Source organism: Macaca thibetana, chromosome 11, assembly GCF_024542745.1.
Source record: "Macaca thibetana thibetana isolate TM-01 chromosome 11, ASM2454274v1, whole genome shotgun sequence".
Classification (NCBI taxonomy): domain Eukaryota; kingdom Metazoa; phylum Chordata; class Mammalia; order Primates; family Cercopithecidae; genus Macaca; species Macaca thibetana.
The window spans coordinates 5,504,925-5,649,103 of record NC_065588.1 but is presented as its reverse complement, the minus strand read 5'-3'; the positions used below and the strand labels follow the sequence as shown (position 1 = coordinate 5,649,103).

Genomic DNA, 144,179 nt, shown 5'->3' with positions numbered 1-144,179 from the left:
AGGGTATAATAACAGTAATACCACCACCATTCCACCTGCTAGGAGCCACTTTCTGTGCTAAGAACTCCCCGCTCATCTCCACGTGCGGCCTTCACCAGCTTCTGTGAACAGTTTGTATTGACCATTTTACACGTACCTGGTGTGAACCACGTACAGCACCAACTTGGATTACAAGTCCCTCTTTTCCCCGTTCATCGCATGCATGCCCACATGGTTTTTAACAAAGCCAGATCAAGAGGTCATGCACATTTCCCTCTTGAGGTCTCCTGCCCTGGATTCATCCAAATTCCCCAGGGCGTATTTCATTCAGAGGAGGTTTTCAGAGGCTCCCCTAAAGAAATATCAGAAGAGTCTTCAGTCCTCTCTGGCAAATGTTCTGTGTGGCATATGTGGAGACACTTGCTCTCTCCACATTGATGCTCTTGACGAACAGATTTCTTTTCTTTCTTTCTTTCTTTTTTTTCTTTTTTTTTCTTTTTTTGTTACATGGATAAGTTCTTTAGTGGTGATTTCTGAGGTTTTGGTGCACCCATCACCCAAGCAGTGTACACTGCACCCAGTGTGTAGTCTTTTATCCCTTACCCCGCCACCCTTCTCCCTGAGTCCCCAAAGTCCATTGTATCATTCTTACGCCTTTGCATGCTCATAGCTTAGCTCCTACTTACGAGTGAGAACATACAATGTTTGGTTTTCCATTCCTGAGTTACTTCACAATGATCTCCAATTCCATCCAAGTTGCCATGAATGCCATTATTTCGTTCCTTTTAATGGCTGAGCAGTATTCCATGGTGTATATATACCACATTTTCTTTTTCCACTTGTTGATTGATGGGCATTTAGGTTGGTTCCGTATTTTTGCAATTGTGGATTGTGCTGTAAACATGCGTGTACAAGTATCTTTTTCATATAATGACTTCTTTTCCTCTGGGTAGATACCTGGGAGTGGGATTGCTGGATCAAATGTTAGATCTACCTTTAGGTCTTTAAGGAATCTCCATACTATTTTCCATAGTGGTTGTACTAGTTTACATTCCCACCAGCAGTGTGAAAGCGTTCCCTTTTCACCACATCCATACCAACATCTATTATATTTTGATTTTTCAATTATGGCCATTCTTGCAGGGGTAAGGTGGTGTCCCATTGTGGTTTTAACTTGTATTTTCCTGATAATTAGCGATGTTGAGCATTTTTTTTTCATGTATTTGTTGGTCTTTTGTATATCTTTGTTTGAGAATTGTCTGTTCATATACCCTGCCCACTTTTTGATGGGATTATTATTACTTTTTCTTGCTGCTTTGTTTGAGTCCTTGCAGATTCTGGATATTTGTCTTTTGTCAGATGCATAGATTGTGAATATTTTCTCCCACTTTGTGGGTTGTCTGTTTACTTTGCTGATTATTTCTTTTGCTGTGCAGAAGCTTTTTCGTTAATTAGGTCCCATGTTGATGAATAGATTTCTAATCACAGTGAAGTCATGAGCCACACTTGGGATCCAAGGTTGTCCCTATTGTGCCACAAGGACAAGATCCTGGAGGGTCTTTGCCTCACCACATACCATGCCAAATTCAGCTCTTCCCCAGGAACACCCAGCTCTTTGTATTAAGCCATGTTCACTAGCCTAAACTCGTCTTCCGTGTGGAGACATCCCCTCCGAGGTGGATCCACTCTGATAAAGACTGATTTTGGATTAGGAGTTGGGTATCTTAGTGTCCAGGAGAATCATTCTAGTTCCTTCTCAGCAAGCAGCTCTCCAAACCAAGATGAATCTAAGAGATTGCCCATCTCAAGCTACAGAAGATCCCACTCTCTCTCCACTCTGAGTGGTGTATCATCCCACATTTATGTAAATGTCAGCCCTCACTGAACCTAGAGTCTCTCATCTGACTGGGCAGAGACGGCGTGTGGGGTGGAAGGAGAGAATTCTAACACTCTGTCACACACAGGCGAAGAAACGGAGGCTCAGAGAAACTCTGCCTCTGCTCAAGAACCCAAAGCCAGTGGACACCAGAGCCAGAAGTCAGACTGCACCCTGCCGCAGCCCAGAGTCTGCTCCTGACCCTCACAGGAGAAAAGGGAGAGGCGTATTTCTAAAGCTATCCCTGTTTGGGTGAAACACGGCAACAGGTTTCACATGGTGATGAGGAAGCATACTAAAACGCTGTCCGTTTCGGAGCCAGACTTGGGTCCTAGTCCCTGCTCTCCATTGACGTAAATGCCATAACTTCTCTGTGCTGCTTTCCCCATCTGAAGGATGGAAATCCCTTCCCTGCCTCCTTCTCATGGTTGTCTTTGGTAAGCCATAGAGCACTAGATCAGTATCAGGGAGGTACTGTAATGAACCCAAGCAAATCGAAGAAGACAAACACTATCATCAATGACCAGAATAAGTTTATGTCTAGTATAAGATCCATTGGTAGAGACTACTGTGGCCAATGATGAACTTAAAGTCCAGGTGATGCCAGTCCAAGAGGCGGGTGTATGTGCCAGGAAGTGGAACATTTGTGTGCGGGAACCATCTCTGCTGAGGACATGACACTGCCTGGTTCGTATTCTTGCCATCGCTATGTTTGCTAAACTCTATTTCAGGACCGGGTTTCCAGATGAGTCAACTATTGAGGAAGACCTCAACTGCAATGCCACTGCGCAGGATTCACTAAATAATTATTGTCTTTTCCCCCCAACTTCTGTTAACATGTCTTGGCTTTTAAAACAAATGTCTTGCTTTGACGTCGAATAAATATGTAGTGGTTTCTTAAAAACATTGCACTGACTTCATTAAAAACATATCGAGTGGTGCTCAAGTATAAATCTTAGTCACTAGACCATGATTTTCAGAAAATACATTAATTTAAACTAATTTTTCAAGGTTTTTGTGGTTTCCTTGAGTGGCTCCTTATACGTATTGACCAAAGAAAAGAGAGTTTATTGTGGGAGAGGGTAACTTCTGTATTGAAATGCTTCATCATTAAGACTGAAATCCCTCAGAAGAAAATCAGCTTTTCAACTGATTTTTGGATGATCTCTCTATAGCTTCATGACACATCTAGAAACCAAGAGGGTGACTCTAGACACACCACTTGTTAGAGATGCTGTGTTAGTCTGCTTTTGCATTGCTATAAAGAAAAACCCGAGACTGGGTAATTTATAAAGAAAAGAGGTGAATTTTGGCTCATGGTTCTGCAGGCTGTACAGGAAGTGTGGCGCTGGCATCTGTTTCTGGTGAGGTCCTCTGGAAGCTTCCAATCATGGGGTAGGTGAAGGGGGAGCAGGTATCACATGGCAAGGGAGAGGGCAAGAGAGGGGGTGGGACCTGCCACACTCTTTTTTCTTTAAAGTTTTAATTTGCATTTATTATGAATGAAATTAAACATCTTTTCATTTGCTTAAAATCCATTTTTATTCTGTATCCTTATATATATATTTTTTCTTTATACCCCTCTGAATTCTTTTTTTTTAAATTATACTTTAATTTCTGGGGTACATGTGCAGAATGTGAAGTTTTGTTACATAGGCATACATGTGCCATGGTGGTTTGCTGCACCCATCAACCCGTCATCTACATTAGGTATTTCTCCTAATGCTATCCCTCCCCTAGCCCCCCACCCCCCGACAGGCCCTGGTGTATGATGTTCCCCTTCCTGTGTCTATGTGTTCTCATTGTTCAACTCCCACTTATGAGTGAGAACATGCGGTGTTTTGTTTTCTGTTCTTGTGTTAGTTTGCTGAGAATGATGGTTTCCAGCTTCATCCATGTCCCTGCAAAGAACACGAACTCATCCTTTTTTTAATGGCTGCACAGTATTCTATGGTATATATATGCCACATTTTCTTTTTAAACAACCAGATCTTGCATAAAGTCAGTGCAAGAATTCACTCATTATTGTGAGGATGGCACGAAGCCATTCATGAGGGATCTACCCCCATAATCCAAACACCTCCTGGCCCCACCTCCAACATTGGAGGTCGCATTTCAACATGAGATTTGGAGAGGACACACATCTAACCCCTAATATCAGATGCACACAGGTGCAGTTACATTCCAGGATCACTTAGTCAGAAAATGCCCAAGCACCTGTAAAGAGTTGGTGACTGAGGAAGAGTGTCTTGACTTCCCGACAAAGTGTCTTCCACTGATCAGCAAGGGTCTGCAGTGTCAAATCCATTCCTAGTAAAGGTGGAAACGAAGAATCAGATGCACATTAAAAAGCACCAACTCAGATAAGAATTTATATTTGGAAAGATATCACATAGGTATTTCTCTCCCTCCACTCTTTTTTTTTTTTTTTTTTTTTGAGATGGAGTCTTGCTCTGTTGCCCAGGCTGGAGTGCAGTGGCGTGATCTCGGCTCACTGCAACCTCTGCCTCTCAGGTTCAAGCGATGCTCCTGCCTCAGCCTCCTGAGAAGCTGGGATTACAGGCGCCTGCCACCACACCTGGCTAATGTTTTGTATTTTTAGTAGAGACGAGGTTTCACTGTGTTAGCCAGGATGGTCTCGATCTGCTGACCTCATGATCTGCCTGCCTTGGCCTCCCAAAGTGTGGGAATTACAGGCGTGAGCCACCGCAGCAGGCCTCTCTGCCCCTTTTTAGTGGCATATGAAGGGGCTGGAATGTGGTTCTGAAAGCAAAGGGTCGGATAAAAGCATATCTCATTGTTAAAGAGATTTTTAAGAACAGAAGATACTGTTTTTTTTTTTAATAGATTACGCACTTTCAAAAGAGATTTGAAGTTGCTATTATAATAAATTTTGAAGTTGCTATTAAAATAAGCAAAATACAGCTACATGGGAGGCTGAGGTGGGGGATCGCTTGAGCCCAGGAGTTCAAGGCTGTAAAACACAATGATCACACCTGTGAATTGCCATGTGCTCCTGCCTGGGCAATGTAGCAAGACCCCTTCTCTAAACTAAAAACAAACAAAAACAAGATAGTTAAACCAGAGAGAGAGATCAGAGACTACACTGAGTGTGTCAGGTAACTGACAACAGGGTTATCAATTCACTAAGTTCACTAAAACAACAGAGGTTACACTGCTTTGCTGAATATCTAGCTGGGTCCTTTGAATACACAATCTCTGTTGTTCCAGCAGGAGCAGTGCCACTCCAAATCGGTTGTGGGTCCTGCCGCCGAGCCTTCCCCATTGCCCAGCTTTTATGGGGTGGCCCACCCCTGGCCTGGCCTCCCTCTGCATCTGTACCATCCCCACTCGGCTGAGCTCTGTGCCTTTCCTTCAGCTTCATGCCCGGGGTTCCTTCCACAATCTTATACCAGCTTCATCCCCTGTCCCTGGGCATGCCCTTTCCTGGTGCTCCTTAGGACTATAGGGAGACTTCAGATCTGCTGGTCATGGCCATGTGGCACAGCCTTGGGGCTCCACCAGCTCCCTCAATAAACTTCTCCCCCATCACCTCCTTCATTCTGTGAGGGGAACTCCACAGCAAGTGTGGGTCTGGGGTTGGAAGGGCTGTGGAGTGAGAGTGAGGAAGGTGGATAGGGACCAATTCATTGGGACCAGTTTTATAGCAGGCACATCATATACATTATTTCTAATCCCTGCAACACCCATACGTTAAACATTAACTCTATTTTATGGATGGAAAAGCTGGTGCTCTAAGACACTCTCGAACTCACCCACAGGCAAGTAGCTAATACATTCAAGAGCCAGAAGTGAAACCTTGGTCTGTCTCATAGGCCATGCCATTTCCTCAATGCCAGCCTGCTACCAATTTTCTTCCTGCCCTATTTTCCACTATTTAATTGCATAAACCCTTTGCTGTCGCCTCTTCTTCCCTCCCTGTGCCTTCACTGCATCTGGAGTGCTTGTCTGGTTTGCTGCCAGGTCGCAACCCCTGGTTTTACCCTGACCTGTGGTTCCCCACTCAAGGCTGCTCACTTCTCGGCCACACAGTGAATATCTGGCTCTTTCCTTTATACCATATTTCACAGACTTGGCCACAGCCTTCTCACACATTCCCTTGTTCTTCAAGCTGCTTCCACCAACCCCATGCTGCTTTGCCTGGGCACTGGCAGCTTCACAGCAGAGCTCCCACTCAATGGAAAGGTACACACAGCCCACTCATCTGCGTGACTTCCCTTAAGGGAAATGGGCGTACATTCATTATCATTAGGATCTGAAGCCTCATACTGTGCCTAGAACAGTCACATGGTTGATGCTCAGTAAAGATTGGTTGCTGCAAGAAAGGAAGGCAGGAAAGGAGGGAGGGAGGGAAGAGGAAACGTGGGGCTGGAGTTGCTGTGGGACATTTAGGAGGTGGGTCCATGACGAGGCTTTCATCAGAAAGCAACAGTGCTCTCCTCTTCCCAGGCCCAATGCATCTCTCTTCCTTGCTACATCAGAGAGATCGAAAGTTGACATTTGGTTGACACATAACAGCAGGAACATCCCAGGGACTAAGAATATGGAAATACTTTGGTATTAGATTGTAAATGGCTGTTACCCCACAAGTACTCCAAGTGTGCCCCTAGACCATTCCAGCTCCTCCCTGGAGGCCCCCCTCGTCCTCCCTGTGATCCTGGAAGGACATAAAGGAGTGATGCTTATCACAGCAGGTGGGCTCTGGATCCTTTCATTGCTAGGTGTTTAGACTGCACCAAGTGCAAAATGTTAAACTGTCTCCACACACAAAGCTACCAATTCCTGGATACCTGATCCTGGAAGTCCCATCAATTCCCACTTGCCGTCTGCCCTGCCCCATCCCACACTGGAGAGTTGCCCCTTCTTGGCTCAAGGCTCTTAAGTCACTGCAGGTGGTCAACATAAACAAACCTGAGTTCATTCCAAAGGAAACAAGTGGGGTAGCTGCCTACCTGCGCTTTGATTCCAGAACAGTTAGATCCAAGAGGAGAAAACCTTTGGCGTCTGTCAACTTGGCTTCTCGGTGGAAATCTTATCAAAAAATGTTGGACCTTCCAGATTTCCTGATAAGACTAGAGTGAAGACAAAGCTTTGTGTGTCTCCAGTTCCTCATGTCCCCCTCTTCCCCATACCACCTCCCCAAATGCTAGTAATTATCATTTCTAATGTAATCCTGTGGAAATGTATTAATTACAGCCTCAGAGCCTTAGAGATCCTCTGCCTTTATCATGTTCCAGTGAATTTACTCGGAGACAGTTGAGGTCTTTTCCAAGGGCTACCAAGTGGCTAAAATACATCTACACTGATGGCAACTTACGTTTTCTTAACACTACATCATGGATTTACATGCCGAGAAGCCCACTTTAATGAACACCTGCTATCTTTTCCATGCAATAAATTGTTTCCAGGAGTGGGAGGACAGCGCTTATAGCATTTCCCCTGACTACACTTAATTGATTTCCACCCTTTCTCTCCCTCCTGCCAAGAAAGGACCCCAAGATGCTGAAATGTGCCAAACTTTGGCCTGGTTGGTGGTGGCATGACTCAGAGACACCGATGATTCCAATGGCTTGTGGATTTCTCTGTAGGTCACCTCACTCATCCTTCTGCCTCCAGGTCAGGAACCATATCAAACTCATCCCAGACTGGTATGACAGAGACTAAATGGGGAAATGAGCTCAGGGCCTGGAAGAAATTAGTCTGAAATGAAAGGAAACCATATTCTGAGTAAGAGAGAATGGCAACTGGAACAGATAAAACAGACCATCCTTTCGACACGAACTTGCCCCAGCCTCCAGCCAGTATCATGATAACCTTGGCAAAGGTGGAAACAGTGTTCAAAATACTTGAAATATTTGAGGGGGGCAAAAGACTAATATTTAGAACTTAAATTCAGAATTTATTTGATTCAAAATTGTTTTTAGGAAGTGGAATTCCATGCCACTATGAAGTAGGTCTAAGGGTGTGGGCTGGCTTGGGTGGGAAGCAGCAGGGGTGGGTGGGTTCTGTGGTGAGTCCTGCAATGCCAGCACCCCAGATGGGCAGGCCCCATGGCTTCCTCAGCCATGCCAATCTCCTGCACATAAGGCCTCCCTGCTCAAGGGTCTTTTGCTGAGATCCTTACATTGCTTGTTCCTGTGCTTTATTTGGTTCTCTGCTCAAATATTACTTTCTTAGAGAGGCCTTCCCTGGCTATCTTCCCAGGGTACCTCTCAGGACTTAGGACTGTACATACTGAAGACATGGTCCATACTGGGGAGACAGACCCAGGGAAGACCACACAGCCTTGCAAATGGGTTTGGAGCCAGACATTCAGGAAATCCTGGGGTCCTGGGTATATGCAAAATGGTTTAGAAGGGGGTACTTCTCACTGTGTGGGTAGGGGCATGTCTGGAAGGCAGCTGGAACAAACACACAGCTCCTCTGGCAAGGATCAAGCAGTAGTACTGGTGCTGGCTCCTCTCCTCAAGGCCACATCAGGGTTGCCAGGTGGCCTCTGCTCCAGTCATCCTTTCATTCCAGGAAAAGTAAGGAGGAAGTGGAGAGTAAAATAGGAGACTGCCTGCTGAGTTAGACTCCTTTCTAAAGGAATTTTCTGGAAGCCCCACCCTAAAACTTCTATCTACATATTATTGTCCAGGACTTAGTGACACAGCCACCCCTCTCTAAAAGGGAGTCTGGGAACAGTAGTTTTCTTTGCTGGACACATTGCCACGTCACCTTACAAAGGAGGGGTCTATTGGTGAAGGAAAGAGGAAGATAGATTTTGCAGAGGCAAGCAATAGTCTCTGCCCCCTTCTTTCTACTTCTCCTGGGCCTTTAAATACAGGAGGGAAAGGCTGAGCTTGAACTTGATGGTAAGTGAGACAGGAATGCTAGTGGGAGGTGAGCCTGCTAATCCAGAAAGAGGCAGGTCACACCAAGTGCTGATGCCATGCTCAGAGTCTCAGAGGCACTCCAGGCTTGGCTTATGAGGCTTCAGGTAGATGCATGGCTCTTGTGCTGTGAGCTCACTATGTCAAGGACTTTTATATGCAGTTGACCCTCGAACAACATGGGAGTTAGGGGCATCAACCCCTTGCATAGTTGAAAATCTGTGTATCACTTTGGACTTCCCCAAAACTTAACTAACAGCCTACTGTTGACCAGAAGCCTTACTGATAACATAAAAAGTTGATTAACAGGGTACTTGATATAATTTCAGTTTTCTTAAAAGAAGTCTTATTAATAACATAAAAAGTTGATTAACAGGGTACTTGATATAATTTCCGTTTTCTTAAATTTACTGAGACTTGTTTTGTGGCCAATCATATAGTCTGTCTTGGGGAATGTTCCAGGTGCTGATGAAAATAATGTATATTTTGCAGTTGTTGGGTAGAATGTTCTGTAAATGTCTGTTAAGCCCATTTGTTCTAGGGTATAGATTAAGTCCATTGTTTTTTCTTTGTTGACTTTCTGTCTTGATGACCAGTCCAGTGCTGTCAGTAGAGTATTGAAGTCCCCAATATTATTGTGTTGCCATCTATCTCATTTCTTAGGTCTAGTAATAATTGTTTTATAAATTTGGGAGCTCTGCTGTTAGGTGTATATATATTTATGATTGTGATATTTTCCTTTTGGACTGATCCTTTTATCATTGTATGATGCCACTCTTTGTCTTTCTTTAACTGTTGTTGCTTTAAAGTCTGTTTTGTCTGTTACTGAAATAGCTACTCCTGCTCACTTTTGGTTTCCATTTGCATGGAATATCTTTTTCCACCCTTTTACCTTAAGTCTGTGTGAGTCTTTATGTGTTAGGTGAGTCTCTTGAAGACAGCAAATACTTGGTTGGTGGATATTTATCCATTCTGCCATTCTGTATCTCTTAAGTGGAGCGTTTAGACCATTTACATTCAATGTTGTTATTGAGATGTGAAGTTCTGTTTTATGCATCACGCTACTTGTTGCCTGAATACCTTAGGTTTTTTTCATTGTGTTATTGCTTTATAGGCCCTGTGAGATGCTTTAATAAGGTTGTATTTTGGTGTATTTCAAAGTTTTGTTTCAAGATTTCAAATTCTTACCATTTTTGATAGTGCTGGCTTGCTTGTGGTGAATTCCCTCAGCATTTGTTTGTCTGAAAAAGACTTTATCTCTCCTTCATTTATGAAGCTTAGTTTTGCTAAATACAGAATTCTTCACTGGCAATTATTTTATCTGAGGGGGCTAAAGATAGGACGCCAATCCCTTTTGGCTTGTAGAATTTTTGATGAGAAATCTGCTATTAATCTGATAAGTTTTCCTGTATAGGTTACCTGATGCTCTTGCCTCACAGCTCTTGAGATTCTTTCCTTCACATTGACTTTTGATAATCTGATGACTATGAGCCTAGGATATAATTATTTTTGCAATAAATTTCCCAGATGTTCTTTGAGCTTCTTGTATTTGGATGTCTAGATCTCTAGTGATGCCAGGGATGTTTTCCTCAGTTATTACCCCAAATAAGTTTTCCAAAGTTTAGATTTCTCTTCTTCCTCGGGAACACCAATTACTCTTAGGTTTGGCTGTTTAATATAATCTCAAATTTCTTGGAGGCTTGGTTCATTTTGTTTAAGTCTTTTTTCTTTGTCTTTGTCTGATTGGGTTAATTCAAAAGCTCTGTCTTTAAGCTCTGCAGTTCTTTCTTCTACTTGTTCTAGTCTATTGTTGACACCTTCCAGTGCATTGTGTATTTCTCTAAGTGTGTCTTTCATTTCCAGAAGTTGTGCTTGTTTTTTCTTTATGTTACCTGTTTCTCTGGAGAATTTTTTAAACAATATCCTGTATTGTTTTTTAAATTTCCTTAAGTTGTTTTTCAGCTTTCTCTGGTATCTACTTGAGTAGCTTAATAATTAACCTTCTGAATTCTTTATCTGGCAATTCAGAGATTTCTTCTTGATTTGTGTCAATTGATGGGGAGCTAATGTGTTCTTTGGGGGGTGTTACAGAAGCTTATTTTGTCATATTACCAGAATTACTTTTCCGATTCCTTCAAAATTATATAGAGTGCCTTGTCAGATCACAATGGAATAAAACTAGAAGTTAACTCCAATAGGAGCCTTCAAAACTCTACAAATACATGAAAATTAAATAATCTGCTCCTGAATGATCTTTGGGTCAAAGATAAAATCAAGATGGAAATTTAAAAATTCTTTGAACTGAATAACAATAGTGACACAACTTACCAAAACCTCTGGGAAACAACTAAAGTGGTGCTAAGATAAAAGTTCACAGCATTAAATCCCTACATAAAAAAGTCTGAAAGAGCAAAAACAGACAATCAAGGTCACACCTCAAAGAACCTATAGAAACAAGAACAAACCAAACACAAACCCAGCAGAAGAAAAGAAATAACAAAGATCAGAAAAGAACTAAACTAAATTGAAACAAACAAACAAAATATAATACAAAAGATAAATGAAAGAAAAAGCTGGTTCCTTGAAAAGTTAAACAAAATTCATAGACAATTAACAATATTAACCAAGAAAGGAAGAGAGATCAAAATAAGCTCAATTAGAAATGAAACAGGAGATACTACAATCAATACCAGAAAAATACAAAAATCATTCAAGGCGAATATGAACACCTTTATGCACACAAACTAGAAAATTGAGAGGAGATAGATAGATTCCTGGACATATACAGCCTGCCTAGATTAAATCAGAAGAAATAGAAACTTTGAACAGATCAATAACAAGCAGCGAGATTGAAACAGTAATTTAAAAATTACCAACAGAAAAAAAGTTCAGGACCAGATGGATTCACAGCTATATTCCATAATGCATTCAAAGAAGAACTGGTACCAATCTTACTGAAACTATTTCAAAAGATAGAGAAAGAGGGAATCCTCCCTAAATCAGTCTATGAAGCCAGTATCACCTTAATACAAAAACCAGAACATAGCAAAAAAAAAGAAAACCACAGGCCAATATTCCTGATTAACATAGAAGCAAAAATCCTTAACAAAATACTAGCTAACTGAATCCAACAGCAAATCAAAAAGATAATACACCATGATCAAGTGGGTTTCATATGAGGGATGCAGGGATGGTTTAACATATGCAAGTCAATAAATATGATACATTACATAAATATAATTAAAAACAAAAATCATATGATTATCTCAACAGATGCAGAAAAAGCACTTGACAAAATCCAGCATCGTTTTATGATTAAAATTCTCAGCACAATCGGCTTTAAGCCATTTATGACAATCACAACTAACATTATACTGAAGGTGAAAAAGTTGAAAGAATTCCCCCAGAGAACTGGAACAAGACAACGATGCCCACTTTCACTACTGATATTCAACATTGTACTGGAAGTCCTAGACAGAGCAATCAGACAAGAAAAAGAAATAATGGGCATACAAATAGGTTAAAAGGAAATCGAACTGTTGTTATTTGCCAATGATATGATCATATACCTAGAAAACCCTAAAGACATCCAAAAAATTTCTAGATCTGATAAATAAATTCAGTAAAGTTTCAGGATACAAAATCAATGTACACAAATCAGTAGTACCGCCATACACCAATAGCAACTAAGCTGAGAATCAAATTAAGAACTCAATCCATTTTCCAAAAGTTGCAAATAAAATAAAATAAAACACAAAATACTTAATACTTAAGAATATACTTTAAAAAGGAGGTGAAAGATCTCTACAAGGAAAACTACAAAACACTGCTGAAAGAAATCATAGATGACACAAACAAATGGAAACACATCTCATGCTCAGGAATGGGTAAAATCAGTATTGTGAAAATGACCAACATGTCAAAAGCAATCTCTAAAATCAATGCAATTCCCATCAAAATATTATCATCATCATTCTTCACAAAACTAGAAAAAACAATCCTAAAATGGAACCAAAAAAGAACCGACATAACCAAAATGAGACTAAGAAAAAAATAACAAAGCTAGAGGCATCACATTACCTGACTTCAAACTATACTACAAGGCCATAGTTACCAAAACAGCATGGTATTGGTATAAAAATAGGCATATGGACCAATGAAACAGAATAGAGAACCCAGAAATAAAGCCAAACATGTACAGCCAACTGATCTTCAACAAAGTAAACAAAAACATATAGTGGGGAAAGGACAACCCTATTCAACAAATGGTGTTGGGATAATTGGCAAGCCACATGTCGAAGAATGAAGCTGGATCCTCATCTCTTACCTTGCACAAAAATCAACTCAAGATACATCAAAGACTTTAAGACCTGAAGTCTTAAAAATTCTGGAAGATAACATTGGGAATACTTTTCTAGACATCGACTTAGGCAAAGGGTTCATGGCCAAGAACCCAAAAACAAATGCAATAAAAACAAAGACAAACAGATGGGACCTAATTAAACTAAAAAGCTTCTGTGCAGCAAAAGAAATAATTAGCAGAGTAAACAGACAACCCAGAGAGTGGGAGAAAATATTCCCAAACTATGCATCTGACACAGACTAATATCCAAAATCTACAAGGAACTCAAACAAATCAGCAAGAAAAAATTGAATAATCCCATCAAAAAGTGGGCAAAGGACGTGAATGGATATTTCTCAAAAGAAGATATACAAATGGCCAACAAGCATATGAAAAAATGTTCAACATCCCTAATCATCAGGAAAATACAAATTAAAACCACAATGAGATATCACTTTACTTCAGCAATAATGGCTATAATTAAAAAATTTAAAAAAGGTGCAGATGTGGTGAAAAGGGAATAGAACATTTTTGCACAGATGGTGGAAATGTAAACTAGTACAGTAAGTATGGAAAACAGTATGGAAATTCCTTAAATAACAGAAAGTAGAATGACCCAACAATCCCACTCCTGGGTATCTATCCAGAGGAAAATAAGTCATTACATGAAACAGACACATGCACATGCATGTTTATAGCAGCTCAATTCGCAACTGAAAAACTATGTAATCAGCCTAAATGCCCATCAACCGACAAGTGGATAAAGAAAATGTGATATATATTATGTATACCATGGAGTACTACTCAGCCATAAAAAGGAATGAAAAAATGTCATTTGCAGCAACCTAGATGGAGTTGGAGATCATGATTCTAAGTGAAGTAACTCAGGAATGGAAAACCAAACATCATATGGTCTCATTTATGAGTGAGAGCTAAGCTATGAGGATGCAAAGTCATAATGATATAATGGATTTTGGGGACTCGGGGAAAAAGGTGGGAGCCAGCTGAGGGATAAACTACACATTGGGTACAGAGTACATTGCTCAGGTGACAGGTACACTGAAATCTCAGAAATCACACCTAAAGAAATTTTCCATGCAACCAAACACCACTTGTTCCACAAAAACTATTGAAATAAAAATAATTAAAACTTTAAAAAGTCAATAGTGCCAAGAAAGTTAACACGTTTTGTATACATATTGTATACTGTATTTTACCATGAAATGAACTAAAGAAAAAGAAAATGCTATTAAGAAAATTACAAGGAAAATATACTTACTATTCATTAAGTGGAAGCAGGTCAACATAAAGCTCATCATCCTTGTCATCTTCAAGTTGAAGGAGGAGAAAGAGGAGGGGTTAGTCTTGCTGTTTCAGGGGTGACAGAAGCGGAAGAAAATAAGTGAATCTGCGCCATTCAATGTTGTTCAAGGGTCAACTGCTCATGATTTCATTTAATCCTAATAACACTGCCATGAGGTAAGTTTTACGGTTTTCATTTTGCAGATGAAGAAATCGAGGCTGTTCAGTGTCTTGCTGAAGGTAATAAGTAGTGCAGCCTGTCCTTTTTCCTGTCTGTACCTGATTCCGAAGCCTACACTCTCATGTTGCCCATGCAACAGTCTCTGGCCAACTGTGCAATGGATGGGGTCTGCAGTCCCTAAAATCTTCAGTCCTCTTTCTGGTTTTTCCCCTTTTCCAACACCCCCCATCCCATTCCTTTCCTCGGCAGCTTTTTTCCTTTCTCATGCTCCATGGATCCTGGAAATTCAGGTTGGAAGTATCTCTTTCCTAGGCCCAGTGTGTTTCCCTAGCCTATTCACTCTCCTGAGTAAACGTTTCATTATCTTCCTTCTCCCTTCAAATCCTCAGCACCTCCTCCTTCACCCCGATTCTCTTTCACTGAGGGAGTGGGAGCCATCAGTGAACAACCTCTGCCCTCTCTGGCCCCCACTCCTCCAGCCTGTCTGCCCCTGAGCCTGCACAGCCTGCCCTCCTGTCCTCTCAATGGTCCCATCTGGGACCCTCCCCAACACCAGATTCCACATCCCTCTTCTCTGGGAGGCAGCCACCTCACTTCTCCCGCATCACTAGGTTCCTCCAGCTCTTGGATCATTCCTATCAGCATACCAAGAAGCTCTAATATCTCCCATATTTTAAAAAAATGTAAAAAACCTTCTTCCTCGAATTATTACCCCATTTACCTGCTCCTCTTTACAGTAAAGTTCACCTACAGAGTTTAAAATTGTAATTGTCTGCTCTGGGAAGAATTTTTCTCGTATGTTCTCTTGAACTCTCACCCATCAGGCATGTGTCCCCACTACTTCCCCTAAACAGCTCTTGTCGAGGTTGCAAGCCACTGTCTGAGTGGATATCCAGCAGCATGGCATGTGGGGCAGCTGGTCACTCTTTCTGCCTTCCGGATACACTTTCTTCATCTGGCCACCACGGCATCCCTCTCTCTTGGTTCTTCTTCCTCACTGATTGTTCCTGCTCTATCTCCTTTCCTAGGTTTCCCTAATTTGCCCCATGGCTTATTCCTTGGGTCTTTTCTCTCCCTAACTTTTGTCCATTATTTCTCATCCAGTTTCAGGGTTTTAAACACAAACTCCAGATTTAAAACCCGTCTGCTGGACATTCTATGAATATCTACTTTTGATCTCAAATTTAATAGGTCCCAAACCAAATTCCTCCCCCAGGATTCCTATCACAGTAAATGGCCACTCTGATTTCCAATTGCTTAGTTCAAAAGCCTTTAACTGTCTCAATCCTGTAATGCCTTTCTCAGTCCAAGGGCCAGTTTCTCGTCCAAAGACCAGACAAAACTAGAAAGGCCACCCACTGTTTTCCCCATGCTTGTTGATGGAAACCCCATCCTTTCAGTTGCTCACATCAAAACCTTTTGCATCATCCTTACCTCCTCTCTTTCTTTATACTCTGCATTTTTGTGTTCAGCAAATTCTGTCAGCTCTATTTTCAAAAAATATCTAGAATTTGACTTTTATTTTATTTTATTTTATTTTACCAGCGGTATCCCGCCTAAGTCCTGGCTATCTCTGCAGGACTGTTACGACCGCCGCCTGGCCTCCCTGCTTCAGTCCTTGCTCCCTTATAGACCATTTTCTGTGTTCTTCTCCTGGCAGCCAGGGTGGCCATCGACATGGAAGCCTGCAAGCTGCGCCCCTGCTCACAACTTCCAAGGGGCTTCCCTGATTGTTCAAGGGGAAGGACAACATCCTTACCACCCAATCTGGATGCCAGCTCCCTCTCTGACTTTGCGTGATATTCAAAATGCTAAACAGCACAAAATGGTATGGCCAGGGCACTGATCAGTTCAAAACCGGTGCCCACTACAGGTCTTGAGGAGGGTTCTGAAGCACTCTAACTCTGCCAGGCATTACCATGGGGGAGTGTGAAAACAACACAAACCATTTTTCCTCTTCTCTCACATCACAACAATCAACACAGAAGACTTCTGTGACCAAATATGCATGAGTTTTCAAGTTTGAGGGCTCAGTCCCCATGGCTGTCTCCTTTTCAGACATGTCACAAGTCCTAACCTTTGTCCTCAACTTCTGCGGTTTCAAGTTGGGATTCCCTGCCCCCTCTTTGGGTTGGATTAATTTTCTAGGACGGCTAACAGAACTCAGGGAAACACTTACATTTACCAGTTTATTATAAAGGATATTACAGGCCGGGAGCTGTGGTTCACACCTGTAAACCCAGCACTTTGGGAGGCCGAGGCGGGTGGATCACCTGAGGTCAGGAGTTCAAGATTAGCCTGGCCAACGTGGTGAAACCCTGTCTGTACTAAAAATGCAAAAATCAGCCAGGCGTGGTGGTGGCCACCTGTAAGCCCAGTTATCTGGGAGGCTGAGGCAGGAGAATCACTTGAACCCAGGGAGGGGGAGGTTCCAGTGAGTTGAGATTGCATCACTGCACTCCAGCCTGGACACCAAGAGCAAAACCTCACCTCAACAGCAAAAAAAAAAAAAAAAAAAAAAAAAAAGAAAAGAAAAGAAAAAGGATATTATAAAGGATGCAGATGAAAAGATGCATAGGGTGAGGGATGGGGAAGCAGCACAGAGCTTCCATGCCCTTCCTGGATGCCACCTTCCAGGACTCCACCTTCCATGGAACCTCCGTGTATTCAACCATCTGGAAGTTCCTGGAAGCCATTCCTTTGTTTTGTTTTTTTAAAATAGGTAGACATGGTTGACTAAACCACTGGCCATTAGTGGTCAGCTTAACCTTCAGCCCCTCTCCCCTTCCCAAAGGTTGAAGAGTGGGGCTGAGAGTCTCAAACTTCCAGTCCTGCCTTGGTCTTGCCTGTGATCAGCCTCAACCTGAAGCTACCCAGGAGCTGCTGGCCTTCAGTCAACTCATTAGTGTCAAAAAAGACATCACTTTGGAGATTCCAAGGATGTTAGGAGTGGTATGCCAGGAAATGGGATGAAGACCAAATATATATTTCATGGCCTATGGCTGCGGGATATGAGGAGTCTAAGGTTGTCAGGGGAAGAGCTGGTGTGGTATGTGAAAGCTCCGAAGAGTGGCTATTTTCCAGCCAGTGTGGAAGTTTGTCAGCGGTGCAATGGTCGGTACTCCCGCACAGGTGCACCCTGGCTGGACACCAGCCTTGCTGCTACCAGCTTCCTCCTTGTGTGCTCACTGCTACCCTGCTGGCTTCCTTACTGTCATTTGACAGGTGTCCCTCCGTGTGGGAGGCTCCTTTCCCATTAGGCTTATCCCTCACCCCTGCAGATCTCTGCTCAAGTTTTACCTCCCTCAGAAAAGCCCATAGTGGCCACTAGAGCACCCCTAACACTGGTATCTTCCTTATGGGCATTGTTCTCCAGAGGTCTACCAACAATCTAGCATACTATGTATTTACTTGCTTATTTTTCGTTCCTTGTCTTTCCTCATTGGCATGTGAATTTCAAGGGGAAAGGGGCTTTGCTTTTCTCTTCTGCATCTCCAGTGCCTGTACCTAATAAATACTCACACACATTATTGAATGAATTATAAATTAATGAGCACTCTGTCATTAATTAAAGCTAATCATTAGTACCAGCCATCCCTCTCCTAAAACTACAGCTTAGAATAAATAAGAGTTTTTGGAGAGCCAGAGCTACCCAAAGGTGGAGTGAGCTGTTTCACAAAGCCGGTGCGCTCTCACTTTTGGGAATTTGTGCATTATGTTGGGAAATCTGGGCTCCATTAACCGTATGCAACATACGTGGTATGTTGCAATCCATACATGGCCTGGGACTCACCGTATGCAACATACTTCCCCATGACCTGCATTCACCATATGCGACATACTTCACCATGGCCTGTGTGTTCTCATCTACAAGATGGAGTGCTATCACTCATGCCACAGGGTTGTGGCAACCGTGCTCACAAAGTGCATGTCACAATGCCCAGTACATATTAGGTGCATAATAAGTACTGATTCCTCCCCCACACCTTCTCTCATCCCTGCAGCCGTTTGGTGGCCCTCAGATGGACATATGGCTTCAAGGACTCAAGAGTAGGTGGGGGACATAGAGTTAGGCAAGGACTGGAGATGGGGGTAGTGGTAGGGATTGGTGCCATTGCTCCTGCTGGGATGGATCCCAGGCCTGCCGAGTTGGAGGGCACAGAGCAGACCCCATCTGTGCCACCAGGCCTTCTGTGATGCTCTGGGAGTAGTGACAAGCGCTAACCCAAATCATGCATATTCAAAGCCCGGTCTGGTTCCCTGGCACAACAGGCCAGAGCAACAAATCAGGTAACAGCTTTGCCTCCTTGAGTAGAACTCTGAGAAACTGGGTCTTTCAGGTATGAACTAATAGGGCCGGATGTGACCCCAAGAATATATGACATTTTCCTTTTTTAAAAAAATTCAGGTGGATTATCTCTAAACCTAGAATTCTTATCCAAAAGTTGGTGACTCACTAGGCATCTTAGAATAGAATTCAGAGGGCCCAAAAATTCAAATGGAAAAACAAACAAACAAAAAACCCAAAACCTTATTTACTCATCTTTAACTTACAGTATATACTTCTATTTTGACTATAAGCGACAAATCACATTATGATTTGTGGCACTGGTGTCTTTGTTAGCAGTAGAATTTGGAGATAGTTCTATATCATACTCTAGTTGTTGCTGTATTTCAAAATATCATTCATACTCATCATTACTTTGAAATAATGAAATTGTAGAGAATCATTGCAGTATCTTGATATCTAATGCATTACTAAATAAGTTTTTTATCATACTTTGCTGTCATATTGACAGTTGTATTTTAATGTCATTGTTTTCATTTTTAATCCTGTGTGTGTGAATATATTCCATATATTTTAAAAACATCATTCTGAGAAGGGTCTACGGACTTCAACAGACTGCCAGGGTGATCCATGGCTCAAAACCATTTTCTAAACCATCTCAAAGAAGACAGGTAGATGTTTGCTGTGCTGTGTGTGTGTGTGTGTATATATATACACACACGTGTATGCTGTACACACGCATAGATGTGCTTGTGTTCAGACCCAGAAACAAACTATGAATCTAATTTCAGGAACACTCTCCTCCATGTCAAACTTTGATTCCTTCTTCCTGCCACAAACTAGGTTGCCTGGTGTCAGCAGACCTGAAGGATAACTCTGCTGCCCATTGTGCCCTAGTGTCCCCAGACCGCAGTGACGTCATTGGCTCCTTCCCCAGGTGGCTGCTTGGGCCAGTGGACTCCTTCTCTCTGGGCCTGTCTCTCCAATGCTATCATCATCCATTCACCAGAACCACACTGGCATTGATTATCCCCCTGAGCTTGCTCATCTTTCCCCATCTGTCACTCGCAGAAGGGCTGAGCTTCTTTTTAGATCCAAGAACTTCACTCCACTTAGAAAAACAAAATATGGCACCCTCAGTAGAAAACGGTCAATTGTTGTGTCCCTATATAAAGGGATGGGTGTTTCAGAAGAGCCCAGAAAGCTTTGCTAATATCTGTCTCCAGGTTGTCCCTCTTCACCCCTACTTCTCTGGCCACATTGATGAACTGCTCAACTGGAAACTACATGAGAAGCCATCTTTCCTGTTTTTTTTTTTTTTTTTTTTTTTTTTTTTTTTGTCATTTCAATCAGATAGTTTGGGTCAGTGGAGATAAAAGACAAAAATGGCAGAGTGGAATGTTCAGAGTTGATCATAAATACCTATAATGTGGAGTTATGGAAGGCCAGAAAGATCCCTCGATTACTTCCATCTCGAATGGCTTCACTATGCAGGCAGGGAACAAGTGACAAAAACACAGACATGTAAGGAGCTCACACCATCCTTGGCCCTGGAGATGCAATGATGAGCAAGATGATGTCTCTGCTCAAACTCTGGAGGGGAACGCAAAACATAAACAAATGAAAAGAGGACAACACAAGAGAGTATGTTAATGACAACCTTGTAGCTGCAAATGACAGAGCTCAATTCAGACTAGTTCAAGAAAAAATTCATTGACCTATTAGTGAACTTTAACGTATAGGTCAACTTTCACTGGATTTTGCTTCAGTAACAACACTCTCTCCCCAAAATCTCAGCATCTTACATTTATAAAGGTTTATTTCTTACCCATGATACGTGGGTAGGAAGGGTAGGAAGGCTGCAGTTCTCCTCTATATCAGTTGACATTTCTGAACCAGGTTGATGGAATCACCTCTTTCTTGTAGAAGAGGGTAAAAAGTAGTTCTGAAAGCACATACTCGTTCTTCCAGTTCCTGTTCAGTGGCTGCATATATCACTTCAGCTGACAATGGCCAAAGGTTTACAACGGTTTCCATTGGCCAAACCAGTCATGTGGCCAAATCCAGTATTAACTGTGGTGACAGGAATTAGTAATGGAGCCAGTCTCAGTTTCCTGATGTGGAAAGTCTGCAGGTTAACCCGTCTCTTAGTTCTCTTCCATTCTATGACTCTGATTTTAAAGTGTTCTCTCCTACCTCTGAATCAGTTAGGATGTTTTGGTTACAAGTCACAGAAAACCCTGACTCAAGAGTTTTAAACAATAAGGGGGTTTATTTTCTGACATGGGAAGCTGCAGGCAGAGCCGACTTGGTTTGTGGGGACTCTGGTCTCTCTCTTTGTGATTCTCCTGGCTCTGATCTCTTCCATGGGCTGGCTGCTGCTTCAGGCTGATTCCTCTTGTGGTCAGAAGTTGGCTGCAGTCCTTCCAGGCATCCCATCTAGACATGACAATGTCCAAAGGAGGAATCTTGTATCTCTTATCAAGAATGAAGACACTATCATGGTCTCCCCTAGAGAATAAACCCTCTGAAGGTGGATAGCTGAACAATGTCAGGTTCTTTTAGGAGGGTCAAAGGAAAAATGACTGTTGGATAGGCATTAAATAAACTTTGCTTACAATTTACATTTAGAATTGGCTCTTCCTAAGACATCTTCCATTTCTCCCACCCCTGGTTCTTTTTGCTACCTGGCTAGCAGAGGTGGGGAATGTGATATTTCTCTAGCAGAACTCTAAGAGTACCGGCAAGATACAGCCAGCATGAAAATGACATACTTTTTCCATATGTGACTTTGCAAACAGAAAATAGGATTAATCCCAGGCTCTTTAAGTTTCATTTATTTTTGAGTTTTTCAGTAAAGAGTCAATCAGGGAGCATTCTCAGGCTCCAAAGGCGACTATTTCTCAGAGGATCAGAGAGCCATGGCCTGGTGGCCGGAGAGACAAATGGCTTTCCCGTTCTGTGTTTTTCAATGTAGATACCATAAAGAAAGAGAAAAGGACAAAAAGGGCTATGTTGGGGACTTGGACCTTCTTCTCAAACCTAGTTCCTAGGATTAGCCCCCTCACCTCCTGGCTGAAATTCCATCCCAGAAATGGGCTCTTTTCTTTGGAATAATCTCACACAGCAAACTACTTCTTCTCTCTTTATTAATCTCCAGCCTCAGGGAAAAAAAATCAAAATCACACCTGAAATTGCTTTAGATAATTGGAATCATCATGTGAAGCATATAAAGAAAAATTTGCCAAGCTTAAAGAAATGAAAATCAGACTTTAAAAAATTAGCAAGACCAAAGATTATAAAGGAGGCCAACTAGATTTAAAAATCTAGTTGAATCAAGAATCAAATATAACTTCTAGAAACTGAAAAATATAAAAATTAAAATTAAAACTCAGTGGATGGATAAAACAGTAAATTAGACAGCTGAAGAGACAATTAGTGACTCAAGGCAGATTCAAAAAGTTTTCCCAAATGAAGCATAGAGAGACAAAAACAATTTAGGAATTTGAGAACCCAAAATTCAAAAGGTTCCAAAATCTGAAACTTTCTGAGTGCTGACATGACACTCAAAGGAAATGTTCATTGGAGCATTTTGGATTTCAGATTTTAGGATTGGGATGCTGAATTCTAAAATTGTAATAATGGAAATGTTCTGAAAAAAAAATTCCAAAATCCAAAATGCTTTTGGTCTCAGGAATTTAGGATAAGACATACTCAAATGGTATTTTGAGGATGTTCTTACCTCTGAGGAATTGCATACCCAGGAATTACAGTTGAAGCCTTAGTCAGTCCAACAAATCACAACCATGGTAGAAGAACTCTTGCACGCATACATTAGAAGAGACAGACGAAAATATTCATGGCATTAATGCTGAAATAGCAAAGACAACACCACCAAAACACCAAAAACTAAAAAACAATAGAAAAACAGATAAATTGTGATAGTTATTTTATATGTATATATTATATAAAATCATATTGTGATTATGAAATAGTATCTAGAAGCAAAAATTAATGAACTACTATTGTACACATAAACATAAGCAAGTCATTGAAATAATGTTAACAAGAAAAGGAAGTCACAGAAAGATATAGATATTTTTTCATTCATACAAAGTTCAAAATCATAAAAAATAGAATGATTTACCATGTAGGAATATATGAATATATGAAAACCATAAAGAAAAGTGAAGAAACGATAGATGAAAATTTAGGTTGTCTTTGAAAGCTGAGGGAGAGTGATGGGATCAGGGAGAAGCACACAGGGAGTTCTATTACTTGAGGCTTAGTAGTGGCTTGAGAGTATTTTTTTTTTTTATTCGTATACCCTCGTTATGTTAGAGATACCTTTTTATGTACTCAGTATATAAAAATGTATGAAAAATATGTATCAAGCAAATATGTACCAAAAACATAGCAAAGGTGTCAGGTTTATCAGACAAAATGGATTTTGAGGTAAACATTATCAAAAGGAACAAATAAAGTTACTATATATCAGTAAAATAGTATCTGGTACTACAGACAACACAATGGCCCCTAACATATATGCACCTAATAATAAAGCCTTGAAGTATATAAATTTAAAAACTGAGACATAACTGATATGATTTCCTTGTGCCCCCACCCAAATCTCATCTTGAATTGTAGCTTTCATAATCCCCATGTGTTGTGGGAGGGACGGGGTGGGAGGTAATTGAATCATGGGGGTTTGTCCCATGCTGTCTTTATGATAGTGAATAAGTCTCATAAGATCTGATAGTTTTATAACGGGTAGTTCCCCTGCACACATTCTCTTGCTTGCCATCACGTAAGACGTGCTTTGCTCCTCCTTCACCTTCCGCAATGATTGTGAGGCCTCCCCAGCCATGTGGAACTGTGAGTCCATTAAACCTCTTTTTCTTTGTAAGTTACCCAGTCTCAGGCATTCCTTCATAGCAGTATGAAAATGGACTAATTCCATAACTATAGGAATAAGCAGATAAATCATTTATTATAGTTGGTAATTTTAACATATTCTGCTGTGAAACTAATCAATTAAACCAACAAAAAGAAAAGAAATGGTAGGTTTGAATTACACAATTAGTAAGCTTGAACTAATACACATATATTTCACACCTAATAAATATAGAATGCATTTTCTTTTAAAGAAAACATGGAACATTCACAAAAGTCAACATTGAACTTGGGTGACAAAGGAAGCTCAATAAATTCCAAAGAGTCAACATCACCTCGTAGACTATACTCTCTGACCATAATGCTATAAAATTAGAAGTTGATAACAAAAGGATAGCTTTAGGAAAATCCCATATGCCTGGAAACTAAAAAGCATACTAATGAATAATCCTTTGGTTAAAGAGGAAATCACAGGGGAAAATATGAAATACTTGGAACTGAACAAAATAAAAGCACCGTATGTCAAAACTTGTGGGACGCAACGAAATCATTTCTTTGAGAGAAATTTATAGCTTTAAGTATATTTATCACTAAGTAAGAAAGAACAAAAACAAATGATCTAAGCTTTCAGCTTAAGAAGTTAGAAGAAGAGAAGTTGAGTTAACCCAAATAACTAAGAAGGATTGAGAAAATTAAAATGAGGGCAGAAATCATCAAAATGAAGAACTAAGAAAAGTGGAAAAACAAAACCCAAAGTTGGTTTTATGAAAAAGTTTATATTTCTGAGAAGTCTCTGGCAAGGCATTCAGATTTTAAGAAAAGGAGAAAATACACAAATGAAAAAATATAAAATGAATGGGAAAAAAAACCCCAAAGACACATCAGTTTTAAAAAATAAAAATAAAAAAACTATCACAGATTATTATAGAAAACATTTCAAAACTTAAGTATGATTAATAAAATCCTGATAAGTAAAGCAAAACTGGCAGGAGAAAAGTTAAATAAATAAGTCATAATTTAAAAAATAATTATTGAGACAGGGTCTCACTCTGTTGCAACAGGCTGCAGTGCGGTGGCACTATTACAGTTCACTGCAGCCTCAACCTCCTGGGCTCAGGTGATCCTCCAACCTCAGTCTCCCGAGTAGTTGGGACTGCAGATGCATGCCACCATGCCTCTCTAACTTTTTATAATTTTTGCAGAGATGGGGTTTTGCAATGTTGCCAGAATGGTCTGGAACTCCCAGACTCAAGCAATCCACCGGCTTTGGCCTCCCAAAGTGCTGAGATTACAGACATGAGCCACCATGCCCAGCCATTTATTTTAAAAATTGAAATAGTAAATGCTCCCCCAAATTCACACATTTCAACAAAGCCCAAAACTCAGAAAGTTTTATAGAAGAGAGTGCTATTAAACTTCAAACAATATATAACTAATCTATCTTATGCAAGTTGTTCCAGGAAAAAGAAGAGAGAAAGCTGCTCAACTTTTTATGAGGCTACTGTAACCCTGATTCCAAAGTCAGCAAATGATAGTTCAAATGACTTATTTCACTTTTGAACGCATATATGATTACTCCCTATCACAAAAAGTATTTGTTAGCTGAATCCAACTCTGCATTTTTTAATATCATGATTAAAGTGGTTATTTCCAGGAAAGAGTGACAATATAAAAATGTTTTCAAAGTAATTCACAAAATAAATGAACTAAAGGAGAATAAAATAATATGATTTTTTTGATAGATGCAGAAAAGAATTAAATAAATTTCAACAACTTTTTAGAGTAATAGTAAAAATAGTAATAGTTCTCACAAAAACTGGTAATAGAAATCTCTTTACTTTATTAAGAATATATACCAAAATTCTACAATAAACATTCCCAAGTGAGAAACTTCAGACACACTTTGTTTAAGCTGAGGCTCAGCATAAGGAATGCTTGTCATTGCCATTCTTTAACATGTAGTGAAATTACTGGCCCATGCAATAAAACAACAACAAAAAATGTATGAGAAACAACAATAGAAAGAGAAGAGACAAAAACTACACTAGTGGCAGGTGGTAGAATCAACCACATAGAGAAGAAACCAATAGAATCATCAGTCAAACTGTTGGCACTAACAAGAGAGTTCACCAATTCTTATAGCTAGAAGCTCAATTAATAAAAAGCAGTAGATTATATTATTTCCACAAAAATCCAATTAGAAATATATAGATATTTATATCTATATATTTTATAGTATTATATCTATATATATCTATATATATTATATCTATATATATCTATATATATTAGAAATATATATATATTTCTAATCCAATTAGAACTATATAGAAATAAGGGAGACACAACTAAAATAACAATAAGAACTAGGATTAGCCTTTTTAAAAAAGATGTGTAAGATCCTCAGGTAGATATGTGAAAATTCAATTAAGTAAGAAACACTTAAAGTAAATGAAGAAATGTATTTTGCTCATGAATGTACAACCTAACATTGTAAAGATGCCAACTCTCCCCAACATAATCTATAAATTCATTGCAATTTCAATTTAAATCTCATACGGATTTTTTAAGGAACATGACACATTTATTCCAAAATGCGTATCGAATAATGTAGATCCCCAAACAGCTAGTTAAATGTTGTAAAAGAAAAACCAATTAGGACAGGTCATCTTACTCAATAGGAAAATATGAAAGTTCTACAAATCCACAGTAGTGCAGTAACAAAATCAGTGTGATAGATAATGAAACCGGTGCGATAGAACTGAGTGATAAAAAAGCGAATTATATTCATATTATATATTCCTTACATTAATTCACATATATTAATCACTACAAAATCAGGAAGATAAAAAGAAATATATTGAGAAAAATTAAATTATATACCTGCCTGACCAAAACTAAATGTTAACTTTTGACAGACTAATGCTCTATATATGAAAAGTAAAATCATAATATTAACAACAGAAATAGACAAATATACAAATATACAAGTTACAAATATACTTATAACTTTGTCATGGAAAGAGATTTATTAGACAATACTCCAAAAATACAAAGCACAAGGAAGTAAAAAAAAGACAGATTTAATATTATCAGAATTTTTGTTCAACAAAAGTCAGCACTGTCAAAGTTAACAAACCAGTAACAGATTGAGAGATGTTTGCAAGAACCAAAAATAAGCAAGGGATTAGTGTCTAGAATGTTCAACAAACACTTGCAAATCAGCAACAAAAACCTGGCAACCCAATGGCATCATGGGAAAAAGGTATGACTAGACAATTCATAATAGAGAAAACCCAATGGCTAACAAATATATGAAGGGACAGTAACCCTCATTAAGACTGGTAATGTTAGTAGGAGCAATAGGAAGTATTACCTGTGCTACTACTAGTAGTAGTATTTACTGAACACTTTTCATTAATTTATTAGATCCTCACAACTACCCCATATGGTAGATTAATATTTCCATTTTATAGATACAAACATTTTATAGATGTGGCTTATCTGCTTTTATGTCTCACATAGCTGCTGAGTGATGGAGTGAAGACTTGAAACCCACACTGGTAACTATCACAACAACCCAAACATTGCATCTGTCAGATTGTTGGCAGTTGGTAAGGACCAGGGAAACAGAAAGCTTCGTGCCCTGCTAGCAGAATATAGGCTGGTGCAGGTGTCCTGGAGACAAGCCTGGGAAAGTCGAGCTCAACTAAGGATGCTCTGACCTGAGGACCCAAGCCCTGGTCACCAGGGGATGCGAACAAGAAGTTGGGTGCAGATGAGGTACATAACCCCACGGGTGTGGGTAAGACAAAAGGAGGCAGGTGGACCATGGAACACCAGGCGGCCGCAGTCAAAACCGAGACTTAGAGGGTCATACGGCATCACAAGCAGGTCTTTAAAACATTATGTTAAGTTTTGTAAAAAAGGGAAAAACCCAGTAAGTCCATAGCACAATGTCATTTATGTAGATCTCTCTCTGTCACACACACACAACATTTAAAATGTATTTTTAAAAGTATGTTCCCATTCAAAGATGTGTACCAAACACATCAAGGCTGGGTAAGAGAACTGGTGACCAAGACTGAAGAAGACAAAGATGAATAGAAGAAAACCGTAACAGCCTTATGCACAAACACAGTTTACCGCAGTCTGAGGTGTATGATTAACTGTGACTTCTATCCTTAATGTTCATGCCCCTGTCCCCAACAACAGCAGGCCATGGCTCTGAAACTGCCTGGCCATATGGGCCAGTCCTGTGGTTTTTTTTTTTTTTTTTTTTTTTGAGATGGAGTCTCGCTCTGTCGCCCAGGCTGGTGTGCAGTGGTGCAATCTCAGCTCACTGCAAGCTCTGCCTCCCGGGTTCACGCTATTCTCCTGCCTCAGCCTCCCTAGAAGCTGGGACTACAGGTGCCCGCCACCACGCCCAGCTAATTTTTTTGTATTTTTAGTAGAGATGGGGTTTCACTGTGTTTGCCAGGATGGTCTTGATCTCCTGACCTCGTGATCCGCCCGACTCGGCCTCCCAAAGTGCTGGGATTACAGGCGTGAGTCACTGCGCCCGGCCCAGTCCTGTGGTTTCTGCCTGGTTGATGTGGCTTCTGTGAGGCTGGGGCTCCCCTTGACTATGTGAGCCCTAGAAGGCGGAACCCCAGGATTGATCAAGGACTCACATCTGGGGGTGGGCCTCTGTCAGCAGTGGCCAGAGCTGATGCTGGGCTCTGCCTCACCAGAGATGTGCTCCAAGGGAGAATGACTCCTCCTTGCCAAGGCCCTACCCTACTCTATGCCACCTACCCAGTGCTGAGTTCAGCCGGGTCCTCCCAGCAGAATGACTGTCGTATTTTACTGCTGGGCTCTTCCCTGCTCGGAGGACCACAGTGTCACCAACCCAGAACTTCCCTTTTCCTTTTCACCCTAGTAACTAGAAGAAAGATGCCCTTTCCGCTTTTTGCCCTAAGCTGGATAAGAGAGGCTTCTCCCAGACACCGCATCTGACTCCCATGCCCTGGCTCACACAGGCCTGGGCCCGGGCCTTGATGTTCACAGGGTCAGACTTCAGGAGCATGTCGAGTGTCCACTGACTGGGTCTAGCCTGCTCCTGCACTCCAGCTGTGTGGGCTTCAAGCATTTCCATGTTCAGTCTGAGCTGTGTCACTCGGCACTTTTCAGTGTGTTGCTTTCTAGTAAGGTCATTTCCTTCATATGTGTTTAGTGTCCCTGCTAGACTGATAGCTCTCAAGGGACAAGGCCATCCCCCATCCCCTAATTCCTTGAAAATGTGTGTGTGCCCTAGGATAACATTGGCACCACTTGTCAGTCGTGAGAGGGAAGCCCCGAGTACCTTCCTGTCCTAGCTCTCTCACCCTCCATGGGCAGACCTGACCAGGGTGGAGTAGAAGCTGGGGAGGAGAACCCACACGCCCATGCGGCGCGGTCTGGACCTGCACAGCTGACAAAAGCCCTTTCACATCCACTTTTCCATCTCACTGTGCCCACCTCCAGGAGGCTGAGCACCTTGTCCAAGGCCACACAGCTGGCGGGCCACTGAGGCAGGTTTGATTTCCTGTCTTCTGAACTGATGTCACCATTCTTTCAGATATCCTGAGGCTGACGGACTTCTGCCTTTTTCCTGGGAGTGGAGATACACTCTGCCTGTTGTCTTGAGTTCTAGCCAGTTCTCTGGCCCAGGACCCTACCCTGTCAGCAGAAGCAGGACTCTCCAGGACAATTTCAGCCAGCAGGCAGGAAAAACCCAACAGTTTTAATGCCTTCCCCAAATGGTTCTTTCCTAATCAGTCCCAGGAGCTCCCCTCCGGGCCATAGGGAGATGCTGAACGGGATGCTGTCAATACTATGTACCACACAGTAGCCACATCCACTGTAAGTACCCTGAACTGTGTTCAGACAACATGGAAGGCCCAGTTAACAGCAGGAAGCTGGGGTTCAGGGCCCTGCCTGCATCCTGGGCTTCCTGGCTGTCTCGCTGCACACGCAGGAGAGAAAGAGCCCATGTTTGCTGTTAGTTTCTTGTGGCTTCTCCACATCACACCCAGCACCTCAGACAACGGAAGTGAGGACATGGTACATCTCCATCACTAACCCTCGGTGAGGCTGGTGGAGAGAGCTTGTGATGGAAAACGGAGTCCCTGCCTTCTCTGCCGCCGCCATCCCTTCCTCTCATGGGTTCAGGGTACTGATAGGACGACAGCTCCAAGGCCGGGCCGGGCCCAGGGAAAACACTGTGTTAGTTTCCTGTGGCTGCTGTAATAAATTACTAGAACCTTAGTAGCTTAAAACAACGTAAGTTATTCTCTCACGGTTCTGGGGGCCAGAAGTCTGAAAACAGTTTCCCTGGGCCAACGTCAAGCTGTGTCACTCAGGGGCTGGAGGGGAGAATCTGTTCTGCACCTCTTCCAGGGTCCGGTGGCTTATGGCCACATCAACTCTGATGTTCAAGGCCCATGTTCTCAAGTCTGTCTCTACTGGTCTCCACACTGGGGCCTCCTCTGTGTGTTTTCAGATCTCTCTTTGGCTTCTTCTTTTTTTTTTTTTTTTAATTGAGACAAAGTCTCGCTCTGTCACCCAGGCTGGAGTGCAGTGGCCGGATCTCAGCTCACTGCAAGCTCCGCCTCCCGGGTTTATGCCATTCTCCTGCCTCAGTCTCCCGAGTAGCTGGGACTACAGGCGCCCGCCACCACGCCCGGCTAGTTTTTTGTATTTTTTTTTTTTTAGTAGAGACAGGGTTTCACCGTGTTAGCCAGGATGGTCTCAATCTCCTGACTTCGTGATCCGCCCACCTCGGCCTCCCAATGTGCTGGGATTACAGGCTTGAGTCACCACGCCCGGCCGGCTTCTTCTTATAACGATGCCTGTGACTGTATTTACAGCCCACCTGGATACCCCAGCATAATCTTCCCATCGCAAGATTCTTCATTTGCTCACATTGGCAAAGACTCCTGCTTTCCCCCCGTGTAAGGTGACACTGACAAGTTCCAGGTATTAGAACGGGAATATCTTTTGAGGGGCCATTTCTCAACCTTCCACAACCACAAACTCCTTATGCTGTTTGTTAACTTGCCCTCTCCGGGACAGTTTCCCCACTTGTGAAGTGAGAGGGTTTGTTAGAAGCCCTTCTGCGACCGTGACTCCACTTACCTTGTCTCAAAACCCAATCTGCTGGGGCAGCCTCTCCGTGGTCCTGCCGCTCCTCTCCACCCTGGAGGATGTGTCCAGGGTTGGTGGCGTGCCCTCCTTCCCACACAAGGCCATTTCCTTGGGTGGTTTCCATTGCCTGAGGTGCTGGGTGGGTGACTGCAAGGCCGCTGGAGCAGGCTGTGTTCTCACACATGCATGTCATGGTCGGCGGTGTCTGCACCAACATTCACCCAGCTCACGAGCTTCATTTAGGAGGGGCCACGTGGCCCAGTCCCGTGAGAAGGAAACAGGGCTGGAGATGGGAGGGCAGAGAGGCTGGGCCTTTCCCCTGACCCTACACCTAAGGCATGCTTTGCTTGAGGGCCTCTGACCAAGTCCCTCTGAACACTCTGGGGCCCACCCAGCCCCTCTGGAGCACATTGAGGCAGGCAGAGCCTCTGCCTGGTAGCCCCCGCCCCTCACCCAGCTGCACGGCTCCCCACGGTAAATGCATGACCTCACGTCTGGCTGCCTGGCACTCTGGAATTCATCCAAGAAGCTGAGGCAGGTGGGTATTCCAAGTCCTCAGTGTGGAGCAACCACAGCCTGGGCAGCGCAGTCAGCCCATTCCTCTGGGATTTGAAAGCCACCTCTGCCAGCCAGCTGCATGCCCTCGTTCTGCCCTCTCTGCTCAGTGTGAGGCAGCCCTCATGTGCCTCCTCTGTGATGTTGTTTATGGTCCTCCTGGGCTGTGTGGCAACCTCTCCTCAAGTCCCCCTCAGCATCCCTGTGTCTCTTCTCCTTTCACCTTGGAATCTGAACACCATCAGCAATTACCCCATTATAGCGCAGCTTTGGGAGCCCTGCACAAGTCAGGCACTGTGCTGGATGCCTTACACATGTGGTCCATCTCATGTCTCAAAAAAAAGACCTAAGAAGTCTGGGTTATTGCTTCCATTTTTACAGGTAGGGGACTAGGGACTCAGAGAAGTCATGGATGGACCCATGGCCACCCCACTCGACACGCGGCAGCCTAGGATTTGACCCTCGCTGGCCCCACTCAAGCCCAGGCTGGCTAACCTCCACCCCTGAGCCATCCCACACGCCATTCTCGCCCCAACCGGAGAGGTCTCCCATCTGTCTCTTTGCCAGGCATGGCCTTCTCCACCTTTCAAACTGGGATCAACTCTCACCAACATCAACAGCCCAGCAAAATGATGGCTTTTCCAGCAGCCTCCTTAGTCCTTGGTTATACCAGACTGCACAGGCTTTTACTGTAAAATTTCCCTGCAGACACAGGGTTCATGTGGACTGATGCTGGCTGGGGTATCAGCCAGGTCCTGGGTGGCATTTTCTCATCTGTAACTGCGGGAGGTTGGACATATGTGTTGCCCTGCTGGCCTCACCACTGTCTGGACTTCCTGCACCCGGGTCTCCCCACCAAGCCTGGTGATGCGGCACACATACCACTGGAGAGAGATCAAGAATCAGTATTGGCTCCGGCACCTTACCTCAATCCCCCAGTCTTTGTGTAACCAACACCACGCAAGGCCTGGAAGGCTGAGGAGACGCACACCTGCCATGGAGTCCTCACCTCCCATCAGCAACTCCAGCCTGCCTCGGGGGACGCACCCTGGCTTGGTTTCTGCCAAGCCTCTCGTTCCTGGATTCTGAGTAGCCTCCCAGCAAAGGGCACAAGCATTGTGGTCACATTGTCTCAGGTTTCAACACCAGCACCACTCTACTCTGTCCTGAAGCCTCTTCACCCTCAGTTTCTTCCCCCATGCAATGGGGAATACAGTCCTTCAGAGTGCTGTAAAAGATAAAACAGGCCAGGCGCGGTGGCTCAAGCCTGTAATCCCAGCACTTTGGGAGGCCGAGACGGGCGGATCGCTAGGTCAGGAGATCGAGACCATCCTGGCTAACATGGTGAAACCCCGTCTCTACTAAAAAATACAAAAAACTAGCCAGGCGTGGTGGCGGGCGCCTGTAGTCCCAGCTACTTGGGAGGCTGAGGCAAGAGAATGGCGTGAACCCGGGAGGCGGAGCTTGCAGTGAGCTGAGATCCGGCCACTGCACTCCAGCCTGGGCGACAGAGCGAGACTCCATCTCAAAAAAAAAAAAAAAAAAAAAAAAAAAAAAAGATAAAACAGTGCAGCACAGTCATCTCATGAGGTAGGACTGGCTAAGGGGAGCTGCTCTCACTGGCCTCCCTCTCCAGAAAGCCCAGACCTAGAGCCTGGGGTACAGCATCTCTTATGTGGGGGGCTAGACCTTGGTGTCCAGTCATGGGCTCGGGTAATGACACTTATCACTGCCTGCTTCCTGGAAGCCCTGTCCCCGAACCTGTCTTCAGGACGGAGCCCAACTGATGTGTGCCTCAGGCCTCCTGATACCTCTGCAGGGCCAGTCTCTGCAGTATCAGTCCCCTTAAGACTGCAGCCTCCTGAATTGCCCAGTGGGGCCAGGTTGTCCTCCTATCACCCAGACCTACCCCTGGGCCTCTGCATGCTCCCACTGTGCTGTTACTTTGTTCCATCTTCTGCATTGTCACCCTGTCCCCCTAGCTCTTGCAGCCTCCCCATGGAAAACAGTCCACTACTCACGTGAAGACACAGCCCCGAGGCACCTGCTTGTCTACGAAGCAGCCAGTCTGAGGGAGAACCTAGAGCCAAACATACGGACCTTATAAATTGTTCGCAGTGGAATTCTCCGCAGACTGAGAGGGTGCAGAAACATATTTTGAGCGTCCATATGATTACAACCTGTTTTGATCGATGAAGGCGAGATTTTACTGGGGTTAGGTGAGAAACCATAATATCTGACGCACAGGCACAGCCAAGACAGTGTAACAATCTCATGTGATGTTAGTAATAAAAACCAACAAGGACTCAGAATAGGTTAAAAAAAAGTTTCGGTCATTGCACCTCCCCCAGCTGCACATCCCTGTGCCCGAGAAGCTCTGCCTGCCTCCCCACCCTTCCACTGAAATTCTATTCCAGCCTCTTATCTCTCTATTATCTCTAGAGCTTTCACCCGTGGAGCAAGAGGGTGCCACGGGGCCAGGCTGGCACCTAGAGAACACTTGGGCTCATCGAAATCACTACAGCTGATTGTGACAAATACAGATTCCTGGGTTGTGCTCCTTGTCTACTGACTGAATTTTCAGAATAAGAAGCCTAGGACACTGAATTTTTAAAAGACTCCCGGGTCATTCTTCTGGGCACCCAGACTGTGAAACCTCTTCGCTCATCTGATCCTCTCACTGTCCAGGTGAGGCATGGAGGCCATGGGGAGCCGTGACTGATCAGGGCCGGGGTCAAACACAACAGGATCCGGTGAACCCACAGAGAGGTCACCTGGCTCCCCTCCTGCCCCGTGATCCCACGTCTGTTGCCCTGCAAAGCATCTGCCCTCAGCTTGTCAGATTATTCCTGTGCACAGGTGTGCTTGTGGCCACCAGGGCTGGGCTCTGAGATCATGTAGCAATTGTGAGTCCCGTCTTTCGTCTGTAAACGGTGGGTGGCCATGCAGTTTCATCTTTCCTCTGATTCCGCCCAGGGGGTTGGTGCTGGGCTCTGCGAATGGGGTCCAAGTATGCCATCTTTCCAGCTAATTTTGCCTCCAGTAGAACAGGCCATGGAAAATAATTCTGTGTTCCATTCCAATGTTTGAAACTTTCTACACGTGTCTGCGTTCTTCTGTAGTTCTGAACTCCGCCGTGGAATGCATGTTCCTCTTGTGCCAGCTCACTCAGGCCGACAAAGTCTTAAGCTGTCAAGATGACTCTCTTTATCTTCTGCAAGGCACAAAGCACTCTAGTGAATATCACAGTCCACGTTTCTAATCCAGAGAAGTTGAGAGACAAAAGGATCGTCCAGATTTAAAGCATCTCAGCGAAACAGGGGTAGCGTAGGTGTTAGAATCTCTTAATTCCTTACGTCTGCGCACTTCATAGTCTGCCAAAACAAGGGCAATACACACGGCCTCCTGAAGTAAGGAAAATATTTTCTGCCTCTGATTTCACAGTAAAGAAGACAATATGTCCCCACGGCTTTTTTTTTTTTTTTTTTTTTTTTTTTTTTTTTTTGAGACGGAGTCTCGCTCTGTCGCCCAGGCTGGAGGGCAGTGGCAGGATCTCGGCTCACTGCAAGCTCCGCCTCCCGGGTTCACACCATTCTCCTGCCTCAGCCTCCCGAGTAGCTGGGACTACAGGCACCCGCCACCACGCCCGGCTAGATTTTTGTATTTTTAGTAGAGACGGGGTTTCACCGTGTTAGCCAGGATGGTCTCGATCTCCTGACCTCGTGATCCGCCCGTCTCGGCCTCCCAAAGTGCTGGGATTACAGGCGTGAGCCACCGTGCCCGGCCATCCTCCCAGCTTTTATGTGGTTTTCCGTTTTGAGGATGAAAACGGCTCCAGCCCTTCCCCTCCCCCAAGTACAACATTGACGTGTTTCATAGTATACAAAATACTTTAACATATATTGTCTCTCTTAGCCCTCAAAATCCTACAAGATAGGCATCATTCTATCACTATCAGACTCAGGAAACTGAGGCTCGCTCAGGAAGTTAAAGTGCCTTCCATCCATCCCACCACTCTGTTTCACTGAAGGCAGAGCTGGTCCTGCTCGGGTCAGTCCTGCTCCGGTGGCCTCAGGCTGATTGAGGAGCAAGGGATACCACATCAGGTGTCCCATCCCACCTTCCCCCTCACTCTCCCTCTACCACCAGCAGCGGTTGCTTACTCCTGTTCAGCTGTAAGATAAGCCCTGGTTTAGGAGATGACAAACTATTTGTGGCAATTTACATAGATTGCCCTATTTCCCTCTGAGGAAAGCTTGGCAAGGTAGTTATTATCATCTTCTGTTTTTGAGTCAATCCACAAAGACCAAGAGCGTCCTGTAGAATTTCCGTTTGCTGTTCCAGATCTACTCTCCACTCTTCTCCACCTGCTCGTTGCTGCCAGCTGACCCATTTGGAGCACACCAACAGACCCCAGTGCCCGCTGGCGTGCCGTTGGTCCAGCCCATGCAGAATGCCAGCAGGAGATGTGAGGGAGGGAGGAGAGCGAGGTCAGGATGCTCCCCCAGCTCTTTCCCTCCCTGCAGAGGTCTCAGCTCCTGCCAAAGAGCCCCCTCCACACTGCCTGTTGTGTCTGTAATTCCAGGAGACACCCCTCTCCCCCTGGTGGGAATGACGGCTTGCAGCAAGGCTGCAAGGCTCCATATTGGAGCCTGAGGTTACGGGAAAACTGAGCACCCCTGCCTACATGTCTGTATAATGGTTGTTTTTTTCCCCCCAAAACTAGTTGAAAAAATATTGAAAATCTGAGAAGTAGATGTCTCAAAACTCACAGCATTATTTTAAGCTTAGATATTTTATTTTATCTCAAACCGTGTGTGTTATAATTTTATTTTCCTCACTTTAATGGAAGCAAATTCATCAACAATACTTTCAAAATGTACTTTGATCAGCTTTTTACAAGTGAGAGTTTTGTGTTACAACAAATGAGAATAAATAACTTGACATGCTGGATGAAAGTAAAACTTTAGCATGAGATATAAACATGCTTCTTAAATTTGAAAACAAATTTTTAAAAAGTAAGGAAATTGGAAATAGATGATTCATGGCTAAGAGTATCAATTAAAACAAAACCAGCTCAGATCAAATAGAAATCAAAATTTTAAATGTCTTAAGTTCACATTTGAAATGAACATGCAACAATTCAATAAAGTATCTTCAGATTTTGAATTTTTAAGTGTAGAAAAGTTAGAAAACTGCAGAAAAGTTTTCATGAATAGATCTTATTTACAAAAATCAGTCACTGATTCTTAAATATTCTGACAATTTAAGTACTATTGAAATGTCATCTGCAATAGTTTTAACTAACACATAGTATCAATAATTTACAATACAATCAGTATTAGATTTGAATCTGTAAAACAGATTCAGGAATTTTGCTTAGTGTAGTCGTATCTAAACTTGGACATGGCCTTGAGAATTCTTTTTTTAAACAATACTAGTTACAGTGCTATCCGGGGAAATCAGTTTTAGTGAGCTGAAGTTAATTATCAATTATTTAAGGTAGTCACTGGGTCAGTTGAAGTTGTTAAACATAGCAGTTCTTTCAACTGAAAACGGCATAAGTAAGTCAGTAGGTTTCGAAAATAGTATTGATGAGTTTGCTTCCATTTTAAGCCAGGAAAGTAAAATTATAATACACTCTGGTTTTGATATAAATAAGATATTTAAATTTAAAATAATGTTGTGAGTTTTAGACACTTTCTTCTCAATATTTTTAAAACTCATTTAATGTTCTGGGAAAATAGTAACCATTAAAAATGCACAAATACACATATATAGGGAAGCACAGTTTTTTCCTTTTGCCTCAGGCTCCAATATGGCTTGGCACGGCATTGTTGGAGCCTGTTTTTATTTAAAATTTTGATATTTTCTTCATCATGGATTTTTTTAACATAAATTTTAACTTAAAAAAATATTGCCTTAAAATACGATTTATCTGATTGCTGAGTTTTTTGAAGTTTCCTTAAATTGTATACCCACAGCACGCGCCTCCTTTGTTTCATCCTAGTCCAGGCCCTGGGTAATGGTGCCTGTTGCTTCTGGTCCTAAGGCACTGCACATCGCTATGTCTGTGCCTTGAGGTCATACTGCCAGCATGTAGCAAGGCCAGTGCTCACATTCAATTCTGTGTAATTCTAAATTTCTCGCTCACTCCTCTGGGCTGTGACCTCCCTGGGGAGAACCAGGGCTTGCAGAAAGTGAGCCTCCCTCCAAGTGAGCTGGCCTTCCAAGGCACCGGTGCTTTCTTCTCCTGTCCCTAGAAGCAGAGCCTGCACCAGGGGCAGGATTCGACAAGCCGCCCCCGCCCCCTTCCCGGTTGGGCATAGTGTTGGCTGTTTTCCTTGCAAGCAGAAGAGTGACAGGGTCCTGGCTCCACCTGGGAGTCCTCAGGCCTTGGGCAGGCAGGCTTCAGGATAAGCTTTGATGCTGGATTTTTTTTTCTTTTCCAAGTCATTCTCTTATTGAAAATGACTCCATGCAGCTGTCAGCCTGGAGGCCTTGGGTGTCTGCACCCCGGCCTGTGCCAATTTCAGAGATCCTGGTTGTGATGACCTCAAGCACATAAGCCCAGGAAGACATTAACAACTGTTTATTTGCGCCTGACGAGAAGGCTCTGGGAAGTGCAGGCCTTGGAGCTCCTGGAGGCTGAAAGTTCTTCCAGTAAACCCACATGCACAGAGACTGTTCACAGAACAGACAGGAGCACGTCCCACCCTGCCCTTCCAGGGGATGGGCCCTGGCTGAGCAGAGGAGCGCTTTCCTCTGTTATAAGAAGTGAGAACACAGCCTGCTGGGATTTTGCATCAAAACTTATCCACAGAGTGATTTTCTCTGGCCTCAATTCTTGGGCAGAATTGATCTTCTAAACCCTCTTCCTGAGACAGCAAAGACTGGCTTGACCTTTTCTGGGCCTCAGTTTTCTCCTTGGTGAAATGGAAATAACTATAGTACCTACCTTTCAGGTTGGGAGGAAAGAGGGATGGTTTTACTTATTTTGAAGAAGGAAAAACAAATACTCAGAGAAGGGAAGTGGGGGGTCCAAATTGTTTTATTTTTCTTAGAGAAGCAACGAGATTCGATGTTCATTTCCTGAATTCCAAGAGTGGTGTTCTTTGAGCTATATGATAGACTTGCCCATTCACTTAGTTATTTTACAAAATAAGATATTTACAAATATCACCAGAATGGATGTGAACACTTAGGGATTCATTTCACAAACATTTATTACCAGATGACAAAAGCAAGGTACTGTTCAAATACTTAACATATGGTAGCACACCAGACAGCCAAGGCCCCTGCCTTTAGGGATCTCATCATGGCAACAGATAAGTAAATAAACAAATACATGGTATAATACAGAGCAATGGTAAGCGCTATGAAGAAAACTAGAGCAGGGCAAAGGGATACAAAGTGAAGGATGTTGTCGGGTAGTGGTGATGGTGGCTATTTTAGCTCTGGTGGTCAGGGAAGTTCTTTTTAAGGAGGTGAAACACGACCAAAGCTTAGAATGCCATAAACAATGGTCCATGAAAAGGTCTGGGTCAGGAGGGTAACAGGCACCAGTGCAAAGGCACTAAGGTAGGAATGTCTGGTGAATATAAAGAAAAGCAATACTGCCCGTGTGACTAGAGCAGGGTTAGAGAGGTGGTCAGGGCCAAGTCATCTGGGGCCTTTGATTTTATGTTAAATGTGATGGGAAGATAGCAGAGGGTTGTGAGCTAGGGATTAACCTAATCTGACTTATGTTTGAACAGGATCTTTCTGCCTGCTCGTTAGAACAGAAGGTGGGAGAGAAGGATGGAAGCAAAAAGACCAGTTATCAATTTGTTTGTTTGTTTGTTTGTTTTTGCAAAAGAATAGGTGAGAAGCTTGCACTGGGATGGCGGAGGTGGAGGTGGTGCGAAATGGCAGGATTCTGTATATGTTGTGGGGGTGATGCTACAGGATTTGCCATGGATAAGATATGTATAGAACTAGGTGAATGAAGGTGTATCATGTATAGAGGTGGGCAAGACAGGAAGGATGCGGTTGGGGCAAGACTGGAAATCCCATTTGTAAAGAGAAATGCAATTTGAATAAAAGTTGAAGAACTATAAATATACAAGTAATATAAGTATCACCCTAATTGATTGTTCTAATTGCTGATCACTGATTAATCTGGTTTTACCTCCTGACTTTTAGAAGAAATAACTAAATTCGAATCTAATGATTTATTGGCATATACTTGTAGCAGTATTTTGCACCTTTAGGATTATGAACTAGTAAGTTCCTTCAGGGCAGGGACTCATTATTTATCTTTGTCATCTCCTGGGCTTAGCTGGTGCCTGCTTGATTTACAATAGACTTCTAATAAATGTTTTATTAGAGAAAAATAAAGTACTTGCACAAGAAAACAGGGTCAATCCTTAGCAAAACTATGAGTGGGGGCATGACTGGGGCTCTGCTTCCAATCCCTGCTTAGTTCCGGTGACCTCATGGAGGCCACTCCTGGAGCTCTCTGTCAGGTCTGCACTCCTGCAAAGGCTCCTTCCCAGCCCTCGAAAGGTCATTTCTGCACCTGATTTCCACTTCACCTATCATGCCACTGAGACAGGAGGTAGGATGTGTGCTCCTCTATGTGATGTGTACCATGTGTGACGTGATTCAAAAGATCAAGTCTTTGGGCCGTGGTTTCAGATACCATGGCTGGCCCAAGTAGCTCACACTTTATGGTACCCAGTTTTAAAGAGACCCTGAAAAATAAAATTCTCTGCTGTAAGCGATTGCCTGCATGCTTCTATACATAGGGCTGAACTTACAGGAGGGAAGTTGTATTTTTAAGAAATAAACGCCGGGCGCAGTGGCTCACGCCTGTAATCCCAGCACTTTGGGAGGCCAAGGCGGGTGGATCACAAGGTCAGGAGATCGAGACCATCCTGGTGAACACGGTGAAACCCCGTCTCTACTAAAAATACAAAAAATTAACCGGGCGAGGTGGCGGGCACCTGTAGTCCCAGCTACTCGGGAGGCTGAGGCAGGAGAATGGCGTGAACCCGGGAGGCGGAGCTTGCAGTGAGCCGAGATCGTGCCACTGCCCTCCAGCCTGGGCGACAGAGCCAGACTTTGTCTCAAAAAAAATAAAAATAAAAATAAAAATAAAAATAAACTAGGCAGTAGAGAGGCAGAAAGGGCAGATCACATGCAAGGATGTTCAAGAGGGCAAACTAAGGGAGATGTGGGATATCCTGGGGGTAGATCCAGGGTGTATTGTCAATTAACCATTGCTGTGTAACAAACCGTCCTGAAACAACCAGCGATCGTGACTCAGGAGTCTGTGGGTCAGCTGCACGCTTCTGTTAATCTGAGCCAGGCCTGCTGACCTTGGCTGGGATTGGCTGGGACTCATTCACATGTCTGGGGCTCAGTTGGCTCAGTTGGCTGTTGTAAATCTAGAATGGCATTGGCTGGGCTGGCTGGCATTGCTCCACGTGTCTCATCCTCCCACAGCTAGCCTCGGTGTTCCTTCGCGGCAGCCACAGGGGTGCAGGAAAGAGAGAAGGGTTGGGCAAGGCATCTTGAGACCCAACCCAGGCTCCGCACCTACACCTTGATACTTTTAGTGCATTCTTTTGGCTAAAGCAGTCATAAAGTCAATCCAGATTTCAGGAGTTAGGGGATAGGCTCCAGCTCTTGCTGAGAGGAGTGTGAACTCCAAAGGCAAAGGACTAGCACGCAGGAGTGGAGACCTGGGCCATTCGTGTAGTCCGTTTACTCTGGGGAACAGCACTGTGTTTCCATGCTTGATATCTAAGGTCCTCACGACACATTGTTGTGGCATATTCCAGGGGAAGGATGAAAAGGGGACAAGCAGACAAGGGCCTGGGTACTAGGAAGGAGGCCCCCTTCTTCCTGCCCTTCCCAGGAACGCTTGGCCACAGGCTGTCCCATTGGAGGGGAAGGCAGTTCCTTCGTGGGTGTCACTGTGGGGGGGTGGGCATCAGAAGCTCGCAGCCTTTTAGAGCTGACAGGGACCTGGACAACAGCCAGCACCATCTCCTCCTCCCTTTACAGAAAACTGAGCCCCAGAGAAGGGAAGTGACTTGCTCAAGGCCACATAGCTACTGTTGGCTCCAGGAGAATCCAGAGGGGTAAGAAATGGTTGTTTTGTGGTTTTTTTTTTGACTTTTAAAATGTAAAATGACAACCCTTTCCAAAGGCAAAGGAGCAAGTCAAACTCATTCGGTTTTAGGAAAACATTTTAAAAACGAGAGAGGGATCTCAGGAGCAGACAGATTAGGGATACGATTTACAAAGGTATCAAAAACCGAGGTCCGGGACGTTGGGAGGCCATTCCAGTGCCTCCAAGCTGCCTGGCAGCAACCATAATGGGCTTTGGTCTCAAGGCGCTTGTCTATGGGCAGGTTGTCCTTGAGGGAAGAAAAATTGGGATTCTTTTTCTTTGCTGGTCTAGATCCTGCTCCTCAGTCTCCCTTCTGCTCCATCATGCTATGTTTTCTCCATCTCTTCCTTAAAGAAAATGCACAAGCCGGGTCATAAACATCATTCATTTATTCCAACTAATAAAATATAAGTATTGAATGCGCACTCTCGGTTGGGCGCTCTTCTCTGTGCAGGTAACAGTGCAGCAGCCAAAAGGACAGACACAGACTCTGCTTTCAAGGGACTTGGCATTTGCATGAACAGAGCTCATCCATCAGCGAGCACAAAAATATCAGGCGAAGAGGACCGCCAGGAAGGGGTTACAGCAGGACAGTGACGGAGTACCCGGGTAACCACACGCTGGGTGGTCAGAGAAGGCATCCTTGGAGAGGCGACCCTTCAAGTTGCAAGTGGAAAGACAGGGAGGCGATGGCCAGGTGTAATCTGAGGAGGTGCCTTCTAGGCAGACGCAGCAGCTAGCACAAAAGCCTCCCTGAGCCAACCCGGGAGGGATCCTGTCTACAGCACAGCCTTGCTTGTCACCTCTAACACATAGCAGGTTTTGCTCTCCAAACAAAGAGTTTTTTAAAAATGCTTCTTCCTATTTGAAAACAGACTGTCAGAGTTGGCTCAGAACCCATTTGCTGGGCTGACAGGGGAATAAACATGCGGGCCCTTTCGTCTCGATGGCCTGAAGTGGAGCCAGCGCCCTGGTGTGTGGGGCAAGAAAGATTTGAACCCTGGAACCGCATCCAATTTCCCCCAAACCCCAGTAACAAGATCTCATAGACTTGACAAGCGGGCCCTGTCCCCACTTCCCTCTGGCCTCCCCTCATTCTCCTGCCCGCACCGTCCCTGCCCCCTGGAATTCATGGACAGAACAGCTGCACTGGGGGCTCAGTTTTCAATGAAACAATAAAATACTCCTGCGTGTCCCTAAGAGTATGGCATTTATGACTGGGGTGGGCTGGCTTCCCTTCGCAGACGCCCCCTCCCCAATTCCCAGGCTCACCAGCCCAGACGCCCACATGTCCCACAGCCGTCCTTAAGCCTCTGGGAACTGCAGCATGGGTGCCTCAGGAGGTCCTTGCCCAGAACACAGTCCTGGAGGAAAAACAAAAGCACATCCAGTGCGCCGAGCACCTTTGCCGAGGGCATGCAAGTGCACATCTGTGTCGAGGGCCCTGCAGCACAGCACCCTCCCAGAGCCCACCCCCATCCCCCCATGCACACAGCTGCCTGGGTGAACCGTCTGCTCTCTTGTTCCAGGACAGGAACATCCTCACTGGCTCAGGGAGGAAAGCGAGCGGGTGTGGCCCACATCCCCATCAGCACTCCACCCCCACCCCTGCCCTCGGGCTCTTCTCTAACACCCCACGAGGTCCTCGACTTCCTAAGTTTCTCTTTTGCACAGCGTGTACATTTGGGCAGTAAGCCTGATACCCCTGGACTGCTTTCCAGGGGCCAGATAGGAACTTCCATGCCTAGGGGGCCAAACCTTGCAAGCTTCCACGTGGGGGCGCAGTGTGCCAGTCAACGGTTCCGCGTCACGTCACCAGGCACCCGGCGTCTCCAGCACAGAGTTTGTGCAGTTATTTTGCACATTTCATTTAATTTTGTCCTTACAGTTTTATAAAGATGAGTGGAAAGCTGGAGTAGAAAGCACAGATCTCATGAACTTAATATAAATGAGACAAAGATAGGAGTCCTTAGGCACACCCAAGGAAGACCAAAGAAGCCACAGTCAGATGCTCACCAGAATTAGGCTGATTGTGTTCAAATGCATGCCAGGCACGTTCGCGCCTTAGGGCCCTGTACCCAGAATGCCCTTTCCTTGATTTCCACGCGGCTCACTCCTTCACCTCCTTTCCAAGTCATCGCTCACATCTTAGTGTATCAGTGAGACTTTCCCTGATCCTCCTGTTTTAAATTGCAACCTGCACTCCACCCTCCACCTGCATTCTGGATCTTCTCTCTTTGGCTCTGTTCTTTTCTCCCTTTTTTTCCTCCCCATAGCACTTATCACCATCTAACATCTATGATGTGAACTTTTCATTATCCATCTCCTTCTATTATTAGATTGCACGCTCCATGAGGGATATATTCTGAATACCTGGAATGGTGTCCGGTACTAGGAGGTGCTCAGCAAATACCTGTTGAGTGAACACATGTTGAATTGTAGCAGAAGTAAATGAATGAATATGTTCAAAATATGGTTAGTATATTGCAAAAATTATGCATCGAATGTGGGTATAATTACAATTTTACAATCTTTTTTTAGATCTCTGGGAAAACACACCCCTATGCCATATAAATCTCTGGTTGTGCTTTTGAACGTTTGCTTTTGGCTCACAGTTCGAGAAACACACTAGCCGTGGTTAGTAGGGAACAGCTTTTGGACAAGCTGAACCCAGGGTTAGAGGAGACACAGGGCACGGGCAGAGTTCAAGGCAGGGCAGTGAAATCTGGAGAGGCTTCTCAGAAGAAGCAGTGTGACCCGTCCTTCCTGTGATTGACATTTGGCATGCCCGAGGGCAGATTTTGCCAGATTTAGCAGGGAAAGCATAGGAATTGCGGCCAGGGTCTGTCTAGAACTCTCTAGGTGTTTCCTAGCTGACCTTTGAGGCAGGTAAAGCCGCCTCATACACTGCCAGGAGGGAGCCGGAGCCAGAGGAAACTCTCTCTGATGGCAAACAGGAGACAAGACGTCTGACTGTTTCCCAGGCCAGAGGAGCAGAGGGTGCAGCTCCCAGTGAGGCCTGGAGAAGAAAGGAGTGGGGGAGTTGCTGGCGTAAGGACAGGGCCCTTGCCCCCTTGAAGTTTCCTCCAGTTCCGTGCATCAAACCCTTAATAAGCAGGTTCACTTTCCTGTAGTGAACGGTTATGAAGTGCTAGACCCTGTACAAGCCCCTGAGCTGCAACGACTCAATTCCCACAACTCCCACGTGCTGCCCATCACTTTTCCTCTGTTTCACTGATGAAGAATGGGAAGAACGGAGGGGTGAGTTTGTCCCGGGACTAGGGTAGGAGGGAGTCAGTGTCAGAGCCCAGCTGTTTGGTTCTGGTGCCCACACTCTTAACCACTGTCAAGCCCATGAAGGCCCCAGGCTATGCTGGGGGGGGCCCAGTGGGATTCTTCTCACCACCTCTAAGGATTCCATCACCCTGCATTCTGTCCCAGAATGCAGAGGTTCTGTGGGGAGTGGATAACAGAAAATAAACCCTTTAGGGCCAAAGTGATAAAAAGACAAACAAAAACGCCTTACATGCAAAATCAGAGAAAATCTTGTTTTGGTGAACCAGAAGGCTGGTTGCCCACAGACAGCTCCATCTTGGGTTGAGGAAGTTGTTTCTCTCTTTCTCTACATACAAACCTAGAAAATGTGCATAATTTCACCTTATTCTCACCTCATTCTCAGAACTTTGCTGCAGCCTGGGACCACGGGTCTGAAGAGTGGGTGTCGCTGGCTGGGATGAGTGTGTACAGCTGGAAGTATCTGTTGGTTCAGTTCTTCTGAGCCCCACCTCCAACCTTGACCAGGGTTGACTTGCCACAAAGCTAATGGAGCTTGAGCTTCAGGTTTCTTCACTTGCCCCTGCCCTTCCAAAGCCTGCAAGGCATCCTAGCAAGGTATTTATGTGGTTTATTATACGATTTAAACAGTTCTGTGGAAGTAAGGTTAAAATTATTCTCATATGAAGAAACAAATTGTAACAAAAAATCTTAGATCATACTAAAAATATTAATTCATTAAGAGGAAGACATACATTTCCAATCATTATGATACATTTCCAATGGAAGTAATAAGTAGGCTCTTGGATTGTAATATAACCCAATTAAAGGAAAGGAATGAATTATACGCTCACGTTGGAAAAAAGATTTTCCTTTTTTTGCTGACTCAACGTAAAATCAGAACATTGACCAGGATAGCATAACTATGGGGCAGACATTGGTGACTGACTGGTTAATGAGTGTTAGCAATTCAAAGAGCATTTAAGATTAATCACTGCATTAACAGATAATGAAAATGTCCTGACATTTATGAGCCCATCTATGAAAGAAACTTGATAGACATTTTCCCAAATTTGGTACCAGTTCTGAAAATGTACATGATGTTACTGCTGATAAGTTGTAAACTTCAGACTTTTCCATATAGGAAAAAAATCTGATCAACCATGTTACAAGAGAAGTTAAATTATCTTTCTCTTTTCTCTATGGAAAAGAATATTATAAAACTTTTGTCACATATGAAGATTATTCAGCCAAAAATGTGGGAAGTAAAGTGTGATAGAGGTATGCCAGGTAGTTAATGCAGCTATGAATATAACGTTATTCCTCCATATTTCCAGATTTTTCAGTGGTATCTATCAGCTTTTGAGGTTTATAATTGGTTGTGATTTATTTTATCTCTAGGTATTTGTACTGGTTTGCTGGGGCTGCCTTAACAAAGCCCTATGGACTTGGAGCTTAAACAACAAGAATTTATTGTCTCACAGTTCTGCAGGCTGAAGTCTGAGATCAAGGTGTTGGCAGAGCTGGTTTCTAAGGGATCTGAGGGAAGGCTCTGTTCTAGGCTTCTCGCCTTGGCTTGCAGATGGCTGTCTTCTCCCTGTGTCACCACATGTTCGCCTGTCTGTGTTTGTCTCTATCCTAACCTTCTTTTTCTTATAAAGACACAAATCCTATTGGATTAGGGCCCACTCTTACAATCTCGTTCTAATGACCTCTTTAAAGACCCTACCTCCAAATGCAGTCACATTCTGAGTGGTGGGGGGAGGGCTCCAACATACTCATTTTGCGGGGAGGGCTCCAACATTCTCATTTTGGAGAAACACAGTTTCAGCCCATCAGGATACCTAATCTAGTATTTTTTTAAAAAGAGGAGTCCACAGTTTTTGTTTGCTTGTTTCAAGCACCAGAAAATTTAGACCTAGACACATGGAAGTCTCTTTTGTTCTTAAAATCACCTATTCGGAAGTTTATAATCTCTTGTGTACAAGACAAGAAATCTTTCCAATTCAACACACATTATTGAGGGGCTACTCTGTGCCAGGCATTACTGACCCAGGGACTTCACAAGGAAAGCCAGGAATGGTGAGTGCAGGCGGGGAAGCCCCCGCGAAGGGGCGGAGCCACTTCATGGGTGTGGGACCTGGGCGGTCCCGCTGGGTGCTGTGTGTAGAAGAACCCTGAGCTTGGGGTTTAATGTTTGCTGCCACCATGTTGAAAGTCTCCATCATTTATGAATGACCCCGCCTGCATTTGCATTTTGGGCCCTGCAAATTATATAGCTGGTCCTGAGGAGGGGAATTGATTCAGCTTATGGTTATAGCCCAAGTTAGCCAGAGAAGCCTTTTCCTTCAGAGAAAGGGAGGGCCACCAGGAAGAGGAACAGTATATGGCGAGACACGCAGGCAAGAGTCAGGGAGCACGGCTCACATGTCATCTAGCGCTCTCTCCCTCTGCTGAGGGAAAGGAAACATGCTCTTCATGGAGAGCGTAGAACGCTGAAGCTGGAGCGCGTGGATTTGAATGCCAGCTCTCCTGTTTCCCAGCTGTGCCTTCAGGCAGGTTGCTGACTCTCCCTGGAGAGTCATCTGTCCCCAGCAGATGTCTCCCAGCATCCTCATCTGTCAAGGGAGGAAAGTCATACATTCAAGACTCAGGATTTGATAGGTGTGCATCACTTTTGAGTCACAGTAAGGAGAGGCAGTTGTGTGGGTTAAAGATGGTGGTCAGGAAAGGATCTCTGGAGGCATGAGGATGGGGAGCAGCCCACGTGGAGGCTTGGAAGTGGGGATGTGCAGGTCAGGGATGAGAAATACGGAGGAAGGCAGTGGGGCCGTTCTCAGTATCAGTGAGGGAGAAACAGCCAGAAAAGAGGCTGGGGCTACTTTGTCAATGACCCCAAATGCCCAGCCAGGAAGCCTGGACTGTGTATAGACAGCGGGGAACTCCTGAAAGCTTATGGGTTGGGGCCTGATGAAAGTGGTCTTTGATGAAAATCCCTGTGTGGGAATGTTCTCGTTCAGCTCCTTTAGAAAGCCAGGTCTGGAGAGAGGAAAGCCAGCTATGCCGGGGGCCTCCTGAAGGATAGGTGAGATCCCACTTCTGGTCCCACCAGGCGTGCAACACAAAGGCACACAGCGGGCAGCAAGGAACCTTGTGCTCCTAAGGCCAGCGGCCCTGTTCTGTCTTCCCAGCCACTTCAGGAATTGCAGTGTTGTTGCCAATTATGGTTGCTGGCCTGGAACAGGGCCTGTGGGGCTTGGAGGCTGAGCAAGGCCGCAAGACCCACCCCGAGTATGCTGACTTCATGGGGGTTGACAGTCACACTGACACGAAGCAGGGCTTGTGTCAAAAGTTCAGGAGGAAGCGTGACAGGATAAGAGGGAGAGGAAGCAATGTGGACAGCTCAATTATCCTGGGACCAAGATCCAGCATCTGGATTTCCAGCTGCAAGAGAACAGAAAGGGCAGGGATGGAGCTGGTCCTTCCACCAGGGCAAGGGGGTGAGTGAAGGCGCAGGGTGGTTCTGAGCAATGAGTCCCACCCAGATGAGGGGGAGGAGTGATGAAGCTGCCCCACCTTCCCCAAACCTGCCTTTCAACCCAGCAGCATGCCTGTCCAGGTCGCTCCCTTCCATCTGACTTTGAGCATGTCCATTCTCCAGAGGAGACGTCACAGAGGAGCCTGAGGTCTGCACTGGAGCTGCCACATCTTCTCCCTTGTCTTCAGGCAGACCTGGGTTGGTGTGGCCACAAACAAGCAGCAAGTGTAGATAACGCAGCACACCAGAGGGTGGAGAGAGAAGCTCACAGCCCTTCTTGACAGATGAGCCACTGGGACCTATGGTGACCTGTCTATGAAAGGCCACTCCCCCGTGTCACTCCTGCATGGCCCAGGCTTCCTCTCTTTTGCAGGACTAAGTCCAAGCTCTCTAGCACGGCACATGGGCCTCTGTGTGCTGACACTTGCTCTCTTCACTCTTTAAGTTCCAACAATATAAACATATTTGTCAGCTCCCTTGTACTTTGCAGTATCTGGACTATCCTTCTCTTGTTTCCTCACAGGCATCATCAGCTCCAGGGAGATTTCCCATCCCCTGCCCCACTTGGGTGAGGCAAAGAACCCTTTATCTGTGCCCTAATAGCAGGCCTTCATGAAAGGAATGAAAACATCAATCACATTGTGTTATAACTGTTTGTGTCTCTCTCTGCAGGAGACTGGGCTGCAATCTGCATGCCCAAAGGGAAGGGTAGGAAGGTCTGACACACAGCTGGTGCCCAGGAAGAAGGAAATGGATGTGGCCCAGAGATGCTTGACTCCCGTGAGGTCATGCAGTGAGACTGGGCTTCTAGGATTCACATCCACGGCACTTGCTGGACACCAGGCTCCTGCTTGTCTACATGATATTTCTCCCAGCTCTTGCTATCCTGCAGTGGCTGATGGGGTATGTGGGCAGTCAGCAAATTAAAGAGTTCAGTGGCAATCAGCTCACCCAGTCTTCACCAGGGGCTGGCACAGACTGGGCCCATGTGAAGCTGAACTGAAAGGATGAGAGCAGGGGGCAGTGCCTTACTCAGGGGTAAGGGCAGGCCTGAGCCCTGCCTAGGCCACTGTCTGCCAGAGCCCCAGGAGGACGCAAGGTTGATGTTGCAAAGGAACCCCATAGAAATCAATAGTCCTCTGCTTTGCGACCTCCTTTCCCATCCAGTTGGTGCCATGCTTTTGGAGCAAAGGGTATTTTTGCAAGCATTTAAGAAAAGTTCCAGATTTAGCCTGGACTTGAAAGTCAAAAGCACTAGAACTGACTTGGGCTACCCTGTAACGAATTTCGGCAAGAAACCAAGAAAGTTCCCTGGAAGTGGAGGTGGCACGAGCAGCAAGGTGTTGCGTGTGTCCGCACAGTGGGGCCGGTGGGCCATAGCATTTCTTCCTCTGGGGGCTGCGGGCACAGGCTCCGTCTCTCACGGGGAGAAAGCCAATGTTATTGAGCACTTCCCAGACGCCAAGCATTGTGCCAACGGCCTTACGTGTTTGTCCTCCATCCTGACAACCTCCCTGTGCGGTAGGCAGGCCAGATGTCAGGCTGGAAGGTGGGCCAGTTAGCGATCATGGCTGTCCCAAACCCTTAGGTGATCTTCTACTACCTGGCTGCCCTGGCCCTTCCCCTGGAGACCTCAGGAATTCCTTATGATCCAGCTCTCCCTGAAGGCCCAAAGGAGGCACCCCAGGACCTGCTACAGCCTACCATGCTCTGCTGGTGTCCAGGTCACTTGTTTCAGCTATAGACAATGTAACTGTCACTCCAGGACCTGCTACAGCCTACCATGCTCTGCTGGTATCTAGGTTACTTGTTCAGGCTATAGACAATGTAACCGTTACCCCTGGAGGTAGGTATTATTATCCCCATTTCATAGTGAACTTGAGAAGGAACGAAACCAGGGAACTTGCGCCAGGTCACATGATTATCAGTGGTGGGATCGGGGTTCAAACCCAGCTCTGCCTAACTTTGGCCACTGCATCACAAACATCACAATGTGTTTCCTCCATGGATTAACAATATGTGAATGCAACCTCCTCCAGAGGTTGAGGGTCTGAGAGCCATGAATTAAACCTTCCATGTGCACAAATCCAGGTTTCTGAGAAGTCCCTGGGAATGTAGAGGCACGTGCTGGCAGAGCAGATGCCGGGGGAGGTCTGCAGGGCACTTACAGAAGCTCTTCTGCTGGCCCAGGGGAGGTATCTAAACACCTCCCGTCACTCATTCCTGCAGTTTCATGTCGAGGGTGTCTCTTATGGCCGTGTGGCATAACGCAGGGAGTTCTGGACTGCAGGACAGAAGCTCTGCTTCTCATTCCAGCTCTGCCCCACATATAAGCTCTCTGAAGTCAAGCTGGCTTAGTAGGTTGGGTTTGGAGGTGGTTCTAGTGGCCTTTTGGGGGGATTCTTGGAGCCCCTTCTGTACAGTCTATACTTGATTGTACAGATTCCGTACTTGACTCTGCTTCTGTACAATTGCAAAGCTCTCATCCTTGCCACTCATTTTTCAGGTAGCCGGGGTGAGCTCCCAGGATACATTTTGTCCAATTAGAAATGTTTTTATATCCTCTTTTAAAGCAGAAAAACTGATGGAGGGTTGTAGAGTACAAATGACTCAATTATAGTCCCAAGAAAAGTCCCAAGAGTAGTTTTCTTGATGCAGGCCTGAGATGACAAGAAAGTTCCCTTGGGGTGCCAGAGGCAGAAACCCAGCCCTGGGTTGGGCAAAGCTCCCCACCTCTCCTTGTTGGGGAGCTGCCAGCAAGAGCCAGAGGCACTGGAATTCAGAGGGAGTGGCCCTGCCCATCACCTGCTCCCCGCCCCACCCACAGTCCCCAGGCCTTTCAGCATCTGGAGGGGAACCAGAGGGCCCACCCCTGACAGCAGGGCAGAGTGACTGCATCTCGTTCCTCTGGAGTGAAACAGGTTTGACAGGGTGAAAAGCCCCTGGAGAGACAGAAGCAATACTCTGCATAATGCCCGCCTCTGTTACGGGGAGAATGTGGTGTAACGTCTAAGGTCTCCGATAAAAACGTGTCACCTAGTGCTGAAGACCAGAGAAATAATTTGTGGATTGGGCTATGTGTGCACTCTTGCTGAAACTTGGCTTTTGAGTTTTGGCTGAAGATCCTCTGCTTTAATTACAGCCATTAATTGCTCAGAGTTTATGAAAATGTGTTTGACTTCCCTTAGGCATACTGAAATTTCATGCCTCGAATTTCACAGGAGCAAGCATTTTAACCATGAAAATATACAACATGCAACACCAGCCCTGCCCTCCCCCAGCCCCGCTTACTCATTCTCTACCCTTTTACCATATTGTATTTCTTCTAGGCAGTTACCACCACCTAAATCATTTTATCTACACGTTTGCTTGTTTCTTTCTTCTTCTTTTTTTTTTTTTTAAATTTTTATTCCTGTCATACCCTCTACAAGGTAAGCTCCCTTAAGGCATGAGCCTCGTCTGCCCATGTTTGTCATCGTACTAATCAATACCTGAGAAGAGGGCTGGTGCATAGTAGGTTTCGATACAAATTAGTTGAACGAATGCATGGCTGAGTGGATGAATGACAGCTCAATCAAGACATGATGTTCTTAATTTAAGAAGTATAAGCATAGCCCTGGTTCATGACCTTGTATTTTGTTTCCTGTAACTCCATTTAAAAGTTTTCTTTCAGTTTGAGTCCTTTCCCTAGCGTTTTGCCAATGAAATAATGGAGCCGCCAATCTTTGGACTAGAACAGACGTTATGATTCTATACTGAGCCTCTTGCCTGCCCTGACTCTCCGTGGATGTCTAAATAAGTAAACAGCAACCAACGTCCCTCCTCGCTAATCCATTCTCCCTGGGGCTTGACCCAAGTCCTTCTTCCTGTGGTAATCCCCGTTTATCAAGGGGATTCATTCACTCATTTGTACAACAAACATTATTGAGTGCCTACTGATGGCATAGGCATTGTGCTCAGCATTTGGGATAAAGTTCTGACGAAAATCAGCATGACTTAGTGACTCATGTAGATGACAGCCAAATGGGGCAACAGAGCAAATAAGAATGACACAAATAATCCCACAGCTGTAATTTCAGTTGTGTTATGTGATAGGATCATATAAATTGTGAGGAAGGGTCGACCATAAGTAACGCAGGAGGAGGCCTCAGGAAAGATCCCCTGAGGAAAAGGAAGGCTGAGCAGGTGGGAATCAGACAAACAGAGCCTAGCAGGAAAGAAGAGCATTGAAGGCAGAGGCAACTCCTGCCCGAAAGCTCCGTAGCAGAAAGGTGTTTGCCTACTTCCAGGATTTTCTTAAGAAAGAGGAATCTTTTTTCCTAACAGACCAAGAGGCTTTCAAGGAGTCAAATTAACAACTGAGAAAAGTTCTAGCCCAGAAAATACAACCACGATAAGTTCTTTTTTTGACAAGAATCTTTCGATCTCAGCTTCCCAATAGCTGGCTTTTTCCTTTAAAAGATAACCTGAAAAGTCTCTGAGGGTGGTGTCTGAAGCTGGCTGCTAAGGCCTACAGCCATGCGGTGACACTTCTCTGGAGATGCAGATTGCGTGAGCCTCAGAATGGTCATTTATTTCTCCTCAGCAATTTCCAAGCATTTTTTTTCCCGCAGCTTCCAAAGTGATCAAGTGAGTGAGCACATAACCCTTCTGAAAGGGAGGCCAGAACCATAGATTCCTACTGGGAGTCCAGTTTCCCACACCCTGATTCGCTGATGGGTTTATGATTTGGGCTTCCACTGAGCTTAGACTAGAACCATTTGTACATGGAGAGACTCATCTGTGCTGGATTATTTCCAAATGAATAAGAGGAGTTCTTTTCATAATTCCAAGCATACTTCTATCTTAATAACCCGCTGTCTATTGGATACCATTATTTTGATGTCCTCTGAGAGCCTCGTGCCCAGTGCCTACAGTTCCCGTCTTCCAATCCACTGTCTTGCTATCTTCATGCATTTGATTTAGAACCATCATGCTTCGAGAAGTGCCAGAGTCATCTTCCTAATGCCTTCCTCTTTTGCCTTCCACATCTACTTGGTTACCCAATCTTGTTGACTGCATCTCAAAAATGCTTTTCTAATTCGATATAGCTCCCTACTCCTATTGTCTTCTCTTTAGTCTAGGCCTTCACTTGTGATCAATCTGATTAGTCTGTCCCCAGTCCATCCATCAGTTATACTGCCACCAAAATATCTTCTTACAAAATGCAGAAAAAAGCCCTTGTTGACTCCTCATTGATGAATAAATCAGTGATTCTCCAAGTGTGTAGCAGTTGCAGTATCCCTGGGAACTTGTTAGAAATGCAAATTCTCTGGCCCAACCCAGACCTAATGAATCAGAAACTCAGGTGATGGGCCCCAGCAATCAGTTTGAACAAGCCCTCCAGGTGATTCTCATGCAAGCTCAATTCAGGAGTTCCCAAACAATCAAATCCAACTTCATAGCTGTTCCCCTCAGCCTTGAATAACTTGGTCTCAATGTCCCCTGTTCCACAGTCCTAAAGTCCTCATTACCCCAAACCTTTCACTTTTCTCTGCATACATTACGCCCTTTCCCCATTCTGCACTTTCCCCCCAGGCTGCTCCTGTCTAGAAATACTCTCTCTATCTTTCCCTACCAAATTCCTACTCATCCATGAATAGCCAGCTAAGAGGTCACCTCCTCACGGAGGCTTTCCTTGACTGCCTCAGGCGAGCATTTAGTTAGTTGAGCTTTGGTTGACAACCTAGTTATAGCTGTTTTGTCTGTAGGTTTGGCTTTAACATTGGAAGGGGCTTTCTATTATATGGTAAGAGCTGTTTCACATTAGAGCCAGCTGCCTGGTGAGGAAGTGCTTATCAAGAGACGGTGGGAATTATCTAAGCAGCTATATCTTAAGGTTCTTAAGGTCTCGTCTTTTCTACTCATTGCTCCTCCAGGAGGGATGACTCCTCGGGTGTAGAGCCCATAGAGTTGAGAAGAAAGTCTGGGGCCTAGTAGGGACTTGACGATTTTCTTTAAAAAGTATCAATGAATAAAGAGAGATCTCTGCCTCGTAAGGAAGGTTAGATTACTGGATCTCAATCAAAGATCTTGTCCAAATTTGAAATTTCTGTCTTCTATCTATTTGCAAAAGCCCCAAAGGGATATTCCGGATGTGCTGATCCTTATATTTTAGGCAGAAGCACAACCACCTTCCCCCTAGCACAGTGATTCTTCAGTTGTTAGGTGGGGAAGGAAGGGTTTGGGGTAAGAGACCCACTCCTCCTCCCTAACCTGCTGAAAATGTCTGCTGCAGGCCGGGCACCATGGCTCACGCCTGTAATCCCAGCACTTTGGGAGTCCGAGGTGGGCGCATCACGAGGTCAGGAGATCGAGATCATCCTGGCGAACACGGTGAAACTCCATCTCTACTAAAAATGCAAAAAAAAATAGCCGGGTGTGGTGGTGGGCGCCTGTAGTCCCAGCTACTCAGGAGGCTGAGGCAGGAGAATGGCATGGACTTGGGAGATGGATCTTGCAGTGAGCCGAGATCGTGCCACTGCACTCCAGCCTGGGCGAGAGAGCCAGACTCCGTCTCAAAAAAAAGAAAATGTCTGCTGCAGTAAGCCAGCTACCCACGAGTCTGGCATCTCCCTCAGGTAGAACAATTGTTGGTATCACTATGGCATTGATCCTGTTCTCTCTTCCTGTGTGCCAAGTGCATGCCACCCTCCTCACTCCCTCCACCCTACTGCAATTCAGCTGTCAAGGCCCTCTGAAGCACTTAGTGTCCTCTCCACTGCTGTCTTACTCACATAGTTAAGAGCATGTGCTTCCCAGCCATGTAGACTTCTCGGGTTCCTATCTGTGCATTTCCTCTTACCAGCTGTACAATTTCAGGCCAAAGTCCTCAGTCAAAAGTCCTCAACTGCACAAAAGGCTTGAATCTGCGAGGCTTGTCACTGCGTACCCATGGAGATGTGTACACAGGGCCTAACGTGGAGTGAGCAGCCACCAGTAAGAATGTTTATTATTATTTAGTCCTTGGTCTGATCTCATCTCCACCCCTAATCCCAGCACCAGCTTCGAATGCTTTTCCACCAAGTCAGAGAGCCCACAAACCCAACTCCTGTTTTGGCTGCTTGGAGTCTGCTGGATGCCTTTTTTGTCTGTAAATCCTCCACCCCATCAGCCTGTTTTCAAGCCCCAAGAATGTTCACTTTCCATATGCTCCCCAGCTGGCCACCGGTGCAATCTCCTAGAGGTTAACCTTGTGTTCAGGAGCATTCTTTTGCAGGCATTACCTTTCCTTAAAAAAATGCAATGCCTCCGTGGTCAGGATATCAAAGCAGCCATGCACACACACACACACACACACACACACACACACACGCATGCCCACCCATTCATATGTCTCATGTGAAAATCATCAAACTCATTAGGCTGTGTTTCACAATTTCCCAATAAACCTTCACATTTTCTTGTCACGGAGACTTGTATAATTTACCTGGCAGTGTGATTACTGAACTCTGCAACAATTCAACCCGGCCCGACTCACTGGTGGTAGCCGGTTCCTAGGAGGAAAGACTTTTGACATCCTTGGAGTTTTCCCCTTCTCCACATTTCCTTGCTCCTCCCATCCCTGGCCCCTGCAACAGGCACATCTGTGCTTGTTTCATTGGCCTGCCGTACCCTGCAACCAAACACAGGCCGAGGATTGTAGGAAACAAGCCCATAGTCCCTCGGAGGGCTTCTAACCTGCTCTGCGGCTCTGCCCATTCGAGCTGGGCCAGTCTCCACCCGAACCAAACAGAAACCCAGGGGTCTGTGTCAGCACAGAGGTGTCTGCATCTCAGCTTGCTGTGAAACGGGTGTGCTTTTTGAGAAGCCCAGTCGCCCACTGTAACCTGAGCAGGGCACATGTGAGGAGTTTGGGTCTCCTTAGATTTGGGGGTGGGGTTTTTGAGAAAGAAGGTTAGGCTGGAGAAGGTTCCGGTTGAATCCATCTTCAGTGACTGCGGCTGTTCCTAGTTGTGGAACAGAGCATGTGCGAGGCCCTGGGGCCAGGGTTGTGGAGAGTGGAGTGTGTGTGTGGACAGTTGGCCGCTCCCCAGGCTTCAGAGCACCCTCACTGAGGCAGAGCCTATGGTGCAGCTGAGCAGGGCAGGAGCTTAGTGAGGAAAAGCCGGGCTTCACCGAGGAGGACCTGGCATTTGCTTTGCCAGGTCCTTCAGAGTTTGAAGCCTGGGCAGGAGGTGCGTCTTGCTGGTGAAGCCAGACAAATCTCCAGGTAGCAATAAACTGACTACACAGCCTTCATTCCTGAACACGTGTTCAAAAGCGATAAAATAAATGCAGATGGCTTCTCCAAGCCTCAGTGGAGGATTTTTACATGGACTAAATGAACTATAAAGCACATATAAACACACATGTGCTCACACACAACACAGGAAAGGGAACAGCCACAGAAAAGTCCTCAGAAATACCAAATCCTAAAACACCAACACCAGCCTATAGGAAGCATTGTTGAATACAAGAGAGAGACAGAAACTGAGAGACAGAAACACAAGAGCAAAGCCGTGCTATAATTTGCAAGGAGGAAGCAAAACATACATGCACACTCACACTCACACATGTGCATATCAGAGAAGCACGTCGGAGGAATTTCTCGCAAAAAATTACGTTTCCCTGCTTGGAAGGGTTAGAAATACCTTCCCTAGTTTGTCAACTGAGGATTAAAGGCCTTGTCAGTAAGACTGGGCCAGTGGTTTGGTTGACGAGACCTGCAGAAAGGAAATGCGTAAATGTCACCCTAAGGTCCACCTCCCATAAGGTCCATGATTAATACATGTTAAGTATGACTAATCCTCCACTACGGAGCTTGGAAAGTCCCACCAAAATTCCAGAATGAGGGGTCCTGCAAACCCTGCAAAAGCTCATCGTCATCATGATAATCAACACTGAAGGAGGCTTCTTATGTGTCAGGAAATGGATGATTTTCTTAGATTGCCCAACAATCTTATGAAGTAGGCACTATCCCCACTTTACAGTCAAGTAGACAAAGGCTCAGAGAGATTAGGTAATAAGCTCAAGGTCACAGTCTGTAAGAGGGGAGAGAATTTTAGAGACTCACATGTGGCTGAAAGGAGTCCCATCAACAGGCAACAGAGTTTCTCACCATAGCATTCATTAAGGAAGTGAAGGTTATCCACCTGGACTCTGCCCCTCTCTGCAATAGAATCTCATGGTGCTGAAAGCCCCAGTTAGGACAAGGAAGTTATTCAAGGTCATGCAGCTATTGGCAATAAAATTGACCCACAACCCATTTTCTCCTGTGCACTCGAGTTCTTCACACTGCAGTACACCTCTGCTTAATGAAGGCCCTGTAAGAAACTAAGCAATAAGGGAAGATAAGGAGAGAGTGGAGTTTTCCAGGAGCCAGATACTAGCTTTCCAAGCTTCTCCTATCTCAGAGATGGGTTTAATCTTCAACTAACCCCAATGGCAAATGTGTACCTTGGATACAAATAGGCCTCTTATCCACCTGGAGAAGGCTCTGCCCTGGGCCCAAAGCTAACACTTTGACTCTGGCAGCATCTGAATAAAGTTACTGACATGGAACTGGGTAATGCCGCATTGCCCTGGCCTTCCGAATGGGTGAAGCTGAGCCATCAGATGGCCTGCAGCCCAGAGTTCCTTTTGGGAATATTTCTGTCTCATCCCCAAGTCTCTTCTCCTCAGAGCTGCACCTGCCCAGAAGCATGCTGCTCCAGACTTGCTCTGGACAAGCCAGCAAACTCCTTGCATTCCAGGCAGAGCTCAGGACTCAGCTCTACTCTTTAGGGTCAGTGCCTGGCAAGGCTGGGCTCTGGGGTCCTGTCACTGAAGACCATCTCCCTAATCAACCAGACCACCCTTTACCATTCAGAAGTTCCAGAAGAGGACCTTAAGGGCACCTCAACCGTAGGCCTGAGGATAGAAAGGCCATACGATACGCAGGTGAGGTAGCATTTGCTGCAACTCCTCAACAGGTTTCTCCAACTTTCTACAATCCACTGTTACCCAGGGCCATAAAACTGCTTCTTTACGTTCCTGTCTTGCTCCCGCAGTGCTGGCTAAAAAATTGAGACTCAAGCTTTACAGACATGCCTCAGCTACAGTTCCCTCAGCCTGCTGTTTTAGGGGTGGAGGGCTTACTAGACGCCCAGGGAAAGGGTCACTTTGAAATGACAAGCTCCTGATAACTAGGCTTGGGCTAGTCATAAGACTCTCCTTGTCCTATCAGCTGGTTTATTGTGTTCTTGATGAAGGCTCAGTGAAACAACAGGACAAAAGTTTCCCACACAGAGGGCTGTGTTTTTGATATCTCTAGGACTATAATACCCACTCTGAAATGTGATGCTGCTATGTAGGAGAGGGGAGACTAGTGACGAGGAGTTAAGACTGTGCCATCATTGCCACGTAGATTACAATCTCCACTCTGCCACTTACTTACTAAATGACCATGGGCAAGTTGAACCCACCAGCCTCAGTTTCCTCGCCTGTAAACTGGAGATGATACTGGCTCCCTCAAAGGATTTGTGACAATTAATGGTGGCAGGGTTTGAACATGCCTGGCCTGTGATGGGCACGTGGTCAATTCCTTATTTCCTTTCCCCATATTTTAGGCATCCAGGATCAAGTGCAGTGTCATGATGTTCCTAAGGCCACTGCTATTTGCTGAGTCTAATTCCAAAGTTCATATCCCATAAAGGACACCGTCCATACAGGCGTGTGCTAAGGAGATGTCAGTGTGTAGGCTGCTTGAGGTAAGAGCATGCGTGGTCCCTAATGAATGCAGGGCAATCCAGGTTGGGCAGAGGGCGGGGCTTCAGGGCAGTACTGGATTAGCAGACACCTTGCACCTCTGCCAAGATGGGAGATGAGCGTCCTTATGTTCCAGCCCCAAGAGGACAAGCTGCTTCCCAATGGGAAATGGGCATCAACAAACTCCTTGACGGACATCCCTGGTGTCCCCTCAGTCCTGCCTGCGCATGTCAGGTGATGCCATCCCCACGGTGACCCCTTGGCTGTCATGGACTCCTGTTGGGACTCAGAAGGCACCAAGAAGGTCCCTTCCATTTGGACGTTTTATATCTCAGGGGGATGGAAGGGAACGGGTGAGGGACTAACATTCTTGAACACCTGCTCCATGCTAGAAAGTTTCAGGGATTATAACCTGACTCTTCAGGATTCCTCGGACGTAGGCAAGGACCCTTGTCTGACTCTGACCCTAGGAAGCACAGGCTCAGAGAATCTCTAAAACCTGGACACGCTCACAGGGGAGGAGCTGGAACTTGAACCCAGGTCCGACTCCAAAGCTCTAGCACTTTCCAACTCTGCTCACAGCTCTAGAAGGGGCTGCCAGAGGAGGAGGGGTGGTCACAGGCTGAAAGTCGGTCATAAGTAAATTTATCCTCTATGTGTAGATTATTCACGATCCATTTCAGTTTGCTTCTGGGTAGTCATGCAACTCTTCTGTTACAAATAGTTAAAAAAAATTCTTTGTGCCTAAAGATGAAACCACTTGCAAAAAGCAAAACAAAAACCAAAGCCAAAAAAAAAAAAAAAAAAAAAAAAAAAATTAAACCCTTGAACAACTTCAAACCCCAAAACAACAAATTGTGCTGCAAAGGAACTTCCAAAACTAAAATTGCCAGGGTTGTTGTTATTGTTCCAGGACCACAACATTGGAGCAAATCATAATTCTAATTTTCCAAACAAATAGCACAGAATCTGATAGAGAGCTTGCTGGCCAGAGCTACACGGTATCATTTTCAGTGGAGGCCATAACAGTTCTTTTAATTCATTAACCCAACATTAAATATACCAGAAGAGGGATATAACTGTGTTTATACACAACTCTGACATCATCTGATTTTAACAAGTTTACTAAAACGACAGTCATGGCCTTGACAATACTGAATGCAAAATACTGGTGTACACAGATTTTACAGAGTGACTCCTGAGAGCCAGATCACAAAACAAGTTTCAACAGATGGGAGAGGCCTGAGGGAAGGCAAGCACACTGATTTTATTGAGAAAAAAGCTTATATACTGTAGGGTTGCTGAAGTTTAATAAATAAAGGTCAACTTATAATATATAAAAACAATATAAACATTTATATGCTACATGCATATCATATAATTTAAAGTAATAATTTATATATGGGGAGAGATGCCAATTCATGTTCTTCCGATTTTTCTCGACAAGGCACACACACAGGACGTGTCTATCCGTATCCACCGCCAGCCCACGAGTTTATTGTTTTCTGAAGTCAGTGCTCGGACGTAGGTTTGGGACGTTTTGCACTGAGAGTTCCAGTGTTTATCATCAATGCCCCTGCAACCGTTTTTGACTGGCCTGGCTTCCTTACATCGCGTTTCATAAAAATATTGTTTGACGGGAGAGTTGCCCGTTTTGATCTCCCCCAGCACCGTGACCTGGTGTCCCCGAATGTCGATGGCCGATGACTTGTCGGTCACCCACAGACTCTCACTGTCACATACCGAGTACTCCCCTCGGTGACTCTTATGCTCCGCGTACCGTTTCCGCCGTGATGTTCTGTTCGCCACCACGGGGTTGCCCACGTAATCCTCCATGAGGTACAAGGGTGGGGGCTCCAAGGGGGTGCTGTCGCTCAGCAGGACCCGCGGTGAGTTGTAGCGTCTCTGTTGCCGCAGCAGTTCGGTATCCATTGCAATCACTGGCTGGAATTCTGACTTGGCGGGCTGTCCCCGCTCCGGCTCTCGGGGGGCCTCCGCTTTCGGCAGGGTGCTCTGGTAATTTTCCTTAACGTCCACCATCTGCTTGGAGAGCTTGTTTTTCAAAATATCTGCCTGGATCAGCTTAATAATCAGGGAATTGAGCGAGTCTTCTGGCAAACTCCTTTGATCCATGTTGTTACCTTGGATGCCACGGAGATAAGCGAGAAATATCACATAAAACAAGATGGACATCACCTTGTTCACCTGTAAGATCTGAAAGGGAAACACAGGTGTTAAGAGCAGGCCGTGGCAGCTGAGTCTATGTTATTCTGGCACCAGCTACCTAAGGCTGAGTATCCCTGTGGGGCCCGAGAGAGGATCCCGCCCCCCAGGTAAGCAACGCAACTCCCCTCTGGACATTCTGAAGAGGCAATTTCTTTCCCCCACCCCCAGGAAATACTGCAGAATGCACTCCAGGTCTGCTGACTCTGCTTTTTGCACGGGTTGTATTTACATTGGATGTCTGCTTTATCCTGCAGCCTCGACTTGTGGGTGGATGATGTCCTACCGCTTCTTTAAACATCCCTTGAGCCTGCAAAGATGCATGATTCACTCTAGTCTGGCAAAGCATGAAAACTTCAAACCTGAGAATTGTAAGCATGGAGTAACTTCCCTTCAGCAGCAGCAGCAGCGGTGGCCTTGTAATTGTCTCAAGAAAGAGTTCGACTGCTCCCTAGCTGCAGCCCCAGGAACACACTGAGGCTGAGGACTGGTTCAGTGGCCCCCCATACTGCAATGTCAGATGTGGGGTCATTCCTGGCCAGGTCGCAGCCGGAGCGGTCTGTTCTCCTGCCCTTGGAAATGAACATGTAGGGTCACTACCCACTGTGCGAGAGGGCCTGCGTTCCAGGGTGCTCTGCCGAGCTTTCTGACAGACACACATCACCAACCGATCTGCTCCATCCCCAGGGACCCTCTCTGCAAAACAGAGCCCTGCCACAGCGCGACTTGCAGGAGACAGAGATGCAGAATAACCACCTCACATAAATGGGCTGGACTTGCCCAGAACAGAAGAGTCATTGTTGATTCACTTTCCTCCTTTAGATTTTTAACATTTCTGCTACAAAATGTTCCTGTTAGTGGTTATGCTCCTTCTAATTCTACTATTTCCTTGTTTAAACGGCATTTCAACCCATCGGCGCCCTCATTCTGTTGCCATAGTAGAAGGTTAACACCGGGCTCCTGAGGAGTCCTGGTGGAATTACAGTGCTGATCTCAAGATACCTTCATTGCTGCTCTCTCCCTCACTAGAGCAAAGAAAGCCCAGATCTTCCGAGGGTTAGCACTGGAAGGAGATGCTCCAGGTGGAGAGGGGCAGCTGAGCTAGTGATGCCCCTGATTCCTCCACCTCCTTGAGATAATCACCCCTTAATTACCATCGCCACCACCTCACCGCCTCCCAGGGTGTACATCATTTCCTATTTAAAATTCTGTCTAAACATGGAAAATGAAAACTCTTCCCCTGGTTCACCTTTGGTATTTTCGGAAAGACTTCACTAAGTCCAGGGGGAAAATAGGGAGGAAATAAACAAAGCCGACACAAGAAACAGAAGAGCAGTCCTGCTAACCAACACCTATGTCTGAGCCTGCCAGTGCTCCCTCGCTCCCAGGACCCACAGAGAGCCTCTTCCCAGCTTGTCTGAAATACGGCTGGCTCGCTTGTCCCTAGAGGTCAGCAACAGTGACGCACTCTGCTCATACTGCCTCCTCTTGTCACTGTGATAAGGAGACCATCTTCTTTCCATGGGAACTAGTCTTGGGAACAGCTGACCCCTTCAAGGTCAAAGCCAAGAGAGGGATTCTAGCTTTGCTGCTCACCCTTAGAGGAAAATGACTATCAGGAATTGTACTATCCTAGGAAAACGGTTCCTCTATAGTGTAAGGAATCTCCCTCCTACTCTGCATACAAGTGACATTATCTTCAATATTACAGGCCCAACAAAATGCAACTTGAACAATACAAAGAATATGGCATACAACTAGGATTACCTTCCCTACTCCCCCCAAAAAGAACAATACAGCTGCAATAAAATCATTTAGGACTGACAGTCTATTGAAAAACAATTTATTAAACCTCCCAAAAGCTCAGCCACCGTAAGCTAAGAATACACAGGGTATCTGCTCTTAAGGAAATAAATCAAGTATGGTTAGTGAGGGGAGGTCCCGGGTAGAATAAGAGTCAAGGTACAGATTAGTGAGGTAATGACAAGGGTGAGCTGAGAGGGAGAATGCTGGCTGATGCTGATGGATTGAGGAGGAAAAAGTAAGAGTCTTTATGGGTGGTGGCTGGAATAGGGAACCAAAGTTTATTAGAAGTAGACAAGCCATATAAAGAGGACATCTAATCTTATTCCTTCATCTTATAGATGAGGAAAACCTAAATGCAGTTTAAAGAAGAGGAGAAACCCACAGGAAAGTGAGAGGGGTTCTCTGCACTCCGGCCCTCACCTCCCTTTTCCATGTGATCATTGAGCTCACGGGCCCCTTGCTCCAACCCCATTCACTACTCACTGCTGCTTGAATCACGACCCACGTGCACTGCCTCTCCTGTTGAAATTTCACCCATTTTTCAGTGCCTGGTTCCAAAGCTGACTTTTCTACAATGCTCCCCCAAGATCCCAACAGCAGCACCTGCCACCTCCTTGCAACCCTAGCCTGCTCTCCCAGTGGCTGACCATTTCTTTCTTACTTGCCATGATACTTTGTAATAAGTAGTGGGAGTAAGTCATCTGCAGGTTGGTGTTTCTAAACTCTTTAGAAGCCTGTCTTAAAGCCCTGAAGACTTCCTGTGGACTCCATTTCAAGAATCTACTTTTAGCTTTTTTCGTAGAGAGCAAGTCCAAGAATGTTGCCACAGAACTCCCCAAAACACAGAGGTTTGCAGCTGGGAAGGACCCTAGACAATCCCCTCATTTATACAGATAAGGGAACAGAGACCTACACTGGTGGCGAAGTGAGCTGTCTAAGGACTGCTAAACAATGGCAGAGAGTGACGGGGGCATTTGGTTCGTAGGTTCAACAAAAGTCACATGGCTTGTGCACCATCAAAGTTATTGTGAAGGGTAAACAAAGAAATCCACATGGAAGCACCCAGCATAGTATCAGGGACAGAGTGAGCACACTAGAAATGTTAGAGAACATGAACCTGAATGGCCTGTGGCCACGGGAGATGGTGCACCTCTCTGCCCTTGATGCACACGGGCGAGGGACCCAGCGTCTGGAGAGCTCCCTTCTCTACATCTGGCTCACAGCAATCTGTACCAACACGGTCCCAACATGGCTTTCCCCCAGATGCCACAGTGCCTGAGTGCTTGGATCTCAGACCACTTACGCTGGTTGCGGGAGAAGAAAGGAATATTATGAACTGGAAGCCCAGAGAACAGACAAATGATGAAAGCAAACATGGGCAAGGGAGAGGTGGCATTTCTGAATACGCTGGGGGCAAGAAGAGATGCATTCTGATCTCTGGTCACTTTTTGGCCACGAGTACCTTCATTTTTCACTCCATGTCTGGGGTGGGAGTCCCCCAGTGGGCCAGTTCTCTGGAGTGGGGAATGGAAACAGGAAGGCAGTGCTAGCTCCACCCAGGCAAGGCACAGCAGTGAGTTCTTCTATTTAGGGGGATGTCTATGCTGTTTCTCTAGGGGTCACTGTCATCTGCAGAGAACTTCATTTAAGCAATTGTCATATTGTGCTATTATTGTTGGTGTGTCTCCTCTTGGACGACAGGGACCGTGTCCTTTCCATCCACACATCCATCCACACAACGCCCAGCACAGGGCTGGACACGCTGCGGAGTTTCGATGTCAATTTACTGAATGAACGCCGGCTACGATATAGACCTACCCAAGGCAGCGCTTACTGGCTGGAGAGCCTGCATGGGCTTTTGCCAAGCCTGGTTTTGGAAGCCAATCAACTCTGCCTTCTTTTCCCAAAGAAAATACAGGCCCTGGCTCTGAAGTCGGCCATGGTCCCCAGGCTCTTCTTGGCTATAATTAGAAAAAGACCTGTTAAAGACCTCAGTAAACCCCCTTTCTACACTCTCCCCGGTGCCCATTTCCCCTGCTCAGAGTTTTCCAAGATCCTGACCGACGTGCATGTGCGATTTTCCTCACTTAGAAACGCTTTCCCACATATGGTGTTTTCTCAGTCCCTGGAGCAACATTCCTACAAGGTTTCACCATCCCTCAAAATACTCAAAAGAGAGCAATTTCTGATTCCTCCTTTTTGGCTCAGTTAACAGCATCCACAGAGGGTTTGGGGGTATTCAAGAAGCAGCGGACATGGAAAAGGAAGCTGGGGTAGAGAATGGCACAGAATCTGAGCCCCCAGCAACCTGCGTCTGCCCTGTCACATGCAGAGACGGGGCTGCAGCCTTCAGGTTCCAATTCACCTCTCCAGGACCAGCTTCCTTATACAGGAGCACCTCCCGACCAGGTACCTAAAGACCCCTCTTGCTGCCCATGTGTGGAGTAAATTTTTAGACTGCTTAGGGGTGAGATCATCCAGAATAAAAATGCAAAGTGCCAGGTACTGGCTTATATAAATCTTAAATCCTGGTAACAACCATCCTGAAGTAGGTGCTATCATATTTCTCATTTTGGATGAGGAAACCAAGGCAAAGAGGGGTTCCACAACTAGCTAACAAGCAGCAGAGCCAGGATTTGCACCTTCTGGCTCTAGAGCTCATGTTATTAATGATGACGCTCTGCTGCCTCTCCGTCCATCCCTGCTCTCAAACATTCTAGAGAGTTTACTTCCAGAGGAAGCCCAAGCTCCAAGCCTGGAGCCAGGACGGCTGCTGTCAGCAGGCTGTGCCCTTCCCCAAGAAGCCTCAGCTCTAAGCAGAGTTTGCAGAGATTTGAGGCCATCACTCCTATGTCCTCCTCCCCATATTCCCTACGAAAGCACCCGCACAAAAGTAAACACAATCCAATTCCCTCCTGGGCCTGATGGTCTTCAGTGCAGCCCATCTGCAGGTCACCTGTGCCTGCAGAGGCCCTGTGTTGTAGTGGACAGAACACGGAGTGCACCATCTCACATCCAGGGTTTGAGACCAGCACGGAAAATCTGGGCGACTTACAAAGAAAGCAGAAAGGCTCTGTTTTAGCTTTCCTCAGAGAGGAGAAATGAGAGCAGAGGTGAAAGCAGTGTTTAATTTGCCAAATTTTTAATATGCAAATTCAAGAGATTTCATTATTTCTGGTATAACCATATCCTCTGGAGGCAAATTCATTCTCTGGCTGGGGTCAAAGAGGACGCTGGCCAGCTGTGTCCAGAAGGGTCTGACTCTGGAGAATTTCTTCGGCTACGACATGGTCTCTGACTAATGCTACGGGCTCAGGAGACATCCTGCCAGATAACCCTAATGTCTTGTTCAGGGACTGGAAAGGCAGAGAGGTGGGAAAGTGATAGATTTAAAGTAGCATGACAAAAGGGAAAGGAATGTGGTGGAAATATTAAACTAAGGCCATATATAAAAGACTGGCTATGCTTGTTCCCCAAATCTTAATTGCAAAATTAATTCACACTGGCTTTGTTCTGAACATAGGTCTTGAGGCCTCAAAATTAGTCAATGGGGCCACACGAAGATGTTCTGACCCATGGCAAAGCTGGGAGCTGGGAGAGAGAGAGCCTGGTGGAGCCTCCACTGGGGATTGGTCTGGTTTTGGTTAATCTCTTTATTAATGATCCGGAAGCAGGAGGGAGGAAAAAGTGGCAGATTAATTAAAATGCACAGATGACGCTCAAAGGGAAGGTGCTGCAGACACCAGTGAGGACAGACCAATTAGGCTGAAGCACCCGTGGGGGTTGGCAACCTGGAAATAGCATGATTAGATTCAAACTAAAACATGTAGGTTAACTCACCGGGGGCACGGTGGATCCAAAACCAACAAGGGAGGGAAATTCTTGGAAGGGGATGAAGCGGGGGGGCGACTTGGAATTGCTACAAGGAGTAAATGAGAAATGAGCTCACATGAATAAAGCTGTGTGGGTTTCCACGGCACCTTCTTCCCTGCTAGCTCTGCGTCCTCCACCTCATTCACTTCAGCACCTCTCAGGTAGTGGCAACCATGAAACTCCCTGTCTTATGGAGCACAAAAAAGACATAAATTGAGGAACAGAGCCAAGATCACAAAGCAGGCCAGAGATGGTCCCCAAAACCTGCTGACGCGCATGCTCTAAAGTCACGGAAAACCAGAAGCAATCAGGGAGCTAGAGGAGAAACAGCTACTCTCTCTGTTGGTAATTGGTGAGGCCTCATGAGACAATCCCTGAACTCTGAACAGGTCTGCATCTATGTAGTGTCAAACCAGGTGAGAGAAGGGGCAGGTGTGGATTCCTATCCTGTTCTTTAAGATACCTAATTGTACTGTTGTTCCTCTCCTTAAAACTTAGTACTTAAAACTCAGGGCTCTGAAACTGACTAACACACATGGTCAATCCTCGGCCCAAGATCTGAAATAGGACAAGGCCCTCAGTTTTCAGGAGATGCTGGCTTCTCAGCAGAAATGAGACAAGACACACAGTCAACAGTGAAGGCATGCTCTAGGATAAAATAAAATAAAACAGAGAACCTCAGAAGGTTGACTCGCCTCCCTAAGAAAGGAAGTAAGGAAACTGGTCCTTTCGAAGGCCGGAAAGTGAGGAACAGGGACCCCTGAACAGACAAGGAACCTATATCCCAAAAGAAAGCCAAGTGGACCGAGATGGAGGTAGGAAGCTGTGAGTTTCCTTTGCACAGCTGTCAGGAGAGGAATTTCACATTGTTTAAAGCATAGCCTCCTCTGGCCCCGGGCTGTGAAAGATGGAAGGCATGGCACACGTCAAAACAGTGTGCACCAGCCGCTCCAGGGAGGAAGGTACGACAGTTATTCCCCAGGCCAAGGAAGCCTCTGGCTTAGCCCCGTCTTGGCAAAGAGAGATCTTAAAGGAGCTTGGTATGCCGACACAAGCCCCAGGAAACTCAGGTTTACTTTATCCTTTGCATATCACAAACTCCCATGTCATGGAGGGTGGACTAAGAAGGATCTTCAGAGAAAATCTGAGTCAATCTAGCTACTAGCCATCATGGTGTTATCCTGCATTTAGTCATCTTTGTTTTGGTAATTCACACTCATCCACCACTGTGCATACAGGTGTGCATGCATGGGTTGATGGGCCTACACACACACACACACACACACACGCACACACACCATGTAACTACCTGAGGTGAGGATGGACTCTAGTTGAACTATTTTCAAAGTTTTGAATTTTGAAAAATTTGAAACTATTTTCAAATTATGGAATCATTTAATGTTCAGAAACATTTCAATTTTGGTATCATTTTTCTGTGTCTGGATTACTCCAATCTGTAAGTGTGAAAACACACAAGGGGAAGTTGCTTCAGCCACATAGACAGCTGAAAGTGCAGCTGGCATTAAATAATAACTTTGGCCTCAGAGAATAGCTGCCCACGTCAACGTTTTTGTTTTAAATTTATGATTATGTTCAAGTTGAGTTTATGGTCAAGCGTACACGTTGTCTGCAAAATGCTATACAATAGTAAATGATACCATTACAAGGTAGGGGCTGCTGAGTAATTGATTTTCAATAATTATAATTAATAATAATGATGACAATGATGAAAGTATTTATCTTATCCACCCAGACAAGCATGAGTCTCCAAATGGCAGAAGAAATAAGTTGGCTTCCTCTTGAGGGTTGGAGGCCAAGGGAAATCCCAAAGCATCCCTTCCATTCAATTCTTACTCTTCCAAACCAAGACCACAGCTGGCTTGGCAATGGCCAAAACTTTTTTGTGTGCATCAACCATAGCAGCAAGTCCGCGATAAACTCAAACCATACTGGTTTGGCCCCCAGAGGACTTGGTTGAAGAAAGTGTGGTCAGATGGCAGGCTGACTCCTCTAGACTTGGCCATCAGGCCTGTGTCAAATATGGCCCCTCATGTCTCCCTGCTGCCACACAGCCAACTGCCTTTCACAAGGATGAGGAGTATTGACTGGTGGTCTGCAGCTGTACTGATTGCTGGTCTGGTCTGGATCCCTTGTCCGGAAAACCATGGTGTCCGAAGACTGTGACAGCTGGGACTGTCTTTTGCTTCTCCAGGTGTCTCTCCCCTCTGTTCCCTGTGACCATCATCATGCTTCTGAGTACTTTTACAGACTAGGGAACTGAGGCAGAAGAAACATGTGTCTGGTGCTTTCCTGAGTCTCTTCTCACCCACTCATGTAGTGATGCGGGGATGTGCACACAGGAAGAAAACCAATCTTCCATCAAAACTGGAGTGTGTGATAGACACTTAACAAACACAATGACTCCAACCCAAAACACTCCAGTGACTCTTTCTGGGCAGCTGGGCAAGACTGAAAAACCAACCCAGAGCTTGTCCTCTGAAAGCAATTTTGGCACAAACACTCTGAACCCCAGGCTGTCTTTAATCACAGATGCAAGTCATAATAATCGCTTGTAAGAACAGCTCACATTTATTGAGCCTCACCATATGCTAGACTGTGCGGAACACTTCACAGGGATGATCTCAATTAATCCTTGTGGATACGATTATTATCCCCACTTTTCAGCCGAGGAAACTGAGGCTCAGAAGGATTAAGTACTTTTTCTCAAGATGAGACATCAATTGAGAGGCAGAGCCCGGGAACAGACCCCTGTCTCTGTGATCCCACAGGCCTAACTCTTAGCTGATATTGCAGAAGATCTCTCAATTCACTCCAACGTCCAAGGCACCCGCCACTTCATTGCAGTGAACTAGGTAGCAAGCAGCATGCTGGTATATTAATGTTTCTTTCTTTGTAGAGTAAGAGACATTCAAGACAGATCCTCTGGAACATAAAGGGGAAATTTCCAGTCTAAGGCTTGCCTCACCGATTCACAGTAACTGAAGAGCATATGTATGTGATATGGGGCTAGTGGAATCAGTTGTTTGTGGTTTACTTTCTCCAAATGTAAAGTATTCCTTTCCTCTTCTCTTAGTTGATGGTTAAAAACAACCAAGAACCCAAAGATTCATTTTAAAAAAATGGCTGGAGCGTTGAAGGTGGGACAGATTTCTGATTCTTTTGTTTTCACAGATTGCAGCATATTTGTAGCTGATGATGAGAAACAAAATAATGTAGGCTCTTGGCACATCCCCTGTTTTGATCTGTTAATAAAAACCAACTCTGCCACGAATGAGCTTTGTGGCTAAGGGAGAATCACTGTGCATCTTGGGGGCTCAGTTCCTGAGCAGTGTTTCTTCACAGGGGTGCTACTTGGATTTTGAACAGGACAGTTTTTTTATTGTTCAGTTTTATCCCCCATGCATGCAACTCAAGGCCACACCTACTAAATATCAATCGTGACCCCAGTCATGGTGACAACTGAAAAAAAGGACTCACACCTTTCCAAATGCCGTCTGCAGAGACCCCTCAGTTATGAATCACATAACATGATGCTGGGGTGTTAATTGTTCTATGATCACTGGCCCTTTTACAACATAATCAATGTTAAGGAATCCTTCTGCTAAAACACCACACATGTGCCCATAAATAAATAATATTGCAAACAATTTCAAGGTGATTCAAAGAGTCCGTAAAAATCCTAGTGTCCCACAGATTTTAGGTTTAGAATTCTTGAACTAAAGTATTTCAAAGGTTCTTTCCAGTTGACATACCCTATGCTTCTATTATCCTGTGCCACCCCTGAGTCATTTCTTCTCCAGACCAAATAGGGAAGAAATTATTATTATCAGCTGAATTTTCTGGTCCTCTTTGTTTCTCTGTGTCCCTGTGAAGCCAGGGTGCCAGCAACTGGCATCCAACTCTATTAGGATTGTGGTACAATGGAAAGGTTATGGGGGGAAAGTGACTTGCCCAAAAGTCAATCAATCAATCAATCAATCAATCAGTACAAGAGCCGGAACCAGGCCCAGCCCTCCAGATGACCAGCCCTACGCTGCTCATCCATATCCACACACAGAGTAGTCAGTGTATTTAAGGACACATGGAGGGAGGCCTGCCCACACCTATCAATAGGGCTTCCTGGGGGAGGCACAGGGGTCCCAGGTGAGCCGGTCCAACACAGCATGTCTGACACTATGTGTGAGAGGCCTGAGGCCCCAGCAGCCCTACTCAGCCCATGGAGGCAGCCCACGGAGGCAGACTCTTTCCCTTCTTCCTTTCACAAGTGTCTGTGTAGCACCATCTATTTGCATCCACCTTCCTTATGGACACCAGGAATCAGAGCATTTTCCTTTCTGTCCATAAACCTGCCATCACTCTGGGTGACTTCTTCACCTCCAACCTGATGGCTTTTTCATTCCTTGGTCTCCCTGTTCCTGCACATCCTCAAGACCTGTGTTCTCCATGATGTTTGAAAATGCAAATGCGATTCCTCAAAGACCTAAGCGATTCTTCAAAGACCTAAAAACAGAAATACCATTCGACCCAGCAATCTCATTACTGGGTATATACCCAAAGGACGATAAATCATTCTCTCATAAAGACACAGATGCACACATATGTTCATTGCAGCACTACTCACAATAGCGAAGACATAGAATCAACCATCAATAAGAGACTACAGGGTGTCATCTGGTAATGCCACCAAGGTCATTCCATTAAGTTTGCTCAAAAGGGCCCGATTCAGTACCTCGGTGAGGAATCTACGGTGGATCTCCAGGACGATTACTGGGTTTACCAACTACTCGGGGCTGGAACCCTGAAGAACATGGGAGTGGCCTGGCACTGCTGGTCTCCTGAAGGTGTGCGCCAGCAGAGGGTCTGCAAGCCCCGTGGGTCTGACTGCAAAGTGGCGAAGCAGAGAGGCGAAGCCACCCACTGCTCATGGAGACTTCAGGTAAGTGGGTGAGTGACAGGCAGAGACAGAGAGAGCCATAGGCAGACACAGAGAGAGACTGGGAGAGAGAGAGACAGATACAGCGATACAGAGACAGAGAGAGGCCGAGACAGAGAAAGAGACAGAGACTGAGGAAGAGGGAGGCAGAGATGGAGAGACAGAGAACAAAGAGACACAGAAAGGATAAAAAGAGAAAGAGACAGAGATATAGAGACTGAGAGAGATAAACAAAAGAGACATAAAGACAGAGAGAGATGGAGACAGAGAAACACAGATAGGGAGAGAGGGAGACAAAGATACAGAGCCAAGAGGGAGGGAGACAGAAACAGAGATGCAGGGAGACCAAAAACTAAAAACGCACAGAGAGAAAGACGGAGGGAGAGACAGAGAGAGAAAGAGAAAGGAGGAGAGATAGATACAGAGATTGAGAAAAAAAGGCGATACCGAGTGAGAAACAGACAGAGAGAGGGAGGCAGAGAGACAGAGAAGAGAGGAGAGAGACCGGGAGTGAGGGAGACAGAGAGAGACAGTGAGTTGGGAGGAAGAGAGTGATACAGTGAAAAGGGGGGGTCTCTTATTGAACAGGGGGTTTCAGCTGAGCCCAAGACTCTGGGCGGTGGCTCTTCTACCTGGCTGGGGAAAAGTGGAAAGGTGGCAGAGAAGGCCCCTCTGAAGCCAGCATTGCTGCGGGTCCAGAGGACATGTGCACTTCCATTCACATTAGAGATCACTCCACCCTGCCATCGTCCCCAAAGCCAGTGACCTCCCTGCACTAACCTACATTTCTTTCTACTGCCAGGGAAGTGAACATGCGGGTGCTGTAGATGCAGCAGGTGGCCAAGTCCCAGCACCACGGGAAAGACGAAGGCACGGGCACTCAGTGTCACAGAGCACTTCCCGGCTCAGGCATAGGCGCTCAGAACAGGCCGTGATCACACAGCCACCTGTGCCCCGTCCCAAGAGGGGTGGCAGTGCCTGGCACCCCGGCCAACACAGGCTGGGACAGGAGGGCTACAAGCAACAAGCCAGTACCCGTCTTGTGGGAAACAAGTCAGGCAGTGTGTGTCTGTGTGTGTGTGTGCGCGCGCACATGCATGCTCACGCACACACGTCTATGCGTGTCTGTGTGTATGTGTTGTATGTCTCTATGTGCGTTTCTGTGTATGACTGTGGATGTGTCTGTGTGTAGTATGTGTATGCGTGCATGTATGCCTGTAAGTGTGTCTGTCTCTGCGTGTGTGTTGTGTGCATATCTGTATGTTGTGTGTGGTGTCTGTGTATGCCTGTGTGTCTGTGTGTTTGTCTCTGTGTGTGTGTGTTGTGTGCATATCTATATATTGTGTGTGGTGTCTGTGTAAGCCTGTGGGCGTGTCTGTGTGTTGTGTATATGTATGCATGTGTGATGTCTGTGTATGTATGTGCTTGTGTGTGCATGTGTGTAGTGTGCATGTGTGTGTCTGTATGCATGCGGTGTATATGTCCAGGTGTGTGTCTCTGTATCGTGGGCATATGTGTGTGGTGTTATTCTGTGTGTGTGGTGTGTGTGTGGTGTTATTCTGCCTGTGTGGTGTATGTCAATACATGTGTGTGCATGTGTGTATTCTGTGAGTATATCTGTGTGTCTGTGGTGTGTGTATGTGTGTGTATGTCTGTGTCTGTATGTGTGTGCGGTGTTATTCTGTGTGGTGCGTGTATGCATGTGTGTGTGCATATGTGTATTCTGTGAGTGGGTCTGTGTGTGTGCACGTGTGTCTGGTATTCTGGGTATCTGTGTGGTGTGACTGTGTGTGCATGGGCGTTATGTTATTGTGTGTGTGATTTATGTCTGTATGCATGTGTGCATGTGTGTGGTGTTATTCTGTGTGTGTGTGGTATATTTGCGTGTGTGTGGTGTTATTCCGTGTGTGGTGTATGTCCGTGTGTGTGCATGTTTCTGGTGTTATTCTGCGTGTGTGGTGTGTGTATGTCTGTGTGTGCCCATGTGTGTGTGGCGCTATTCTGTGTGCATGTCTGTGGTGTGTGGTGTTATTCCGTGTGTGTCTGTGGTGTGTGTATGTCTGCATGTGTGCATGTGTGTGTGATGTGTGTGTGGTGTGTGTGCGTGTGTGTGGTGTTATTCTGTGTGTGTCTGTGCTGCGTGTATGTCTGCATGTGTGCATGTGGGTGTGGTGTTATTCTGTGTGCCTCTGTTTGGTGTGTGTGTCTGCATGTGTATGTACATGTGTGCGTGGTGTGCTGGGCGAGGGATGCTGAGAAGGGGAGACGCCAAAAAGCTGAAGGGATCAAGAGCCTGCATCTACTCCCAGCCTCCCCTTTGGCCACTGTGAGTCCCTGGACAAGTCTGTTTTCCAGTCCCAGCCCGGCATCAAATTGCTTCTCTAGCAAGGGCAGGAACCGGAGTAAATCATCCGGAGACCATCCCGGTGTTAGCAGCCTGCTGTCGTCCACAGGGGTCTAAAGCCAGGCAGGGCTCTCGCTCTCTGCGTCCCTTTCAGCACAGAGGAGCGAGTCGGCTCTGTGGGTCCTCCTTACCCACCGCCCACACCCCCAGTGTGGTGCACGTGGAGTCAGGCACAGGGCTCCAGTGGCCTTCCTGGGTCCCCATGAACTGGAAACATGTGAGGACAGGCAGGGGAGAAGCCGTGAGATGGAAGGAGAAACTCTGGGTCAAGTTTGCATTTCTCATTATTTCTCCAACCCTTCTCAAATTCCTTTTGTTTAGAAACCTCCTTGAGTTTCTGAAGGCTTCCCCCTCCCCCACCCCACCCCCTGAAAATCTCTAGGAGCTCCTCCAGCCTGTAACCCTTCCGGATAACACGTTCCATATGTCGGTCACTCTTGGCATGAAACGTTTGCACTCACTTTTCTGGTCACCTCCTCCGTGGTCTCCCCACATTGCCTCTCCCCAGAGTGACCCCGCCAACCTCCTCTGTAGCCCTCTGTTCAAGAAGCAGGGACTGGGATCAGGTTGGAGGGTCCTTTGGTCTCCCTCCTTGGTCCACTCCCATGCAATATTCCTGCAGGTTCGCCTCCCGAGTGCCCCAGAGTGCTCCTGCCTTTGCTCCAGCCCGCCCGCCGCCAACAGCTGCAGGGAGACCCTCCTTTAAGCACTGGGGCTAATTGAGCAGGGCTCTGACTGAGCTTGCCACATTATTTGCTTAGAGCAAGCTTTTACAGCAAGGCAACACAGCGTTCTATTGTCTTCCTTTCCCACCCAGCTCCCCCTCCTGCCGAGGCTACCCACTGTGGTAAATAAAGGCCGGTGGGATTTTTTTTCCACCCTAACTTCCAAAGCTCCCTTTGCGAATGCAAATGCAAACAGACATTCTAGCCTTCCTTGCTTGACCCTCGCCCCAGGCGCCACCCCCTCCACCCTCCTGATGCATCTTTTGATGACTGAATTTGATGCTGGAAAACCACACAGAGCACAACCCCATGCAAGGTTTTGTGGGTTTCCCCAAAGAGGAAAAAGGTGGCGTTCAACAGCTCTGGAGGGGCTGCACAGGAAGCGATGAAGATGACTTTGAATAGATCAAGGAAGCCTGAGAGCTGCTACAGTTCTTCCTTGAGAGCACAGGAGTCCTTAAAGGCCTCAGACTCCCAGGAATGCTCTGGGGATCAAACAGAGGCCGCCTTGAAACAGGTAGTGAGGCAAGCCCACAGCCTAACACTGGAGTTAGGAACAAGTGGGAAAACGTGAGGCCTAGAGACCAGCCTGAGAGCATCAAGGCTTTCAAAAAAGACACAGAGAGCCCTGTCCAGGACATACATGGCTGAGCCATCAGCTATCTTGAAGGACGGAAGGATGAGATATTGAACACCTAATCTGTGCCAAGGACTGAAATTTAAAACTTACATCTCCAGCTTTTTGGGGAGAGATGGAGTTAGGAAAACTATAAAGAGAGGCTTTTGCTGTGTTAAAGCCAAGAAATCCAGGGCATAGAGTAGGTGAGGGATGGGCTCAAAGTTGTTACTGCTAGATGTAAAACTACAAGCAGAATCTCTGCTTCCCGACTCCTGATCCCACAGTCTTCCTAACGGATAGCCTTCTCTATTTTCGAAGTCCTAGGGCCCAGCAGGGTGGGCCACATGCCTGTAATCACCAAGTAAGTGGAGCTCCTTCATCCGGCTGTAAACCTAAGGGAGAGCCCTCATATCTACAAAATGCAGACCACGCTTGATCAGCATCTGTTAGATACTCTAACAGTATCTGTGATGCACCAGTTTACACAACATAGATCGTTTCCAAAGTGGAACCACCTCTGGCTGCAAGAAGGTCCTCTTGACTAGGGAGACGGATGGATCCATTACTGGCCCAAGTTCTGCATCCACTTCTTTCTAATTCTAACCAGAGGGAAGCTTCACCAGCCTCACCCGCTATCTCCTCTCTCCGGCAAATCTTGGCTCTATTTAGCCTATAGATGGATTGTGTTCTGGAGATGAAACAAGTGAGGCAAAATTGTATCTAAAACAATCCTCTTTCAACAAGACTGGTATTAAGAAAATGACAACAATAACGAAGGAAAATCTATTTGATGATGAGTTTGGATGATGCACGAGGGCTCATGAGACAACTGAAGGAATGTAATTGAGGTCTCTGACTTCAGAAGCTCCGAGTGTTCTGATGGGCTTGGCAAAGAACCCTGCAATTGGCACAAACGAATTGATTAACACGGAGGATCCATTGGAATCCATTCTGCAGAAATGTGCCCTGACATTGTGCTGGGCATATACAGTAGGGGACAACGAGGACCTGATGAGCTGAAATAGAAAGAGATTAGAGCCCTCCTAAGAGGCAACAGACGAGCGCCTCTGCAAAATGTTAGAGTCGTTTATTTGGAGATTTATTTCAATTTGCTACTAACAATGCTGTAATGTTTCTAGACGTGCAGTCTAAACGGCCACATTCAAACCGGGTTTAATAGAGGAAACTCCAAAAAGTTCCTTCAAGACCTGAGGGTCTGTGATCCTAAGCTGGTGTTGAAAAGGCTAAATGCTGCCCCACAGGGAGGCCTGTCGGGCCACTGGCCTGTGTAAGCCACGAGTGACCCTCACCACAATGGAAGTGAGTCACATGGCTGCTGGGGCGGGGATCCCTGCCGACTGTAGTCAGACGGAAGGGTCTGGACATTCTTTTTATGCTGGCAATGGTTCAGAATGTGAAACTTTTGATCCTACAACATGATACATTTTAATTCCTCCTGGTGATGTTAATAATGCAGTTGGGGGATGCCACACGAACAGAATTTACAATGCACGGACGCTTCCAAGCACAAGGAGGAAGAAATAACTGTAGTCTTGCAGGTGGGCCTCAGTTTGCCTCTATTTAGGCTTCTGAAAATCGTGGAAGGCAAATCAATTTTTGTGAATTGAATTGCATTTGAAAGATACTAGGAGGGTTTGCAATGAAAAAATCTTACTGTGGATTCCTATGGAAAGCAGTAAATAGCCACTTTTCAATTAAAAACACATCTGATATAAGGCTAGTTTTAGCTTAAAGCACAGTAAACCTTTAAATGTACAGCAACTATGGTGTAAATACATTCCCATTTTATGATGAACACATGTGCTTTGAGACTAAAGCAGTCACCAAGGGAGTAAGGCTTACTCTTCCATTAGCTCCTCCAGTATTTGGGTGTCCTGTTAATGTGCCGTATGTCCTACAGCTAATGCCCCAGAAAGCGAGAAATCTGGAATAAGAAGCAGGAGAACGTCTCTGCTGGAAGTTGCCATTTTTGCCCTCCCGTGTCCTAAACAACAGCATCCTGAATTCTCATTATATGTGATACTTCCGTCTTCTCAAGCATCCTAAGAAAGAAAGAAATGGAGGGAAGAGAGGCGAGCAGCAAGCACACACTCCTGAAGGCTCACGAATAATTATAGCACCAATAGTGATGATAACTACCTCTGTCAGTACTTACTCTCCGGCAAGAACTGTGCTGAGAACCCTGCAATCACAACCCGACTTCATTCTGCCATAACCCTGTGAGGCAGATCCTGCAGTTCACAACTTACCTGAACCCTGCATATCACCTCACACCCTCTGTAAGATCTGAGCGAACATCCAATGATGAAACCTGGTAATATTTCCACTGCAAAATTATATTCACCGAAGTGAAACCAAGACCAGCTCAATTCAGGTTAGGCTTCACAGCCAAATGAATTTGCTGTCACTTTAAGAAACGACTCTGGGTTTTCAGGGCTTTTTGGGTTTTAGAATTATAAAGAAGAGACTGGGGATGTGTATTATTCTATTTCGTAAATAAGGGTAGCCTGCTTGAGATCACACCATGGCAATACTATAGCTCAGCTTAGCAGAGCTGGAGCTGGGATTCAAACCCAGGCATGTCTGATTCTAAAACCCGTGTTTTCAAACACTAGGGCCATGCTGCTCATATTCCCCGCCCCGGGGAAACTAGAGAATAAAAACTCTCCACAGTGGTTTTCTGAGAAGGCCCAATTAAACCGTGATTACATACACCCTTTTTTATGTTTATTTTTGCCTTAAATAATTTTTCCTAGAGAGATGATTTTTCCTTATTATAAAAGTAATATGATGAACTTGTTGAAGAAAAATTTAAAAATACAAAAATATATCGTGTATCGGCTCCCACAGGTATCATTATGGAATATTTGTGCCCAACCTTTTAAAAATACGTCAAAAATTTCCATGCATTATAGTCGAGATGGTTTAATATACATCATTCTGTAACTTTCTTATTTCACTTACTACTACAATCTAGGCTTTCTCCCCTTGTATTACAATTCTACCTAAACAAAATCCTGATGGCCACATAATATTCCATCACATTCCTTTGCCATAATTTACTGGATGACACCCCCTTGTTGGACATTTACTATGTTGAATCCTCTGCTCCCATAAACAATGCTGCAATAAGTATCTCCACGTGCGAAGCTTACTATGGGTGTGCTATTCTCATGGTCCACCACTCCAGCCACTTCCTTACGCTCTGGCCACATCTGCCCTGTGCAGCCCCAACCTCAGATCAGTTTATACATCTATTCTCCCAGCAGACACCCAGGCTGCTAAAGACGGGGAAACGTGGCCTATGAACTATTTGGTGCCCAGCAAATTGATGTTCTCAAGGGCTGTCTGCTCAGCCCTTACTGTAGATCAACAATTGGCTCTTTTTCTCATTTTAGGTCTTCCCTCCCCTCACAGCAGCTCCCATCTCCTCAAGCCTCTTGGAACATCAGACAGAGAATCCTGCCTCCTGCTGCACAGAGTCCTTCAGGTAGGCGCTCCCTCAGCTGTCTGACTCTACCTACAAATCTCCTTAGATGTATCCTCTTAAGGTGACCAGATACTTTATCACCTAAACTTTCGAAAGTGAAAAGGGGTGTAAGCAATAATTTTGCATGGTAGGACTGCCCTGGGTCAACCAGGAAGTGCGATTGCTGTGAGTATAACCAAAGTTTTCTCTGAGTGGCAGGGCCGACCCTATCATACCCGCTCTCCAGCAGGCCCTGTACCAACACTCTGGGCCCCACACCCATTTCCTCAGAAGCCTTCTTCCATCAGGGCCTCCATCCCAGATGTATTTTCTCTTTCTTTTATTTTATTTTGTTTTTCTTTTCTTATCTTTTTTCCTTTCCTTTTCTTTCTTTCTTTCTTTCTTTCTTTCTTTCTTTCTTTCTTTCTTTCTTTCTTTCTTTCTTTCTTTCTTTCTTTTTCTTTCTTTCTTTCTCTCTTTCTCTTTCTTTTCTTTTTTTTTTATGAGGCAGAGTCTCATTCTGTCACTCAGTCTAGAGTGCAGGGGCATAATCACAGCTCACTGCAGCCCTCACCTCCTGGGCTCAGGTGATGCCTCCCACCTCAGCCTTCCAAGTAGCTGGGACCCCAGGAACGCACCACAAACCCAGTTAATTTTTTATATTTTTTGTAGAGATGGGGTTTTGCCATGTTGCACAGGTTGGTCTCAAACTCCTGGGCTCAAGCGATCCTCCCGCCGAAACCTCCCAAAGTGCTGAGATTACAGGTGTGAGCCACCGCGCCTGGCCCAGACATATTTTCAATCTACCCCTCCTTAAAGGTTTTCCTTCTTCTGTAGATAGTGTTCAGATGTTGCCAGTATGAGAGAAATAAAATAAAATAGTTCTCCTTTAATTTTGTAATTATCTGATCCCAGCCACATGCTGTCTTCCAGAGAGCAGCATTCCCTATGTCCATCATCACCAGGTCCCTAAAGAAACAGCCCCACCTAGAATACCATTCCTCATTTCAAAGTCAGGCAGGTGTGCCACAGCCCCTCCTCCCTTGTGCTCTCTGAATCACTGGACACCCCGATCCCTCCTCCAGACGGCACCTCTCCTGGTCTTCCTACTGCCACCACCAGCACTTCCCTTGCATTCTTTCCATATTCTTCTCTGACATTCTGCTATCCCTTCTCATCTGAGGATATGATTGTACAGTCTCATCCACCCTGCTGATGTGTGGATACGTCGACGCTCACATCTCCAGGCACAGACCTCCGTCCTACACTCCAAACCCATAGACACCCATGGGACATCCATGGCCCACTAGACATCTCCACTTGAACTGCAGAGGAATCTCAAGGGTGCTATATCCAAAGCTGAAGTCACCATTCTCCCCCAAACCCTGCTCCTCCTCCGGCCTCTTGGATTTTCTCTCTTGGGAAAAGGCAGTACCAGAAATCATGTTTGAGTCCTCTTTCTTCCTTTCTTCCCTGCCCCTCACATCGAATTGATCTTTAATAATTCCAGTTGACTCTGCCTCCTCCTATTTTTCAAAAGGCACCCTCCTTTTCTCTATAGCCCATGCTACCTCTCTTGCCTGGATTACTTCAATAGACTCTTAAATGCTTTCTGAGACCCTATTTTGCCCTCTCCCAGCCTTCCCTATCATTTCTTCCCCGCACTGGAATGGAATTGGGTCATTCCTCAGCTGGAGAAATTTCTGTTCTTCTCTATAACCTCCAAGATCAAGCTAAAATTCCTCAGTATCGTCTGCCCCGCATTGTCTGGTTCCTGGGCGCCTCTCTTGCCAGCCTCATCTCTGGCCAGCCCTCCTTTCCCTGTGCACATCAGCCTCAGTGAGGGACCTGGGTTTTCCAAACACACCATGTACACTCTCACCTCTGCCAGGGCTCCCCTGACAACTCCCTGTGCCACGAAGGCAATTTCTCCCTCTCCTTCCCTGGCTAACTACTATGTAACTGTCTGACCCTGTTCATACATCAGGTCTCTGAGAAAGACTTCTCAGCACTTACCGCATTCTTTTACAACCATCCTTTTTCTTGCCTGTCTGCTCCACTTAACTGTACGCTCTCTTTTGATGTGTTTTGATATCCTTAGCACCTGCAATGGTGCCTGGCTCATGGTAGGTACTCCATAAAAGATTCCTAGAAACAAAGTCACTGCATCAAAGGGATGAAGCTCTTAAGAAGCCTGAAATATGCTTTTGTCCTGGAATCATTATTGTCAGCTCGCCCTTTCACTCTCAAGTGTCCCACTTTGGATAATAAATTCCATGCTCACTCTTCTCCGAAGGCCTTCCACATGGATACCTATACCCTTTAAAGATATTTATCCACGGCCAAGAGCAATAGACCAACTAGGGTGAACCAGAAGGGGACCGAAGATGCGTATGCGAGGGTGAGAGAGGTAGGAGGAGGAGTTTCTGGGTGTCCTGAAGATGATGGATGACATGGGTGATCTCACACAAAACTGCATGTCAGCAACTGCAAAGGAAGGATGCAGGTGCCAAAGAGAAAAATAAAAATCTCAATTCCAGCAGCCCTTGCCCACTGCCCAGAAAGGCATGGTTGCCTCTCTTTGGGAAGGAGAGACAAGCAGGAAGGCAGCTCAGTAGGACATGGGGAAGGATAGCTGCACTAGGATGGGAAGGGACTTGCTCAGAATTCAGAAGCCGCTCTGGACCAGAGTCTCCTCTCTCTCCCGCACCACCTACTAGACCATGATTCCCCCAGCAGGGCTTCCTGGCCCTACCGTTCTAACACAGGATCAGCATTAGATTGGAAATTTTTAGGAATAAGAGAGAATAAGAGAGAATGCGTAAGACTGGAGAACCTGCAAATAAAAGAAAGTAGGAGTTAACACCCAGGGACTTGTAAAAACTAGGGCAGGGCCAAAATGCCCCTTAACCACCTCTGTGAAGACAGCGTCTAAGCACGGACAAGGCCCTGGGAGGGCTTCCTACCACGTCAGGGAACTCAGTGTGGCCCTAGGTAACTAGTGGATTTCAAGTTCCTGAGGGCAGGGCCCACATTTCATTGCTATCCACAGCTCCAGTGCCTAATGCGGTCCTAGCACAAGTTGCACAATTATGTGTGTGGAGTGGAAAGAATGTACTTCCTAGGAGATGCACAAGGATCTGGGGAGGGCTGGGCAGGCAAAAGTCAATGAGAAAAGAGGCATAGGTCTCTCACAGTGGCAGAAAGAGAGGACAGCAGTCTGAAGCTTAAGTTCAGGTCTGGATGGGGAGGAGATGTTTTTAGCAAGACCATTCAGAGATGGGCGAGGAGCTGTTTTTGAACTAAACAAGACAGGAACTCTGCTGCTGGAGCCTTTCAAGAATATATCTAGCTTGCAAGTAAAACACAGAGAAAGTGCTCTCCTGGCCCAAAGAAAGAGAATGCTGGAGAATGTTTTTCCCCTTAGGAAATTCACTGAATAATGGCTCTGGGGATAAATTAACACAGGCGACAACATAGATATCTGTGATCACCGGTTCCCTAGAACAATGCCAAAAGGCTAGCTCTGAGGCCAACTCCTGCAAACTTGTGGTCTCTGACCCTGCCACTTCCCTCTGCCACAGCTCTCTCCCTCAGTGTCACCCTCCCAGGAACACTGAGCCCAGTGGGGAGAAGACAGGTGCAAATGAGAAGAGAGACCAGTAGTGGCAGTCAAGCCAGCCTTGAAAACCCTCCTTGTCACCCGGCTTGAGGCAGGCCCAGGCTGGAGTAACAGAAGCTCTGACCCAGGAAGAGGAACAGAGAGTGAGTGGCCACTGGAGGGAGAAAGTGAGGGTGGCAGTGGAGGTCCCGAATGACGTGTAACTCCTGACATTTATACGGTTCGGTGCATTTTCAAGTTGATCCATGACAGTAACCCAATTCATTTCAATATGAGGACAGATATTTTCTTTATTTTAAATGTAAGAAAACTGAATCTCAGGAAGGGTAAATAATTTGTCCAAAAACAAACAGCCAGTAGGTGACAGAGCTAGAATTAGGCCTGCCATTCTATAATTTCTGTTCTGTTTCCCAAATGCTCAGGTGCACTAGCTGCCTGCTTATAGTTTCCTTCCCCGTCACACCAACCACTGCCCTTCTTTCATCCAACAAGCCTTGAGATTCTTATCCATTCCATGAGGGAAATGTCAGTGTGTAGAAATGTCAAATTATTCCCTTGAATAAATTTACAAACAAAGCTTTACGCGGCCTAATTACATAGAGATGGTAACCTTACCATTGGCCAAATACACTTCTTGCCAGGTGATGCTTTCTTGCCCAGGACCTCAGAACACATAATTATCAAAATGAAACCACGTGAAAATGGCCGGTGTGCAGAGGAAGGTCTTGGAGCCGCCAGGCCTGCGTTCTATGTTGAACGTAAGACATCTCTGCATGAGACTCGCGGGCAAGATGCACATGTGGAAGACTTGATTCTCCTCTCTCTCCAAGCCTTTTTATTACCCACCAAGAAAGACAACTTCCAGGATGCCTGAAGCCCACTTTCTACTTTCTGCTAGGAAGAGCTCTGTCTCTGGGAGACAGCTATGCATGGGGAGAGCTGTCCCTGAATTCTACAGAGATCCAGAAATAAATGCCCAGTGAGCAAAGTCAAGCCACTGTCCAGAAGCCTTCCCCTCTACACAAACCTCTTCATGTCAGGTTCTCACTGTTCTTCGCGGCTCTCCATCCAGAGCCCTTTCCTTATCTCCAAAGAAGAGCCCCTGAACGCACAGACACAGAAAGAGATGCATGCAATCCACAGCCAGCACTGAAGCTGCCTCTTCTGAGAAGCTCCAGGTAAGGGCCTGGCTCCCCTCAGCAAACCCTGCTCCAGTGCATCCAGCCATCTCCTCAAAATCTTCTTGCAATGTCAGTTCCTTTGCTTGACGTATTCTTGGAGGGAACAGAATATCTGTGCTTTAATATTATTTTGTACATTTCGACATAGTATTGGTTTCCCAAACTCACGCAGTGCTTCTGTGTGACAGATAAGGGAACTGAGGCCTGACAAGGAAAGTGACATTTCTAAGGTCACCCACTAGTTGACGCTAGGAGAAATATGAATCCAGGTCTCTGGGCCCCCTGTGGATTGCTGTTTCTAAAGGCCGTCTGTTCCACATTAATAGCCCATGAAATAGTCTATAAAAACCGGAGGAATTTCTAGTGCTAGAAGAGACCCAAAAGTCGGTGAGCCCCATGTTTCTCAACAGAAATCACACTGTGGACAAATAAACGATTTCAAATGTTTATTGTAAGATCTAGTAGTGGGGGAGAAGAGAGGAGACCAGTAATGCAGAAAATGAATGGAAACTTGCATTGCCAAAAGGAAGGGTGGGAAGGAAAGGAGCTCAAAGCAGGTGTTGACAACATGTGCAGCTTCTGTGGGTATCAGTGGCTGAGAGACATACATATGGATTTCAAAATAATAGACTTTATCAGAAATCATCTGGGCTACACGTTTGTCTTACGAGCCGTATTTTATTGGAGAGAGCCTGCAGGCTGGGTGGCATGTTCCACACATGCATTTGACTTCGTAGGTAAGGGGAATGCTCTGTCTTCTGGTCTTACTGCTCTGCTGGACAAGTACGGGCAGGTCGAGCAGAGGGGAAGGAAAGACGGTGCTGAATCCCATGTGAAGCCACCGGCAGTCCCCTTCTCCAGCCGCCACAGCAGAGACCTGGGGGAAGGCAGGGGGCATATTCACCCAGGGACAGGAAATAAGGAGGAGGGCATGGCCCCCTGCCCTGCAGCCATGAGAAGAAGAGGTGGCAGGAGAGACTCAGCAACAGGAACTACATGGATGGCTACAGCCAGGACTGCAAGCGGAATGCCCCAGGCACACGGATGTCCCCACTTCTGCCTCAGCATTCACACTGCGACACAGGATTCAGGAATCAAACTTCAGGGTGAGGGGGGTTTTCCTGCTGCAAAACGTGGACGTACTAGACACTTGCTGCTTGTGGCAGTTCATCCAGCTTCCTGCTCTTGGCGGAGATGAGTGAGAACGCCTGTCCTCATAGCAGAGAAAGGGAAGAATCCCAGCTGTACAACTTCTTCTCATTCAAACCTCTACTCCAGAAGTGTCTCTTAAAACGAGTTCAGGAACAAGTAACAGTGTCAAAGGGAAACGACGTCCCTCTCCTCGCTTTTTTTTTTTTTTTTTTTTTTTTTTTTTTTTTTGAGACGGAGTCTCGCTCTGACGCCCAGGCTGGAGTGCAGTGGCCGGATCTCAGCTCACTGCAAGCTCTGCCTCCCGGGTTCACGCCATTCTCCTGCCTCAGCCTCCCGAGTAGCTGGGACTACAGGCGCCCGCCACCTCGCCCGGCTAGTTTTTTTTTTTTTTTTTTTTTTTAGTAGAGACGGGGTTTCACCGTGTTAGCCAGGATGGTCTCCATCTCCTGACCTCATGATCCGCCCGTCTCGGCCTCCCAAAGTGCTGGGATTACAGGCTTGAGCCACCGCGCCCGGCCCTCTCCCCCTTTTTTTGTTTCAATACGGGGAACCTTACTGAATCAAACATGTGGGTAATTAAAAACACAGTGGATGCCATGAGTCTAAAATTATCTCAAAATCAAAAATTAAATGTTAAAAAATACATAGTTCAAAAATTGTTATTATTTTGAAATGTGAAAGAGAGACGCATTCCGTAAGATCTGTGACCTTCGAGGAAGGTTTGGTCAGGGTTCCTACATTTTTTCTACATTTGGCCTTACTGGTCAGGGTTAGTTCTAGGTTAATCATGAATTCTTACGTCCATATGTCACCTATATTTAAGTGAAGCTGTGCAGTTTTCCCCATGAGGCTGTGTACTGTGACAATCACTGTGCCCTGGAGACTGTCCACCGGCCCCACATGGTGACCTGGGTCCCTAAAGATGCCTGCCAGTATAGGTCTGTCTTTCTCATGGGACTCTACACAGGCCACCTTTCTGCCCCCACTTCTCTCCCCTCCCAGCATGTGTCTAAGCTCTGCCGCCACCCATTCCAAGCCCTCCCCTTCTAGTCTGCTGTTTGGGAAAATGGCTCTCATGTCGTTATGGTCTGACTCCTCCTGACTTCAGTGTTCAATGAATACAATTACATTTTTGGAATTCACAAAAAGACTTTTCTCTCTTAAGTGCCCAGCTCTGGCAATTAAAAGCCACAACTTGCCATAATTTTCTGTTATAGATTTATAAGATGGATTCGGCAACTTCTCTCTCTGTTTTTTTTTTTTTTTTTTTTTTTTTTTGAGACAGGATCTCACTCTGTCTCCTAGGCAGGAGTTCAATGGCATAGTCATGGCTCACTGCAGCCTCGACCCCCTAGGCTCAAGCGATCCTCCCACCTCAGCCTCCTGAGTAGCTGGGACCATAGGTGTGCAACCCCACGCCAGGCTAATGTTTCTGTTTTTAATGGAGATGGGGTTTTGCCATGTTGCCCAGGCTGGTCTCTTACTCCTGGGCTAAAGCAATCCACCCGCCTCAGGCTCCCAAGGTGCTGGGACTACAGGTGTGAACCACCATGCCCAGCCGCTTTCTCTGTTCTAGGTGGTATCCCCCCTCCCCTCTGAGTGATGAGTGTTGATGACCCACCTGGTCGGAGGAGATCTTCCCTATTCCCCAGCACAGTGTCCTGTGTCACTATATCCCAGCATAACCCAGGCAGCATCGGCGTCAGGCTGGTAGAATTCAGCACGTGGTGAGCATCCTGAGATGCTACCATTAAGCTCTAAGCTACCATTTTTTAGTTTACATTTATATTGTCTTTATTAGCCTCCATCAGAGCTTTCCTGGGCTGCCTCATATCTTTTCTTTCAAATACAAGAAAGGACTCGTAACAGCATAGGCATGAAGACTGAAGAGAAAACGCCATGGTACTGGTGAGGAGTGTATCAAATGGAGAAGCAAATGTCCCCTCATTGGATACAACTCCATTACCTGCCCTCACTTGATAACTAGTTTTTGGCTCAGAATTAGATAGCTGTTCTTGAAAAGTAAAAAAAAAGGCCCCAGTGTTCTCAAAACGAATCCAGTTTAGGTGATATGCATTAAGATACTGATTTGGAGGAAGATAAAAAGTAATTACAGGCACGGTAGAAAATGTCTCTCTCAATACATCAAATACATACATCCTATGTAATATATACACATATATATGTGCACTTAAGTGTGTATATATAAAACAGCCTGAGGAGGTGGAGGACGCAGCATGAATCTCACAACCAAATCAAGGCAGAGTTGATATCATCGAACAGACTGTGATTATGTTGATTGAAACCAGATTTAAAGGACCTGGGGAATTTGTTTGGGAACAGAGAACAGGACCAAAATATTCCCTCAGAGAGGAAATCTCATCAGAGGGAAAATGTGGGGGGTGGAGGGGCAGGCGTGGTAGGGAGGTGGGGAGTGGTGCTTTAGGACAGAGTTTGGGGAAAGGGAATGAGAACTGTTCTCTCTCTACTTTCAAGGGTGTCCAAGGAGTACAGCAGGATAAATCCAGGGGAGATGCTGATGGGACAAAGGGAAGGAGGGAGAACAGGACAGGCAGCTGAGGAGGGCTGGTGTGTTTGTCGCTATGCTGCAGTGCTGGGAAATACATTCATTCCGATTTGGAAATTGGACAGTGAAACATACCTCATCTTTGTCGGAATTCAAGGATGGACGTTCATCATGTGTCGGTTTGAAAGAGGTAAGATTAATGGACAGGTCTAACAGGATGCATCAAAAGAATCTCTTTAGACACAGCCATGTGAGGAGGGGTGAGAGGAGGGAGATGGAAACATCTGGCATTTGGCCAATCCCTTGGAGAAGAAACCAGCACATTCAGAATCCCACCCTCGTGAGCTAGCCAAAGCCACTGGCAGCTGTAGGAAGCACAGCCTTTCCGAGTGGCATGACTAAACCTCTCAGATACAGCACAAGGCCACATTCACCTGGGGGATCCCCATGTGTGTGTTTTGAAATGACAGTGGCATTTAAAAAACAATAATCACAGAGAAGCAAGATTTTAGCACTCAGAGGAACCCTCAACTTTCACTTTATAGCTGAAGAAACCGTGGTCCCAAAAGTGCAGGGGAGCTGCCCAGGCCACACAGCTGGTTAATACTCAAGCTGGAACTGGCTTTTGTGCCCCCAATTAAATAACAGTTTCTACCTGTTTTATCTTTCTTTCAAAATTTCTGCTGCTTTTGTAACAACTTCGTAACCCTCAATTAATCAACAAAATAATATAAGATACTCAAGGGAATATGTCCTAAGAACAGGTAAGTTAGATATTGGGAGGAACCCCCAGCACTCTAAAGACGTCTGCCTCCCAGGCACTAAGATGTCCACATCTGGGGAATCACTTGTCTTTTAATGCAATGTTATCATTCCCATCGCTGACCTGTGGGCAGGACAGAGGAAGAGGTCTGATAAAGATCACAGAAACCAGCTCTTAAAATTTCCCTGCCATTGCCCCAAAAAGCGAACTTGGCAAGCCCCCGACTTTTTTTTGTTTTGAGATGGAGTGTCGCTTTGTCACCCAGGCTGGAGTGCAGTGGCGTGATCTTGGCTCACTGCAACCTCCGCCTCCTGGGTGCAAGCAATTCTGTGCCTCAGCCTTCTGAGTAGCTGGGATTACAGGCGCCCGCCACTACACCCGGCTAATTTTTGTATTTTTAGTAGAGATGGGGTTTCACCATCTTGGCCAGGCTGGTCTTGAACTCCTGATCTTGTGATCCACCCGCCTCGGCCTCCCAAAGTGCTGGGATTACAGGCGTGAGCCACCGCACCTGGCCAAGCACTTGACTTTTTAAGGGTACGAAGGAGAATTCATGGGGTTAGCAGGTCCCTGTTGCTTCCTCCCTTCCCTCACCCCTCCCATAAACAACACTAACAAGTACACAGAGTTCAGATTCGACAGTCAGTCTCAGGGCAGATGGCTGTCAGTCCCCCCCGGGAAACACAGCCTACAGCATTTCTTGCCTGTTCATTTTGAAGTGGAGGAATTTTCATTTTCAAGTTTGAACAGGAAATTCTACTCAGGAAAGAATAAAAAAAGCAAATAGTATTTTGGTGAGTAGGCAGTACTTTCTGGATATATTTCTTTACCACATTTGAGCAGATTTCGAGTTCCCATTTCCCCTCTTATCCCCTTTGCTTGTCCCCCCTCAAGCATGAGTGTTTGCACACACATGCCACTTCTGGAATGAAATGATGGCTAGGAAAGTCTGGATCAAAAGAAGAATTTGTCAGAAGAATTACGAGGGAACAAGAACTTGTTGTAAAAGACACCCTTGGGGCTGGCAGGACATTCTTATAGCATTATCCTTGCAGGCTGGTTTTAGAACTCAACTGTACAAAATGGGACAGGCTGTAGTTCCATTTATACTCAGTTTACCTCTGGAAACAGCACAGAAGCAGAATGCCAATAGCTGCTCTCACCACAGTGCATCTCACTGTAGGATGCAGCAGACAGACTTGGGTTAGCCATTTAGGAAGAAGTTCCTCAATGACACTGAGAGGTCGTGGAGCTGGCCTCTCCCAAGGCTGGATGTAAAGCTCTGGTGAGATGACAAGCTGGAGGCAGCTCAGCCTGAAGACTGTGCCATGGGCTGCATGACACCCACACATCCCTTCCAGGTTCCTCTTCTGGCCATCTTGGTCTGGATATTCCTCAGGGATGCTGGGACACATGGGCACGAGGGAGGCTGAAAGTTGAGGGACCTGCCTTTTAGTCCCAGCTCTACCACTTATAAGTTGGGTGGTCTTGAGCAATTCCTGTCAGCTCTCCGAGGCTCGATGGGGAGCTAGAAAGAGAAATTTCTGGTGGAAATGTTTCTTGGGTAGCTACTTCTGGCGCATGGTTCCATTAGACAAGCATGGATGCTGCAGTAAGATAGATGCCAAGTCCTTTGTGGAGCTGTTACTGCTATGGTTTCCTTGATGGAGGAGCACAGTAGGATCCCTGGCCTGGGACTCAGAGGATCCAGTTCCACCAGGTGAGCTGGACAGCACAGTGTGGTGGGGATGGGGGCCTGGAAATCAGACAAGCTCAAAGCCTTGCGTGGCCATCAGTAGGCTGAGTGTGCCTCGGGTTTGCCAAATGTAAAATCAGGCTACAGTTATGAGGAATAAATGAGGCATTTCATGATATATGCCTGCCGTGCACACTGCTTGGCAGATGGGAGGCATCCAATAAATAGTAGTTCTCTTCATTTAGGAAAGTCCTACCTTTGACCTCAATTTCCCACTGGTAAACTTGTGGGAAATAAACTACCTTCTCTCGGCTACATGTGAATACTGTGCAGATGAAACAACACAAACACACGTTGTCATGGTGTTACTACCTGAGAATCCAGATATAAAAAACCTCATTCTCAGCAGCAGGAATCATTCCAGATCAAAGCTGTGTCAGCTGCCCTATTTTTGGCAACAGCCTGCAGCCAAAGTTCTCTACTGCCTTGAATCTGGCTATCCCTGAAGCTGTCCCCTACAACCCAGCCCACAATGGCCTCTCCCAGCTCCAGAGCCTACTGTCCTGGGGAGGAGGATGCTTCTCCCATGAAGTGGGGAGAAGCCCTGGACTGAGGACAGGAGATGTGAGCTTGAACATACGGATTCACCTCTCTGAGCCTCAGTCTCCACATCTGGAAATAAAGAGATAACAACACCTGACCTGCCTGCCTTAGGTGACTCTTTTCAGTCTCTAGTGATAAAATGTGAGTCTTAAATGAATGCCAAAGAGAAAAATGAAGAAGATGACCATGATGTCATTTCACACGTGAATGACTTGCCTTCCTAAGGAGGCTGCCAGTTGTTCGGGTGCTCAGAAGTGAAGATCTTAACATAGTCTGGCTTATATTCTTCATCTCTACCCCCCCAACTCTGGGATGTAAACACCTATATCAAGCACATAGGATACTCAATAAATTCATATAATCATAATTTACTCATGCAATACCAAATTCATATGAATTCATGTAAGTGCAAGTAAGAGAGAACATGGTCACTCTGAGCAGTGATAACTGAGAATCTTCTCTAGATCAAAGGTTCTGAAGCTTGGCCCTGCACCACACTCACCTTCAGCAGTTAGTATGCAGATTCCCAGGCCCCAGCCAGGCTCACTGGATCATCACCATCAAGGGATGGGGCTCAGGAATCTGCACAGATACTCTTCAACCTATGACCTCTCCTAAGTTGAAAATACTGTAAGTCAAAAGTACATTTTTGATCGACAGTATCTTCAGTTAATGATGGGTTTATTTCACATAACCTCATTGTAAGTTGAGAAGCATACTGGATGCACATCACTTTGGCACCATTATAAAGTTGAAAAATTGAAAGTCCAACCGTTGTTAAGTTGGGGGCTGTCTGCATTCTAAAAAATTCTTCCACGGTGACTCTGAGAAGCATCAGGTCTGGAAACCACTTCCCTGTCTACCTGTTAGCCTTAGATTGGCAGGCATCTCCACCCCCACATAAGCCCAGCACAATGCCTAGCACCGGAGCCAGTCAAAAGTGTTTGCTGAACTGAGCTGAAATTCCAAGTTGGTGGTCCTGCAATGTAGAATCTATTCGGGCCTCTCGGATAGGAAGGGACAGTCGTGCTGTCTATCTGCATCCCTTTCGATGGAGTTAGTTACACCAGTGTAAAGGGTACTGGGCCAGTGCAGAAAAACAGACAAAGCACAGCTCAAGCCAAGTCCAGAATTGGCCCCCTGGCTTTTATTTTCATGTGGAAACAAATACGACTTTATTCCCACTCCCATTTCAAAGAGGCATGATAAAGAAGTAAAAATAAATAAGTGATTTATTTTTATTTCCTTTTCATTATTATGCAAAGTCATAATTCAACCTCCTAATTTCATAGATATGAAAACTGAGGCCCAGAGAGAGGCAGTTGCTTGTCTAAGGTCACTCAACAAGTGGGTATCTCAGTAGTGTGGTCGAATGGAAAGATGGCCGAGCCATCTATGCAGTTATCTAAGCATTCTGCAGACACCATACTGGGGTCATTTTAGTACTGGGAAGCACCAGACTTTTGCCTCTAAAACCTAATTTCCTTAAAGAAGAGTCCTTCTTAGGCCACATCCTTTACATAAATCCATCCTTAATGATTCGCACCCTTCAGTGCTCTTTGTCTCCATATCCTCATTCTTGTGGTTCCTTCTGTCTGTCCCTCCTACCGCCCACCCCCAACCATCTCTGCCTATCCACCTATAACCCTGCTGCAAGATGGATCTCAAATGCCACAAAGGCTACCTCCTCCATGAAGCCTTTTGTTATCTGCCACCTTTGAACTCCCAGGATATTTTCATGATCTCTTTTGTAGTCTTCTATTTTACCTTGTCCTTTGTGTATTTGTTTACCTCTCATGACAGTTTCTAAGCTGTGTGAGGGCAGAGATTACACAGCTGAACAGAAAAAAAGATAGTTGATTCAGCAGGCACTATATGTATATTTTGAGAAAGGCATTTTGAAGTCACTGATATCTCAGGATGTATGAATTCATTATTTTAAGGATTTGATTTGCTCAAAACATGTGCTCTGGTGTTGCTGCTCTGAAAATAACCCTTTAGTAGTCTGGAGGCAGGATCCAATGCTAGTCTAATATTGTCTTGAAGAAGGCATCCCATGGGATACTCTGCAGACCACTTTCCAGTCTTCCAACCCGGGATTGAGGTAATCTATGGTGAAGCCTCTTCCAAAGAAGCATGTCCTCCTGCCTGCAAATCATCCTAGCTTTCTGTCATCTCCATCAGTGAGAAACATTCTGAAAAGCTCTACCAAGACCTCTTCAGTCACAGTGAAGCTGCTCTGAAGAGCCAAAGAGCTAAGGCAGGCCTGGCCTTGGCACATGGCTATGCATGCAGTGTGCACATAAAGAATATCCATCATGTCATAATACATGGGTGTTAACTCTGTCCTTTCAGGGTAACAAGGGAGCATTATACTAGTTCAGGAAAGAGAGATTTAATAAGCATCTTAAGAATGTGAAATTAAAGTCAGGTAGAATTAGAGGGTCCAGCTGTTCTCCATCTGCCTTCACTGAGGATGTTAAAAGCAGCAAAGGTGAATGAAATCCTATCTATTGTTCCATACCTGGGGTGTGGCATGATGGATCCATGCCACTGTAAATTCATACTTGGCTATCACTTGCTGGGTGCTTACAATGCACCAGGTACTATTCTAGGAACCATCACAGAAATTATCTTACATGTTATATATTATCTTATTTAATCCTTACCTTCAGCCTCTGTGGTAAGCATTATTTCTTATTATAGAGAAGGAAGCTGAGGTTAGAGAATTATTAAAATTAATTATTAAGTAGTAGGTCAGTAACTTGAATTCAGGTATTCTGACTCTAATCCTAATGTTCTTCCCATTAAACTAGAGATGGCAAATTGGTTACAATCCAAGTTCTAAATCAAATTAATTGGTATATAGCTACTTAGAGACCTATGTTGAGGATTAAAAAACCTTCTAAATTCAATGGGAGAGAGTGCTGTGATTGATTAGTGATGTCTGCTGTGGGAAAAGGCATGAGGGTGGAAAAGAATGTTGTAATTGATTAGTGATGTCTACTGTAGGCAAAGATGTGAGAATGGCAGCACAGGTGCTGTATTTATTTGTCATCCCTGCACTAAGACATAATTCAATGAAAGAACAGGCTATCCTGTGACAACATTTTTACCACAAATCCAGTTTTCTACCACATTCTTTTAAAATTTCCCCATACACAACATACACATAACCTTTGGACATTTTCAACATTCTCTAGTTTTCTTTTCCAAGTCTTATGAGTTCTTCACATTTCTTTTTAAATAGCTATTCCAAAATAAGAGTCTTGGATCAGCATGGTTTATGGCCACAGGTTTCCCTTCTAAGGGCTTCTTCCTGTAGGCTGTCCCAGTTCAACCTTCCTCATTATCCAGACAGCTCCTTTGGGGATAGAAAATCTTGTCAACACACAGAGAGGACATGTTTTATATGACCCTTGAATACGCTTCCCCGGGACAATCATTACTGACAGAGGGCTGTTGCTGATGGAGCATGAGGAATGAAGTCAAGGAGAGGCAGGTGTATGCGGACATGGCAGGAGGGTGGTGAGTAGACGGGGACTGGCATGGGCATCAAAAGGCAGAAAGCAGGCAGCAGAGAAGTCACTTTCAGGGCTTAAGCAGGCCAGTGCAGCCTGTTTTGAGCAGAGAGCTGAGGAGAGCACAAAGAACATGGGGAATGACCAACAGCCCATGTAGTCAACTATTTAAAAACTAATAATAAGAGGAAAGAATAGGGAAAAAAATCTCTTCCTCACTTTAAGTCTGCTGTCTTAATCATCTAAGTCATCTGGATGTTTTGCTGCATGGAGGATTGACCACAGCTGAGAACCTAGAGACCAGATCCTACCCAGGGCCTCCTTTAAAGCGATTAAACTCGTATCAGACTATGCTGCACCTCCTGACAGCACAGACGTCATGCTTGGAGCAGCAACCCTGGGAAATGCTCATTGGGCAAATCAAGACCTTAAAAAATAATTACGGTTCACACATCCTGAAGCAATAATGACTTCAAAACCCCCTTCACATGTGATTTATACATAAGTATAGTTCTCCCTTGAACCTTCCCCCCCAGTCCCACTCTGCACACTCCACCCAAATCCAAGTGGTTAGAAAGTCAATATTCATAGGCCTTGCTAAAAGGCCCAGATGGAAAAACCCTGGTCTGTATTAGGAGGAAAAGAACTGCTAACACCACCTGCCATTAAAATTCTCATACACCCAATTGTGCATAAATGCGAATATGTGTGTGTGTTCCAAGATGTTCAAAGAAAAAAGGAGAAAAATTAATTAAGCCTACACCTCTCTGCCAAGGAATCAAATGCTCTCTGGGGCCTGGTATTAAGGCAAAGAAATGCAGTCTTACAGAGCTGCTGGTTCTGATCCAGTTTATTGTGGAAAGAGGGGAGAATGAGGTTAAATCTGGGATGGGGGCTCTGCTATTGACATAGCTGGTTTTGTTTTTTCTATCCCTGGGAAGGTGTCCCAGGTGGTGAAAGGGAAGGTTCATTAAATGGGTACCTATTCTATGCCAAGCAGAGGCACACACAGAACTAGAAAGGAACAGACAGAGATGGAGAAATTCCTTGGATGACTGACCTTGTGGTGATAAAAGGATGAAAGCAAAGTTTCCATGGAAGAAACTTAAAATGCATATTGCTAAGTAAAAGGAGCCCGTCTGAAAAGACTGCACACTGTATTATTCCAACTACTATGATATTTTGGAAAAGATGAAACTCTAGACAGTCAAAAGATTGGTGGATGCCAGAGGTTGGTGGCAGAGGAGAGAGGAGGGATGGGCAGATGGAGCACAGGAGAGTTTTAGGGCAGTGAAACTCTTCTGTATGCTACAATGGTGGATACATAACATTATGCATTTGTCATAACCCATAAAACTGTATAACACAAAGAATAAACCTTAATGTAAACTACAGACTTGAGTTAATAATGATGGGCTAATATTTGCTCATTAATTGCAACAAATGTACTGCACTAATGCAACATGCTAATGATGGAGAAAACTGGGGGGTGAGGAAGAGGAGTTATATGGTAACACTGTAATAGCTGGTTAATTTTTCCACGAACCTAAAACTGTTCTAAATAATTAAAGACTATTAATTTTAAAAATTGAAAAGAGACTAGTTCTGCCTCTGTGAAGCCCCAGTGGAAGGGTGCTGAGGTGGGACCAAGAAAAGGGAAAAGGCCAGAGGACAATCTGGCCCTTTAGGACAATTTGCAAATCAGGATGAGCATCTGGAACGGCAAATCAGATATTTGTTCAATGTCAGACTTAAAGGCATGAACTAAGAGCACAGATCTCACATGCTAGAGAAAAAAGAACTGGAGGCCAGAGACCCCAAAGAGAAAACAGCTAAAGGAACGCAGCCCCTCAAAGGTCCTGCTAATAAAATCTGCTCTGGGACCAAGGCCCTTTCTGGGAAACAACAGCCACAGCACCTTGATAACCTGCGTCTAGGACATCCGCTGAGCTCTGGCCTTTTCTCTCTCATATTGCAACTGCAGGTGTAAAGAAATGGAAATGAAATTTCACAGCCAGGCAATGATCCAATATGCATGTTCCTCCCTGAAGATAACTGAAATAAGAAAACAGCACAAGAGAAGATGAAATCTGCTTATAAGACCTCCGGGAAATAGCCTCTTGCTGGGGTGTGAAAGGAAGGAGCCAGTGCAGTATATCACCCTAGCAGGGGAGCACTGGCAACATCTTTGAGAGTGAAGGACAGATGTGTCTTTAACTGGGGGACCTGGGGACAGACACTGAGCCTTGAGCTTCCCAAGCCCTCTTCTCAGACACTCTTCCATGGGTAAGAATTGGCTGCCTCTCGGTATAGGGGTTTCCAAGAAACTTTATCGGGGTCAAGGAGGAAGGGTGTGGTTGGCCTCCATCCTCTGACGTCATCTCATTTGAGAATCCAGCAGAGGAAGAGAAGATGAGCTCTCAGTACAGAAAGAACAGGTTTTAGTGAGCCAAACCAGGCATTACTTTGGGAGGAAGGAGAATACAACTGCAGCACTCACAGGGGAAAAACGGAGACAGAAAGGAAAGTCAATCAGCAAAGGGTAAGCTCCAGGCTTCGTTGGTATAGTCAAACCTGCCCGGCCCCCAGTTCTAAGGCGAGTGGGATTTTCCATGGCATGTCAAGAGTCTAAACTAAAGAGTGAGTTACCATCATATAAAACAGAAGAAGGGTTTAGGCATGCCCCTGTGAGTGAGCAAGGTTATCTGTCAATGTGTGTGTGCGTGTGTGTGTGTGTGTGGTGTGTGTTATGTGTGCTCGCTTTCCCTACTTACTGGTCACAGAGAAATGACGACCAGTTTGTCTACCTGCCAAAATCATTTCAGAGCTTGTTTAAAGGACTTTCAAAGACGGAATAAGTTCCATGTGGGAAGGGATTAAACCTCATTCAACTTTTTGCCTGGTTGCGTGGCATAGGATAAACATTTGCCAAAGTGAATGAGGGTTAGTCACCTGTTCTGGGAATTCATAGGGCCACCCCAAGGAAGTTTTTTCCTTAATCCCTCTTCTGATCTTTGATCTCATTCCAGATTTCTGCTAGGCAAACACCTTTTGTTTTCAGTCATTCATTCATTCATCAACTCTTTATTGGCTACTTATTATAAGCCAGACACTGTCACGTGTGGTTCGGAATGCTACTAGGAACAAGTCAGAATTGTTCCTGCCTTCAAGAAGTCCAGAGTCTCTTGAGAAAGGTGTTGAATCAGGAGCTACAATAAGGAATGCTGGGTGCTGGGGATGCTGCAGCATGCAATGGGAGTGTGTGACAGGGAGCCCCAGAATACGACAGAGGACTAGGGACAGCCTCCCAGAGGCGGTCATGCTCAAGTGGCCACTGCTGGGTACTAACAGTCAGGCAAGAAAGGTGTGGTGGCAGGGAAGAGCAGAGCTGCAGTAGTGGAAGCAAATTCCCAGGTGCTGTGACTCAGAGGCCAGAAGGTGCATTGTGCATTCTGGGAAACAAAACCAGCAAAACCCAAGATGGCTGGTGCATGGGGTATGAGTGAGACAGAGGTGGGGAGAGTGTGAACAGTTGAAAAAACAAGGACTCAGAGGCACTGGAGAGCCATTATAAGATTTCAAGTAGAAAAATGACCCAATTAGCTTTGCAAAGTGTGGAGGATGGCAAGAGATGATGGTGGCTTTGATTAGCGTAGCAGCAGTGGTGATGAGGAGATCTGGACAAACTCCAGAGGCATTATGAAGGTTAGAATGATGAGGACTTGGAGGCTGCCCGATCCTGCGGATGACAGAGAGACAAGCTGAGGTGACTGGACCACACACTAGAGTCGCAGGTGGTTCCATTTATTAAGGTGAAAAACAATGGAGATAGACTGGAGTTGAGAAAGTTTGGGGCACAAAAGGAGCCCCTGTTCAGCTTGGCATACACTGAGTTTTAGGAGACTACAAACATATTTGGGGTATCTATAGGGAAGCTGGATATATGGGTCTGTAGCATTTAACACAAAGTAATTGTGCATTTGAGATATAAGATATAGGAGACCTGGGATGCTTGGAATTGGCTACGGAGAGTGTACAGAGAGAGGAGAGCCCAGGTCAGATAAAGGAGCAAAAGTCAGCTAAGGAAAGTATGCAGAAACAGCCAGAGAGGTAGGACAAAAACCAGGATGTCATGGTATCCTACCAAGGAAAGAGTTTCAAGAAAGAAGACATCATGGAAGCGCCAGGCAAGACAAAGCCAGAGAAGGGTCTGTGATAAGGCGATGGTGGAAGCCAGACTGCAGGGGGTTTAAGCACTGAACAGGAAATGAGGAAACGGAGCCTTCACTAAAGAAGTTAGGTGTGAAGAGGAGGAGAGAGTCAAGGTAGGAGCTGGAATGGAGGAACAGAGGAACATCAGTGGCCACCAGTCACAGAACCCCGAAACTTCCTGGCAATGACAAGATTCGGTTAGTTTCTAACTTCTGACCATGCGTATCTCAAATCCTAACATACGTGACTTTATACAGTTGCTGTTCTTTCTGGAATGCAAAACACTTCCTGTTTCCTCTTTGTTCTCATTTTATCCTGTGCAGCAAAAGGAGCGAGATGTTGTGTTCTTCCTCTTGCTGGTGAGCAAACCCAGGCACAGACTTGTGTCTGCTCTGTGAGTCTGTGGACCTGTGGACAAACGGCGGAGACGGGAGGCCGCTCTGCAGGCCCCCTGCCTCCCTCGGCACCTCTCTCATACCTGCCCCTGCGGGCCACTCAGCACACTCATGGTAGCTACACAGCAGTCATTTAGGGACTCTGGGTCAACACGGGCCCAAATCACTTGACCTACGGGAGCTTGCTCTGCTTCCCTGTCTATTCCAGGAAGCCTGGTAAAAGTCTTGGCAAATATCAGAGCCCAGAAACAGAATCTGGTCCTCGTCACCCCATCTGTGCTGAGCTGTGGGAGGGAATCTTACACAAACCTCCCCTCCCAGAGCCAGACACTCCGCAGAACTCTGACCCTGAGTGCTGGCTCCAGGGTCTGGGGGTGGGGGTGGAAGTGGGCCCCCAGAGCTCACAATCAGGGCTGCAAACAGAATATAGACCCTTTCTCCCCTCTGTCCCAAGAGCTCTCTGAGGAGCCAGGTCCACCCTGCCTGAGGTGGTTAGGTGCCATCAGTCCCACAAGTGGGGATGGATTCAACACTCTTGGATGGATTTCCCCTGGGTCTGAGAGGTACACAGCTCCCAGGGTCCCACTGATTTCTGGGGTGAGTAAAGAAAGCTACAGGCCACTGCAAAAATCACAAAAGCAGGCTACCATCCATTTGTTCTTCACTCATCAATCAATGAGATTCTATGTGATTCTCAAAAGAGCTGTCACTGCCCTACTAAAGGGCATTTGGAAATGTGTCAAGGTGTTTCTGGTTGCCATGATGACTGGAAGGGGATGATGCTGGCATTTAAAGCTTGCAGTGCATCCTGTACCACTAAGAACCAACCCAGCCCAAGTGACCAGTGTTCCTGCTAAGGAAAGCTCAACCCCAGCTGATGACTGACAGCCCACCATTGACTGGAGGTCCCAACATGCTTGGAGGAAGAAGTCACAGACAAGCAAACACTTGACTCTCCTGCCCCAAAGATGCCCTCCTTTTTCTCTAGTGGCCCACACGGCTGTGAGGGTTATCTGGGCTGGGGTGGGTGAGCGTGACCCCCAGCCTGCCAGAGAATGTCTTGCTTTCTCAGACTCTGTGGACTGCCTGATTCTAACCATTGACCCTCACTCCTGACGCTTCTGCCTGCGTATCCCTCACCATCCAGGAAAGGCACTTCAGCCAAAAGAAGGATAGAGCCAGCTCCTTGCAAGGCAGCATCTTGGAGTCAGCAGCATGTTCCTGATCAACTGCTGTGTGTCCTGAGCAAGACATGAACTTCTCTGAGCCACGCCTCCTTTCCATTGTCCCCAGCACCCATCTAAACAGGGAATAGACCTTGGTCTCTCACTGTCAAGGGTGCAGGTGGGCTATCCTGGAGGACACGAACAGGAATTGGGGTCCCTTCAATCACAGGGGCTGTGTGTGTGTGTGTTGGGGAGGGGTTACTGAGGCCAGATGGATAGGGGACTGTGGGCTCTGTTAGGACAGGACTCCTGGAGTCCAAGGGGAGACCAGGCCCAGGCACTTCTGCCCCAAGCCCTGACTTGCATGCATCGTCCTCCTGCCTCCTGGACAGCTCACAACACCTAACCCAGGCAGTCATGGGTTATGCTTGGCCTCCCAGAGCTGACAACGATTGAAGACAGATGTATGCCGTCAAAGAATACTACTGGGGATCAAGAAAAGGAGTAGCACGCTTGCATGTGCAGAGAGACAGAAGCTGGGAGGGGGAGAAATGGAGGCTGTTTCAGGAGTGCAGGCAGGCAGCAGATGTGTGCCGCATGACCCTGTGGGCAGGGCAGCCCCACTGGAAGATGTTTCCACAGGAAGAGGTGCTGTGCTCGCTACAGGAGGCCAGAGCCCCGTGCTCCCATTTGCTCCACACGTTGAGCTCCAGCTGAGAATGCTGTTCTGGCCAGGATGGGATCATAGAGAGCGCCCATCTAGCTCCCACTTGCCTACAGAGAAACTGAGACCCGGAGAAGTTGAATGCCTAGGCCACAGACATGCAGCCTCGTGGCAGGGCCAGGGCGAGAACTCCTGGCTGCCAAGCAGCCTCTGCACCTCCCCACCAATGCGCCACTCTGCTCACTATACCTTCCTGGCCCCTCTGCTTTCCAAGACCCTCTGTCTACTCCCCCTTTTCCCCACCGCTGTCCTCCTTGCTTTCCCTGCACAGCTCCCAGAGACTCCCAAATTGTTGGAAGAGCAAGGTGCTAAAAACATAAAAAGCCGAATTGAGCCAAGGAAAATGAGATGCTTTCCTCCCTGGTTGTTATTGTTGCTGGCGTGGACAGAGAACCCACATTGCGGCCTTGCCCCTAGGCCTCCTCACCGCAAAGAAAACTGACTGTGTGTTAGCACACAGCTCACCCTGCACTCTGTGGGTGTTTGGAGGAGTTACAGGTGCCCAACATCTTTCCTTCCCATCAGGGGTTGAACTGTGTCTACCACCAAGATATGCTGGAGTCCTAACCCCCAGTACTTCAGAACGTGACCTGATTTGGAAGTAAGGTCTTTACAGAGGTAACTAAGTTACAATGAGATCATTAGAGTAGACCTTAATCCAACTGGACTGCCGTCCTTATAAAAAGGGACATCTGAACACAGACATGCACAGAGGGAAGACAGTGTGAGACAAAGGAGAAAGCCATATGAAGACACAGGATTTGACAGATGCATCTACAAGCCAAGAAATGCCAGAGGCTACCAGAGGCTAGGAGAAGGCATGGGGCAGCTGCTTCCCTGGGCCTTCAGATGAAACATGGCCCTGACCTCAACCTTGGTCTTGGATTTCTGGCCTCCAGAACTGTGAGACAATACATTCCTGTTGTGCTAAGCCACTCAGTTTGTGGTGCTTTGTTATGGCAGCTCCACGAGACTCATACACTTCCCAACTCTCACGGGTAGTCTCAGGCTACCTGCCATGCCCCAGGGCCTCACTCTGTTGTCTACAGGAGACAATGGAAGTTTGCGTTTCTGTTGACGTGCCACAGGCACAAGCCAAATCATGTATACCTTGGATCAAAAGAGCTCCTGGAACGTGTCTAGGAAACTCTAACTGTACCCTACACAGTGCTCTAACATCTTCCTCTCTCCTCCCCCTCACTAAGCCCTTCAGAAAGTCTTGGTTGCTGGGCCATTCCTGGTCTGCTGGGCCAGGGAGACCTTCACGACAGATGGCCCCCGTCTGCGGTCAGCTGGCGAAAAGATCCCGAACAAGTGGGAAGCATGAAGGGGCAGGAGGCTAGGCAAATATGAGAAGAAAATCCTCTCGCTACCCAAAACATCTGTTGGAAGAACAAATACAGCTAAACATGGATCAAAGAGATTTCTAAGCAACAGAGAGAACAGTTTTACAACGCAGCGCACAGCTAAAGCCAACTGGAAAAGCTGCCGACCAGGTTCCAGTTCTCCCCAACTGGAGCAAATAAACTTTATCAGTTTATTGTACTTTATCAGGAGAGAGAGTCCAACAGGGACGGTAAAGAGAAATGTGCACATGTGGGCAGATCTGGAAGCCAGAGGAGAGCCTACGCTCTGTAAAATAGCAATGTTCTTAGGGAAGCGGAGGCAGGAGGGTAGGAAACACTGAAGGTAAAGAGAAAGCTGGTATCAGGGACTGGAAAAAAGTCTTTGCAGAAAGTCACACATACACCACAGTGCTAAATATGCTTGCAACTGGCTTTGGGAGTCAAAACAATAGGAAAACAGGTATCGAAAATATTCATCATTGTTATTAATTTATTCTTTTCCAAATTAATTTAATACACCACGTATTAAATGCTTCATATGCCAAGCATTGTTCTAAGCATTCCACGTGTTCAGTCATATAATCCTCATACATTCCCAGAAGGCAGTTACATTATTATCCCCATTTTACAGATGAGAAGCTTGAGGATGACGGACGTATAAAGGATCTTACTCAGTCCCCTGGCCAGTAAGTGATGGAGCTGGGATTCACAGTCAAGCCAGCCTGGCTCCTGCCTTACAGTTCTTTTTCATGTGTGCTTCTCTGTAATGTCGGGCAGGGAGTAGGGAGAGAAAATAGGAGAAGACCAATCTGAAAATTAGACCAAGAAAGCACATATGCTTAGCGGATCAGCTAATGAAGCAAAGGCGAGGTCTTTCTCATAATCCTGGGTGCTCTTCCCAAGGCTGCCCCGGTGGGGAGGGGGGGGATGCGTGGGCACACACGGGCCAGCCAGCGTGCCTTTCTGCTATCCTGTGGTAACCATCAGCCCCGGCTTCCCCCTTAGAGCTGTCAGGGCTTTCAAGAAGAACCACCTTTCTTTAAAATGTTAACGTCTTCAAGCTTGGAAAGGTAACTTCTGGAAATCTATTCTGAGAGAATAGCCAGATATGTGTATTCAAATGTATATAAAAGGATGGTAACTGTAGTATAAAAAGTGTGACCAAAACGAAAATGTGCCACAGAAGCAAAATCGTTAAAGAGTGGTACATGATGGAATATTATGCAGTGAAAAATCATCTTATGCAAGAATAATTAAAGACCTGGAGAGGGCCGGGCGTGGTGGCTCACGCCTGTAATCCCAGCATTTTGGGAAGCCGAGGAGGGTGGATCACAAGGTCAAGAGATTGAGACCATCCTGGGCCAACATGGTGAAACCCCGTCTCTACCAAAAATACAAAAATTAGCCGGGCGTGGTGGCGGGCGCCTGTAGTTCCAGCTACTTGGGAGGCTGAAGCAAGAGAATCACTTGAACCCGGGAGACAGAGGTTGCAGTGAGCTGAGATTGTGCCACTGCACTGCAGCCTGGCAACAGAGTGAGACTCCGTCAAAAAAAAAAAAAGACATGGGGAGATATGCACAATGCAAGCAATAACGACTGGAAAATGCCAGGTAAAAAGTGTTTGTATAGTATGGTGAACCCCTTATTTATAAATGGGAGCTGGGCATGGTAGCTCACGCTTGTAATCCCAGCACTTTGGGATTCCAGCCAAGGTGATAGGACTGCTTCAGGCCAGGAGTTTGAGAGCATCCTGAGTAACATAGTGAGAGCCGTCTTTACAAAATTGAAAAATTAGCCAGGAATGGTGATGCATGCCTATAGTCCTAACTATACAGGAGGCTGAGGCAGGAGGATCGCTTGAGCCCAGGAGTTGGCGGTTGCAGTGAGCCATGATTGCCATGCCACCACACCCAAGTATAGAAGACAAAGTAAGACCTTGTCTCCAAAAATTAAATTAAAGTAAAAAAATAAATAAATAAAGGAAATACATATATACAGACACAGAAACAAAGACACACAAACATACACACACACAGAGAAAGAATGTCAAAGGGTATTGATGGTATTTCTGGTCATTGTTTTGCTCTTTATTCTTTCCCCATTTTCTTAACTCTCTATGTGGAACATGCGTTAGAACAGATATTTACTTCATAATCAGAAAGAATGCTGGATGTCATAACTACTTCTGGAAGGACCCCCAAAGCCTTAGCTGTTACTGTTCCACTTCCCACTTATTGGGTGCAAGAGAATGGTACTTCTAGCAGCCTCAATCCGTTCTGTGGTACTTCTTTGGCTTTAAGCTTAATCTAGGGAAAGCCAAAAATCTTGAATTAAGGAAGCAAATGCTTTGTGTTTCAGATTAGATTAAAAGAACTAAATATAGTAACTCTACCTGCTGATTTAAAGGCCATGGTTAGGAGGCAGAGTAGGATGAGGCTACCATGCAGAGGGGTACGATCCCATAAGGTAGTTACATTATATTATCCCCATTTTACAGATGAGAAACTTGAGGTAGCTCACTGCGGCTGTGCTTAAAATTACAGAAAGAAGGTGTAAGGCACTGGAGAGGGATTGAAGAGAAGGAAAATGATTTAAAAATAAACAAGAAGGTAGTGTGGGATAGTGGTTAGGACTATCTGGACTCTGGAATCAGAAAAGTCATCCTAAGCTTGGTGCCACCACTTCCTAGACATTTAACCTTGGATGAGTTACTCAGTCATTTGAAAAACCTTTACTAAGTAACCACCAGGTGCCCTGTAGTAGTCCAGGTGCTAGAGATACAGCAATGAAACAAGGATACAAAAAGCCCTGTCCTCACAGAATCTACATTAGAATAGAAAGAACAGATCATACATTAGGAAAACAAGTACAACATGGTTTCTCAGATGATCTTAGGTGCAAAGTAGAAAATGTGTGGAAGTTTCAGTTGCTTCATCTGCAAAAATGGAATAATAAAATTGCTAGTTCACCGAGTACTGTGAGGATTCCTGAGATCACATACAGAGGGCTGAGCATGGTTCCCAGTTCAATAATTATTAATCATGACCATTATTTTGAGATGAAAAGGGCCAAATCTATTCTTGTTGTCTGAGTGGCACTGCAGGGAAATGTTAAGAAATGGCTGCCACCATTCAGAAGTTGCAGAAGCAATGTGATGGGGAAAATGTAAACCAATAGCACTGTAGCAGGGTCTTGAGTTTCTAATGGCTAAAACAAAGAGCAAAAATTCTCTTCACTTTGGGGTTTATCCAGCCCTACAAGAAGTCAGAGAAATCCACAACCATTTCTATCATTTAATAAAGGTAATACTTGCTCCTCTGGTATCTCCACTCCAGGATGGAATTTAACAAGGTACTAGGTCTGGGTTTCACCTGCTTCCATGCTGCTCCACCATGATTTCCTCTGCCATGTTTCTCTAAGGTTGTCTAGACACCGAACTGTGTTCCTGGAGAGGCCCAGAGGAAGGGCTGTCTGTCGCTCTTCCAAATCCACACAGTTTGGACCATCTGGGAGTCAAGAGATCAGTGAAGGTACTGGAGTGGAGCCAGACTACAGACTCCAATGCAGAGTCCCACCGAGCCTTTAGGGACAAACCCCAGAATGCAAGGTACCTCTGATCCTTGCCCCAACCACTAGGCCAGTGGCCAATGATTCTCCAGGGGAAGGCAGAAAAAAAAATGATACCCTGGTTAAGCAGAAGGAAAAACTTTCCAGAAGTCATGGTTTATAAGCCTCGGATTCCTGCCTCCTGGAGGAGAAGAAATCATCAGAGGCTAAGAAAGGGCACAAAGAGAGATATGTGTATATTTGTATGTACATGAGCCAGCAAATGCATGTGCAAGAATGTTCTAAGTGACTAAATGCAGGACTGAAATCAGATGGACTATCCTGGGATTTCACAAACCAGTCGCTTACTGTTGGCGGCCCTCAGAGGGGCTAAGTGATTTGTCTGCACTTGACACCAAAGAGGATGGCTTGTTAGCGCTTTTCTTCCTCCCGCAAGGCCGGGTTTGGCAGAGCTCTACAAACTCGGGAGTCAGGAATGTTAGGGTTTTCTCTGAAGCCCTGCCCATACTCCAGGTAAGTTGTTTCTTTGCTGAGACTGGGATGGCAACAAAATAGCTAAACCCATACCAAATGCTAAATTCAGAGAAACAGTTTGGGAAGGCTGGATCTCCACACTACCTTCTTGGTTATTTTTAAATCATTTTCCTTCTCTTCAATCCCTCTCCAGGGCCTTACACCTTCTTTCTGTAATTTTAAGCACAGCCGCAGTGAGCTAAACGTAGAACCCCAAGAGATGAAGCACAGTGTTAAACGAAGAACAGGGGAAGTTTCCAAAAAGTTCAAAGAACAAACTGAAAGCAGAAAAAAAAGGAGAAAAGCCGGGAGAGTAAATGCTCTGCGTACACTCCCTCCCTTCCAGGCATACTGGTCAAGCTCCGGACACTCCACGCTTGTTTCCACCCCTGTGCTGTCTGTGCTACCCCTATCCCTTCAAATTGCTTACTTGATCCAGGGCTCTCCTCAATCACCCATCAGAAGTCTTAGGAACTCCTGGTACCCTCTGTGTGCTACACTCCATTTCCTTCTTGAGTGTTACTCAGTAGGGATTGTCTTATTTCCTTACATGCACTATAAGTTCTTGGAGGTGAGGAACCATGCATTTTTGTATTCCTCTCCAGCACAGAACACAATACCTTACCATATCAAGAACTCAGAAGTGCGTTGCCGAACGAGTGGCTTTTTTAGAAACAGAGTTTATGCCCATTAAATCACTGGGCAGAGTTCATTTTTCACATTAGATAAATGAAGCATACTGAACATTCTGACTATTTTTCTTTCTCTTGTGCTTCTAGCAACAGCACACACAGTTCTCTCAGAAACTGTAAAGTCAGTCAGCTCTTTTGGGTCGGCTTAGGAATCCAAGAACAATGGGATAGCTTCCTTCTGGGGCTTTGACTGCCCCTTCTTCTATTATATCTTTCTTTCTCTCACTTTCCACCATTCGTCCATTAGCAAGTCCTTCCACCCTACTCCCAAAACAATGTAACAAAAAGATAGCTGTCTAGGTTTGACAGTAAGAAGGGGGACTTTCATTAGCTAGAAGCTGTGAGAAATCCCTGAAAGAAGGTAAACATTCAGGACATGAGAGCCCATATAAAAAGCTAAAACCAAGCACAGAAGCCACATCTGAGGCAGCACGTCGGGGAATCTGTCACAGAAAATAAACTGGCCGTATGTATTAGCAACCACTCCACTCAGGAGAGCCAGCACCATGAAAAGAAACAGCAGATTCCACCAACTGAAAAGCCCAAGCCCAAAGAAGAGGTGAAAAGAGCAATCAGAAAGGAGCGTGAGTGTTTAATAATCTCAAAGACATAAAGCACCGTATCTACAAAAATGGGAATATGGATGTGTCAAGGTATTTTCATAAATGAAGTAAACAAAAAAGGCAGGGGACATTGTGGTAGGGGAATCTATTAGATTTGCAATCAGATCCATTCTCATGTAAGAGGAGGAGGTCGGTTTCACTGATACAAATGTAAGTGTGTGCAGAGAGCTCAAGAGCAGCTGGGGGTGAAGCAGGTGACTGGGTTGGCAGAAGTGTGGGCAACTCACACTGAAATAAACCCAGGTTTCCTGGACACCATTTTTACAGCCCAGTGCATTCCCATGTCCCTCACTAAGCTACCCTGAGTCTCTTCTCCCAAGATGACATTATCAGAAATAGGAAGACTGATACAATGTTACTTCTTCAAGCCCTCGCTGTAACATTTATTCCATTTCTTATGGTGCTTCCTCAAGGTTCCCAGGAACAATGTTTGGGGAACACCTAGGTAAGGCAGTGTCTTGTCAGAGAACATTATCCCAGCCTGACTTGGAGAAGAGCCATCTTCCAAACAGAGCAATGTGCTATTCGCTTAGGAATGTACCAGTTGAAACCGTAACATATATTTGTAATTTACAGCTTGCCAAGCACAATCCTATGCATCATCTCATCTGAAACCCCACATTAATTGTGTTAAGTAGGTAGGGTTTATTATCCCACTTTACAAAAGAGGAAACTAAGGCTTTGAGAGGTTGTGCCTGCAGTGATTGACAGAAATAGAACTAGAACTTGGTTCCTCCTGCTTAAAGATTACTTCTCTCTCTATTTCACTGTAATGATGCTTAGCTCTAAGGCAGAAATAGCCTGAAGAACGTTTTTCCTTAATTGTGCATAATCCCACAGGGGAATTATTGAAGGATCACTCTTAACTCCTCTTTCAGTCGTTGTACCTAACAGTCCTTAATACGATAGTAAACTTTTTACTCCATTCACGGTCTCTTGCGAACACGTTCTAGATTCGACTTTGAAAAACAATAAATTGCCCAGTGTTCACACATAAATGCTTCTGTTCATCGCTCTTCTCCTTCCTAGAAATATTATTGTCCCTTAATCAAAAAACAAAAGCCACAGCTGAAAGTGATGCTGTATATTTGGGGTAGAATGGGGCGACGGTGGCAGGTACACATAGCCAACAGGGACTTACTTACATGATAGACACAGAGATAGGCCTGTGTTTTTCTGCTTCTACTGCTCTCGGCAGGGCTTGTCTCCGTGATGTACAGTTCATGGAGTAGTACCTGGTGCAGAAGAAGCCTGTGTCCACTCCCCTGCCCACCTCTGCAGACCATGGTTGTCCCACTACCTGGCCTGCTCTCTCCGGCTACCATTCGGTCCTCACATCAGGTCGGCGTGGCTCATTCCAAGCGTTATGCTGCTAAACTACACGTAGGTCACTCAGCAGTCTGGAGAATCCCAAGTCCAAAGCTCTTACCGAAGCATGCACTTAGCAATGGGTGCTAGACATCCGGCTCCAGCAAGCCTGACAGCATACATAGTAATATCTTTTGCAAAAGCTGTAAATGAGAAACCCAGGGATTGCAATGATTCCATATGGTCCACTCTACAATTTGGGAATATATGGTTGGAAACTTAACGTTTTCAGGTCTTGTTTTTTTTAGCCTCCTTCTCTGAACCTCTACCCTCTGGCTGTCCTGCAAGCCATGGCTTCCTAACAGGGAAATGGCAAGGAAGAGAACTACTATTTTCTTAATATAAAGGCCTGTTGGTTAAAGCATGTCCTCAGGTTAGGCCTCCTGGAAGGACCAGCCCAAGACTGCTGAATCCCACAGAACAGAGAGAGGAGATAGGTGCTTTCCTTCCCATTGAGCCATCAGTAGCAGAAATCAGCAGCCCTGATCATAGCTAACCCTGGAGGAGGGTATCTGGCTGATATGCAAATTATCGGGGAGAACCAGTGTAGGAAGTCTGATCATTCCAAGGTCACAAACCACTTTGCATTATGAATGCATTATGCAAACTGTGCCCTCAAGCCTGGTAGAATATCTGCCTCTGGGAGTTGTTGGGGGAACTATGGAGATGACACATGTAAATAGGTGCCTGCAAGCCTGGTATATCTGCCTGGTAGAATATCTGGTCCTGGGAGCTGCAGGGGGAACTAGGATGACACATATAAATAGGTGTCTGCATCTTGTTACTGCCCTGTGGATGCTGGTCTTTCTCCCCGCTGTTCCCCCGCACTGCATCCTCAATACCCGCTTCAGCAGATGAGAGATGATGAGCGCTTCAGAATCTGCTATGAACCTGTCTTGTCCTCCTAGCCTCCAATTTCTGAGGCAAATGCTGGATTTGTAGGGGATAGGAGGCCTTAGCCCAAATTAGCTGAATATCCTTAGCAGAACTTCCTTAACTAAGTGAGTAGTTCTCAGCACACTCAGGTGAGGATGGGACAGATATCGTGGCAAAGCTGCCAAAAGGCAAGGAGGAGGGCAGAGTAGGTTAACAGTGTCAGCTAGTGGTTCTCAACATGGCTGCACATTGCATTCACCTCGTGAGCTTCTATCCCAACCCTAGACATTCAAATGTAACTGGTCTGAATGACATCCTGAGCAATCACTGTTAGCAAAAGTTAAAAGATCTCAAAATGCAAGGTGAAATTGGAATAGTCAGGACATGGGAGAGCAAAGACACTAGAGGTCCTCTTTGGCTCCCTTTGGCTTTACCAAGGAGTATTCCCAACCCCCCTAGTCAACTGGATGGCATGCTGGATGTCCATCTGGGTCTCTGCCACACACACTTTCCTTATACATGCTAAACAATGTGACCTTGAAAGAAATTATCTAGATATACACCACCGACAAAAAAAATGTTCAATGGCACTTGGTAATTTTCAGGAGACTTTGAAACTTTAAACACACACACACACACACACACACACACACACACACACACACACACGTCATTTAATCCACAGGAATCATGTATGGGTGAATCTGATGTCCAGAAATCTGGGACCCCTCTGTATGCCCAAGAAACTTTATCATCTATCCCCGTTCCATGATGAGCCTATGAAAAGGTCTCCCTCTTTGGAGCACGTCATTGCCATAGTTTCAAATTTTCTGGGATGTAATTTCAAAAGCCATCTTCGTTTTTGCTCCTGAATGAAATCAAATTAGGATGGAAATGCATAGAAGAAGGAAAAAGTTTCAGAAGTCCTCCCCACTATCAACCACCCTAAAATATCAGATATTTTAATCCATGCGTCCTCACAGCCAGAGCCATTCCAATCAATGCGTTTCTCCCTGGCCTCCCAGGCTGAGATAATCGCCCCTGGAGCCAGTACTGGTCAAAGTAACCAGAGATCAAATCAGGCTTGCTGTGTTCCCTCTGCATCTCATTCACTCATTTGCCCATTCATTAATTCTTCCATCGATCCAACCATCAGCTATTCCTTCCTTCACTGAACAACTCTTTATTAAGAGCCACGTTGCAGCCGGAGGGATCTTTTTAAAAACAAAAGCTTAATTGTGCTCTCAGAGTCTTCCATAGCTCCCATGCCTCTGGGAAAAAAAAGTAACCTCCCGGTTGGCTCCCACCCACCTCTCCACCATACGGTCAACATTATCCATATGGGATATGTGAGATGCTCTCTGTTCATCCCCTCCCTGGGCTTCTTTCAGTTCTTTAAGTCTCTGCTTTCCCTCACCTTGGGGTCTCCTCCCATGGCACTTACTCTACCTATAACTCTCCTCTACTCCCATCTCCTCCTCCTTTCACCAGTGATGACAAAACACATCTCAGGTCACCAGGAAGTTTCCCAGTTACTTCCCAGGCTTGTTTGGCTCCATGTCTATTGCTGGGGACTCCTGCTCTGTCTACACATTGGTTGGTTTGGGGAGAATCTCCCTTTTGTCTCTGTCCCAGCCCCTGCTCACGCGCTCTTTCTGTGGACAATAGTCACAGACGTCAGTATACCACAAGAAAACACATGATCGACAATTGGAACCTTTCTCCAATTCCCCAACATACTTTTTTCTCTTTGTCCAAAAGCTGACCGTCTCTAATAGCTCTATCCTTGACTGTGCCTCTGTCGAGCAGTCCCCAAAAGAACTAAGGAGACTTGCTGCAGACAGATAGTAACTTTATATAGCTGCCCCAAAAGGAGATGTAAACATGGAAGGGGGAATGGGAAGATGTATTCTTGATTCACACAAGAGCCAACAAGTAAAAGGGAAATGTCAGAGGATTACAGTGACGAGCTGAGGTCTCTCAACCTGTAACCCAATCCAAATTCAACTTGATTTCCTAGACTTGCTAATAGACCACAGTCTAAAATATCTTTCTCTCTTGTACTCTCTCTCTCTCGCCTCTCCTCTCTCTCTCTCTCTTTTTTTTTTCTCTCTCTCTCATGCACACACACACATCAAAAGGCAAGAATACGCAATAAACACCCTGGAGGTTTCCTTGCTGGTGGTTTAAATGCTAAGACAGACAGAGAAAAAGAGACAAGGAGTGAATGAATTATAGAGTTATGGAGAATGAGTTACATGAGTTTTCTGCATTTTAATCCACAGCCACCAAAAGTCTCAAACACTCAAAGAAAACCTCCACAAAAACAATCATGGAATGAATTCTCATGTGAAGGAATCTTAGATTTGAGCTATGAACAATGCTGGAATACTAAAACAATTTCTTTTGGGGGAGCTATCTTGGACTCAAAGCGCCATGCACATATATTTTTGGAAAGAAAGTCCAGGAAAGCTCTGGAGAGGAGCAGCATGCAGAGGCTGCATAGAACATTCCCCCCCTTTGTATTTTAACAGCACCCAAAACTCCCCTGTGGAAATTCTCCCTCTCCCACTGTGTGTGGGGTCATCACCAAAGGGCCCTGCATCCAGGTATCCTTCCCACACGGGATCCAATGGACTCTATTGCTCTTGACAAGCTGAAAACCAGGAGAGCACCTCCCACTGCATGCAAGAGTGGTACACGATGCAGGGTTGGGGATGTGAGGGCCCTTACGTGACAAGAAGACCAACAGCCTTGCTTTGTGGATGGGGAACCCAAGCCCTTGGGTCACAGGGCAGGACTGACAGGAGCTGGACTAGACCTCAGGCCCTCCAGGTTCCTGAGTTTCCAGTTCACAGCCTGTCCCAAAACATCACGCAGCTCTTAGAAGACTCTTTCCAAACACTGGGGTTGCTAAAAGGAGACCCATTTTGGTCTTTCCCAAATCCCCCAGCCTACAAGGGTTCCTCCTTCCTCCAAACCCCCAAAACCTCTGTAGTCCCTACCACCCAGATGCCTCTTACCAAATACCTACTGCCACATCCTGTAGTCTGCTTCTCTGCAAATCTACCCTGTATTCCCAAGTAGACTGCAAGGCTGTTGAAGGTAAGACCTTGCTTTGTGTCTCTTGGTATCCCACATGGCACCTCGCACAGCGGCTAGGAAGACTCAGTGGCAGCAGAGTGGCCCCTTTGTAAACAGATAAGAGAACCACCTGACAGATGTGTTATGTTTTTTAAAGGCTCCCTTCTAAATTCTAAAAAAAATTACGAAATAGGACTCCATGTCTGTTTCTCCTGGTGTCTAGATCTATTAAAAACAGGATAAGAAAAAAATAAATGCCTCCTTGAGCAGGAGGGACTCAGAGGACAGAAGTGGACAGTAGATGGCAGTCTGTTCCTGTGTCAGAAGTGGTCACAGAGACAACATACTCTGTGTAATTAAGCAGGAGGTAGAAGTACAGCTTAGGGGCCTGAGGTGGACTCACCCCCACCATGCCATGAGCAGGGATACTTCTGAGAAGTACTCCCATGAGCACGCACACCTACGCCCCCTGCAAGCCCCAACACCTGTACAACATGCATGTTCCCCCGACTCTCCCCACAAGAACCAACGGCTTACGTCACAATGGTCTCTGAGTATCCATCACCCTAGCCCTGAGAATTCAGCGACAAGAAAACCACTGTCATGCGGAAGTGGAGACCATTCCTGGACCCTCCAGCTTGCTCCTGAACCAAGAGGATTCTCAATCATGGTTCGTACTGAAAAACAACACCTGAAGTGGGAACCCTGCACTCCATCTTCCTTGCTTCCCTTGTTCTCCCTGGAGCACTATGATCATAACCTGTCTGCCTCCTTCACCAGCTTCCAGACCCCAAGGCCAGCAGCACTACATTAATCTCTGCATCTTCTCCAACATCTAGCACATGACCACCAACAGGATGCTTAATGAATAATCTGTAAACATGTGTTTTGAGTTGCTTTCCGAGTGTCTAAGGAGGAATTACCCTAATGCATGTGGAATGACACCCAATTCCCCATGACCAAGAGCCCCAATTTGCAGGAGAACTATGCAGGCTAAGACATGGGGAAGAAGGGTCTCTAAAAGGGAGTAAGAACAGCCTTTTCTGGCCAGCAAGCACTGAGCATTCATGACCTTAGCCTTGGGACAGGCCAAAAAGGTAACACTGTTTTAAAGCCCTGGCAAGGTACACTACCTCTCTGAGCCCAGTTCCTGGCATGTCACATCGCTACTGCACATTCTGAGCTCACAATGATTGGTCACACATTCGTTCACTCAACACATTCCTGTGGCTGTCACTATTCAAGGTGTTGGGGGACACAAAAATGAAAACAACAGATACCTTTCTCTGTGAAGTTCATATTCTAGGAATGCAAATTAAACACAGGCTGCTAAGTGGTATAACATCGGGAGGCTGGGAAGGGAGCCCCGGGCTCTCCAGGGAAATGCAGGGAGGCTTCTCAGGTTAAGCAAATATGTGAAGGATGATTTCAATATCATTGGTGATGATGGAGGGGTATTTGAAACACAATACACGTACAGAATATATCCTCCAGTGCTATCTCCAATTCAAGAATAGGCATATCACTCGCACAGAACACTTCCCTCTATATTTAGGCCATTTGAGGTATCCCCTTCTCCATCCATGCATTTGTCCAGATTTTTCTACTAGCCCCCAGTTCTCACAATTTAATTAATGATAAGTCAAGAAAGACCTTAGAGATAATCAAAGCCAGTAGCTCTTAATAGATGAGGAAGTGAGACCTAGTGTGGTTCGGGGACTTCCCAAAAATGTAGTTAGTCTCTGTTGGAGTTAGAGGTGGGGTCTGATCTCTCTGCTCAGAGTTTGGGATCTCTCTGATTTAGCTTATTGAATTCAGCTACCCACAGGCAATTTTAATCCCACATAAACCTCTCCCATACTCCCAACTTCCAATCCAAGATCCGCCACAAATCTGGCAAGCTTGTTCCTTCAGTGCTTCATAAACATGCACTCATCCATATGTTCAATGACTTATCTGGCATCACATAACTTAATTTCCTCCTCCACCCCCTCCAAATCTCTCTACGTAAGTCCTCCAGGCCAGCAGAGATACCTGAAAATCACAGGCATGGGCCACAGTATGAGGCCGAGGGAGCAGCAGAATCGTGGAAGATGTGATCTGTCACACTGGTAGTGTCCTTGTGACCCTCTAGTGAGTCCAACTCCTCCCTTCTCCGGGAAAAGAGAGGCCCATGGAGGGAAAGTGATTTGCTTAAAGTCACACAGCTAGTCTGGGCTCTCTGCAGGGAGAATGTGGCAAGCTATTTAAGGTAGCCAGGTGGGTGTTAGGAGGACTGGGCTTCTCCACACCATGGGACACACCTGTTGGGAAAGCAGGTGATTTCTAGGGCTGCATCTTCCTCTTGAACCCAGTTCATAAGGAAGTACCTTATGAACCATTAGAAGCAGGTCCTCTAGACATGAGATGGAGCTAATCTCAGACTGAGAACATGAAACAAACGCCCTAAGGGATCCCTTAGAGCTAGAGAAGGATATTTTTAAATGCTGGGGTCTTAGATCTAGAACCAGAGGGAAGAGGGAAGTAAATTGCAAGAACCTGGCTCTCAGTCTTTAAAAGGCTATATACTCCATATAAAGGAAATAATTATCACTCTACACATGAAAAGTTATTTCAAGCAAAGTAAATACATAATTTTTGAGTACCTAGGGTTTAATAGGCATTAGGTTAGTGTTCAACATTTATTTGTACATGCAAATATCTTTAAGCAACAGAACAAAGTCACCTCTTCTTAACTGTCTTGATGATGTATACGTGGTAGTGATGGTGGGGAAATCAGTGGAGGAAGAAGGAATGAGCTTTTAGTCACAACCTTCAAAAAGTGCAGCATCCACCCCAAGAACGTGTTTGGCTTCTCTACTTCCATTACTGCCCAGAGAATGATGTGCAGTGGCAAATCCTCCGCTGGAGGTCTCTACAGCTGCTCTGCTCTGCATCAAACACAGCCTGGGGACCTCAGTCTTTAGCAGCGACCCCTGCCCCCCAACCTCCCAGCAAGAAACCTACCTTCACTACTTTGGCCCCAGTCTAAGTGGTGTGAGTTCCCTAGCCTATCAAAGAAAGTTGTCTTCCAAATTCTAAAGAGACCTCATGCTCTCCATTCATATTCTTTTTCTCTTTGATTCTGTGCAATTCCAGGACTCAAGAATGCTGGGACCTACCACCTCTCATGGGCGTGTGGATCAAAACCAGATGTCCAGCTCCAATTTTATAGAATTTACAAGGAGGCAATTGTGGCTTAAATCAATACCCGTGTTCTGTAAGGGCAGATTCCCTTGTCAACAGGACAAGAAGTAAAGGGGGAGGGCCAATGGAAGCTGAGACAGATCTGACACATGCTTGCCAGCAGGTGTCTAGAAAACCTAAACATTTGTCTTGCACATGAAAAGGAAGCTTCCGGGGGCGGGGAGCAGGTTACCCTATGGGGTGACCATCTTTGCAGAAGAAGATGGACCCAGCTCCCATCTGGATGACATCACAGAACATTAAAAAACAGAATCTGACTGGCAGGTGATGGGCTTGTGATGCCACAGGCTTCAGGCTAGAAAGCCAAGAACATCAGCATACCCCTTAACCTCACATAACCTCAGTAGCCCCATTTGTAATTGAGATTATTTTGAGTATTGAGGTAATGCCATGTAATGGCTGTAATAATGCCTGGCACCCAGTAAGTACTCAAATATTAACTGTCATCATCATCATCATCCATCATCTTAAAGATGGATGCTTACCTTAGTCAGAGACATTGCCACTGAAAGACATTCACGTGGAAGCTGAATGATTAGCACCAGACCTATCAGAAAGCCAAATCCCACCCCTTTCAGCTCTGGACACCCTGTGTAGGCTAAGCCAACGTCAGGAGCATTCTTGGCCAAAAGGAAACACTCTGGCAAATTCTTTGCATGCCTTTCTGCCTTTGACTCAGCCATTCCCCAAAGATAAAAACAGGAGCTCATTAAGGGCGTGCCAGGGTGCACTCCAAGTGAGGTAATTAGCACTGATTAGGTAGGAGGATGTGGCTACTGTGGAATCCTACAGTGACAGAGCTGGAATGGGACGGGGATATCTTCTAATTCAAGCCCTTCGTTTACAGATGGCAAAGTCATGTCCTAGAGAGAATGTCCAGGGTCACACAACAGCAGGTAATTAGTAACAGAGCCCAGTCATTGAACCTGGTCCTCCACCTCCAAGTCAGGCAGCTACCTGCTGCCTCAAGCTACTGAAGGTTACCCTGGCCTGGGCTCTTGAGATTATAAGCTACTGTTTCCTCCAACATCTCCGGCCTTGAATGTTTGAGAACCTTAAATCTTCCAAAAATCTCTGACTGAACAAACCCACACACACACACAAAATGGGGCTCAACAAATATCTTCTCTGGAGATGTTACTAAAGAGTGAGCAATCACAACAGACCACACCAAATTTCATGTCAAAATCTGTTCTGTTTCAATGAGACCATAGTCACTCATAGGTTTGTCCTGTGAGGACACCCAGAGCCGCAGCAAGCCCTCAGTGGTTCCCAATTAATACTATTTGAGAAGGACTACGGCACAGATGGGGACATGCATTCTGACCATGTGGGGGTGTGTGCAACCTCTAGCCTCTTGGTATTTGTAGGTAAAATAAAAGACTGAGTTATGGAAAACTATTAACAACAACAACAAAAATACTTTAACACTCTGAGGCCATCTACATGTGTCCTCACAGGTTCTAAAATGAGTCCTCTGAATGACTTTTTTTTTTTTTTTGTCCAGCCTCAGTCTTGTTAGAAATCCACCCAGGCAAGAATGAGGTAATATCTACAATGGCTTCATACTTCAAAGTTCAACATGCCCATATAAAAAAGATCTGAAAGAAGGTGTCCCCAACTTTTTTCTCAGGTTGGCCCACCTGTAAGAAGCAATCCAATGACAATCCAATCTGAGCCAAGCATCCAGATACCTGCCACCCATAACATAAGCTCTACAAATGCTCCCTGTCTACCCAGGGCAGTTCCTGTGCTCACGTGTCCCCCAGCACGAACGCATGCACATCCCGTGGTCTCCTCTTACTCCACACACACCTGTCCACGCACAAAGTACATCCACAGACTTTATCAGCAGCAACACACAGGGCTTAGGCTTGTCTCCAGTAGAAGATTTGGCCCTTTTCCAACAAACTCAATTTTAAATAAAACTAAATCTAAAACCCTAGCAACGGTCATTAGTTCAACATCCCCAATGCCAGAAACTGCCTGCTTGTTAAAGAGTAAAATAGCAGCGGCTTGAGGCAGGGTGGTGGGTTTTGAAGATCTTCTGTGTCAGCCCCCATGTCCTCTCTGGCTTCCAGGCAATGCACAGATTTACATTCCCTCCAGTTGGGGTGGGAGTGCTGTAACTGCTTGGGAAAAGGTTGGAGAAGCTTGCAGCAGAAGCCGCCTGCTCCATCAGGCATCCTGAATGTAGGGGAAGAGGAGAGGCCTGAACATCTGATACATCTGGGAGTAGAGCTGCAGAGATGGGAAATGTTATGTAATTAAACTTTGCTGGCCTGTCCCGCCTGGGGAATGTGAAACCCATCAGCAGTGACCTCTTCCAATCAACTTAATTGGCCCAATCTCGCCAAGAAAAGCAACAGAATTAGTTTAGTGCCTCTTGGAAATAGCTTAGCTCCTATTTATGGCCACTGAACTCAAGGATGGGAGCCTGACTCTGAGCCAGGAGTTGACAGCATGTGCTAACTTCTGGGAGGAATTGGAGGTTTCAGTGGGTTTCCGTGCCCCCCTGCGCCTCCATCTTCATCTCTGGGGAAAGCGGCTGTAACCAACTTGCTGCACTGGGCACAAAGAATTGCAAAGACCCAAAGCCCAGGCTTTCCTCTTACCAGGCAGGCTGGACTTTGCTCCTCTTTTATTCAAATGGTGCCTATGTCAAGGACAATTATTATTTTTGCTGTTCTCCAAGTCACATTTGTTTTGGTGCTGTGGTCTGCATAGCTGATGTTAAAGATAAAGAAATGTCTGTCTCTGATCATTAATAACATTGATTCTTAGACTACCTTTCCTCCGAATAGCTCAAAGATCTTAAAGATTTCCATCATCTATAATCTAGGCTTGGTTGCCTCCAGCTTCTGGATTAGTAAACTGAGGCAGTTATAAAAAGTTTTATTTACACAGCGAGTGAGCAGTAGAGATGCGATGAGCATCATGACTACTGATTAAGTTGCATTGTGAAGAGAAAGAGGTCCAGATCCTATTTTCGCAATGACCTACGTACATGCTAGCACCGGTATTTAATTACATTTCATCTTTGTACAGCTGTATACAACTAAACACACCAAGTTTTGATGGGAGAAAAGAGGAATGAACTTTCCTCCTCCTTGAATCATTATATTGCCACTTTACAAAAAGAGAAACAGAGTTAAAGAGATTAAAAAGTCCCCAAAGTCACACTTTTCCCAAATGATAGAACTGAACTAGAACTAAGGCATTCTCAATCCAAAGTCTTCCACTTCACCACCCTGCCCTCAGAAATATCTGTCCCCCATCTTCTGACCAATAGTCAAGCCCTACTAAACTATCTCTTATACAGATGAGTTTCCCCCTAAAAACTAAGGTAGACCCTTAAAATGGCACAGCTGTAACTTCATGAATTCAAAAATGTCATGAGTCAAATAAAGTCCTCCCAAACATACGCCCAACCATGTTGGGCGTAGGTCAGAACCTAATCAAATGGGGCTCCCCATCATCTAGTCCAGACAGATAGATATGTGCATCACGAAAGCACAGCCTTCACTCTGTTCCTATCCAGTTGCCTCACTAGTCATCTCAGGGTATGGACTCGATCAACTACACCTTTCTCTTATTCCCCAAAGTCTACGGCCCTTCTTTTGTGTACACCTTTTTTCGCTAGAGATGCACATCTGAGTATCCAAGACAATTTTTATCCTTCCTCAGACACACAGAATTCCTGTAAAAACACATACTGGCACCCCCTTCACCAGAGCCAGAATATCCACACCTCCTATCCACCTGGCTAGTTTTCTCCCAGTTACATTACTCCAGGCCAAAGTGCATATGCACACACGTGCACACACACCACCCCTCAAACACACACTCAGATTAGCTTTACACTCATAGTCCGGAAAACACCAAAGATGACAAACGTCCCCAGTCCATCTCTTCCCTGATCATGACTTCACCATTCTCCAGCTCCACATAACAAGTCTCATTCCAGCTATGAAGGAGGCTCTGTGTACTCTTAGAAACTCAATCTTCAAAGGGATCTGGACCTGCATTCTGACCTGAAGTGCAACACCCTCCAGTTCCCAACCCACACCCCACACAAGAAAACACCATCCAGCTCCCTTCTCAATACACAAAAGTCTACATCATCCCTATCTTTATGCCCCACTTTTTACAAAACCAGAGATGTATTTCAAGTCAGCTTCCCTTTGGCTCCCAAGATCCATAAACATCTCTAGAAACCGAATTATAGACCTTGAAGAAACCTCAACAAGCATCGAGCTCTGTCTATTTCTGGCAAAATTGCATCAGTTAGCTGAGCCTGGAGAAGGAATTTTTCCAGGGCAGCGTGCCATGCTCCAGTACCCAGCAATGGGCTGAGCATCCAGTAGGCACTCCATTAGCTTTAATTGATTATCAATATGAACTGGTGATAGTGAATTCCCCTATTACATAAGAAACCCATTGCAAAACATTATACAACATGCACCCCTGACACTAGGCACAAATAGTGTATTCCTCTACTTACTTCAGTCTTACGCATACATCTCTTCCTGTTCCCACCCAGTGCCAGTGCACAAGGACTTTTCCCCTTAAATGTACATCCCTCATTCTAAGCCTCCTCCAATTCTCTCCTCTCTGGGGAGGAAGGAGGGGGGAGGCAAACACCAACCCCAACCCGGTGTCCTTTCCTTCAAATGCTTTGTCTCTCCATAAAGAGGATCTGAGCTCACACTTTTCTACCCCCTACATGCCCCAATGCCACTCCAGCCAAATTTCCCAGCGCACTCTCATAAAGTTCACACTCCGTGCTCCCCAGATAATCTTCCCCCACCCCCCACACACATCCCTTTGGTAATCCTCAGGCGCCCAACCTTCCACATGCATCCACCTTTCGCTCACACACACAGCCGCCCTCCTACACCACACCCACTCCATGTGTTTGCGCAGGCATGCACAAGCCATCTGTCTTCAACAGGCTGCACCTCTCCTCCTGCTCTGACACCCTTCATAGGCACAGATTTCGCATTAGCTACACCTATGTTCCTGCAAGCTCTGGTCTCCCGCTAAGCACACAGATGCCCATCCAACAGACTCCCCAGAAGCACACACCTCCCAGGCACCAGAGACGGATGGGACTCCAGCTCTTTTGCCACCTCCCCCTACACACACACACACTCTCTCTCTCTCTTTCTCTCTCTGAAAAAAACATCCCCATCCCTCCCTGACCACGCACTCAATGGTCACAATCTGATTCCACAGATAAGCAGATCCCATTCACACACAATCAAACCCTCGAAGTCCAGCTACACTCCAGTCCTCACCAACACAAAATCCCACACACTCTCCCTACGGGAAATACCTCAGACTTTCTACCTCCCTTCAACACTGTTTACAGGAGCCTGCATTATTTTCCAACCCCCTTAACTCCTAACGCGATACCCACGTCTGTGTGTTTGCGCCCAAGGCAGAGGCGGTTGCATTTTATCCTCTACATGCTACCTCTCAGCTTTCTTTGTGTGACATGTCAGAAAGGAATTGAGGGCAGGCGGGAGGCAGGCTGAGTCTGCTGGAGAACTTGAGCGTTGTGAAAACAGGACCGCTGGAAAAGTCTCCTCTGTGTTACAACTTTCTCCCATCCTGACGTTCAGGACAGAGCGCTTCCATGTTTTCCTCTCTCGCGGTTTTGCGGGGTAGGAGCGGGCATCTCTTTATTTAAAAAGCAGGTCGCTCAGTACACTCCATAATCAGCTGAGTTACAAACATCAGGCTCCAGGAGAAACACCCACCCCTGGCAGGCTCCCCTCCCCTCTCAGCAGGCCCCCGCCCCCACCTCTTCACACACATAAACAAGTCCACAGGCGCACAGTCTCCCGAGCTCTCCAGCTCTGAGCCCGGCGCTCCCGGGAGCAGCCTCCATTCGGACTCAGAACCTGCCGCCCGCCGCCAGAGGCCGAGGCCAGACGGTATTTTTGGTGTTTCCCCCACCGGGAATCCCACCCGAGCCTCGATTCCAGCAAAAGGGATCCTTTCTAGTCCACAGCCCCGACACCGTTCGACGCAGGGGTCTCACTGCTATGCATCTGAAGTGCAGACGACGAACGAACGCAGCAGCCAAACTCCCGCAAAGAAGCAGCGCCTCCTGGACGCGCACCTACTCCCGCGGAGAGCAACAAGCAGACTCCTACTCCCCCACCCCATGCCCTCGGCCCTCGCCCCTCCTTTCCCTACCCTTCAACTCCCAAGCGTCCCAAATTGCATCAGGAGCATCCACCACTGAGTAAAGCTCTGGGGTAATGGGGCGGTTCGGTCCGTCGTAGGACCTTCAAACTTCGACCTGGCTGGCTGCGCCGGTGCCCAGATCTCCCAGCCTCCCACGCCACCGCTTCAAAGTCCGAGAACAGGCTGGACGATACCGCGAGGAGATCCCCAGCGATGACCCGGCCCGGGTGCCCGCCGCTGCCCGGCGGGGTCCCAGATGTGCGGGCTGCGTACGGAGCTCCAGCATCTGCGCAAAGGCCCAGGGTGGGGTGGCCACCGGGTGGGCGCTGGCCAAGAGGAGCCCGGGGCGCGAGGTCTTTTCTGAAAAAAACCTTTCGGGGGACTCCAACGCAGGTACGCGGCGCGGGGCGGTGAGTCTCAACTCCCAGAACTGGAACGCGACGTTCCGGGTCCTGAGCTGCGCGTCCCCTCCCCCAGCCCACGCCCCGGCCGGAGTGGCGCAGGGGCAAGCTGAGAATCAGGCTCAGTGGCCGGCAGGGTGCAGGGCGTGTGCAGGGGAGCTGCGGCAGCACCTCCCCGCCCGGCGTTCTGTCTGCCCGCCCGGGGTTCTGTCTGCCACCCTCTTTTGTTATAGGATGCGCTAGGAGCTTTCCCGGAGGAGCAGACGGGTCGGTTGGGGGTGGTGGGTGGTTGATTCTGTTGAATCCCTTTCCTGCTCTTTCGTCGTCCCCATTTCCCCTCGCCTGCCCCCACCCTTTCCAATCCAGGTCCCTTAAACCTGATCACTTTCCCAGATTGAGGGAAGCTTCTTGGGCAGCCGAGGGACAAGAGGGGAGGAGGTGGAGAAGGGTGTCCGTGTGTGTGTGTGTGTGTGTGTGTGTGTGTGTGTGTGTGTGTGTGTGTGTAGCGGCGTGGTTGCGGTTGCGCCCGCCTCAGCAGATCCCAGCGCAAACTTCGGGGAAGGCACAAGCCGGGGAAAGTGAGTGAGCGCGGCGCAATGGGGGTGGGGCGGGATGCGGCGTTGGGGCCCCCCGCGCCGGTTCACTGGAAAATCCCTCCCCACGTGGACCCCCATCCCCAAACCTGCCCACCCAACGTGCCCGCCGCCTCCCCTTACCGTGGCAAAAGTAACCATGGCATCCGTGTGGCCGTTTCCAGGGACGTCGACATGAAGAGAAAGGTGGACGCGAGCTCGGTCATTCAAAGTCTCCCCCACCCCGCCGCAGCCACTACCCAGCAGGGGAAAAAGGAGAGGAAGAAAGAAAGGAGAGAGAAGAAAGTAGTTGCGCCGGGCTGTGTCGCGGGGCGGTGCGCGGAGCTGTTCGGTAGGGAGAGGAGCTTCAACTCTGTCTGAGTCCCGTGAACATAATCTGCGCGGTTATAACCAGCCAACCCGGCCAGATGGCTCCGCGCTCAGCGCCTTAACCCCTTCCGCGCCGCGCCGCCCTCCCCCGCCCGGCCCGCGCCGCGCCGCGCACGCCCGCGCCCCAGAGCCCCACGGACCTCGCTTCGGGACCCACGGCGGGGAAGGAGTCTTTCTCCTAGCCCCTGTTGAAAAACAAAACGAAACAAAACAACAACAGCAACAAAAACTTCCAAATTAGTAGTAGTCTTCGGTAACCCCCACCCTTGAGTTCCCTTTTAGAGATCCAGGAAAAAACGAAACATTAAATGTATCGTAACAGGTTACATGTTAGTGTCTTCAGCCTTTTTTAGTTGTTCTTTTTCTTGAAATTTTTCTTGTTCATCTCTTTTCTTTTAAGATTTTCTTGACCAGGCATTAGGGCCTTTTCCTGCCCCTTTCCTCAGGCGGATCAGGTCTGCGGCGTAAACTCCTCCTCCAAACCTTAGACCCTTCCAGCTCCAGATCTCTCCCCACCCCTACCAAGCCCACCCGCCACTCCTCCCCCCACCCCACAACACGAACACGCCCAAGGACAATCGCTCCCCGGCGAACTCGCCGCTCCCGGGCACCCGCACCCAGGACGCTGTGCCGGCGGTCAAGGGAGGTCAAGGTAGAGGGGTGTGGGGGCGGGTGGTCCCAGGGACTAGGGAGGGGCTGTGCACGCGCGCGTTTGCGGGAGCTTGAGTGTGGAAGGGAGAAGGAGATGGATCGCAACCTCCCGTTTCACCCATCCTCCAACTTCTAAACCCCTTCCTTCCAAACTAGGATGGGGCCCTGCAGCTCATCACTCGCCCAGCACCCACCAGTCTGCACGCGGGGACAGCGCGAGAAGCAGGAAAGGCGAGCGACAAGCAAGCGTCTTCGTGGCGCCCCGAAAGTAATGACGCTCACTTCCCCACCGGTGGATTCATTCGAGGAAAGGATAGGGGGAGGGGGGCAAAATATCTTATTTGGAGATAATTTTAGCTGCCCGTTAGACCCCACTTGCTCCGAGCCGTTCTCTCTAAATTTACCAAGTTAAGTCATCTTGATTTCGCCCATTTGCCATCGAGAGAAGGGGGGAAAATACCACCTAGGGATCAACGAGAAATGGAGAGTCCGGGAGCAGAGGTTTGCCCTCTTGTCCCCTTCCCGAGTCCTTGAGTGGTGGACCTCCGCTCCAAGCCCCTCATCCCTTCCTCCCTGCCACTTCAGCCTCTCCTCTCATCATCTCCTTCCAGGACCTTTTGACTCACGAGCGACTGGGGAGGGAAGCGAGTATCCCGTTTCCATCCCTGCCCTGTCGTTCGAGGTGTCTAATAAGCAAGCCGTTCTATGTTTCGGTTAGGGCCCAGGTTCAAAAAATCCAAATACCTTAGAATTGTCTGAGAATTTGGTTGAACCCCGGAACTGCACCCACCAGTTCAGGACCAACCTGCCGCAGAGAGTAGCTGGGGGCTTGGAGGGGGAGGTGGGAAGGGAGGGGGAGTCTGGGGGCTGCGTACTAGATAGATTGTACCTGCCTCATCATTATCCTGGCTGATGGGGGTTGCCACATCGAAAACGGCCAGAAGCGCCCACCGAGGCCCAGAGGCGTCACCTTCTGCGGTCCCTCGCAAGGGTAGGGTCGTCCTTCAGTGGCTCCCCTCTTGCCAAAATATCGACGTCTTCCTCAGGGCCAGAAGAGGCTGCCGAGTCGTTCCCTCCACCCCGCCACACAGCACCATGAAGGTTTGGATTGGGCGTGCTCTGTCGGGTTCTGCTTTTCTCCCTCTCATCTGGCCCGCCTCCCTGCCCTCCCCCACTTCCCGCACTTGCCCCCCTCCTCCAGCTTCTCGCCGTGGTCAAAGGAGGGATTCAGGCCCCAGTTTCAGATCCACTGGCAGAGTTCTTTCCTCAAGCTCCAGGTCCTCCGGGAACCTGAAGATTACAAGGAAAGAGGTGGTTGGCTCCTGCTGCAGCAGGGAAGGGGTTAAATACATGTGCGGGCTGATCTGCAGGCAGCTCCCGGGTCCCTGGCAGTCTGGAGGGACGAGGGGAAGGGGGGCAAACAAACTTGAAAAATCAGAAGAAACGAAGAAGAAGAAAAGGCAGCAAGCCGTGCGTTTAGGACTTGGATTTGTTCTGCAGATGCCTTGCACTGGTTGGCCGCCTCACTTTGCCAGGACTTTCGGGGATCCCAGGAAGAGTTTGTATTGTTTCCAGCTCCAGGGGGTTTTGTCCTGAGCTGGTGGGTCTGTCTTTGCTTGCAATCAACAGGCCTTGTAATATGAGAGGTGACACCTTAATCTTGCCAAATATGTGCTGTGCCTTTGTGGAGAGAGGGGAGGAGGGACTGAGGGAAGGAGAGAGGAAGAGGGAGAGACCCAGACCGGAGCAGAGGGTGAAACATGCACTTTTGCTCAGAAGGATTGGTTTCCCAAAGGGAGAGCCTTAGCTCTTTTCTGAGTAGAAGACCTTTTTCAGACAATCTCCCTTGAGCACCTCCAACTGCCTTTTCCTTTACTGTTTTTCTTTAGGCTTCAGAGCTAAAGATTTCTTCCTTCTCAAACTAGGGACTGACCCCCCCAGGTCTCTGTTGTGGCTTCCAAGAGAGTGGCAAGGTGCTGAATGAAGAGGCTGGTCAGAAAAAAAGAATTAGAAAGGTGTGTTTTTAAGAAGACAGAATAAAAAGATTATTATATACAATGTAGAGCCATTTTTAAACTGTAGAATATTGTGACTTCTAAGTAAATCCATGTTTCTAAATAGAGATTTTTCTTTTCTATAGAAAGACCGTAGTGGTATGGATAGCAAAAGCAAAGATCAGGACTGGAAAGTAAGCTGGCTGCGAGCTTGTGCCCTGGAGATAGCCCTGGTTAAGGAAGCATCCAGGATGAGATCTTTTAGGATTCACTAGGTAATTGCCCCTCTCCAAGTTGACTTAGTGGCCGTGACTTTGGCTGTCCATCTGTCGACTATATTTTTAGGTTGCTGAACTTTCTTTTTCTCCCTGCTGCATCTGAGAGTAAGGCCCTGACTCCTGAAAGTGATTTCTGAGAACAGGAACCAGATCTTGTTTTTGAAAACCCCCTTTAAAACTCTCTCCTAAAGCAAATTTCCAGAGCGTGCCTTCTGGTTACCCTTATCTTTTGCAATAGCACCACTCTGTGGTTGGAACACTGAACAGAAACAAAACGGGAATGTGGGATTGAATTTTGCCTTTACCTTGTGAAAAACAGCACTTACCTCCTCTACATTTGAGCTCAGTGGACTGAGTGCTGGTGGTGGGGGCTCAGCATGTGGTGAGGGAGGGGGTCTTGTGCAGTGGCAGTATGTGGTTAATTCATTGTGACATGTTGACCCAGGAAATGAGAGAATTGGACCGAATGGCCTCCAAGGACCCTTTCCGTGTCAAAAACAAGCTTGTTTTTTTTTTTTTTTTTTTTTTAACTCCATGATCACACAGCTAGACTTGAATGTTTGTCCTCTTCCATTGCTTTTCTTTTTCTCTCTTTTGAGGTTACTGAAATAAACGCCACACTTTTCACTGATCCTAAAGTATTTGCAAGTTGCATCTTCTGCTGCTGGAGGGCGCTGTGGGGAGGTCTTGCCCTACCCCCTCCATCTCCACCCCCATCCACCCAGACAGCTGCTAGAGCTGATGGAGTCTGGAAGTCTTCGTTTGTCAAACAATTAAAGTGAACGCAAAAGGTGTTTGCACAGGGACTGGGAGCTTAAGGTTCAGGAAAGGCAGCTTCATGCTACCTTTGTGCCTCAGCACTTGAAAGATTCGTGGCTGCCCACCCATTACTAAATACTGGCAACAGCATTATTAACCAACAGCTACAGGCTGTCAATCCACATAGCAATTCCTCTCGGATGCCCTGGAGTCATCTGTGAGACGTTATTCTTTTCTTTCAAGTTGCATGCAGTTGTCCACAGAAACTGAGTGGCTTGTTTATGTTTATTCAACAAGCCTAGGTCTTCCCCCAAATTTCTATTGTCTTAAGAAAGCACAGCTTTGCTCCAAGGACCAGCATTGATCTCTCTACACAGAATACAGACATCAGAGGTCAACTTCTATCAGCCCTATGTCCCCACTCTGCATTTAATAACTGAGGAAACTCAGAGCAACAAATAACAAAAACAAAAACATAATAACAGACCATGACCTAGAATTTACTGCCAGAATAGATTTTGGTGCCTGAGAAAAGCAGGTTGCCCTCTGCCTTCTCCACTCAGTAGCCATGTGATTTTGGACAGGTTTCTTAACTTCTCAGAACCCATCTGGAATTGGTGAAAACAACACCAATCTCACAGAAGTAATATGAGGACCAAAGGAACTAATTCATATAAAACACTCAACACAGTGCCTGGCACAATGTGAGTGCCAATCCCAATCTGCTAGTCCTTACACTGAAAACACTGTCACAGCACTGGGGGAATGAACTGTCTTTAAAAGAAGCTTGGCTCTGGAATGGCCTGTGTATTATTATTTGTGTGCCACACATACACATTTCATTAATGTAATTTTATGGATGTATATTTTCCTCTTTGGACAAATACAGCAATAAATTAGCAGAATGAAGTAGTGGACATATTTAGAATTTATATAGCTTCCTAACATGGACCTCAGTGTGCACGAAAGGCAGCATTGAAGGATTTCAAAATCTTGTCTTATTCATTATCTGCCTTTCACTCAGAACCACTTCATCATTTAAAAGGAAATTCTACCATATCCTTCAACTCTTAACAGATTGCCTGGTATATTATTGGTTTGTTGTTATTGCTAATTATGTTCTAGGGCTTACATTGAACAATATAATGAATTGCAATGAACAACGGTGAATCAACTCATTTTGTGACATGGCATACATATTCATAATTATGTTTCAAGAAATTACCCGTAATGATAGAGGGAAGGTATGTATTCCTACCACACAGGTGGATATAGAAATCATAATAAAGTCTCCTATTTCACCAGTCATGACATGAATTCCTAACCACCCTATAAATTAACTTTATGCTGCACCAAACTCCACTCATAAAAAAATGACATTAAGGTTTCCTAGGTAACTAATGCATTTCCAAAGGGAATAGGTCTCAGGAGACAAAGAGGGCAGGGAAAAGGGTGGGGAGGCGAAGTGAAGAAAAGAGAAAAAAAATTCAATGAGACCCATGTGACATAAACAAAATATTTCACGGGGAGGAACCCATAAAGTTTTATTACCTTGGTCTGACATAGATATGACATAGCCATTAATTCCATCTTTGGATGATAAAACACTCGATGGGCTATCCCTGTCATCACATATGCCGGCATTTCATATTTCAGATCCAGTTCTACAAATCTTGAGAGAGCTTCGACCCTTCCATTCATCTACTAAGCTATGTCCACTCACCAGCCAGCTGACTCTTGTGCCCTCTACCAAATGTTGAGATGAAAGTGAAAAACAGGGTTGATTTGCATGTTTCAGAATATACAGATGCTTTTGATCACTGTGGACTCTTAAAACTTTGGAATGAATCTATTAGCCTTAGCAGAAGGCTCGGGCCTGAGAATGGAATTATGGGAATTGAGGCTTGGTTTGCAATCCCTCAACTCAGTGGCATTTTCACTGTGGTTTTCTTTATTTGGGGGAGGGTCTGGATGCAAAAGAACATCTTGGATGCTTTGGACAAAAATGGCAAGTTGTAGTTGGAGCTTAAGGCTGAAATTTACACTGTCAGAACAGAAAAATTCTGACATGCAATGCAATCCAAAGAATTTTCCCTGGGTTAGAGACAGGGAGATGGGGAAAGGAGATCTAGAGTCTTGTCACTGTTTTGTGAGCTCAGGGAAGTAAACCAACTTTTCAGTTCCTTGGTTTTTACCATGTGTAAAGGTACGTAACCTCATTTTCTTTCATTACTATGAATATACGTAAGAAAACAAATAGCACACTAATGTGAATACAGTTAGAAATTTTGTATTATCTGATTTCTTCTCTTTTCAGTAGTCCCAGAGTGATATCTGGGAGTGAAGTCTCCAACTGGTTACAAGACGCAGCCAGGTGACCCCTATATTCCAAGTGTGGCAGGTTTGCCTGTGAGTCCCGCGGCTGACGAGCTCCTACCCATCAGCACTGGGCAGTCAACGGAGAGGAAAGCCTGCATTTTGCGCTTTCTCGGACCTGCTGGAGAAAGGACACAGGACTCAAGTTCATGACTAGAAAGTCAACTGGAAAACTAGAACTGTTTCCATCACACAATGTCTTCCATTGGGTTTGAAGTCATTTTAGGCTTTAACTCTGTTAGGGGACTTGGAGTGGCACTAGGGATTAGAAAAGTGTTCTGGCCACACCCTCCATGTACCACTTTTACTGGTAGTAAGGGGCAGGGAATGTCTGGGAAGTACATGCCTGGCAACTCAAGGTGCAGCCTTTCCAGGGATTTGAGATGAGGCAGGATGGGAACCTAGGTCTCCTTACTCCTAATTGAGACCCATCCAGGCTAGCCATGCCTAAGAGCAACACGTGATGAAATGCCCCTTGAGGACTCACCTCCTACACACCTGCCCTCAGAATCCGAGGCTGGGGATCCCGCAAATGTCACTTCATTCATCTTCCTGTCCCCAAGACCAGCCTTCACCTTCCACTGATAGATACAAAGCGGGTGAGGTGGGGTGCGGGGCAAAGAACGTTCATCCTAAGCTCCATGTTTCCTTGAAAATATTCCTCTCTCTACTCAGCCGCGTTCAGAAAAACTGAAGAAAGAGAATTAGCCGCTGAGTTTTTTACTTTAAAGACCCTCTGTCCAGTGTTCCCATGAAACATTAAAAAGAGGTATTAGTTCTTGGAGGGGCTAGAAAATATGAGTTCCAGTTAAAATAAGCTTACATACCACTATTATCTCCAACACACACAAACATATACAGACAGACACACCCCATGCAGCCGACCCATCGGATGATTTACTATATTTACCAGTCAATGCGCTGACAGTTCTGCTCCTGTCCCCACCCTGAGACCAGGCTGTCGTCAGGTCCCAGTTCAGAATGCAAATAATGCTCAAGAAGCCAAGGGTGCCCATGCTGGGCTCTCGTCTGTCCAGACCACAGACTCCCAGCACAAGAGGAAATGTTAGCAGGTAGAAACTTTCTCTACAGATAATAGCAATAGGTAACATTTATTGAGTACCTACTGAGCACTGGGTACTTAATAATCTTAGCATTATAGGCCAGGCACTGTTTTAAGCACTGTGTGCATGTGTGTATATGTATATATAAAGGTATATATACACACACATGCAAACACATATGTGTGTGCATACAGATACATATACATATATATACACATAAACCAGCACACACACGTACATATGGATATATCTCTATCTGTATTATCCATGCCAGCATACATATCTATATCTGTATCTATACAAGCATGCACACATGCACACATGCACTGGTTTTAGCACTAGACTAAGAGACAGAAACCTGGTTCATGTCTGAGCTCCTCTGTGTGATCTTAGGCAAGTTACGTGTCTTCTCCTAGGCTACAATTTATTAAATACGTCAAGTGGAAATAATGATGGCACCTACTTTGTAGGCTTTTTTGTAAGGACTCATGATATATAGGTAGGTACTGTGATTAGCTCCACTTTACAGATTGAGAAAATTGAGGTATAAAGAGTTTATATAACTTGGTCAAGGATACATAGGTAGTGAATGAGTGGCAAACAGAGGTTTGAACCTCAGCTGTCTGTCCCTCTGCACCATCTAACCTTGATAGAGTGACATTTTTCTCTTTATACCTATGAAGAAACTGAGTCATAGGAGGAGATAAGCAACTTGCCTAAGATTACACAGAGGATCTCAGACATGAGGCAGGTCTCTTGTCCCTTAGTCCAGTGTCAAGACCTGCAGTAGGAAGGTTGCAATATCCACAGAGCCAGCCCTCCTGGACCCCAGGTTGTCCTAGGGCATGAGACAAGGAAGGAAATGGAGACAAAGTAGGATAGGATCAGGTGAAACCATAGGCCTTTGTGTGCGCTAGGTATGCACACCTTTCTAGGTGAATGTAGCTCACGCTGGGACACTTACTTGGCACATGGAAGAACTGATTTCAGCGCCCGCCCATCTCTTCAGCTGGTTCCTTCATGCAGACATAACCTATGTAACTCTTTATGACAGCCTTGGGTACAAGAGCTCCCACAAGCAGACAAAGCCACTCAGTGCCAGGTTGTTAAGAAATTTGTCCAAGGGAACAGGCCATTGGCTTTGTTCCAGAGATTAAAAGGCCACTAATTAAAACTACCAGGGTTTGCAATATCAAAATATACAGGAAAAAAGTTGAGCCTTGAGTCTTTAGTAAGTATTAACTCTGTAAATGCCTGCTCAGAAACTAGAGGATGTTGGATTAGAACATTATGGGCAATTGATGTTCTGTTACCTATGTTTCATTTGAATCCCATCCAGGCACAAATGTCTACTCATGCAAATGTCTCTTCCATTCGCACAGACATAGACTTAAATGTCACTTAGAGCTCAGACTCCAAAGGCAACCCAGCGTTCAAAACCTGCCTTTGAATGAGTTTTAAAATCTGGAGCTGCTGTCAAGATAGTATCCATGGGCATCGGATTTGCATTTTACTACTTCAGCATATCTACCTCTTTGCCCCCAAACAAAGATGAGAAAATTCCACTGGTCCTTTTCCCACGACATAAAATAATTTTCATCAGAAGTTTTCAACAATGAGTCCAAAAGCTAGAAATTAGTTCCATTGGAGTGAGTAGAGAGAATAACTTTACAAATGATGACAACTATTATCTTTCCACCTATAAGTTAGTCATCTCCCCTAACTGACTGTATGGATACCTTAAAAATAAAGCAAATAAAAGAAGTGCACAAGAAAGCTGGAGATAAGAAGTGCACAAGAAAGTTGAAGATGACCTTCTAGAAATAAGAAATTAATGAACCAAAAACAATGTATTTTGCACATGGTTAGCAGGGAGTCTGTGGTTAAGTTGAAAATGAAATCACAACTCGTAGGAGACGCCCATTGTGAACTCTGGTCCATATCTCATATCTCAAGTTGGAAAACAGACTAGGTGCCAGGTAGATGCAATGAATGAACGATATGCATTCATTGGGAGGTAACTCAGATTCCCCTAGTCAAGCCCCTCATTTTACAGAGGAAGTAATTACAACCCAGGAAAATGAACACACCTGCTAGAGACCACACAGATAATCAGTCATCAGTGAGGGTGTGGAACCCACGTGCCCGATTCCCAGGATGCTGCTGTTTGTCTACTCTGTTCATATGGCCCCTGAGAAATAGGCACATCTGCTTTCCTTCTGGAAGCGTTTAATTTCCCTCCAATTCCTCCCTTCCATTTCTTCTTTCCTCTCTTTCTTATTTCAGTGTATTTTAATATTTCCTTTATTTTGTTCCTGTTGTGAACTACTGGTCACACAAGGGAACATTAACATGCAGAAGACAAGGTTTTAGTAAGAGCCAGAAAAGAATTTTATGCACAGGTGAGGTTAAAAGTCAGCTTTAAAAGTGTGATTACTACTTTCTTATTTTTGATGGCATAAGGTTGGTCTTTTCTGAAGAAACAGGATTAAATAGATGAACGCTCTTTTCAATAATGTTATTATAGATGACCTTATAAGGTTCCCAACTGAGGAAATCTTTTTTCTCCATATCTTTCTTGCTTTTTTTATCTTCTTTGCTTTGTATTAAAGATGATGAAAGGATCTATTTTGCTGAGGAAATGCTTCTTTGATGTAACTTTTTTTTTTTTTTTGAGACGGATTCGTCTCACTCTGTGGCCCACATTGGAGTGCAGTGGCGTGATCCTGGCTCACTACAACCTCCACCTCCTAGGTTAAAGATATTCTCGTGCCTTAGGCTCCCGAGTAGCTGTGATTACAGGTATGCACCACCATGCCCGACTAATTTTTTGTATCTTTTTTTTTTTGTAGAGATGAGGTTTTGCCATGTTGGCCAGGCTAGTCTCAAACTCCTGGCCTCAAGTGATCTGGCTGCCTCGGCCTCCCAAAGTGCTGGGATTATAGGCGTGAGTCACCGCGCCTGTTCCCTAGAACTTTTAATTTTATTTTTCCTGTGATGAAGCTATCAGTAAGTCCTAGGATAAATTCTTAGCTCTTGCATCTACCTGCTAATTACTTTTTCATGAACAACAGACACCCATATCTAGCATTAGCATTGTGGATCCCAGGAGCCTAGGAACATCCAATAAATAGGAGTAGTAAAGATTCTGGTATCTATAGGGTCATGAAGTAAATGGAAAGTGTGACTAATCTGCAAGATTCCGAGGAGTAAAGCTAGGATTGATGGGTAGAATTTACAGGGGTGCAGATTTCAAGTCAAGACAGAGTTGATGGTTCTGACATACAGAATTTCCAAAAATAGAATCCTTTGCCTCCACAGCTGAGGAGTTGTTCTCTGTCACTGGATGAGCTTAGGCATGAGACCACTCTGAAACATTGTTGTGTAGGGGTTTCAGATTTGGATAGGTGGTAGTCAAGATTCCTTCCAAACATGAGATTGCACATATCAGTGATCTGGTCACTTTAGCAAGTATGTACTTTCCCATATATACTTCGCCACTGACATGGAAAATTATTTTTGGTGGTACATGGATAAACATTTTACATTTTACTAGTTGCATTTAATTTGTTTTACTTTATCAAATCTATTTATGGAAATACAAAAATTCCTTTAAAATACATTTATTAGGGATTCTCACTTATGGTTATACAGGCCAATTTGTAATATATCAATTCTTCCATCAGAAACTCCTTAAAAAGCTGGAAAATATTTCTTTTGAGACAGGATCTCCCTGTGTCACCCCGGCTGGAGTGCAGTGGTGCGATCACGGCTCTCTGTAGCCTCAACCTACTGGGCTCAAGTGATCCTTCCACCTCAGCCTCCCAAGTAGCTGGGACCCCAGGTGTGTGCCACCACATCCAGCTATTTTTTTTTGTATTTCCATGTTTTTCAGGCTTACCTTTAACTCCTGAGCTCAAGTAATATGCCCCTCAGCCTCCCAAAGTGCTGGGATTACAGGCGTGAGTCATCATGCTCAGCCTGGAAACAATATTTTAAAAAATCATGTGAAGGTTCCTCTATAGTACAGCTGAATGAGCTCTTCTAGACCAATTCTCTTTCAGACAAAAACTATATATTGGGGACCAAAAGTGAACAAATGCAGGCAGATTCTGGAGGGGAGTTGACTTTTCAAAACCGGGAGGGGTATAGAGATGATTTTGTTGTTTTAAAAATATTTTTTAGTTTGAGGGCAGACCACAGCTGGTACCACATGAGAGAACAAAAACTTACAGATGTAGAGGGAGAAATAGACAATTTACAATAAAATTTGACATTTTAATACCTCTCTTTAGGAAGTTAGTAGAAAAAGTAATCAGAATATCAGTTAAGAGAAAGACAACACTATTTACCACTTTGACTTAATTACTATTTGTAGAATAGTAATAAAATGGGGCATACACTTTATTATCAAGGACCTCTGATTTATATTTACCAAGACAGACCATATGCTGGGCCACAAAACAAGCCCCAGTACATTGAACAAATGAAACCACACAGAGTATATTCTCTGACTACAATGGAGTTAAATTATATATCAATGACAACAAAAGATCTGGAAATCCCAACATAATTGAAAATTAAACAACACATTTAGGCATTACATAGGTGAAAGAAGAATTCACATAGGAAATTAGAAAGTATCCTGACCTTTATGATAATGAAAATACAATATATCTAAATCTATGGGATTCAGATAAAGCATGGTAGCTCATGCCTGTAATCCTAGAACTTTGAGAGATTGAGGTGGGATGACTGCTTGAGGTCAGAGTTCAAGACCAGCCTGGGCCATGTAGTGAGATCCTGTCTCCATAAAAAAGAAAAGAAAAATCTATATGATCCAGCTGAAGCAGTGCTTAGAGGAAAAGTTTTAGCTTTCAATGCTTATAAGTAGAAAAAAATAGAGCAAACCAAAAGTAAGTAGAGCAAAGAAATAACAAAGATAAGAAATCAATGAAATAGAAAATAAGAACTAAAATTTATTCTTTAGATGGATCAACAAGATTGATAGTCTCCCAGCTAGACTGGTCTACAAATATGAAGGAGAAAAAACTTAGCAATAGAAGATCTAAAACCTCAGATCCTACAGAGGTTAAAAGGAAAATGGGACTTTCATGAAAAATTTCAGGCAATAAATTTGACAAATTAGGTGAAATGGAAGCATAATTTGAAAAATACAACTTACTAACACTTATACATGATCAAGTAGAAAGTCTGAATAGCCTTTATCTATTAGCAAAAATTAATTTATCATCAAAAACTTTCCCATCAATTAAACAGTAGAAAAAGATGTTTTCACTGTTGCATTCTGCCAAAAATTTAAGGAAGTAATAGCATCGGTCTTGAGACAACTGCCATGTTGTTATATGTGGCAAGGATCATCCTAATACCAAAACCTGACAAAGAGACAAAGACACTACTCTCCTTAAAAATAAATAAAAAATAAAGTTGTAGACCAACATCTTTTATAAACAAATGCTGAAACTCTATATTTGTCTGTTCTCACAATACTAATAAAGACACACCTGAGACTGACTGGGTAATTTATAAAGGAAAGGGGTTTAATTGACTCACAGTTCCACATGGCTGGGGAGGCCTCACAATCATGGTGGAAGTCATATGAGGAGCATAGTCACATCTTACATGGCAACAGGCATGAGAGTATGTGCAGGGGAACTCCCACTTATAAAACCATCAGATCTCATGAGACTTATTCACCATCACGGGAACAGCATGAGAAAATCCCACCTCCATGATTCGATTACCTCCCACTGGGTGCCTCCCACCACACATGGGGATTATGGAAGCTACAATTCAAGATGAGATTTGGGAGGGGACACAACCGAACCATATCACAAAATATTTATGAATATCATGAATAGAATAGAATAGATAGATAGATAGATAGATAGATAGATAGATAGGTGATAGACTGACTAAGTTGGGTTTATCCCAGCAATGCAGTCAGTTAACATTGAAAATCAATCAATGTAGTTCACTCTATTGATAGGATAAGGGTGAAAAATCATAGGATCTTTTCAATAGATTCAGGAAAAGCATTTGATAATATTCAGTACCTATTCATGATAAACACACACACACACACACACGCACACACAGCAAAGTAGAATGCAAAGGGAACTTCCACAATCTGATAAAAGGTGCAATCTGATAAAAAGTATCCATAAAACTGACATAATATTTACTAGTGAAATGTTGAATTCATTGTCCCTAAGATCAGAAACAGGGCAAAGGATACAAATATCTCAGGTATCCCTCAAAGGAGAATGAGTAAACAAGCTGTCATGTATTTGTATAACAGAATATTACTTAGAATGAAATAGGAATAAACTATGGATACACAGAGTACTATGGATGAACTTCAGAAATGTTACGTTGAGTTAAAGGAGGCTTACAAAAAATTATACGTTTTATATGATTCCATTTTATGAAGTTTTACAACAAGCAAAACTAACCTATTGTACAAAAAATTATAATAACAGTTGCCTCTGTGGGGATGGGGCAGCAGTGAGGAACGATGGGAAAGAAGCACTAGGGGACTTCCTGGAATGATAGAGGCTTGGATTATACAGTGTATACCTTTGTCAGTCTATGTTCATTTAAGATTTATGCAAATTATTTATGTAAATTTTGTGTCTAATGAAAAATATTTATAAAACAATATAAAACACTAGTTAATGAAATGCAGGCTGAAAGATTTAAAGGGGAATGTCCTCATGTCCTTAATGTATTTTGAAATTCATCAAAAATAAGATTAATTGACAGATGGACACACGGATAGATACAGGGAGAGACATATAATAAGTCAATCAGGATGAAATTTAAATTATAGAATCTGATCTGTGGGTATAAGGCTGTTCACTGTAACACACTTTAACCTATTTTTTATATCTGAAAGTTCCCATAATAAAATGGTGAGTAAAAAGGAAAACATACTTTTGAACTAATTCATCCGTGGCAGCATAAATAAGCGAGAATAAGATCCCAGAGAAAAGGGAAGTACAGAGGAATGAGACTGATATTCAGCTCCATGTTCCTTTTCAGGCATATGTTGATTTTTAAGTGGAAGCTGAAAGGATAAAAAATGGAGATGAACTTTTAGTTATCTTTCCAGGCTTCAGACACAAAAAATTGGATCTCAAGATTCACTAAGGAAGAAGGGCTTTTGATTTGGATTGTTTGGTTGCAAACAATCAAATGGCTACTTCTTATTGCAGGATCTGGCCAGCAGCCCACAATGCAACGGGGCTCTCTCTTTGCTCCCAGGTGGATCAGCAGGTCGAGAAGTAATAGACACACATGAGATAGTGAAAGCTGGGTCCGGGGGGTCACCGCCTTCTGGTCCATGGTGCCAACAATGCACTGGATATGCCAGCATTTATTATTAAGTTTAGTGAGGGTAGGGGTAGGTTAGTGAGGGATTTAGGGTTATTTGATTATGAGGTGAGATGGTCACATGGGGATGAAGTAATTCTTTAACATAACATCTGTATGCAGAAGTACAGTATACAGAGGTAAGAATTTACAACATAGTGTGTGCATCAGGAATTTCTAACAGAGCCTTAAAACAGAAACACGGTCTTTCCATAACCTATGATTAGCAAGATATTAATCAGCAGTAACAGTTGCAGCAAAAGCTGGTCACAAACAATTCATAGAAATGGGATGTGAAGTTAGAAAACCGGTTAGACCAGAATTTCTCAGAAGGGAGTATGCCTTAACCCTAAAGAGGCCTAGAAGAGCCACGGCAAGATGAGGACATTTATAGCCCTATCTTATCCATATGGACAGCACCCCCCCATCATGCGTCCTTTTATAGGCTCTTCACAAGGGTTGCATTCCATTCTCAGAGCTATGAACATCTACTTTTCTGGGATAGGAATCTTGGTGATGTGAAACCTCCCTGACTGCACATCTGTTCACAGGCTCTCTGCAGGGGGAAGCGCATCACACACTGTTGGCTCATTCTGGCAGTCCAACCTGGCATTGTCTTTACATAATCCTGCATGCAACTTCGTATTTACAATAATCAGGAGCATTTCATCTTTTATTCCATAGCAATAGTTTCAGGGGGTCTCCCTACAACTTCTTAGGAGTAAGAGAGAACCAAAAATAGAATCACTTTTGCATTAAAAAAAACCATTTTTCAATCAGCTCAATCAATAGGTTTAAGATGATTTTTTCTTAGACTAACTGACAGAAGCAAAGGAAAAATGAAGAAAGAGTACACCATGCTTCAAGTTATTTGTACAATGCTCCATACAGTATCTCCATCATTCAATAATAAATTATGAGGAAATATGTCCAAATGATTCAGAAACAAATGAAAAAAATCAGACAATAGAAATAAAACCCAAGAATATCCATATATTGAAGTTATTAGACACAGATTTTTAAATAACTAATTACTATGTTCAATATATACATAACAAAAGGAATAATTTCATGAAAGACTAACAGTGTACTTAAAAGAGTCAAAAGTAAATGTTAGAACTAAAAACCTACAACAAACTTAAGAATTCAGATTAAATGCAACTGAAGAGATTAGTAGGCCAGAAGATAGATTAGTAGAAAATGTCTAGGCAGAAATGTGGAGTGAAAAAATAATGGAAAATGCATAAAAGAATATGAGATATATGATACCTAAAAAGTTATATTACATATATAATTAGCATTCCAGGAAAAAAGGGAGAGAATAATGAGTAGCAATCAGTGAAGAGATAATGTGAAGAATTTTTGAAAATTGATGAAAGATACTAACCCACATATTTAAGAAGCTCAGCATGCCTGAAACAGGATAAATAGGAAGAAAACACACTAAATCTGTTGAATCACAATAAATCTGCTGAAAATAAAGACAAAAACAAAAAAAGTGCCAGAGTAAAAAAGACACATTACTTTCAATTGCAACAAGACTAATGACTTTTTAACCGAAATTGTGGAAGTCAAAAGACAAGAGAATATCAAAGTGCAAAAGAAAATAACTGTCAATTTCAATTTCTTTATCCAGTAAAATGTCCTTTAAAAATGTCTGAAGTAAAGTTATTTCCAGATCATTAAAATTTGAGGTAACTTTTATTGGAAGATGTGCACTAAAGGAAATATTACAAAGAGCTATTCCTGCATAAGAAAAATGATTTAATATAAAAGTATGGAAATGGGAAAGAAAGGAACAGAAAGCAACGTAAAGGTTAAATATGTGGCAAATATACATGAATATTAACTTTACAAAATCACAAAATATATTATAGAATTAATGACAGAAATAGCACAAAAGGCAGTAATTTGTAAATAGGTAAAGAAGTCTAAGGACCTTTCATTCTTTGGGAAGTAATAAAAATACTAATGTATAGTAGACTTAAAAAATTCAAAGTAGCATGTTGTAGTCTCTATGATAATCACAAAATGAATGGTAAAAGAATGTTTTTTAAGATGCTAATGTGGGAGATGAGAAAATATTAGTTAATTCCACATAAGGCCAGAAAAGAGTGAGAAGGGAACATGGTACAGATGAAGCACATACAAAACCAATAGTAAAGTAGTAGAGAATTAAACCCAAATATATTTGTTATTTATATATTAATAAATAAATATAAAGAAATAAAGTAATCAAATAACTCAATTAAAGCATACAAACCAGATTATTAAAAAAGCCACTACATGGTAATTACATAAAGAAAGGTTGAAGGTAAGAGGTTTGTTAAACGCATACCATTAAAACATAAATTTAAAAAGGTGGTACAACTATACTAATAACAGATAAAATCAATAGACAAGTCTCATTACTAGAAATGAAGAAATGAAGACTATTTAATAACAATGAGTTTCAATACACTCAAAATCTAAATATGCATCTACCTAGTAACGTGCACATATTTTACATATATGATATAATAGACACACATTCAAGAATAGACAAATTCTAAATCACAGTTGGGGATTTTAATATACACTTCTCTGTAACTAATAGATCAAGTAGAAAAAAATTAATAACATTATAAAATATTTGTACAACATGATAAATGAAGTTGAACTTATTGATGACCAGTATTTAAAATACTGCAACTTCTGCGGACTAACCTGAGGTGCCCTTAAATTCATATGTTGAACCCCTAACACCCACCCAGTGTGATGGTGTTTGGAGATGAGGCCTTTGGGAGTTAATTAGGTGCTATGGTTTGAATTTTCTCACCAAAACTCACGCTGAAATTTAATTGCCATTGTAATAGTATTGGGAGGTGGATCCGTTAAAAGGTGATTAGGTACTGAGAGCTCCTCCCTCAGGGATGGATTAATGTTGTTATCCTGGGAGGGGAGTAGTTATCACAGGAATGGGTTTCTGATGAAAAGATAAGTTGGGCTTGGTTACTAGGTGTTGCCCTTCTGCCATGAAATGATCCTCACCAGATACTGGTGCCTGCTCTTAGATTTCCCAGCTTCCAGAATCATAAACCAAATTAACTTCTTGTCTACATGAATTACCAAGTCTGTGGTATTTTGTTCTAGCAGCAAAAAGTGGACTGATGGAGACATTATGTTTAGATGACCTGATGGGTGGGGGCCCTTGAAATGGGATTAGTGCCCTTGTAGGAAGAGACAACAGAGACCTTGCACTCCTCTCTCTCTCTCTCTCTCTCTCTCTCTCTCTCGCTCGCTCTCTCACTGTCGCTCTCTGTCTCTCTTGCTCTCTCACTGTCGCTCTCTCTCTCAGCTATGTGAGCAAACAAGAACCCTCTCACCAAAACCTGACCATGCTGGCACCCTGATCTGAGACTTTGAGTCTCCAGAACTGTGAGAAAATATACTTCTGGTGCTTAAGCCACCCAGTCTATGGTACTTTGTTATGGCAGCCCAAGCTGACTAATATAGAACCTAACAATAATTTTCAAGTGCACAAGTGACAATTAATAGAACAGATCGTGCACTGGTTCATAAGGCAGGCATCAAAACTTTTCTACAGTTTAAAATCACACAAAATATTTAATTTGACTACAGTTGAGTTAAGCTAAGAAATCAGACTCCCAAATGTTTGGATATTAAGCAATACTCTTCTACATGATGCGTAAGTTAAAGAATTACAAGGTAAATAACACCTCAAACCAGACGATAATGAAATATGATATAAAAAACTTGTGACATACAACTAAAGCCATGATTAAAGAAAACTGTATGTCCTTGAATGTATATATTAGAAAAAAATAAAAGCTAAAAATTATTTAACTAAATACCATCTCAAGAAGTTAGCAAATGGACCAGGTACAGTGTAATCCAAGCACTTTGGGAGGCCGAAGTGGGAGGATTGCTTGGAATCAGGAGTTCAAGGTTGCAGTGAGCGATGATCACATCGTAGCATTCCAGTCTGGGCAATTGAGCCAGACTCTGTTCTCCTCGTCACACACAAAAAGTTCGCAAATAAAGAACTTACTAAATGCAAAGAAAACAAAAGTAAGAAAACACTGTACAGAAGAGCACAAAGAGAAAACAAACTTAGCATAGCGGAGTTCACAAATTTTAACATTTTTCAAATGTCTTTATAAATGACTAATATAATTGATATTAAATGTAATTGATCTTGGCAAAGCTAATCAATAAAAATATAGAAGGCACAAATTAACCATAGCAGGAATAAAAAAGGGGAATCACATATTCTAAAGACTTTAAATATAGATATATAAAAGGATACTGGGAACAAAATTATATCATTATATTTAAAAATGTATATAAAGTGTACAAATTCCTAGAAAACAACCACTAATTCTTAAAAATGACATAAATTGCTTTTAAAGAAATTGAGTCTGTAATTAAAATCCTCTTGAAATAAATTCCCTAGCCTAGATAACTTCCCCAATGAATTCTTATAAGTATTTAATGAAGAAATAACATCAGCCTTGCACACAGTCTATTAGGGAATAAAATGAGGGAATACATTCCAAATTATTTATGAAGCTAAAACCTGTAAAAGATACTACAAGGAGAGAAAATTACATACCAGTCTCTCTTATAAATGTAGTTGCAAAATTTTTAGTTATTAGTAGGCAAAATCCAAGATACAAGAAATAATAAAATAATGTTCAATTTGTGTTTATTCCAGAAATGCAAGATCGATTGAAAGTTGAAAAAATCAGTTTAATTCAGCACATGAAGAGCACAAAAGAAAGCAAGCATATAATCATCTTAATAGATGCAGAAAAATTATTTGATGAAATTCAATTCTCATTTATGATAAAACTAGCAAACTCAGCAAATTAAAAACAGAAAAAAATATCCCAAGTCTGATAAAGTGGATACACACACACACACACACACACACATAACCTCTGCACACACAACACCTACAAACCTATAGCAAACATCGTACTTAAAGATGAAGTATTGGGAGCTTTTGTCTTGAGAACAGTAACAAGACAAGGACATCTGCTAACCTAGAGATCCTAGTCAGGATGAAAAGGCAAAATAAATGAAATATTAGATTGGTGCAAAAGTAATTAAAAATAATGGCAAAAACCGCAATTACTTTTGCACCAACCTATGTGATAAATTGGTTGAAAAGGAAGAAATAAACTGGCCACTATTCATGGATATAAAGCTGTCAAAAGAATCTCCTGATAATGTATTTAGAGAGTAAATTTAGTAAGATCACTGCATACAAAGTAATCACACAAAAATCAATTTTATTTATTAGCAGCAAATGATTAGAAAAATAATTATAAAAATATGCCATTTCAACAGAATAAAAACATTTTGTATCTAAGAATAATTTTAATAAAGGAAGTACAGCACCTCTATCTGGAAGAGTACAAAGTATTATTTAAAGAAATCAAAGAAGATAAATAAGAGATACAACATGTTCATAAATTGGGAGATTCAATGTCTTAAATACGTCAGTTCTTCCCAAACTGATTTATTCATTCAGAATAATGCCAAACAAAATCACAGGAAGATTTTTGTATGTGTGTGTGCATTGAGGTATGAAATTGATAAGCTGATTCTAAAATTTATATTCTTAAATTTATTCTGAAAACCACCAAGTTAAGCCAAGTTGATCTTGTGAAACAGCAAAGTTATGTGACTTAGACTACCTGATATTCTGAATCAATGTGAAGCTACACTGGTTGAGACCGTGGCATTCACACAAGAATTGGCTAATAGACTAATGGACCAGTGTAAGGAATCCAGAGCAAATGCATAGTATGTGGGCACTTATGACTCTGCAGAGAAAGGGGAAAGGATACATTTTTAAACTAAATTGGATTCAGTAAAGTATATACCCCACATGAAAAATATG

At 45.0% G+C, this 144,179-nt stretch overlaps 1 protein-coding gene across 2 annotated transcripts; it reads right to left on the bottom strand.

Annotated features, from left to right (window-relative positions):
- Nucleotides 1–60,327: 60,327 nt before the first annotated feature.
- Nucleotides 60,328–123,706, bottom strand: NTF3 (neurotrophin 3). 2 transcript variants are annotated; one of them, XM_050747504.1, is made up of 3 exons: nt 123,506–123,572; nt 67,198–67,308; nt 60,328–61,433 (listed from the first exon to the last, which is right to left on the bottom strand). In XM_050747504.1, exon 3 carries the CDS (start codon nt 61,410–61,412, stop codon nt 60,639–60,641), a length of 774 nt encoding a protein of 257 aa, XP_050603461.1. In that variant the 5' UTR covers nt 61,413–61,433; nt 67,198–67,308; nt 123,506–123,572; the 3' UTR covers nt 60,328–60,638. The 2 variants fall into 2 exon arrangements, with proteins under 2 accessions (XP_050603461.1, XP_050603460.1); XM_050747503.1 differs by lacking the exon at nt 67,198–67,308 and having other exon boundaries at nt 123,506–123,706.
- Nucleotides 123,707–144,179: the final 20,473 nt, after the last annotated feature.